This window comes from Dermacentor albipictus, chromosome 1 (assembly GCF_038994185.2).
Source record: "Dermacentor albipictus isolate Rhodes 1998 colony chromosome 1, USDA_Dalb.pri_finalv2, whole genome shotgun sequence".
NCBI classification, from domain to species: Eukaryota; Metazoa; Arthropoda; class Arachnida; order Ixodida; family Ixodidae; genus Dermacentor; species Dermacentor albipictus.
The window spans coordinates 405211339-405355517 of NC_091821.1; the positions used below are offsets into that span (position 1 = coordinate 405211339).

The 144179-nt window shown below is 46.2% G+C and overlaps 2 protein-coding genes across 2 annotated transcripts; one reads left to right on the forward strand and one right to left on the reverse strand.

The window, feature by feature from the left end:
* The first annotated feature begins 22663 nt into the window (after positions 1-22663).
* LOC135903550 (cuticle protein 16.8-like) lies at positions 22664-29034 on the forward strand. The gene is made up of 3 exons (XM_065433860.2): positions 22664-22920; positions 26675-26791; positions 26999-29034. Exons 1-3 carry the CDS (start codon positions 22909-22911, stop codon positions 27692-27694), a joined length of 825 nt encoding a protein of 274 aa, XP_065289932.1. The 5' UTR covers positions 22664-22908; the 3' UTR covers positions 27695-29034.
* A 2791-nt stretch (positions 29035-31825) lies between these two features.
* Positions 31826-120217, reverse strand: LOC135903549 (uncharacterized). The gene is made up of 6 exons (XM_070530924.1): positions 120000-120217; positions 119786-119849; positions 118195-118284; positions 93825-93980; positions 63192-63680; positions 31826-36394 (listed from the first exon to the last, which is right to left on the reverse strand). The coding sequence occupies exons 1-6, from the start codon at positions 120215-120217 to the stop codon at positions 35657-35659; spliced, it is 1755 nt and encodes a 584-aa protein (XP_070387025.1). The 3' UTR covers positions 31826-35656.
* Between the last annotated feature and the right edge of the window lie 23962 nt (positions 120218-144179).

A 144179-nucleotide genomic window follows, 5' to 3' on the forward strand; every position in this document is an offset into this window, starting at 1 on the left:
CGGGCCACTTATCGATGCCTTGGCTAGGGAGTCTGCAATTTCATTAATGATTAGTCCTTTATGGCCAGGCACCCAAATCAAACGCACGCCTCTCAAGTAACCAGGTACCAATGATTGAAATGTCCTCATCACGCGAGAATCACTAGAAGCAGTAAGAGATGAGCACAATGATAAAGAATCAGTGACTATCACGGCTGACGTAATTGATGGTCCTAATTTGCGTAATGCCAGCACCACGGCAATGAATTCGGCTAAAAAAATCGGTATGAAATCTGGCAGCCGAAGAGAAAATGTCCAATCGAGAATCGGGGAAAAAATTCCTACACCTGACTTTTCTTCACATTGTGAAGCATCTGTAGCAATTACAACGTTTGTTTGAAGGTTTTTCAGGTGATCTTGTAATATACCTTCTGGAATACGGTGTGGAAGTAATTTTGCATTATTACGAAAAATGTCATCAAATTGGATATCCGTGGCAACAGCTCTGTCGGTAATAGGAAGAACATCGCATATGCGCACGCCCAAAGAGTCAAGTAATTTTTGCACAAATATAATTTGCGGATTATGTAGTCGCGGCCAGATGACACCGAAAAACAACGCAGGTTGTGAAATAAAGATTATTTGGGGATGACGCAGTGGTGATTCGTAAATCCTTAAGAACGTCTGCACCGTCAAAAGCCGGAACCTGCACGAAAGCGGCGGAACACGGGATTCTAGATAAAGAATAGAATTTGCAACAAATTTAGGAAGACCTAAACACAGACGTAATGCTTCTCTTTCTAAGAGGATTAGAGGACGGGACATGTAGGCTGGAGCTCCAGAGAAGAGCACGCAACCAAATTCTAATACAGGGAGAACGTACATACGATATATCATTAGGAGTGTATCTCTTCTCAATCCTATTCGATGACTGCTCAGCCTACGCAATATGCCAATTGCACGGGTACCTTTCCCAGTCAAATGATCTATGTGTGAGCGCCAGTTGAGAGAAGCATTATAAATAATTCCGAGGTATTTAACAGATTCCACCTGTGGTATGTCTTGAAGGTGGTAAGACAATGAAATGTGCGCTATGTCACGTATCGGAAATACAAGAACAGCACATTTGCTGGCATTGAGGGTGAAGTGACTAGCATCTAACCACCTCTCCAGATCATAAAGGTAAGTCTGCAGTCGTTGGTATAGCGTGTGGATGTCGTTTGCAGATGCAAAAAACGCAATATCGTCTGCATAAACATAAGTAGTTATTTCTTGATGACAAGGTAGTGTGCTCATGAGAATATTAAAAAGTACCGGGGAAAGAACTGAGCCTTGCGGTACGCCTCTCGTTTGTTTGTGTCTAGAAGAAGAAACGCCGCTTGCGTAGCAATAGAATTCTCTTTCTCCTAAGAATGACCGAATCCACGCTACTATATACCCAGGAACACCACAGGAAGTTAACCGATTGATCAATATTGTGTGCTCCACAGTGTCGTATGCTTTAGCTATATCGAGCGTCACTAAGGCAGCGTATTGCTTATGACGTCGAGCGAGTTGTATTCGGCTTTCTAAGTCGACGTGGGCATGTCAGATGGAGCAGCCGGCCCTGAAACCAATCTGACAGGGACTAAGAAGGGAATTATCATTAACAAATTTCATGATGCGACGGTGAAGAAGACTCTCAATGAATTTTACTACGTTTGATGTAAGCGCAATGGGCCTAATGTTCTCTAATACATACCTTCCTTCTTGTTTCTTAAGCATCAATATTACCTTGGCAAGCTTCCAATGCAACGGAATCCATGCATATTTAATTGAATAATTCACCAGGTCTAAAAGAACGCTAGGCGATTCCGGTAACAATATTTTTAACATTGCATTTGTGACGCCATCAGGGCCAGTAGGGGCTGAATTCGGTAAACATTGTGAAGTCTCGTTTAGTTCAGCTAAGGAAATTGGAGTAAAGTCATCCCAAGGACCTAATGTAGAATGAATAGCCGGAAGCCTGGCCGTAAATCGATTTTCTAAGCCTTCGGCAATCCCTTCTAGGGAGGCGCTCAGTTCCTGCGGGGTCAAAACAATTGAATCTAATGTTAAGGGTGTTGGTAGCACCTTTCTAGCACGAAGGAATGAAAATAAAGCACGCTTATTTTTTGAATTAGATAGATAATCGTAATGTCTAATATCGTATTGCTCTTTGGCTCGATTAACAGTACGCTTAAATACACCAGCATAAAACTGATAATTTTTCCAATTGGTCGGGCACTGATTATGCAGGAGCGTTTTCCAAACGGCCTTTCTTTTTCTATAGTCCCGCGTACACTCATTATTCCACCAACGACAAGCGGTTCCTTTAGCCGAAGGGATGACAAATTCAGCTTGCTTCCGGGAATCCTCTAGAATTGAGCAAATGGTTGAAGCGATTTCCTTATCATTGGCATTGGCAAGTTTCGAAACGGCAGAACGCAAGAAAGTCTTAAATTTCGTATGGTCCATAAATGTGCATGCCTGGTAATCTAAAGATGTTATTTGACAATTGATTTCAAATGACACAGGAAGATGATCGCTGTTGGTTGCTGATTCAACCGCTACCCACGACAAAACCTTGATGCCAGCGCTACAAAATGTCAAATCTAACACTGAACGGAAGGGTCCTCTAACAAACGTTACTTGTCCTGTGTTCTGACATGAAAGGTGACTATCAATAGTCCACTCCGAAAGTCGCTTACCACACAAATCTGTTTTTTGTCCCCACGACACGTGATGTGAATTAAAATCCCCTACAAACAAAATTTCTTTTCTGCATGCAGCCACAGCCCTATCAAGTTGACGCGTACTTTGCACACCGCTGGGGAAATAAGCCTTTATAATTGAAGATGGATGGTATCCTGGGAGACATAAATCTATGGCCAAAATTTCACAGTCGCAGTCCATGATTTGAAAAGAAATTTTTGCCTTGTGACAAATTTTACTGGAAACAAGTATCATTAATCCTCCACCTCGCGAGTCTCTATATAATCGGAAGGACCGAAAACCTTTTAAATGAAAATTTTTCTCTGGTGAAAGCCACGTTTCTTGAAGAAGTAAGATATCTGGATTGAATTGAATAGATAGGCAAGATAAATCTGTTGAAGCTGAAAATATAGAACGACAGTTCCACTGCAGCACTTTCAACTGTCCAATGGTGTTGAACGCACAGCAGCGGCAACTGCCACCTTTAGAATACTTTCTATAAGCACAGGAGTTGGTTGACTCTTTTTTGATTTTGGTTTCATAGTTTTTGAAATTGGGGACCCCATACGTTTGGGAGCTCGAGTGTCAAGTTCCATGTCTGTGACAATAACAGCCTCTGAATAAGAGGGCTCATCCTCACGTGTTTGGACTAGCGAAGTAGTGTCTGTGGAATATTCTGCAACTGTGGAAGGCGTCTCTACCTCGTTGCTAGGCGTTCGATGTGTGGCGTTAGATACTGGGCACTGCATTGGTGTCCTAGTTGGCTCCATTATTTGCATCATGTGACTGGAACTGATTTGCGCTAAGCAATCAGAGAGACTGGATATCAATTTATCCATAGCTTTAGCCATTGCTTTTTCCACAGCAGAGTCAATTGCTTCTGAGAGGTTAAGATCCATGCTTGGAGTGTTGCGCGCTGTAACACCAGAGTATCCGAAGGCCCTGTCTTTGATAACTGAAATTGCATCTCTTCGGGAGCAACGACGGCGGTCGATTATTTCAAGAATTTGTATTTCTTGAGCGCGAGCTGAGCAGTTCGAATAGTCTGCTGGGTGTTCTCCCCCGCAGAGGCAGCACTTTTGAGATTGAGTAGAGCATTCACTTGAAGAATGACCATCCCCACAGGTGCGGCAACGCAAGCTAGACTTACATCCTCCTGCGCTGTGCCCGAATCTCCAACAATTCTTACACTGGATTGGACGTGACGCAAGCGGCTCTACACGGAACACAAGAGGCCACACCTTTATTTCAGATGGACATGATGTGCCCACAAACGTTGAAATAACGGATTCTGTCGGAACCCTCTCGTTATTGGCCAGTAGATTGCAACGGTAGATGGCAATGACGCCTGCTGCGGATAGCTTGTCCAGGGTTTCAGTAGGACTTAATCGGGAGTCTACGCCCCGTACAAGACCCTTGGTGCACGCAAGGTGAGGCGGAATAAAAGCACTCACCGGGGTGGAAGCGAATGAAGTGCATTTCAAGAGGTCTTCTACACAGGTCTGGTCGGGTGAACGACACACTATACTTCCCCGTCCGAACGCTCGTACATCAGTGATGGTCTGGAAGTGGTTAGACGTGGCCTTGAGTGCCTTCTGGACAGCCTGTGGATTCGTGATCCTGATGGAGCCTCCATTTGGTAGGCACAAGCGCCACAGAAATGGTGCTGACGCCACTGCGAAAAAATAAATCTATGGGCAATTCATTAGGTGGCAGGGATGCTGACCAGGCGGATCGCGCCTGGCCAGGAGAACTGGTCGACATCAGCTCAAGACGGCTGACGCAAGGAATGCCAATAAACCAGGAACTAAAATACGCGTATTGAGACACCTTAAACCACCCGATACTCAGCCAAAACACCACTGCAGGTCAACGAAACGGTCGCTCTGTCGAGGCAAGCAGGAACCAGGGCCAACAGCGATGGCGGCTTCGAACAGGCGGAGCGGAGCGGATGTCGTTGTTGTTGTTGTTGTTGTCCTTAGTGGCCGTGGCACATACCCACAGTGGGGGATTGGCCAAGACTCGGGCGGTTTAATTAGGAGCCTAAAAATAATAATGATAACAAGGGAGTTAACAATTTGGGCGTGTGAGTTTAAAAGTAAACGTTTTGTGTTCGGAGAAAAAAGGAAATAATCAGATGAAAACCGGGTATAAGATAATATTAATAACAACAATAATAATTAATAAAAGATAAGAAATAAAAAAAAACTATGTTTGGGAGGGAGAACGATCAATCTAACAAGGAAATTGATTGGTTTCAATGAGGTAATTTTGCGTCGCCAAGCAAACATTTCTGTTGCTGAACCCAACAATGGAGGCTCCAAAAGATAGGATCACAGGCACTGATAAAGTTAGACCAATAGAGCGAAGCGGGATTTCGAGTAGTCGTTTTCTTATAATAGAAAAACGTCTGCAAGACAACAAGAAATGGTCGATTGTCTCCGCTTCGCCACAGAATGAGCATAATGGTGAGGGGACCAGACCAGACCTGTGGAGGTAGAAGTTCAATGCAGGTATACGGCAGCGCAGCTTCGTGATGGACACTTCAATTTTCCGTGTTCGGCAAAAATCTCAGTTCCAAGGGTGCAGGAGATGTCCGTAATCCGCAGAGTTAGTAATTGCGGAGCCTGATACTGACTGTATAATGATACTCCTGCGAAATCTAGCTGCAGTAACATAAGCAGCCAAAGGGCAGCAAGGAAAAATCGGGCCACTTATCGATGCCTTGGCTAGAGAGTCTGCAATTTCATTAATGATTAGTCCTTTATGGCCAGGCACCCAAATCAAACGCACGCTTCTCAAGTAACCAGGTACCAATGATTGAAATGTCCTCATCACGCGAGAATCACTAGAAGCAGTAAGGGATGAGCACAATGATAAAGAATCAGTAACTATCACGGCTGACGTAATTGATGGTCCTAATTTGCGTAATGCCAGCACCACGGCCATGAATTCGGCTAAAAAAATCGGTATGAAGTCTGGCAGCCGAAGAGAAAATGTCCAATCGAGAATCGGGGAAAAGATTCCTACACCTGACTTTTCTTCACATTGTGAAGCATCTGTAGCAATTATAACGTTTGTTTGAAGGTTTTTCAGGTGATCTTGTAATATACCGTCTAGAATACGGTGTGGAAGTAATTTTGCATTATTAGGAAAGATGTCATCAAATTGAATATCCGTGGCAACAGCTCTGTCGGTAATAGGAAGAACATCGCATATGCGCACGCCCAAAGAGTCAAGTAATTTTTGTACAAATATGATTTGCGGATTATGTACTCGCGGCCAGATGACACCGAAAAACAACGCAGGTTGTGAAATAAAGATTATTTGGGGATGGCGCAGTGGCGATTCGTAAATCCTTAAGAACGTCTGCACCGTCAAAAGCCGGAACCTGCACGAAAGTGGCGGAACACGGGATTCTAGATAAAGAATAGAATTTGCAACAAATTTAGGAAGACCTAAACACAGACGTAATGCTTCTCTTTCTAAGAGGATTAGAGGATGGGACATGTAGGCTGGAGCTCCAGAGAAGAGCACGCAACCAAATTCTAATACAGGGCGAACGTACATACGATATATCATTAGGAGTGTATCTCTTCTCAATCCTATTCGACGACTGCTCAGCCTACGCAATATGCCAATTGCACGGGTACCTTTCCCAGTCAAATGAGCTATGTGTGAGCGCCAGTTGAGAGAGGCGTTATAAATAATTCCGAGGTATTTAACAGATTCCACCTGTGGTATGTCTTGAAGGTGGTAAGACAATGAAATGTGCACTATGTCACGTATCGGAAATACGAGAACAGCACATTTGCTGGCATTAAGGGTGAAGTGACTAGCATCTAACCACCTCTCCAGATCATAAAGGTAAGTTTGCAGTCGTTGGTATAGCGTGTGGATGTCGTTTGCAGATGCAAAAAACGCAATATCATCTGCATAAACATAAGTAGTTATTTCTTGATGACAAGGTAGTGTGCTCATGAGAATATTAAAAAGTACCGGGGAAAGAACTGAGCCTTGCGGTACGCCTCTCATTTGTTTGTGTCTAGAAGAAGAAACGCCGCTTTCGTAGCAATAGAATTCTCTTTCACCTAAGAATGACCGAATCCACGCTACTATATACCCAGGAACACCACAGGAAGTTAACCGATTGATCAATATTGTGTGCTCCACAGTGTCGTATGCTTTAGCTATATCGAGCGTCACTAAGGCAGCGTATTGCTTATGACGTCGAGCGAGTTGTATTCCGCTTTCTAAGTCGACGTGGGCATGCCAGATGGAGCAGCCGGCCCTGAAACCAATCTGACAGGGACTAAGAAGAGAATTATCATTAATAAATTTCATGATGCGACGGTGAAGAAGCCTCTCAATGAATTTTACTACGTTTGATGTAAGCGCAATGGGCCTAATGTTCTCTAATACATACCTTCCCTCTTGTTTCTTGAGCATCAATATTACCTTGGCAAGCTTCCAGTGCAACGGAATCCATGCATATTTAATTGAATAATTCACCAGGTCTAAAAGAACGCTAGGCGATTCCTGTAACAGTATTTTTAACATTGCATTTGTGACGCCATCAGGGCCAGGGGCTGAATTCGGTAAACGTAGTGAAGTCTCATTTAGTTCAGCTAAGGAAATTGGAGTAAAGTCATCCCAAGGACCTAATGTAGATTGAATAGCCGGAAGCCTGGTCGTAAATCGATTTTCTAAGCCTTCGGCAATCCCTTCTAGGGAGGCGCTCAGTTCCTGCGGGGTCAAAACAATTGAATCTAATGTTAAGGGTGTTGGTAGCACCTTCCTAGCACGAAGGAATGAAAATAAAGCACGCTTATTTTTTGAATTAGATAGATAATCGTAATGTCTAATATCGTATTCCTCTTTGGCTCGATTAACAGTACGCTTAAATACACCAGCATAAAACTGATAATTTTTCCAATTGGTCGGGCACTGATTATGCAGAAGCATTTTCCAAGCGGCCTTTCTTTTTCTATAGTCCCGCGTGCACTCATTATTCCACCAACGACAAGCGGTGCCTTTAGCCGAAGGGATGAAAAATTCAGCTTGCTTGCGGGAATCCTCTAGAATTGATCAAATGGTTGAAGCGATTTCCTTATGATTGGCATTGGCAAGTTTCGAAACGGCAGAACGCAAGAAAGTCTTAAATTTCGTATGGTCCATAAATGTGCATGCCTGGTAATCTAAAGATGTTATTTGACAATTGATTTCAAATGACACAGGAAGATGTTCGCTGTTGGTTGCTGATTCAACCGCTACCCACGACAAAACCTTGATGCCAGCGCTACAAAATGTCAAATCTAACACTGAATGGAAGGGTCCTCTAACAAACGTCACTTGTCCTGTGTTCTGACATGAAAGGTGACTATCAATGGTCCACTCCCAAAGTCGCTTACCACACAAATCTGTTTTTTGTCCCCACGACACGTGATGTGAATTAAAATCCCCCACAAACAAAATTTCTTTTCTACATGCAGCCACAGCCATATCAAGTTGACGCGTACTTTGCACACCGATGGGGAAATAAGCATTTATAATTGAAAATGGATGGTATCCTGGGAGACATAAATCTATGGCCAAAATTTCACAGTCGCAGTCCATGATTTGAAAAGAAATTTTTGCCTTGTGACAAATTTTACTGGAAACAAGTATCATTAATCCTCCACCTCGCGAGTCTCTATCTAATCGGAAGGACCGAAAACCTTTTAAATGAAAATTTTTCTCTGGTGAAAGCCACGTTTCTTGAAGAAGTGAGATATCTGGATTGAATTGAGTAGATAGGCAGTATAAATCTGTTGAAGCTGAAAATATAGAACGACAGTTCCACTGGAGCACTTTCAACTGTCCAATGGTGTTGAACGCACAGCAGCGGCAACTGCCGCCTTTAGAATACTTTCTGTAAGCACAGGAGTTGGTTGACTCTTTTTTTATTTTGGTTTCATCGTTTTTGAAATTGGGGACCCCATACGTTTGGGAGCTCGAGTATCAAGTTCCATGTCTGTGACAATAACAGTGTCTGAACAAGAGGGCTCATCCTCACGTGTTTGGACTAGCGAAGTAGTGTCTGTGGAATATTCTGCAACTGTGGAAGGCCTCTCTACCTCGTTGCTAGGCGTTCGAGGTGTGGCGTTAGATACTGGGCACTGCATTGGTGTCCTAGTTGGCTGCATTATTTGCATCATTTGACTGGAAATGATTTGCGCTAAGCAATCAGAAAGACTTGATATCAATTTATCCATAGCTTTAGCCATTGCTTTTTCCACAGGAGAGTCAATTGCTTCTGAGAGGTTAAGATCCATGCTCGGAGTGTTGCGCGCTGTAACACCAGAGTATCCGAAGGCCCTGTCTTTGATAACTGAAATTGCATCTCTTCGGGAGCAACGACGGCGGTCGATTATTTCAAGAATTTGTATTTCTTGAGAGCGAGCTGAGCAGTTTGAATAGTCTGCTGGGTGTTCTCCCCCACAGAGGCAGCACTTTTGAGATTGAGTAGAGCATTCACTTGAAGAATGACCATCCCCACAGGTGCGGCAACGCAAGCTAGACTTACATCCTCCTGCACTGTGCCCGAATCTCCAACAATTCTTACACTGGATTGGACGTGACGGAAGCGGCTCCACACGGAACACAAGAGGCCACACCTTTATTTCAGATGGACATGATGTGCCCACAAACGTTGCAATAACAGATTCTGTCGGAACCCTCTCGTTATTGGCCAGTCGATTGCAACGGTAGATGGCAATGACGCCTGCTGAGGATAGCTTGTCCAGGGTTTCAGTAGGACTTAATCGGGAGTCTACGCCCCGTACAAGACCCTTGGTGCACGCAAGGTGAGGCGGAATAAAAGCACTCACCGGGGTGGAAGCGAATGAAGTGCATTTCAAGAGGTCTTCTACACAGGTCTGGTCGGGTGAACGACACACTATATCTCTCCGTCCGAACGCTCGTACATCAGTGATGGTCTGGAAGTGGTTAGACGTGGCCTTGAGTGCCTTCTGGACAGCCTGTGGATTCGTGATCCTGATGGAGCCTCCATTGGTAGGCACAAGCGCCACAGGAATGGTGCTGACGCCACTGCGAAAAAATAAATCTATGGGCAATTCATTAGGTGGCAGGGATGCTGACCAGGCGGATCGCGCCTGGCCAGGAGGACTGGTCGACATCAGCTCAAGACGGCTGACGCAAGGAATGCCAATAAACCAGGAACTAAAATACGCGTATTGAGACACCTTAAACCACCCGATACTCAGCCAAAACACCACTGCAGGTCAACGAAACGGTCGCTCTGTCGAGGCAAGCAGGAACCAGGGACAACAGCGATGGCGGCTTCGAACAGGCGGAGCGGAGCGGATGTCGGAGCGTTCTAAGAAGAAGGCACTTCGTCGTCGTCCTGCCCGAGGTTGTCAAAGATCACGTGTTCGTGAACGGGCATGCAATTTCAAATATTTAAAGTACGCCAGCAACTTCTTGCCGACCTCTGACTGGTGCCATCTCCGATGACAGCGGCAGCAGTGAAGAAAAAGAATAGTAACACTAAAACGAGCGGATGGATGAAATATCAGATGAAAATCAGATGGAAGGAATAAAAGAATAAAGTATGGACAACGCATAAAAGTTAAGAAAATTAAGACACATGTACCTATGTAACTAGGTGACCTGCATATATATAATTGTATATATGTTAGTATATAAAATAATACATAATGCATGTGGGGTAACAAGTGGTACAACAAAGCAAAAAAATGCAGAAGATCGAGTGAGTTGCAATCTACGCGCAGCAAAGCTTTGTGAGTGCATAAAGATTCGTAACACGAGTTTGTGTTTATTGAATGTCCGTTCAAAGTTTCACGGAAGGATTTATTCAGACATTGTAGAGAGGCTGATGCCATGCCGCCGCTGCCACGCATGCGCGAAGGCATGCTAATGCTATACTTAGCTTATAATGCTACACTCTAAAAAAAGTTTGCACCCTTTGGGGTGTATATCTGCCACACAACAATAATCGCCATCTGCCTTGATGCATTTCCTTTCTTTACCGCTGCGAGTCCGGTACTTTCCAGTAACGAACAGCATGCGAGTTATCAGCATGACATAGCATTCCCGACAGGAAAGTAGTGGGCGCGGCGTTTTCAAGAAAGGAAACGCATCAAGGCAGATGTCGATTATTGCTGTGTGGCAGATATACACCCCAAAGGGTCCAAAAATTTTTTAGAGTATATGCTCTACGCTGTCATAAGCTTTTGAAATATCTAAAGTTACGAGGGCCGAAACTTCTAAGTTACTCTCAGCTAACTGTAACTTGCTTTCTAAATCGAGATGCACGCACCAAATAGAACAACCACTGCGACATCCAATCTGAGTGGTGTCTAATGCCTTAATTTTATAAATGTGCTCTGATAGACAAATATAAACAACTCTTTCGAATAATTTTACCATGTTAGAAGTTACAGCGATTGGCGAAATGTTGTCCGAATCAAGATTTTTTTTCCGGCGTTCTTTAGAAGCACGATAATTTCAGCTACCTTCCACTCGTTAGGTAGCCATTTTGTCTAAAGGAAAGTGTTCGCAATATTTTGCAACTCTCCCGTAAATTTACGTACCAAAAATTTGAGCAAGCTAATAGATATAGCATCATAAGCCGGAGCTGCCGATCTCATATAAGCTACGACAGATAGAAGTTGCTCCAGTAGTAGCGTGCTTTTCTTCGTTTTTCGAGCGCTGCTCTTAGACGCCCGTCCCTCGGTTGAGCACCGGCGTCCCTCGGCGTAATATCGCGAACGCGCTCGTGCCACTGCTCGCGCATTCGTCGTCGTATTCTTACACAGTTGGCTCCGATTCCGCTCATCATGCTAGCGTTCCAGGCCCTGAAGGCACTGGCTCAATGTCAGACGGTGCGGTCTCATATTCTTTGCCTCAATGTATCGCTCAAATTTCTCATTAGGGATTTATCATAATCGTCGGACACTTTTTTCTATTTTTGCTCATACTAAGGCCAGAGTACACATATCCGGCATATCCCGAAGCATATAGACACGTAACATCCTGACATGCACACACGAACAAAAAGTATCCGAGCATATACACACGAACAGCATATACCAAGCTCGCATGCTATGTTCAGACAATGAATCTATGATGACAGTGACAGCGGCTTCTTTTACAGCGATGTTGCTAGAGGAATTTCCACGACCATTTCGCGCGGCTATGGTGAAGGGCGATGGCAGGTGGTACTACACTCGGTATCAGAAGTAGTAAGAATCACAAGAAGAGACAGCAAGCACAGTATTCATCAGAGCCCCGAATGCGCTCCGAACCTAATTACAAATAAATATAGAATAAAAGCTACACTAAACATTCGCAACGCTAATGGATCACAATTTCTTTGACTATTGATGCCTGCATGTAATCGACCCAGATGATAAATTACACATGTCCCTGAGCACTGTCAGACGCCTTAAACGCTCAAACACATATTATGGGATAGCCTAGCATATATGACAAAAAGACGAGCGCTGGACAGTTTCTTAGCAAGCGTTGGCAGGCTACCACTGTCGTACAGAGCTATTTTTGGCCCATAGCCTGGTGCTACACCTGCAAGGAAGATAACGAAAGTGCCGGGAAAGTTCTTGCATGAAACATCCCTATACGAGTGGTTATAGGGCTTTAGTGTAGGGCCGCTGTCCAACGTACATAGCCACTGGCCCCCCTTTTTTTTTCTCTCCTGATAATCATCCATGAAAATACTTGCACTTATTTTTCCTGTTCCCCAGTACAGAATAGAAGGATAAAGCGAACTAGCACAGGTCGACTTCTCTGTCTTCCCGTCACATAAAATGTTTACACATATTTCTCTTTGCATTTTCATCTTAGCGAGTGATACATAGTAATTTGCTTTCCACGTCATGTCTAACTGACTTCAATTTGGAGGTGAGTTAGGAGGGTTGGAAATCTACAAACATTTTGCATGTATTCTGATGAGCGTTTTGGCTAAGGTCAGTTTTTGGATGGCATACCAAGCAATGCCTCAGCGTGCATCCAGCTCGGCTTCGGCATCTACGGCCCTGCCAGGGATGCCGCCTGCTGCTGATCTAAGATGTCTCAGCTCAGCATCGCCAGCTCTCCCGGGGGGCCTGTGAGGATGGCGTCAGGACCTCTGCGCCAACGCCCCTCAATGAGCCCAATTTTGCATCCGAAGGATGTGAGGACACCTTATACGGATTCGCTTTACTTCATGTATTAGTTGCTCGGGTTGGCATACATCGGCGAAGGTTTGATTTGTTCTTCATCTGTAATATGCTGTGCTCCTGAAGTGTTCATCTATTACTATCGACTACATCGAGCTACAAAATCATGCACCAGTATGTGACCACGCAGATGCATTCCCTGGAGGTTTTCCACTGCATAAATAAATTAGGCGATGCTCATGACCATAGTAAAAACTTTTGCTATAGCTCCTAATAGTTCTTAGATCGCCTTATACTCTAAACATGCATGTTGTCTCCAAGCATGAGAAAACACACGGTGTGGTCACATTTGAACATCAACATATACCTGAAGAGATAAGTTCTGCGGGTCCAGGTGAAGACAGGGATCCGACATACGTTGAAGCACATCATCAAATGTCATGTTGCTAAGTCACTTCTGCGGCACCATATTTGTTCTTTTCATTGCCAGTATTCAATTTTGCATAACCAGCAAAAATATAAAGCTACCATGCTGAAGCAAACATAAATTTCGAAGACAGTAATATCTATTTCACGTATATTCTTGAATAAAGAACTTCTAAAGCGCCTCAGCGGAAACTTTTTTAGTGGCTGACTTACTGCTGAGAAAATAGCAACATTGACAGCTATTCTCCTCATTTAAAATTCTTAGTAGAATTCCAAACAAAACATTCTCAAAAGTAAGCCCAGTTTGGCATAGGCACTTGACTGTAGATGTTATACTCAAGGGCTCAGGTTTTAGTCAGAAGACACGAAAGGAGCACATCAAGAACTTGCCTTTTCATAAGCCTCCTGTAAAAGCGCTGCCAAGGATGCAAAAGCATCGCATCACTTCTCTGAGTGTCATCATTTCGCATATGACCCTGAACTTGAAGAAATGCAAAACCACGATACTATCCAGGCCATTCGGTCCCTCGCATCACACTTTTAAAAGCGGCCGACAGGTAGGCGCCCCGTTTTCGCTTTCACTTTTTCTCATCTTCAAGCACTGCCGCGCAAAATAAAGTACCGTGCATGAAGAGCTACATGAAAAACCTCTTTCGCTCCTGACATGTCGTAATTGGGCCACCTCTATGGGAATAATGTTTGCCCGATATATTATGCTAAATTTTGCCTATTAAAGGGGGGGAGGGGGAGGCAGGAAAGAGCAAGTTCGTTGAGTGATCCTCAATGGCGAGAATTCGAAAAGGTGTTTTTTTTTCTAGACATTTGAAAGCAAAAATTGCAGCACCCTTAACTTTAAAATACGTAAAATGTTTCTGAAATGTGCATGAGCCTCAATTATATAAGCGGCCTAATGGAGCGAAATTAATAGACATTTCCAATTTCACGTGGTTTGCATGCTACATTAAAATGGCATCTCAGCACAGCGCACATGATATAAATTAACGAACTTCTTCACACTATGCTAGGCACGATGTATTGTACATAAACACTCAATCACTGTTCAAGAGAGCAGTAGCGGCAACAGCATATTTTTCCCTACTCTTGCACAACTTACGCATACACATTGGCCCTGAGTTTTCAAGAACTTCGGGAATTACGATGTCTTCAGGCGTTTCGAAAAACGTTGAATATGTCTTCTTTTACACGACTGCAACTTCGTTTACGCGATTCGGCCTCTAAATATCAAGAATATGTCCTATTATATGAATGATTCAACCAGCATAAAAAAGCAGGTGTTAGATTGCAATAATCCGGCACCCTGATGAGCAAATGGTGTCGCTATAAGGCAGGTACGTGACAACTGCTTCTATAAACACGTTGAGCAAATTCAAATTCAGTCTAGACACCATTAAGTACGTGCCGAAATAGCTGTGCACACCTGTTTTACCAAATGCTTGAATTTCGTAAAGCTTACTGGGGGGATTGATCACCGCTGGCGCAGACGCAATATTAACGTGTCCAGCGTGAAAATGTTCCAAACATGCATACAGTCTTTCATATAAAGGTACAAGAAAAAGCCATTTCTCTCTTGACATTTGCTGCATGTTTCACCATCTCACTGAACCAACCATGTTTCCCTGCTGATGCGACATTTGCGCGCTGACTGCGTCTGCTAAAAAGAGTAAGGCGCAGATATTTGATATTAAGCTTCAAATTCTTTATACTGACTAGCTATAAGAGCATAACAATGCAAAGCATAACAATGCCCACTATGCGAAGACGGAAGGACGCCGGCGCAGTTGGTTTATACGTGTCGTAATAGCTGCTGCACTGTCGCCCGGTTTTGCTATTCGATAGTGTTTCGCCGCTTTCCTTCTATGGAGCTTCCTTTCTGAGGAGCTGTAGCAGTTTTCCCTGCAAGTTCATGGCACAACCAAACGGTTGTACTGTTAGATAAACCTTGTCTCCCATTGCATATTACCACCGAATTATGCCGTATAATAATTATCCCTGTATACTGCTGCGGTAAAATATCAGCTGGGTTTACTGACAGGTATTAACCGAACTATATCCATTTGATTAGGCACTGATTCCCCTACAAAGCGCATTTTCGTATTGTTAATATGTAACAGCCGTTGCGTAAGACAAAGTTGGGCTAAACATCCTCAAAGAAACCGAGCTGGATCATTGAGAAACTTTGTACTTTCCAATATTTCAAGCATGGTTGAAAAGAGTGCTACGACAGAAAGTATTATTTATTTGAGCTTCGAGGCGTCAATTTCTCAACAATGTCGATTCCCACATCAATACTTGTGGTAACATTGGCAGTTGTGCAGGTGCACATATATATATATATATATATATATATATATATATATATATATATATATATATATATATATATATATATATATCGACAGCTTATTCGTCGCAGTCAGACCGCAAGTAGCACTGAACATATCCTTGATGCATAATGAACATTGTCAAGAGACGTGTGCGTCAGCGTGATATCAATGCCATGACTTAATGGGTCCCTTTAAGCACTGTTATTATAGTGATCCATAACAAACTTTCATTTCTATTTTTTTCCGGCAGCTATCAAATCGTAGTATCATAAATGCTCCCTCATTCTGCGTAACCTTTGAAGCGACAATAATGAATGCCAACAGTGATACTTCAAGAGTTGCCTTGATAGATAAGGTACGCGACACCATCTTTAACTACACAACACCTCTGGAGCAATAACACAGATGCTTGCGCAGGATATTATAAGTGTTTTAAATGTTCCATACTTCGCAAGTTTTTCGCAGATCATTCGACTAAAGAACAACTGAGCCCTTCATGAACTTAATGAGAGTGACACATACTAGAAAGGTGTCGTTAAATAAGTCATAGCCTTGTTCATAAACATAAAATTGAAAACAAAAGTTAATTTGGCAACATAATTCGTGAGCGAAAACGCATATTACCGTGCACAAAGGCAAATCGGTGTGTTAATCGATGCTCGATGACAAGCTACAACAGCGGTCTGCACGCCTTCATCCACAAATTAAATGATCAATAATAAAAAAAGTCGGAATGTGAAAAGCAGAAATGAAAGAAGCAGGCGCCCTCGCGACTGCACACGTTTGCGGGCAAGAACGAAGAGGCGAAAGAGAGAAAGCAAAAAATACGTGAGGACATCTAATGTGTTCAAGGTGGAAGGATGGCTGTAGTGAGTGTGAAATACCGAGTCCCGCAGTAAAGCGTCGGAAAGACGACGTAAAATGAAACAAAATGGAGTCCCCGGCGAGAAGCACTCCACATCAATTAAAACACGGGGAACGAACGTCAAGCGGGAATCTCGACCGCTTCTTGGTACCGCGTAAGCAACGTCCTTGAACCATAAATAAAAAAGCGCGCTCTCGGCGGGCGAGCCAGACTGTGGCACGAAACTGGGTCCCAGAGAGCCTACGTGCTGAGAGATCGAAATTCCCTCTTCTCGCTGTCTTCGTTCGACGAGAATATTACGAGAGATACGCGTAGGCGCCAGGAGTGTCGTCTTGGCGAGAGACCTATAGCGATCGGCTGAGGTTCGGCCAAAGCGTGTCGGAGAAATTAACGTGGCACGATCTTGGCCTTCGGAACGGGATGTGCACTGCCCAAGGAGCACGCCGAGGCTTTCCTCTGGGCACTGCAGCGCGCCGAACACCGGCACCTGTGGTTAAAATGAGCGGCTGCGTGCGTCTCTGCGGTCACTCCCTCTTCGTGGGCGTTCTGGTATGCGACCACTGGGCTCGAACTGGCACGACCCCGACTTGAAGAAATTTTTCCACGGTCGTCTTTCTCAGCTGCCTCTGGCGAGCATGGATACTTCCTCCCCAAGATTCCCACGTGCTTTTCTCTTTAAGCTTTATTCATTAAAAAGTGGCGTATTTTTTCTACTGTGATGGCAGCGTGACTGAAAACTGTGCTGAAATACATAAAATTCTACTGTGGCACTGGTCGCATCCAGTTTGACCGTTGTTTCAAGCATGAAATGTTTAAATTGCAATTGTCATTGAAGGATCTTATGGGTAATTTATGAGGGTGCACAAATATTTGAAGCTTTTGAATAACGAATAGAAAATTGTCCTATTTGATTAGGTCTTCGAATCTAGTAGTCCCTGCCCACAAATGAGAATACTTTTCGAATACGTTTCGAATATTTTAGAACATCATCCGCGCCCAGATGAACATAAAAGTAAAGCAAACCCACGGTAAATTTTTATCCCCGCAAGCATACTATAGACAATAAACATTAGAGCTTGCGCATTGGAGCAGGCTCTGTCGCATAGGTAGCCACCTATACATACTTAACAAGCTACATTTTACATGTTACCCATACTTTACAGGCTATACAGCAATCATTCGCACTCTCTGAAACGTCCTGTGCAAGCGAAGAAGCTACTTGCTTGCGTTTAATGCCCCATTTGAGCTTATAATTAGCAGCGCTTCATAGCAAACTATGTAATGACGGAGACTTGCTAATTTTAAGTGCCGTAAACTATGACGTGGAACATCGTTTTATATTAATTCTAATAATGGCTGTTCAGTAGACGAAAACTATAGGATAACCATGCGGTATTCGATTCGATTCACTTCTGGCCCTATTTGATTCGTATTGGATTCGGTCTACGTGCATTCGGTGTACGTAAATGCGTACACGCGATAATGGGGCTCTACGAACCAAGATGTAAGCCAAGTCACGCAACCTGCTTTGTCTATTTCCTTTCGCATCATCTAGCTGGCATGATACATGGTTGTATATGTGCACATGCCAGAATAAACAGTATTTATTTATTCTTTAGCACGTTGTCCTGCCCACCCAGGCACGCAAAATGTGCCTTTGCGGTAGTGGTTAGAAATCTACGTGCTCCTTAACTTGGTCACCTGGAATGATGCTATAACTATATATAAAAACATAATAGTAAAGGTCTATTGCATGTTTTTTTTTTCGTGTATACACAAGTTTCGGAGGAACTGCATTTTAGTCGTCAGCACTTAGCACAGGAAACATCACGGCAAAGATTTCCTTAATCACAAGTTTTGTTCCCATACCCATAGGCAACTATCGCGTTACGTGCACACTGCTTAATGTCTTATTGCACAGCTATGCTTCTCCAAAGATAAATATTTCTCAGATTCTAGATTCTGGAGCTTTACGTGCCCAAACCGCCATCTCAATATGAGGCACAGTATACTGGACGACTCCGAATTAATTTTGACCACCTGAGGTTCTTAACATGTCACCAATGCACGGGACGCGGGCGTTCTTGCATTTCGCCCCCATCGAAATGCGGCCACTGGGCCCCGGATTTGATCCCACGACCTCTTGCTTAGCAGCGCAGCACTATAGCCGCTAATCCACTGCGGCTGGTCGATCTTCCTCAACGGCGGCTTGTTTCAATAGCATTTGCAGTCTGCCGTTACGACGTCTTTCGTACCGTATGTGCTTATGATGAGCAATGGTAGCGCCTGAAAAAAGACGTTCGCGGGAACCAATATTACCTAACTTGAAATCATGTCCTATATAGTGCAGTACCTCGAAGATGTGCTTCTATAGCAAACTAGTTTAAGTAATCTGCTATAATTTTTTGCATCAATATCGGCTGTTCATCAGAGAGAATTCCTAAACCCTACTTTAATGCGTTTTTTTTTTCTATAGTTGTGCAGCGTGAGAGGCTGCTTGCCATTATCGATGTTCAGATGAATTTATAAGACCTCCTTCGTGGAGCCTAGTCAATTCTTCAGCGCTGTATTTTTTGTGAAACGGAAAGACATAGGCAATCCTTTCGGCATAAATTTATGGTGCTGTCTGTGAGTCGTATTATAAACATTTAGAGGCGTTTGTTCCATAGCAGTACTAAAATGCATTCATAGAGCTTGAGTGTTATGTTTGCCCATATTTTGACAGCACACTTTGAATTTCGCTTACACATTATGCATAACATGTACCTAAATTTAACCATATCCAAATGAAAATAAGATAATTAGTTTAGTTCACGGAAGATATTGGGGACATGTATTACGAACGACACATATAACGCATGAGAATGCCGAAAATAGGGTGAAAAGGAGTGTTCCGTGATTCTTCGCAACGCTGTCAATTAATTCAGATGATAGAGAAAAGGGTTGTGTAGAAAGGCTGGGAGGTTAACCAGAGGTGGTTTCGGTTAAGTACCATGTGCAGGGGCAAGCAATGCGGAGATAAAAAGAGAAAGAGAAAGGAAGGGGGAGCGATAAAGAAAGAAGGACGAGAGCAAACAAACTGCGTACACTAGAGCGGTAGGAGGCGGCGTTCTTAAAGTCTAACGTGAAGGCCTGTAGACCGCAGGAATCTTAGTAACGCGAATACGGCCTTCTGCGAAAATGTTCTTTCGGAGCACTGGCGTAGCGCTTTTAGTTCTGATAGTGGTCGATGGCCCAATAGTTCTATCACTCTGCACATCACTCGGCATCACGGAATCACTTGCATCTCGGCACTACAGCGCGGGCAGGCACAGATAATGTGTGTGAGCGTCTCTTAACAGCTGCATGTGTCGCATGTGGGGCTGTTGGCCATTCCAGTAAGGAATAAGCCAGAAATTCACATTTTAGCTACGCATTACACTTAAGGTAGCCATATTTTCACCAAATACAAACTTGACGTAACGTAAGCATTCGTCGGGAAACTAGGAAACAGCGTAAAATGACCTTACAAAGCTTTCAAGCGTTTCTTATAGGAATTGTTTCTAAAAGCTGTATTTCATCCAAACTTATTTGCCATAGCGGAAAGATATTCCGATGCATTATCTCTACTTTCACTTCATTTCATCTTGGCAGTGTTCATAGTTACACCAGATTTCACGGGCAAACTTCTGCGCCGTGGTATCTAAATATAGACAAGGCACCTTGTGTAGCTTAGAGAGGACACCGGTGAAGCCAGCTATGTACTCAGTATAGCACATAAAAACAGCGAAAATAAAGAAAAAACAAGGGTTCAGTAATTATTCGCGACTATTGTAATTTAGGTAGAAACGTGAAAGCTTCCCGGCACACTAAACTGAACATGCTCCCATGTTCTTAAAACTTGGGACCAAACAATGACATCTTCCTTACCTCAGTAAGGAAGCCTTCATTGCAGTGAGGCTACCGTATGTCACTCTGAAAGCTTCCTTACTGAGGGGCCCTCGGTGAAGGCTTCCTTAGTGCTTCCTCAGCATAAGGTAGCTCCAAAGCTACCTTCATGGGTCCTTACTCCGCTCCTGGCCCTGCACGAGCGCTTCCCCTCACTGCTTACGTGACGTTTGCTTGCGCTTGCGCGCTGTCGCCCCCCTGCGGAGAAGTGCGAGCACGGTACGTCTTGCCAGGCATGTTCGTTTCAGTCACGCGTGCGGCTTGAAAGCGTTGCTAGGTGTTGCTAGGCGTTGCAGGACGCCGGCGTGCCAGCGTTGATGCAGCACATCAAGTTTTGCACTGTAATGCGCTACTTCTTTAACTTTCGTAAACGAAACTAGAAGAAAGCGTCCACGCTTCTCTATATTAGCTCTTCAATTTAAAGATTGTGCGATGATACAACATTTTTTTTATAGAAGTATGGTGTTCGCGTAAAGCTTTTAAGAGGTAATCTCGAACCCAGGCATGCGGCAACCGCTCCTTACGGGAAGACAGGCGACGGGAGCTTTCAGAGTACGGTTGCTTCCTCCATCGGTCCTTCGCTGTAAGGAGGCCTCACGTGAGGTTAGGAGGCACTCGAAGGAAAGGAACGTTTCATTGTTTGGGCCTTGGACTCTCTGTCTTGTGCAGTTGTTTTAAAATTCCGGCAAACATTGAGGCAAACCACAGTATGACGATCTAAAGCTTTTGCGTCAGTTATTTTCTAGAAATGCTCTAATCAATCTACAATAATTCAACACTTATTGTCCCTTACTCACAACATGTTCTTATACTTCAGCAAAATATATACAACGCGTCTCCCATAGCTCGCTAAAGTGACCGGCAGAACAAACCGCATGCCTCGTTTAACGCCTGAACAGTTGTAGGAAACAAATAGTCGGTAATTATTTTCTAAGCACTTAACGTACACAGATCCACCATTTGTTACAAATCACCCAAAGCATGGCTTATATTTTCCATAAATGGAAAATTGCTGCCGTTTTTCGTTCTTCTATGGAAGCGGAGAAAATTTGTAACAGTTCCATGTAACGTATTGAAACAAGCCGAAACTAAAGATAGCAATATTCACTTTGTTTCTAATTAACACACGCAATTAAAGATTTGCAGAATATTTCCTCAAACCTTTTCCACAGTTTTTCAGAATGTATGAACATTGTGAGTGATGTAGTTTTTCTCATAAAAGCGTGATAAGTTACATATAATGTTTTTGATCGAGCTATCCTAGTCACACTAACGGCTTGACTGCAAAAAATAATGAAAAATAAAAGGGCACACTCCAGTGGCCTGTTCAAAATTTTTTTCAACTCAGTTTTTCCGAACATCAAAATTAGAACTATGTAGCTGTGTTTGAAACAGTTTACGCACCTCGGCGTTACGTCTCTTAAGAGTTGTCTAATAGCTCGCTATCAGTGCGGTCTATGTATATGCTTAAGTGGCACAACCTAAAAGTAAATAGAACTTAAGATGGGTGAAGTATTTTCGGCGTCTCTCTAGAGCCGAGGTGTGTAAAAAAAAAAATCCAGAATATTAGCGACATCGGACGAACTTTGCGCTTCGAAGTGCACAAAACTTCTTACTGGCTTGGCGGTATACGGTCGCATCCTTGAATCGTTGAAGGAATTGTGCGGAGCAAGTCTTGGTGCAGTCAGCGTGCGCGCCTATTCGGATAAAGTGGCTGCTGAAGCATGTCCCGAGCTGCACAATATTACTCGCAAAATTGAGCAAACTTATGCAAACCAAGCTCACCAACCTTGGAGGCAATACGACACTTCCGCAAATGGCACGGAAACGTTCACATCTGACGACATGTGTCCACGCGTATCTGCGAAGCCCACGATCCCATGGAGAAACACCCAAACTGCCGTACGCAGTAACCCGCCCTACAAAAAAAAAAAAAATCCCCGCGTGCACTGCATGGTGACCTTTCAGGTCAAACCGAAAGTGCATCGTACATGTTCTTTTTTTTTGCGCGCTGCGCTGAAAACTGCGAGTGCTTTCGCCCCGGCACAAATGCAGATTTCTGGGCGACGCGAGGCGAACTTCAACCACCCATTTCAGCGCTCGTGTCTTTCTTTCCTCGTGTTTCACGCGATGCCGCTTCGTTCTCGAACCCATGCGCGAGCGCACGCGCCGGGAAATGGTGGCTAATTCATGCGCACATGTCGGCAGGCGCCCGTGGTGTCGTGAAATAGAAAGTAGGGCGACAGTCCCACTGTACACCGCACCCCCTGTATATAAGCGCGCGAATTCCTGATGACAGCGAACGTTTTCTCGCCATTCCGAAAGACGCGCTTCGGGATCCACAGGATATACACGCCGGGTGGACGCCTGCTGCTTCGCTGATATCGAAGACAATCTTTGTCGCCGTGGTGTCGACGCACGCAAGGGAACAATCATGGTATTTCAGGTGAGACAGTGCGCGAAAACCGGGAGCGCCTGAGAGGGTTCGATTTCCTCCGCTCTTCGAGTTGTCCGCGACGTATCGCAATGGGCTGTAAAATCTCCTGTCCTATAAATACGCTACTTCGACGAAGAATTTCACAATAAGGAAAAAAAAAACGACCTGCGTGGGAACGATACAGATGGCACAACGTTCTTTGTGAAGCCACCGCTTCCTCATTTCCGCAAATGGGCACGAAATGACTCTCCGCGAACCTGCTTCACGTGCGGTCGAAGTGAGTCAGTTCCTCGATGTCGGCTTTCTTTGAATCTCTTCCAACAAGGCACAACACGGCTACCTGTATTCTCGAAGGAACCGCATCAGCTTCTGTCAGAAGCTTTCCCACTGCGACTGAAGCTTCCCAGTTATTGAAATGAATATCTCGCGAAGCCTTTCAGCTGTCACAATGCTGCGCTTTCGCGGATAACTGCACGTCTCGTGGTGTATGCTCTAGCATTTTTAAACCTCCATGTGTATGTGCCGACACTTACATTCATCCAGCTCTATTTTATAGCTCTTTCTTCTGTTTCCTGATATATGCGTTTCGTGTTTTTTTCCATGATTCATATTAAGAATAGCCAATATCAGGCTACAGTGCTGAACACAATGGCAGGACTTATGTACCCGGGCGTTGGGATTGTGTTCTATTTGGCCACAATGCAGAGATGCTTGGATGCTGAAAATTTTTCGCCCGATAATCTTTCCCGAGGAGGCAAAGGTCCCTGCCTTTCAGTGCAACATTTCTCTCTCTTGCCACGGGGTGTACCTTACTGCTCGGTGAAATGTATGTTGCGTCAAGCGAGCAAATCAATGAATTAAATTTTGTACCTGGGTGCAAGGCAGAGATGGAGTCCCACATTACACTGCGTGCACCCTTTCACGAGCTCAATCAACAGTGCTAGAATATAAAGTGTGCAATCTTCAGAGAACTGAGTGATGCTTGGCGTCTTTGTTATTATTTTTTGCTTGAATAACATCAATAGCAAGTATCAGACACATTAGTGATCAAAGCGCTATTACGCCTTTTTCTCTGAGCAGTGGTTAACAATATGAGAACGCTCTGGTTCCAAACCCCAGCTAGCTGGTTCCGGCGAGTCCTGCGCTCTATTTGGGGCTTTCCCTTGGTATCGATGTCCCTGCTGCTGTGCGGGGCGGCGCGGGCTGAGTGTCGGTCAATTCTCACTGTACTATGGCTTTTACTCGCCATGAGTTAATTGTCCGAATGTGCTCGAGCTCTTTACTTTTCCCAGCATCTCGCGTGTAAAGGAAGCGAAGAACTTACATAAGTACTTGAGTAGCTTAACGTTAGGACCTAGGAAACTGCTAAGCAATGCTGGAAACTTCGGTATGAACGGACGCCGCGGTATATTTTTCCCACTCTCTTTCATGAAGAAATAAATATCTTCTTCTAGCGTGCACCCCACAGATATTTATGGGTCAGAAATCAAAGTAGGTGTTTGTTCTCTAGAACCAGACACCTACCCCACGATTTACTACAATCAGATAGAATATGAAGGAAAGCAATCGTTCGCGTTCGGATATGAAGGCTCGCAGTTTGCCTCAAGGGTACCATTACGTTCATGTCATTGCGTCAGCGATGAGAACGACTGTCATAACTGTTGTCAAAACATAAATAGAGAGAAATATTATTAATATTAATAACAAGGCGGGGAAATTAACAAGAGGTAGTACTGGTTTGGTACCCTGCACGTGCGGAACGGGCAAGTGGTTAGATAGGAAAAGAGAGGAAAGGAGCACAACCGAAATGAACGAAGTACGCAATCTAGCGGCAGCAGGTAGTCGTGTTTTTAAACTTCCATGTTTAGGCCCAAGACCGGGCAACAACTTGAACAGAACATGTTTAGCCTTCTGCGAAAAACTGACTTATTCACGTATAAACGCTGATTTCTGGAAACTCCTAGATCAATTTGAACACGAAGAGCAGGACATGGCTGATGCTTGTAAAGCAGTTCAAAGCAATTTCGGTTGCAAAACGACGCCAGTAGACAGCGAAGGCAAAGAATTTCTTCACAGAGGCAGCTAGGCAAGAAAAAAAAAGGGTATTCAGCTCAAAACATTTCTTTTATGACTGACACCATTGTTTTACAACAGCAAACCTCACCAAATTAAAGAATAGAATAGGCTTTACTTGGGATCAAAGCTAAACGCCATGATAACTTCGCCACAGCGAGGCACTGATATCTCGGCATGCTTATGCATAAGTTGAGCACATGTGTGGAATTCCAACGACTTGCAGTGGCGTCGAAGCCTAAAGTGCCAACAGAACTCGTTTCAAGCGATAATGCGTGTGCGGGAGCACCAGCAAGCAAAGGCGTCTGCACATGCCATTACAACGAACCTTAGGTGTCGTCCTTCGACGCGGATTGCGAGATAAGGGGGTTTACCTGAGGCCTCACACTTACGTGTATCTTTCGCGACGGGTGCAGGTGCGCGTGGCTACAACAGTCAAGGAAAGTTCATTTATGCTGGCCATTGACTTGATTTAGCAATGGCGTGAATTCTTCCATCGCGCGCTGCATGTAGGTCATAATTAAAGATAACGAAGCTGCTGTTCCGTACGCAGTGGCAACCGATATTTAAGTCACTCGGAGAAGGCGTTGCCAGCCTTGTACACTCTTCATTACTTCAGACGGTTTACTGCATTTCTTTTCACCGTCTTTTTGACTCTCTTTCGCCGGCGTTTCAGGGACTTGCAAGTTGTGGCACTGCATCAACATGGAACTTACCACAGAACGCTTGTAAATCAGGTGGCGAATGTCGGTGCGCATTTTAAAATCTCTAAGTCAAAACTATGCCTACAACCGAGGACAAAAACAAGCTCGTGTTCGGAATATCTTCTTTTACGTAATTCTCGTCTTCTCAATTTAGCGTTGGCGAATTGCCGAACCACTTCGATGTCGACGTCGAATAGCTACCTTGAATACTAATATAGTCTGTCCCATAATGAGCATGAGACATGGTGCGTTTTTCAGCCGTAGCAGGCGGAGAACAAGGGCATGAGGCGATAGGGTAAAAAAGCTGAGATAAAGTGTCTCAGACATGTTACCTTCGGCAAAGGGGAGAGCAATGTCAAGTTGATACAAAACGCGAGTAGATGTGCCCACCTAATTACAATAGACACTGTGTCTTTGGGCCTTGTTTTAAACTCTCCAATGCGTCAGAAATGAATTTCATCAGACACTCTATACGTCAGGATAGAGATAACCACAGGCCACCACGGCCAATCGGAAATTCAGAAAATATTTATGTTATATATATATATAAACGTTAGTTAAATATATATATATATATATATATATATATATATATATATATATATATATATATATATATAACTAACGTTTATATATATATATAACATAAATATTTTCTGAATTATATATATTTCTATATATATAATTTCTATATTATATATATATATATATATATATATATATATATATATATATATATATATATATATATATATATATATATATATATTTCAATCCCCATCGCGGTTCTAGAGACGTTTCGGAGTAACGAAAGCGTAAGAAACTATTGCATCGTGTGGTAATGCCAGCACGCACACTTAGTGCGTTGCACCTAAACTTCTGTAATTTTGATCCTCAGTACTGGCCAGTTCACTGCGTACAGCCAAGGTGCATGTGAGCACAAATGACATTCATTGGCCACATCTAGAGTATGCTTGCGGTTTTAGGTGCTGTTGATTGCCGCTGCCGCCACCACCGCCTTTGCTGGTTATGCCCGGCCGGCTGCCGCTCCAGCTGTCGCAGCTCCCGTTCTCGCCGCAGCTCCAGCGCCTGTTCTTGTCCAGGTAAGCTTTGTCACGGCGTGACACTTGAGCGTTCTCCATAATTTGCTTCCTCTACAGTGACTACCTTCTTCCATTTCTCGTACTATGTTCGATAACCAGCGAAGCGTGAAACTCCAGCAGTATTTTATTACGCGCTGCAGGATGCTTAATACGAAAAGCGCCGAGCCTCACTTTACCTGTTTCCCGTATTTTTTTACCCGTCTCAAGCCAGCGCACCCGTACAGCTTCGGCTACGACTCCAAGGATGAGTTCGGCACCCATCAGTACCGCAACGAAGTGAGCGATTCGGCCAACCAAAAGCGCGGCAACTACGGCTACAAGGACGCCGGCGGAGTCTTCAGACAAGTCGACTACGTGGCCGACGGCGCGGGCTTCCGGGCCAACGTGTACACCAACGAGCCGGGCACGGCACCGTCGGCGCCCGCGGCCGCCGCCTACACCGCTCCTGCAGCCGCCCCCGTGGCTGCCGCGCCCGTGGCAAGGCCTCCTCCCCCTGCTGCTCCCGTTGTGGCCGCGGCTTCGTACAGGCCCGTGGTCAGACCTGCTCCCGTGGCCTTCCCGGCTCCCCCGCCGGCTCCCCTGGTCTACGGACCCGCTCCCGTGGCCAAGGCTGTGCCAGCGCCGTACCCAGCGGTGTTCCACGCGCCGGCTCCCTACTGGGCGCACCCGGCTCCCGCTGCAGCGCCAGTCGTCCACTCCGTCGCACCCGTCGTGCCGGCGGCTCCGGCTGTGCCGGCCCCCGCACCTGTGCTACCGGCACCAGTTCACTATGGCCCGCCGGCGCCGCTTCACTATGCCGCACCGGCACCACTTCACTATGGCGTGCGGCCGCCAGTCGCCCTGACAGCTCCGGGGCCCGCACCGCTCGGGGTGGCACACGCGCACTACGTTCACTACTATTAGGACACCCTGACGGACTCTCTGGGACGTCCTGAATCTTCATTCCATCGTTCACTTCATTACCAAGCTCTTTTTTTTTTGTCAAGTGATGACGGAAGGAGGTCCGCATGCTTGTCGTGCGCCGGAAAGCTATGAATGTGGAGAACGCGTTTCTCAGCTTAGAATAAATTGTGTCGCCGACGAAATGAAGAAATGTAATGGAAAGTGGTCCTCAAGACTATATTAAGACTCAAGGCTTCGCCATTTCGAGAACTTTTCTAGCGACATGGAGACTGTATGAGAAGGTGTCGTACTTAAAAGCATGCAGTGAAGTAAGCGCAGTGCGAAGCATTACATCACCAAAAGCGCTGTCACGTAGCCCTTTATACGCTGCGCGTTTGTTTGAATGATTCGTGACCAGCTCACCGAAATTTCCATTTCTTTTAGGCACAGACTTTTTTTTTATATCCCAATGGTGCTAAGCTGTGATTACTCTGCAGCTTTGACATACTCATGCAGTGACGAGGCTCAGGCGATCTTTGAAGAAATTCCGCGCGAGTTGACGCTGGCCGCCAGGTGGAGTCTTGGTTCTTCAGCTATTGCCAAGTGCTGCTGAAAGCAATATCATAGCGGATGTCGATGCAAAAACTGCACAGACGTATAACATGTTATCATTGACTTCATTGCATTCGTTGCTGTCGAAGTGGTCTTCCTTTATTGCTTTTCTCGTGACAAAAAAAATCATGATTGATATTATTGAGCCGATTATCAGTGGCAAGACCTCAGAATGTTTCTGTTCCAATGAAAGAGAAGATGTAAAAGAGTTAATAATATCTGCAAGATGAGCAGCATTTCCTCAGACCACGAACATCGTACACTGAAGTTGAATTTGCGGCTGAGGAATCAGCGCTGCATGCAATATTTCTTCGTTAATCATACGAGCACATCGAACAAGCAAACACTACTTTGTCTGAACAGCACATTACAGTCTGTGTATTCAAGAATAAGCACATTTCTGGGTGTAGTTTTCTGCGCTGTGTTCTAGTCTAACAACTATTGCTCATAGAAAACAAAGTGTTATAAATGTAATAATACTGCTTTTCTTCGGTAAAACTGTTTTCTTCGCAACGAAGGATGTCAGTACATTTTGAAGCGGTCTTTGTCTCCTGGACACAGAAGCCAGTTGCACAAAAACACGCTCTCTTTTAATTGTATTTGCTTGGTGCGGTCTCCGAGATTATTAAACAGCATGGAGTCCCGAGGTTCTCGTTGTAAGAAGCAGTTTGTTATTCATTATTGTTCCTGTTTCAGAATGCACATAATTATGTATATTGCGCTCATTTTAATAAAAGAGCTGACATAGACATGTTCACTTTGTCTGCTTTCTCTTAAACCGTCTTGTTAACAAAACCATGGCTGATGGTTTCAACAACCGTAGGAATTAAGCAATTAAGGTTACGGAATCTCCCTCTCCACAAAGATTTGACGCATAGAATAGCCTGAGCCTGGAGTGTGCCCAGAATTTATCGTGCCATACAATGGTTCCTTTTCTATATAGTATATGCATATGACCAGCAGCCAGGCAAAATAAGTATATCCTCGATAACCAGGGCTTTAAGATGGCATATTTAAAGTAGGAATGCATGCAAGGTTTTGTCACCGCTTCCCGGGGAAAACATGTTAAAGAAAGCACACTACGGGATATGTGGAAGAAACCAAGCGTGTTCCATTGGGGATATAGTCTTCCGAAAGCTTGGGTATGTTTTCTGTTGCCATTCATTCGACATTTAGCCAAGGCAGTTAAACAGATTAATAATAGCTAGTCAGAATGGTGCAAGTTCGTATATATATATATATATATATATATATATATATATATATATATATATATAATAGGTAATGTTTTCATGCTTGACGATCATGTCATACATTGCGAAATAAAATTGCGGTGCCTGCAGTCTCACGTCGCGCGTGCGCAGAACCTGTGCTTTCTAAGCAAGCTTTAAAGTAATAACTCTATGCTACATGGTTCACTGATCTACGGCCCACACAAACGAATCTTGACAATAGGAGTCGATAAACACCCATATATGACGGCGTAGACATAAGGTCAATTTTGTTCCCTTTTAAGAACTTCTCAAACTCTAGAACAATCATGTATCAATGAAGCCCTCAAGTTGTTTACCTGGTTCAATCGTTGCACTATCGTAGAACCCTAACTGGGAAAATCAAAACATTAGTGCTCAATTCTAAACTCTCGATCACCTCTACGGGGCTGCAGTGAGCACAGCCAAACTCAATTCGAAGTAGCGCACGGCAAGGGACGCTATATCACTAACGGGGACACTCAAGGAAGCTACTAAACTGAACCCAAAAGTTGTTCGCACTTGCATGTATTCTCCTATCTTTAGGCCAGAACCTAATGCGGCTCGTGTCTCACTAGAACTGATGGATCTTGCATATTCTCCCCATAGCAGAACCTATATTGAACGTTACCGCCTTACACGCGCCATCCATTGGTGTGCATGCCCTCAACTCCATTGTTTTTTTTTTTTTAGAAAGCTGCGTACCTTCGTTGCTTTACTTTCAAATGACCAGCTCTCATATCGCAGAGAACTACATTAAAGACAGCAGAGAAACATCAAATTGTCTTTTCATATAATTCATCAACACACCTAATGATTTTTATCACGTCATATTCAAACTTTTCGCCGCAAAATTCGCTGGCCCCAAGGTATTGGGGCACCTGAACTATAATCAAATGTCCTGGAATTATTGTACTACTTTATGACATTTTTCCTTTGTGCGATAAACAGTTTTCTCAGAATAGACACGTCTACGAAGGCACCTGATGCATGCATCAACAGTTGAGGTTGTGCTGCATAAGCTTTGCTTTCGTATCCTGAATTGTACTGGATGTGTTGTAGTTGTCGTGTTCATCACAACAGTGCTTCGCCCGCGCCAAACGTATCGGTGCAATCCACTTCTTTGTCGAAACTACGAGAACACAGAAATTATGACTATAATGAATGCTGGGAACGAATGCGGGCCTTATGTGCTTGAATACGGTTCAGAGGCGAAGCGACATTGGCCAACGTCAGTGAAACCTTCAGAAAATAATCTTGCCACGTAATAAGATGACAAACAAGCTCAACATTACATTCTTGATTTGGGCTAAAATCGCATGCGTTTCTTATGGCATAAAAGTTAATATAAGTCTTGTGCTTTCCACACCGAGTGATGTACGACCTAAACGATCGTACCCAGAATGGGAAAGGAGTGCCTTAGGGGCCCTCCTAAGTCACCATCCTAACTGCACGCAAATCTCTCCGCCAACCAATGTTGATACGCTCCTTGCAAGCACTGCCGGACACTGCATATTGCGGGTACGCTCGTAAGGAAAAACTGACCTCTCGCTTTCTAATGGTAGTCCTAAAAATACCTTTCACGTCAAGTAATGAGACAGCCTGCAAAGAGCTGACCATGGGACTACTGTAGCTAAAGCGAGTACGCTCTGCTAGAACTATTCATACTGGAAAAAAAGGTCGGTATCAGTTGGCAATGACGTTAGAGAGATAAGCCATAATGAGATCGGCCGCGCTGATTGGTCAGTCGCGCAGACAGCATACACTGAGACGACGCATCGGCAAGCGTATACGCCAGAAATTCTGCTTGAGCACCGCGGCAGCGGAGAGAAAAAATACATGTATAATCGATCAAGAGCGATCTAGGGTGGGGAAGAGCTCAGAGCTAGGGCCGGCAAAGGACCTTGCTATACGTGGGCGTTTAAAGACAAGCATCGCAAACGCGTTGCTAAACACGAGGAAGTAGCTCCAGTTTTTCGCGCGACGCTATTTTCGGTGGCAGTCATCGCGTACCGAGCTGATCAGAAATGTCGGGCCTTTAGAATTAGTTCCTGACACCCATCCGGCTTTCAGAAACGACCGGTCGCTTTCCGACACGGAAATACGTAGTACGTGGGAAAAGTGGCAACACCAACTCTGGGCTTCCGCTGCCTTCTTTTCCGTTCGGGCCCTGTTATCACAACAAAGCGGTCTACGAGGAACAACACAGAGAGTAGCAACAACTTGATTTGGACTAGAAGGTTTTTATTTTTCGGATCGAATTGCACTGCGTTGAAATTCTTCGCAATTTTCCAGTTGGCGGTGTAGCGCTCGTCTTGTTGTGTGTGTTTTCGATTGTTGTCTTCGTCTTCTTCGCGCTGCTTCATGTTTCGACACAGAGAGCTCGCAGGAGTGATCATTAGGCATGAGAACACACCCGAAATAGGAAAATTTCAAATTTATTTAGATTTGCTCATGCGCGAGTTGTATAAGCATAAAGGCCGAATATCACTTGACCTTCCTTCCACTTCAACTTAAGGTCCCTGCATACTTGATGAGGAATGTTCTCCGTACATGAAGTAGGACAAGTAGAAAATTACGCTTTCTGTCCGAGTGTGTAGCCCCTATCATCTATAAAATGTACAACAGGAAGGCTTTGCACTGTTGAGTGTATTTTTATAGCCCACCGTAGCCACCATTTTTGTGCGACAGCCTACATTTCTCGCTTCTGACCACGCTCTTCTAATAGGACAAGTCATCCTTACTTTTTCGCATGGCTTTTATTTTTCTCGTGAAGTCCCTACTCATCAGAGGTCTCGCCTTCGCCCAAAGTGTGTCAACGTACACTATGCGCCGAAGCGAGCGCAGCCCTTTTGGCAGTGTGTGCACTATTGCCCATCCCTGCGGACGTCTTTCATATGCGACGTAAAAAGTGCAAATACCAGTGGCTTTCCCGTTCAACGGATGCTGCCCACGAGAAAAGCTGTCGCGTAGCTGGCACAAGGCTGGCAGAAGCCACAAAGGTGCACCGCAATGCGTAGTCCCCCGCTTTACACAGCAGTCACCAGCGGCACTTAACGGCTTGATAACTGTGGGGACAACGCCTCCCCTTGAATAAAAGCGAACCGTACTGATCTGAAAGTGCGAAATTTGATCCTGTGACCTTGCTGTAAAAAACGGTAATGTATATTTCGTATTTCCACCGGAAAACAAAGATTTTTGTAATCAGTAAGACAATAATGCACAAAAGAATGAAAGAACTGAAAACATGCTAACTTCGTTTACGAAAGAGTCAGCACAAGCTAGGCTGCAGAGCCCATCCTCTGGTAATCATGGTAACTTCAAGGTTCCAGTGGATCACAGGCAGCGACCGGTCACCAGCAGCAAGAGTTTAATAGGATAGCATCCGTTGTAAATTTCATTTATTTTTGTCTATGTACATATACACAAAAGTTCGCCTGGGCATGAATCGCGCCCAGCATGATTGTTAGCCACAGCTCTGGCATATGATGTAGCAGGAGCATGCATAGGTTCGCTCATGGCACAATTATTTCACGTCCTTGTGTGACGTTTTATGTCGTCTTGGCCAAGCAGCCAGGATAGCACGCACAAGCACAGAGTACAACATTCGTTAAAATATATTGTGACTCGAACAGCTGTTAGAAGTGCATACTTAAGTTCTTAAAGGGACGCTAAGGAGACGTATTATTAACTATCGTAAAGAAACATACTTCCTCAATTTAAAATAAATTAGCGTAACAATGAGCTTATGTAACCTTCCTGCACCCCATCCGTCTTAGGCCACAAAAACGCAAGAACAAAAGACTAGGGCCGATGCCACCTTACTATTCCCAGCCAGCCTTGTATGACGTCCCCATGGGGCAGCATCTGCTTGGCAAAAATAATTGTTTGCTAACAAAGAACAAGTTCAATCCTTTTAACAGGAAGCGAGGACTCAACCTGCAACCCTCGAAAAGCTTCCTGCACAAAAACACTTGCCAAAAATAAGAAAATGTCGTGAAATCATTGACGCCGCACAAATATCATCGAAGCCATGTTGCGGACTCTAAATTCAACGGAAAGCGTTTGGAGTTTGCTACCGTCGCTAATAAGCACTATAGCACTACTTCCGTGTCCCTCCTTAGTGTCTCTTTAAAACTTTGATTTCCTTTCATGAGCAATACACTGGGCAGTGAAATCGACAAGATCATTGGCATCCGCAATACACAGACGTCATAAGCGTAACAAAAAAACGCCAACATTCTCACGGAAAGAAAATACGTGATGACAGCTGCCGTGATGCTGCGAGAGGACGTCGAATGCTTTCTGGAGTAGCACGCGTATTGTGCCACTTTCGCGTCATACATTGTCACAAGTGAATGCACACACTGCTCCACCACTCAAAAATGTGTTGGAAGAGAACCTGATCAGTCGAACTTTACCACAGTTACCACAGTACCGCAGAGTCATCACCTCCCTCCAGGATCTTTCAATGGCTCTGCTTGTGCTCAATGTTAGCGTTGTATTCCTTTTTTCCACAAAAGACGAAAGAAGGTCGAGTCTGCTCCAAAGTTTATGGAGCGTGGCTTCTGCAAAAAAAATTTGCGTTGTACTTTGCACATGATGATTGTAAAAGGGCACCGCACTTTGTTTACGTCACGTACTGCTCCCAAGGAAAGTATGCATTCAAGGAAACTTTGCAACGTTTCGGAGAAATTAACCTTTTTGCAGGAAACTTACCACACTGCAAACTTTTCAATGAAACACATCGTAGGGGGCGTAAGACAGCAGTGTACTGTAACAACCCGTACTCGGCTGTTAGTTTCATCAGGCCATCTGCAGGTCTACAGAGCTGCCTAGAAGAACGAAAAGTCTTTCACGCCTGATCGGTGTGGTGCACAGCGTTGTGGAGTTCCTGTAGTACCATTACAGTGAAGTTCTAAAGGTCAATAATGATGGACTACGCAGTCTGGACCTTTGGCACAGGCCAAGGTGCGCCAAAAGAACACCAACTCATGTCCAGACGCTGCTCTGGGCAAATGACGTTTTGACAATAAAACAAAGACAAATATTTCGCAGTTTCCCGTTTCGGTGTGCGGAAGCAGTCTCATGATTATGGCTTTGTTAAGTAAAGGAGCCCCCTTATCCGCGATTCAAGATGTCTGATGAGCCTCATTACTGCTTTTGACGTATTATAGCAAAATTGGCTGCCCGCTACCTCACATTGGCACACTACTCCTTCAGATACTGGCAAGCCTTCCTTCTAGTGCTGGCACGTTCATTCACACCGCCACAATACAGACCTGAAAGTACTATGTCGTCTTGTAGCAGGCAACTGGCCAAATCAGTTGTACTATGTGGGTGCACCGTTCGCAAAAGCAACGAATCTGCACCTGTTACATTACACCCAGTTTTGTGCGCGTGTGGTAAAGCTGTTTTGTTCTTCATCTTAGCGTGTTATTTGTCCCGAGGACTAACTCTTTATGTCGTAAAGGACAATAATAACACTCTACAGTACTTTCCCATATTATGACACCTAATTAAAGAGGTATCTTAATTTTGCGTACACCTGGGGTAAAATTCCACAAGTCGAAAAGGATCGAAACACTACTTCCAGCATTTCCCATGACGCCACAGTAGGCAGGACCTATATATGTGGAAAAATTCTTAGGCTAGAACTGTTCCTGAGAGCACATGCCAGCCAATCGTGTTGTTGGACATATCTTTAGCGAAAAAGGTTGGCCGACTACAAAGTGTTAATTCGTGCGCAGCCGTTGTGCGTATCAAAGAAAGCAACTGTAAATATTTAGGCCGAAACACACTGGAGATAATGATTACGCGATACACCTTATTAGAGAACTACGCAAATTTTGACGAAGCGAGGACAATAGACGAATACACAAGCAAGCGTAAATCATTAGGTATGTCAATAGGTTGCGCACATCTGTGTCCTTTCGTTTGCCCTGTGCCTTCATCCATCTTTGCATAGCTCTGCAGTTCCAACTCGCGCCACATGGCCGAGCAGTTAGCGTCAAGGCTGGAGCAAGTTTCAAATGTTCCTGGTCGACCATAGGAATTCACCATCACAAACACACGCAAGAAAACAGAGCAAACATTGACTATTTACATGGCTAATTGGAGACTAGTGCTGTTTTTGAGCTCCCGGACCACCCTCGTAGTTCACTGGAGGGGACGTCCTCAAGTTCGTGAAAGGGTGTTCTTGTGGCGCCTCAACGTAAGTAACGTGCGAGCGTCGTGGGTCGACGAGACTGGAGCCAGCCGTAGTGGCGGCAGTCAGACGCGGAGCCGACGGAATGAAGTCTATGCCTCCAGAGTGTTCTAAACCTGGACTGTACTGGACTGATGAGACCGGGAGGGCTGTCAAGGCCTTTCCGTGGAGCGCCTGAACGACTTGCAGCGCCTGCAACGCTGGGTCTCGACCGGGCGTGGCGACTCCCGTATGGACACCAGCAGGAACCCCTCCAGCGACTGCTGCTGGAACGGCTGCATGGAATGCCGCAGCAATTCCAACGGACTTCTGGACCAGATTGTTCGCTGGAGCCCTTTGAACAAGCACGGGAACCCTGTGGGGTGGCGGTGGTATCGGCCGGCGATGGACAACGGGCCTGGCTCGTCTCTGGCCGACTTTGAAGGCTGCTCCGGCCGAGTAGCCTGCTGCGACGCCCGGCTCGTTCGACTCGATTGTGGCACGGAAGCCGTTGTGGTCGGCCACATAGTGCACTTGCCGGTAGATGCCACGTGCATCAACGAAGCCGTACGAACCCCGCTTGTGGTTGTGGCCATCGCTCACCTCGTGCCGGACTTGCTTGTTGCCGTAGCCATCCGAAATCTCGTAGCCGAAGGAGTACGGCTGCGGCACCTACAAAACGAAGAACATGTGCGTTTTATTCAGTATTCGTTACATCGGCTCGAGCACCTCATTATCCCCCAGTTTTGCTGGTCGTCCATTACTCACAGTATGTGCAACCTGAGCTGCTAATAGAACTGCAATAGACGTACTTAGATTACTAAAGAAGCATGAGAAATGAAGGCTTACTACGGGGCCAGAAACTTTGGCCTCGCATAACGAAACGCCTCTTCTGGTTCATCAGTGATCTCTATAAAGGTAATCGCCATAATGGTGCTGGGAAAAGTGCGCTACACACCGATATACAGAAAAAAGCTGGCCTGTATAGAAGGCACTTGAGCACGGGAATACATTGCTACGGCATAGGCGACATACAAGAAAAGGTAAACGGTGGAATTAGTGGTTTATAAGTAGTTCGGAATGTGTGAATATATAGCGAGATTTTCTTTGTAAAATAACGTGCTAATGGCCGAGGTTGAAGACTGGCCGTGTTGGTATAGCATACTAGAGGTTGGCGATGCTGAGTGCAGCAAAATTTATCACGTGACAAAGCCGGCTTGGCATTGGTGGACGGCCCTGTTTGTAAAGTTCTTTTTTTCGCTCCCCCCGTTGAGTATCTTCCTGTATTTATTCCACTGACGTGGGAATAAAACTATTGTTGTAAGTCGCGCTCTCTAGTGTGTGTTTATTTTCTGTGTGTCTCGTCAAAATGTTACGCAATCCAACCTCTAATGTGCCAATGGCAATGAAAGAAAAAAGGGCCTACCTCAGTCATCCTAATAAATACATTCTAAAGATATGCACATCTCACGTACTCGACAAGCCAGCGTTTTGCGACGCACGACAATACGGCTTTCCAGGGTCGTTTGGAGTTCTGCAAAGCGTTGCCACACAAACCAAGATGTTTGTGTACAATGGACAATTGTATGCGTGACGCGAGCGTCAGCGGGACCCCATCAGCAAGCCGAGGACGACGGCAGAATAGAGTATCGGGCTCTTGAGGGGGGGCGACCGTGATTAAATGCCATCTTCAGCCAAGTAATTTTGTTGTTGAAGACGCCTGAAACCTGCCATGGCAATAACGCACCTAGCTACCTACTGCAAAGTATGTGGGTGAGCGTGCGTGTGTCTGTTTGTACGTGTGTCTGGTCGTGCGTGTGTGCGTGTATCAGTGCACAACAGTTTTCTAGCAAAATTGTCCGTAAACGTTTGTAAAACTGTGGTAAAGGAGAACTTTGCCTCTGCTGCGCACTCGTGACTATGCTATCTGCCTGGAGTAGCTCAGCTGAACGTGTACTTTTTTTTTGTAACAGCAAAAATGTGAGGTATATCTAAATATGAAGACACCATGATTATTTGGACAACCTAAAATTCAAGCCGTATCTGGTTCAAAAAGAAAGGAGGCATCTTTGTTAACAAGACCGTATAACGTGGCTAGCATCCAAGAAAAGAACACATTGTGTTATTCCTTCTTCACTTCAGGGTGTGGGCGTGATAGTAAGTGGATTAAACAGCTTTGCTGAAACCATCAGTGCCAATAGAATCCCGCACATCAGCCAGCCTCCAGCAGGTGCGCGATGGACCACGGTAGACCCACAACTTTACGATGACATGTCCTGGAGGAGGTAGACATGCTATAAGTTTGAATAATCTTTTTATAGACCGCACAACGCGTATATTTAAATCTTTATTCGAAAACGCGTTTTCAACAACATTATTTTATGCAACCCCAGAAGCACGAGGATCTATTTTTATGTTTTCCTATTTTCTTTCCCGCTGTTAATTTGGCGTACAGCTCCCAACATATGGCACCCAAAATTGGAATGAAGACATCTTTGATTTTAACCCAGCTACTAACGTACAGCTCTTGCATTCAAATACCATGACTACTACTAGACTAAGACAAGACCTATTAATCAGGTAGCGCAAATATAAATTTAAGATAAGTCGAACAAATCCAGCAGTAAGAATCTAAAGGGTCGTTTTAGCATATAGCAACCAGTGACTAAGTCAAGATAGGAAAGAGCAGTACACGCATCTATACACTTCAACAACCGGAGGCGCAACTTCTACAAACAGAATGAGTCATATTTTGTACTTCTCGAAAGATTTGCTAGCTCGGACATGATATTGTTCACACAAACAAATACCGCTCGAAAGAACCTAAGGCTTACTGCGCATTATATTCTACCAGCTATCCCGTCAGTGCTTTACGTTATGGGCGAAACTATTTTTTTTTCTACCATCGAGGAAATATAATTGGAAACGCAGCTATTTTTCGTGCCTCATCATTGCTTTTTTCTCAACTACAAACGGGAAGATAGGAGCTAATTTGCTTTTCGTTTCATTGGCTAGCCCCATTTATTTACATGGTGTTGGCTGGGGCGCTATAACGTAAGGATATTCCAACCTTTTTTTATTTTAATACCTCAATCAGCCCTGCGTGATTGGACAAGAACTTTTTTGGACCACTCCCACTTCGCCTGCCTATCATGCGACGTCACGAAAACCACGATAGCTCCCAATCTGACAAGACGTGTGCGCACTAATTATGCATATTTCAACTAAACAAAAGAAAAATAATTATTCATGATTCGACGAGTTTTCGCTATAGACCCTCTGCTATTGGTCAAAAGCTTTCAGGCTGCACCCACTTCACCTGTCTGTCACTCGACGTAACGAAACTACGAAAACTCCATGGATCAAAGTGACGTGTACGCGTTAAAGATGGATTATTAAGCCACAGAAAACTGGATTTCTTTTTCTGTATAGCCGGAGGCTGCCCCTTTCCGAAAGGAAAGGAAGATGGCTCCCGCCGATCGCCCAGGCACTGAGTCCTCGCACTTGCCGGAGAGCGTGGGTTTATTAGCGTATAACAAAACTTAATGCCTGGTCGTCTTTTCGGCACGTATAGGACATCGCTCTGCCAACTCTTCTTTGCTGAGGATCCGTTTTCGCAATATTTTTAACTGTCCGTTGCATGCAGCCGCCATTTTAGACAAGCCACCGCAAGTTACGTAAGGGAAAGCGGACCAATCGCAGACGCCGGCACCACCCTCTTCATCCTGTTATCTATTTTCAATGCGATGGCTCGGCCCTGTCGAAACCATCTCCACTTGAGCGTGCTCCTCGCCTCTTGTCAACTAATTAGATAAGAAAAACCGCTCAAAGTCGGCATTGTTATTCAACTAAATCAAACGAAAATCACCTCTGTAAGCGAGGAGAGCGTTTGATTGGCCTAAACCGAGTGGGGCAAGACCAATCGTCTCATCAATCCCTCCCCTTTACCTTCGTGCCCCTGCGATACAATTACTGCGACCGACTCGAGCTCCAGCGACTCAACCGTACGATTTATCCTCCCCCTCACAGAAAGCTCAGCACTGAAGAGGCAGTAGCTCTCAGACTTATTCATACCAACACATTTTCAAACATACACAGATACAGCAAAATGTACCCACATACATATCGGGGCATCTGCCCCTGGTGCGGCGACACACGCTCTACACTCTTTCACATATCGTACGGGTGCGGGGGCAAACCTCAACACTTAAAGACGCCTAGCACGTCATTTGAGCGGTGGGAGGTACAGCTGACCGGCGATACCCTGGCGGGACAAGAAGCTCTCGTCCAGCAAGTACATCGAGAAGCCATGCCCAGTGAAGTCCTGGAATGAGGACATCACCCACTCGACCTCAAGAGCAATGACCTCGATGGTCCAAATAAATGTTTTCTCTCTCTCTCTTGATTGGGCTGTTCGGGCAACGCTTCGGACCACGGCCCTATGCTTGCGTCGGTGGTTACGTAAATTTGACGTCAGGTGATTGGAATAAAACACATTGGAATAGTTTTACGTTATATGGACCCTGACTTCAGCACGTGAACTCAAAACGAGAGTTATTACAGAGCCTGACTAGACTTCCTGTACTATGCACAGTTAAATATTTGTTTGCCTCTGCCATAATGAAGTCTCTCGCAAAATAAAACAGTAAGTTTTTCTTTTTTGGTGTTTTAAATCTGTCTACTGGCTTCGTATGGCAGCCAGTCGACTAAGCATCTCCGCCGTCATCATCTTCATCAGAAGCAGCGGTGGCGTATTTATCATTAACCTATTTTATATCCGCTGCAAAACGAAGGCCACCCCTGCAATTGTCCCAGCTTACTTGTGTAAACCTTTCACTTCCTCTTATTAGACAGTTTTAGTTTGTCCTGTCTAGCGTATTAGCAGGCATAGTGAAATAGCGGGATAAAAATACGCATGTGCAAAACGCTCAATTACCCATACCGTTTAGAATACGCACGCAATTTCTCAAATTTAACGTATACCGTCTTTCACGTGGTCTACGCAGTTTACTGAAAGCATGGCGGTGGTCGCGGCCGCCCGCTTCGAACTGAATTTGGCGTTCGAATTCACATGGTTCCTAGAAAATGAGTGTAAACAGCTGTCGCTTAGTCGCATGCTTCTTCGACGACAGAGTACTGCAAATACAAGCCCTTCTGGAAGGTGTACGTTATCTACTAGTATCACTGAGTGAATCCCTTCGCATTCCATTAGGATGTGCTGAATTATTTTTTTGGATTCTTCCAGCAGCAAACACATGGCTCATCTTGTTGCGAATATTTGCTCCGGTATGCTTTTGTCCATAGAAACTCCCGGGATGGCTGCACCACCTATTGGTGAAGTTGATAGATACACGCGACGGCACCTGGCCTCTGAGATTCGGATATCTCGGAGGTCATGGTCGACAGTTGCTGCTGCTTGTACTGATTTTGCTGGTCATTGCCCAGACATGAAAAGTAGTACAACTACAATGCACTCCCCGCTTTCATTGCACTGCCTCTCACATTTTACTGACGCACACGCAAATCTTGATAAAATCACTTAGGTGCGCTATGTAAGCAAAATTAAAATGGTAATTGAATATCGTCTTGCACGTAAACTGCGCAATCACGCTATACTAAAACTCGCTTTCCGGAAAGTTAGTTTGCGGAACAACAACAATATTTCCCTTAACAGCGCTATTTCGCAAACGTTAAATTAAAACTCTATTTTATCTTGATACCTCGTTACATCACTACCACGGTGTTAAAATTTCAATAAAGAGCCCTTTGCAGCGTAATCATCGTAAACTAAAGATAGGGAGCAAGGTTTATTCCGATCACAAGAAAGCGCTGCACGGCATTTTGTCTTTATTTCATTGATAAGACGTCTCACTTTTTATCTTATTTAAACATAACAAGGACCTTGTTTTCGACCATAGAAGAGGTGTTCCCTTCCGTACTCGCCTCTCGCATCTGCATGTGCTAACGATTGAAGGTCACCGGTGATATAGGCAGTTACTTTTTTTTTTCGCTGGCATCGATCTGTGTTCGTGACTTCTACAGATTTAGCCACCATGGCACATCAACTTCCTCTACGTGTCTCAGATAAGCTTTTCCGGTTCAGTGCAAGGAGTAACGAGATGGGCCAAGTAAAATCCATTGAATGTCGCCAAAATTGTAATAGAGAATAAATTGGCGCGTGATGGTTTAGTTATTTATTAATATTTCGCCTGAGGAGGGGTGGTAGTGGGGGAGGTGGGGGGGGGGAGGAGTCTGAATGACTTGCGTCAGCATGCTCCAACTTTCAGATTTCCTTCTGCGCTCACCTCTTGGGGCGAAGGGAAATGCTCTTTTACGACCACTATGGGTGCGGCACCATTTAGAAACGATTGAAGTGTTTAAACTCATTACGGGCCTAGACTTATAACATCTGCAAAGATGCAAGAAATTTGCAGCGTACATGTGACAAAGTAAGTTGTTTGGGAACTCCGATTTACTCTGAGCTTTACCTCGCCATTGGCGCTGCTTGAAGTGCGCCCCACTAAGCAGTGACTGGCTGTGGCTATACAGCGATAGATCATTGAAAATAGTTAACAAGAATGCAGCGGTGGTGTGCGTGTATTGTACTTTGTCTTTTGAAAATACTTCTTTTCGGCCATCTGTGGCAATGATGGTGTCCATGGTGCATTTTTCCCTTTCACATTGCTTCAAATATTATAACGAGACATACATAAGTCTTTACTAAGTCGATATTTTTATGTTCATTTTACCGCAATTTGAAAGATTTCCTTTTGTGTAATTTGTTTCACACTCCATATCCCACTTCCCTCATTTTTATGCAAGCTATATTTTTTTCATTAGCACATGCTCGTACTTTTTTTTCTCAACACAAATGTATATTTTGCAACATGTTTAAACTCCACTGCATTCACATGATTTCTTTAAAGCAAAGTTTTCTTACCGACCCGAACCCTCCCCCCCCTCCCCCCTGATATTGCGGACTGTGGATGCTGCTGCTATTTTTCGCAAAAGCCGCTTGCGTCAATTTTCATTGCGCCAATGACGCAGAAATAAAACGGGCGAATATTAGTCAGCCTCTGCCTTTCGTGTCGCACTTCTCACTGCACAAACCTCTACTCACCATTTTTTTATCGTCACACATCTAACATCACAATAAATCACACGAACAAGACAGGGCAAATCGCCAGATCTTGTGATGTTCCCTGCATTATCCCTGTATTTTTTCCTTGTGTTTTATAATTTATTCTGTAATATGGGCCAAATCCACCAACAACGCGTCTTATTACACATCGCCTTCGTCCCTGTGACATCACAATGTAGACGCCTTTCGGGGCGCATTCGCATGAACTGCGGTTTGCATTTCGGCATAGCTTACGAACGGTGTAATACATAAACGCAATCTTAGATAATATTGAACTTGCAACCTCTGTTTTACATAACTGTTGCATGAGCTGACACGTTATATAGGATAACGACAAAAACAATTGCAGGCGTCGCGTTTTGCTGTATGACATTTACTTAACTGCTTCCCGAAAGCCTGCTTTCACATATAAATTCACGCATGCATGTGCGTTGGATCTGCTTAATTTTTTAATCAGATTCAGTTCTGTAGATGCTCTTTGTTCAAATTTGAATCGGTCTCGTTTTCTCATGTTCCTAGGACCGTGTAAAATTGAAGTTCGATTTCTTAATGCTTTCTTCTTATTTTTTCGGCATTTGATTGAAGTTTCTTTCTTCACTGTTAGCTGCTTTGTTGAATGCTCAAGAATGAAGCCTAGTCAGTCGACACGTGGCATGTAACCTCCATTTCCAGGCAGAAGTATTGAAATGAGCATGCTAAATGCAGTAAAACTCAAGTTATTATTTGTCAAAATTATTATTATTATTATTATTATTATTAGTAGTAGTAGTAGTAGTAGTAGTAGTAGTAGTAGTAGTAGTAGTAGTAGTAGTAGTAGTAGTAGTAACAGTAGTAGTAGTAGTAGTAGTAGTAGTAGTAGTAGTAGTAGTAGTAGAAGTAGTAGTAGTAGTAGTAGTAGTAGTAGTAGTAGTAGTAGTAGTAGTAGTAGTAGCAGTAGTAGTTAACAGTAGTAGTAGTTCTGACGTTCGTCTAGCTTATTACCATGCGTCATTGAATGTTAGTCTTTATCTCCATTTAGCAGCTTTACCCGCTCTGGTTGCTCAGTGGCTATGGTGTTGGGCTCATTAGCACGAGGTTGCGGGATTGAATCCCGGCCACGGTGGCCGCATTTCGATGGCGGCGAAATGCGAAAACAAACGTGTACTCAGATTTAGGTCCACGTTAAAGAACCCCATGTGGTTGAAATTTCCGGAGTCCTCCACTGCGGCGCGGCTCAGAATCAGAAAGTGGTTTTGGCACGTAAAACCCCACAATTTTTTCTTACCAGCTTTATATATTATATACTATATGTTTTACACCATATCATATGCTTCGTTCCGAAAACTTTCTGTTCTCTCAGCCTCACCTGACTTCCTTATACCGGCTTATCTTCCTTACTCCTCGGGCGAGAGTGAGGTAAACGCTGCCAGGAAAGGCACTTTTTACCCTCACCGAGACGTTTCTTTGGCAAAACGTTTGCTCTAGCCTCTGCGTTCCCTTGATTCCCCACTGTCAATCCCTTGGCTATGATTTTACGGCATTTTTATAAGGTGCCTTTATCATGGTGGAAATGAATCATTCCGCACCAAAGATCCCAGATGTATTCCTTGCCAGATAAAGTAGGTTGTGAATGTCTTGGTCCATAACCACGTACACCTTTTATGCTCTATGAAATGCTGACACCTGAAAGAAAAAAGCAACGGGACAGTGAAGAGCGGTTTCCGTGCCGTACGAAGAGAGGCCCTACATTGAATAGTGGCGAAAATTTCTGAATTACCTTCCGATGTACAGTTTTTTTCTCAAAAGTACAAGGGCTACTTCAGGACTTCCTTATTTCTCGTTCGTGTATGCATTACGGTTACCGTGGCACTCCTGACACTCCAGATCTCTCGATGGTGAGTACAACAGTTCTTTTAACTCCCAGGGCGTTGAAACGTTTGGCATACCGCAGACACTCCTTCAAACAGCCTGCAGTTAGCATGGCGGTCGCGAGGAAGGTAGCCCCTATTACTTTCCACAAGTGGCGTGACGCCCTATATCGCTAACCAAACCTTCGGTAAGAGCCCGTAACTGGTACCGCTGCGTAAGGAGGGCATATTCCTCCAGTCAAGTTTCCTTTCCCCTGTTACTATTTTCCGGCAGACGCGATCGCATAGGGTTTCGCGCTGTGCGTAGAGCACCTCGTTTCGACACGTGCCGGTAGACCCCGGATGTTAAATATTTCAATTTTATTGACAGAAAGTGGAGCTTTAGCGTAGCCTTTTGTATGGTGTTGTTTTTTCTCTATCTTTTTCAGATATATTTATATACAGTTTTACGTTCTGCAGTTTATGGGTTAGGAAGGTGTTTTAACCAGTAGCGTCCCATTTATCTCGTTATACCACACCAAACGTTATTTTCCTATCACGCTACACTAAGTAAAAACAATACGGCGGGTAAAAAATCCAGCGGAACTCTGTTACGGATCTTTTGTACGAAGTTGGAGTGCCTGCACGTAAAAAGGAATTAGTACAAATATCAATTTTTATTTCATGCCTGAGAGAAATGGCACTCGCAGGTTCACAGTGAACAGATGCTTCTAACTAATCTGCAGTTATTGAAGGACACACAACCAGAGCCTTTTGGTTCTACCTAACTTGCATCATAAGTTGAACTGGTTGAATGGGTTGAACAGGTCGAATGGGTCCCTGAAACTCCTAAGCAAGTTATTGGTGAAAACTTTTATCCAAACGCTCGAAATATTGATCGCAATAATTATCACAATGGGAAGAAGATCGGAGAAAAGGATTGTAAGAAGGAACTATATATCTGACTGAACGGAGACATGTAAGCGGGAGAAGAGGACCCACCAGCCATCTAGATGTTTTTTTATTTATTTATTTTTAACACTTGCCTTTTAAAATACATGACTCAAAAGTCAGATGCTTTCGATTAACCACAGCGGCTCTCAACACTTACCATTTATTATTTGTTTTTGTCTTACTTATGCACACAATCATCCGCCACCTAAAATTGACCTTTAGAAAGTTACATCATGTCACTGTTTTTTATCATCGGCACATGGGCCTCCGATAAACTAACCACCGCAATTTTAATTGGTTTAGAGCTTTTGTACTTCCTCAACAGGTCGGAGCTTGAGAATCTTTGTTAGCTTTCCCCTGTCCTTCCATTCAAGCTGCACTTCGAGCCAAATAACCAACGTGCTTCCATCAATCCTGCCACACTACTCCCCACTCGGCGGTGCTTTGATTGTGACCGAAACACATATACTTCGACGGGTTTGAAAAGATCAAGTATAAGGGGAGAGTAACGCTCGGTATACAAAGAAAAAACTCGGTCAGTAATTGATGATGATGCCGCGTCTTTGTCCCATTACTTAAATTATTCGTCGCATAAAGAACAGAAAAAAGTCACGTTCGAAAGAGTCGATAACATGGCGCGAAAATGACAGTGGGGCTCTCCTATCTGTAGATAATAACGCCTACTTAAACGAAATGACACATCACACAGCCGCATGTTATCGCTAATACGAAGTATTATATCCAAATCCGGATTCTAGACTATCGAATTGATAAACCGGCACGGCGCATTTTATCGCCTCCCAAGTGGGGCTTAATTTGTAAATCTTTCTTCCGCTTGTTCTACAAGTAAGAATGTGCAAGTCCAGCTCTTATATATACGGACATGCTCCCGAACGTGCTTCGAAAGAATTAAGGGCTTCCAAAGGTCGGCGCCCGGCTCCGCCAAAAGCGGTTCAGGTCGGAGGTGTGAGGGCGGGCCTGGAAGTTCGCGCCAGCGACTCGTTTCACCAATATAGGCTGAGCTTGAAAAGCGTCCTCGGTATACGCTGCGCCTTTTGGTCGAGACCAAATAAAACTGTCACCTTTATCTTTCATTGACTTCCGCACCCAGATTATCGGCGCCGGAAGTGACCGTGCGTGCTTCCACCTCCCGCCGTTTCGGGGAAAAAAAAGCAGTCGCGTCCAAGGCGGCAGGCGAAGCCGAACATGGGCACCATTGCCCAGTCGCTTTCTGGTGCCCGACGGTGTCCACCTGTATACGCGACTAGTTTATTCCAAGCACGTTTGAGGGCAGTTCGCTCGTAGTATCGCTCAGTGCGGCATTCACGCGAACTTCTTTTTTCACACATGGAGGGATATTCGTTCGACCAGGAAGAGGAGACAATGAGTGTGGTAAATCATGCAGATAAGCGTAGAGAGGGCTCCCAACTGGACTGCAGAACTTCCCATGTCCGAACTTCCGCTAACCGCATACTTATCTGATTAGATAATCTGAACCAAGGTGGTCGCGCTCGGGCTACGTTAGTGCTGTGGACTTTCCGTTCTTTTCGTACACACAGCCTTAAAAGGCAAAAGTTTGCTACGTTGTAGTTTACCACATTTCTGTAGCCCATTTTATTAGTTGTCAAACAAATATAGACCACTCGGGGACCAATGTTGAGGTGGTCTTTTCTTATTTGTGTTCTTAAGGGGTTCTCCTCGTCTCCCCTCTTCTGAGTTATACGGAAACGTTAACCATTCGCGTCAGCATCGCAAACTAGCTATTCAGTCAGCATTCACTCAATATATGTGAAGTGTGTTAAGTATCACTAGCATCCATTTTTACTCGCTCCTACATTTTTTCTTCTCCCGAGATATGTATCTCAGTCAATAGGCACCAATATAGGCATATCAACACGAGAGGCTAATGTAGTAAAAATGAATGTTGGACAACACGCCTTCTTCTAATACAGCTCTTAAAACAGTATACATGTGGCAGTGCTATGCTGAAATGTCATTAAACCTTTAAACAACGGGGAAACAATGGCTGATGATGTGAGTGATTCAAGCACAATACAAGCCAAGCCAATGCGGGGCGCAGCCAGCGTTTTACGGAGCTCTTGTTTTGACCATTTTGGGGCATCCTACCTCCGTAATATCAACTCGTTAGATTGTGCGGCGTCGCGACACCTCCTGGCACCTCCTCGAGTGGTCATCAGCACGCCTCAAGGCCTACGGAGGAATCCCGGCCCGTCTGAGAACCAGAGGCGGCGAGTTAAGTCCGACTCCCAGCAGCGTCGCTCGGTCCCGCGGTCTACAAGGTGCGTTGGTTTCGAGCGCGCCAGCGATTCTCCAGCTGTGCTCTACAGCATCGCCACATATAGCTGCCATGAAATCTGCGCTGACAGTGTCTCATTGCTATGCTGCAACACCTACCAACATGGATATTGCTGTGCCGATGGAGGATGTACAAAGTTCTACCAGTGCTGGCGAACGCCGAATAGATGAGTCGTCTCTGCATTAGCCACATCGATGGCGTCTCCTGCGTCTGAGCGGGTACGTATTAGCGCTCCAGAAGCGTTCCCCCTCGTTACGTGCGTCGGAGCTCCTCTGTACAAATTGGCCATCAAGCCCCTGGCTTCCTTTGACGTTACATCGTTCTCTAACCGGGCACTCTAACATGCCCTGAATTCCTGCCTCAAGACAAACAACGTTCAAGGTTTTGCCATCCACAGAGCCAGGAACACTGTATCTGTTCTGGTGCGCTGTCTCCAGCACATGGAGCGTATACGGACCCTGCAGGCTGTGGCTACTTCTGAAATATCCTCAGTACTCGTACAGGCTTGTCCGGCATCTGGTTCGGACTTTCGGCGCTATATTGTGGCTGGGGTGGACCCTGGTAAAAACCCACCGAGCTTAGTGAAGGATCTAATTTGACCCTCGCACCAGGTGGTTAGTGCCCGTTACATGGGCAAGGACACGCATGCCTAGTCACCCTTCGTGGTTCTACAAAGCCTCCTGAGCGCACTCTTTGCTACGGCTGTGTTCTACAGCTCCGCCCATATCGGCAAGCAGTGGTACATTGCTACAAGTGTTTCCAACCGGGACACATGCGCACCTCGTGTCCACACGAATCTGAATCCAGCATGGCACCAGAAGAAGCCGCCACGTACAAGTGTGGCTTATGTAAATGGAATGACCATGAAATCATTCACAAGGCCTGTCCCACGAAGCGACGCGCCAATAAGGCTAAGCGTAAGAGTCACCGGAGAAATACCAAGGTGTGCGAACTCATCGACACCAACTCATCGCGTTCGCACATCCAGCTGCTTCGCTGTACATCAAGAAGATAGTTACTGACGTTGAGCAATCTGAAACCACCATTCTGACTCTTGACTCAGGGCCCGCGTTAGCTGAGCTAGATCAATGCCTAGCATCGCTGCAAGAAGAACTACGTCGCCAAACGCAGCGTGTGTATATAGTATAATGAAGTGAGGATAAATCGACGCCTCCTCTGTATGTCCCTACTGTCCTGCGCCAGTACAGAAGGCAGACCTACAGCACTTGCAATGGGCATGCCCTGGTCTGCAATCGGCTAGTCAACGTCCTCTCAGCCGTGTAGGTATCAACCCAAATCGGCCGCCAGACTAACACAGTGGACATTTGGCTCTCATGACCGCTCCTATTTAGACTTGATGCAAGAGACAGAACTTCACAATTATGTGTAGTACTTCCATTTGATGCCGCGAGGCAAACTAACGCAATAAAAAAAAATTCGAAGACTGTTTCACCGCACGCAGTTCTTTTTCTGAAGTTTTGCCAGTTGGCGTAAGTAAGAATATATGCAGATCAAAACCCTTTTCGGCAATAAACACGAGTAGGGCTCGAAGGTCGGGAACATGGGAGACAGACTAATAATATAATAGAAGGTTCAGAAAAGCAGTTAAATATAGCAGAATTGCACTGTACCATTAGCGCTGGGTGTCTTATTCTAGTGCAACCTTTTCTAGCCACTTCCCTTTATACCGCTTTTATTTAAAATTATTCAACTGCGCTAACCATACAGCATTACACAATACAAAATCAGGAGCACACTTGTCCCCCCTCCCTCCCCCCCCCCCCCCCCGCTCTCAAACGCCGCAGAGTGAAGAAGAAGAGGGTGTCTGGGAACATTATACAAGTTTTCCATACTTCGAAGGCCATATATAACAAAAAAGACAGGAGCCACGAATTCATGGCGAAACAAGTGCACCAGTACTCTTTTGTGGGGCGAGCTGAGTGCGCACGTGTGCGAATATCTTTGTACAACGGAGGTACTCACACATACCTATATGCTTATCTTGCAATTTCTCGTTGTTAGAATAGTCCCACCAATTCTTTGGGGTTTCCTTTCGAATTGAACAGCATATCATACCTCTAAATACAGTACTTTATGGTATAATAGATAGTTTTAGAATAGAGGCCCCAATAGTTTGGAGCCCCAAAGCTCTTTGCGGGTGTTAGCGTTGGGGCACGCAGGAGTAAAGAGCTTTAGAATAGGGTTCTACGTTTGCAGATAGCGTCTTGCGCTGACAGCACCACTATGGCGTCAAAGAAAAGCTATTAGAAATAATTAAACAAAATATACGATTTTATAATAGGAATAGTAATTTTGACTTGCGCGTATTCGCGTTTAATTACAATTTAGAGGTTATTCTGTAAGCAGCAAACAATTAATTGCACTTAGTTTTGAGCAAATCAACTTTACGTGCCTTCACTAGGCCAGCTTAGCCTTGTTAGGCCTACGAGCCATAAAATCCACAATTGAATTCGGAATCAGTGGCGTCTAATGAATCAATCTTCATAGCACGCGCTAGTTGAGACAAAGCGATAACCGCAGTCACTTCACCTAGCTCGCGAACGTCACGCGTTCCCACGAATCGAACCCACTTTAGCGCTAGGTTAGAGCCATCGCTTTGATTCGGGCCGCCATGTTTGTTGACGCAAAGTTTTGGGGGCCGCTATTTGGGCTCCCGCTAAATCGGTGAAATAGCGTTCACAACGCAAAACCGAAACGCAGTTTGCGTCTCACGCATGCGCAGAGGCTTCGACGCTATTTCTTTGGGGCCCGAAAACGTTTGCAGCCCCTATTCTAAAATTCTCTAATATTTCCTTTTATACATTCCTAAGACAAAAGCAGTACTAGAATGTTTCCTAATGGGAATTTGTGTTCCTCAAACTGTAGTATTCCAAAACGTAGTATTTCGCCCAATATGAAAACACTTACGTTGCTTTATAGCCAAAATTTTATACACGAGGTTTCCCACACAAAAATCACCCTTCTGTACTCTCTGCGCATCGATTACATCTTTGCGCCAGCAAGGATATGTGTGTCTATAGGGGCCGCATCTGCTCACGTAAGTTCATAGGCGATGCATCAAGCTTCCCATTAAAGCATCCGACAGTACCAAAAGAAAAAAATGGGCATGGAACTTTGTAGCGGCGCCGAAGCGGTACTGGGGAGAAATTACATAGTGTTGCAAGTCTGGTTAACGTACAGAATACGACGCGGTTAAACTAATATTACTTGCTTTCTCGGATGACGCTGGCCCTCTCGTGCGCTCGTCTATAGGAATGCCCAAAACACCAAAACGAGGCAAGGGAAAGACAAACGCCGGTGGAGCTTTATCAACCCTTGATTCACCCCCATCGACACAACTGGTGAGAATCGTGTATGAAACTATACTTTACATATTTATCAAGAAAAACTTTTTTTTAATTTGAGTACATGTCCTGACAATGGATGCTTGCCTGTTAAGCTCGCGTAAATAAACTGACTTCTGTGACCACCTCGTAAACCTAAAGACACAAGTCACAAACGGTCACAATACAGTACTCTGGGAACTACGAGTGCGGAACTATATGTTAGTAATGACCACAGCTTGGCCTTCTCTTTTTTGCTCTGCTGGTGCAATATGTTGTCTCGACGCAACGCGCAAGGCGGTGCCTGCTGCGCAGAAGAAACAGTGCCCTCGATGCTGCCAGGCACCTCACAACGCTGACGTTTTGACGATTGGCCGCCGCTGCCGTTGCAGTGAAGTATGAAGTCTATTTCACTAGAAATGAAATAGACTTCATACTCTGCGCTAACCCTGGCATCATACAAGATGTGGACGTGCTCGGCAAGGTGCGCTGCAGTGACCACAGGATGGTAAGAACTCGAATTAGCCTAGGCCTGAGGAGGGAACGAAAGAAACTGGTACATAAGAAGCCGATTAATGAGTTAGCGGTAAGAGGGAAAATAGAGGAATTCCAGATCAAGCTCCAGAACAGATATTCGGCTTTAACTCAGGAAGAGGACCTTAGTGTTGAAGCAATGAACGACAATCTTGTGGGCATCATTAAGGAGTGTGCAGTGGAAGTCGGTGGTAACTCCGTTAGGCAGGATACCAGCAAACTATCGCAGGAGACGAAAGATCTGATCAAGAAACGCCAATGCATGAAATCATCTAACCCTGCAGCTAGAATAGAACTGGCAGAACTTTCGAAGTTAATCAACAAGCGTAAGACAGCTGACATAAGGAAGTATAATATGGATAGAATTGAACATGCTCTCAGGAACGGAGAAAGCCTAAAAACAGTGAAGAAGAAACTAGGAATTGGCAAGAATCAGATGTATGCGTTAAGAGACAAAGCCGGCAATATCATTACTAATATGGATGAGATAGTTCAAGTGGCTGAGGAGTTCTATAGAGATTTATACAGTACCAGTGGCACCCACGACGATAATGGAAAAGAACATAGTCTAGACGAATTCGAAATCCCAAAGGTAACGCCGGCAGAAGTAAAGAAAGCCTTGGGAGATATGCAAAGGGGAAAGGACGCTGGGGAGGATCAGGTAACAGCAGATTTGTTGAAGGATGGTGGACAGATTGTTCTAGAGAAACTGGCCACCCTGTATACACAATGCCTCATGAATTCGAGCGTACCGGAATCTTGGAAGAACGCTAACATAATCCTAATCCATAAGAAAGGGGACGCCAAGGACTTGAAAAATTATAGACAGACCAGCTTACTGTCCGTTGCGTACAAACTATTTACTAAGGTAATCGCAAATAGAATCAGGAGCACCTTAGACTTCAGTCAAGTAAAGGACCAGGCAGGATTCCGTAAAGGCTACTCAACAATAGATCATATTCACACTATCAATCAGGTGATAGAGAAATGTGCGGAATATAACCAACCCTTATATATAGCTTTCATTGATTACGAGAAAGCGTTTGATTCTGTCGAAACCTCAGCAGTCATGGAGGCATTACGGAATCAGGGTGTAGACGAGCCGTATGTAAAAATACTGAAAGATATCTATAGCGCCACAACAGCAACCGTAGTCCTCCATAAAGCAAGCAACAAAATCCCAATAAAGAAAGGTGACAGGCAGGGAGATACGATATCTCCAATGCTATTCACAGCGTGTTTACAGGAGGTATTCAGAGGCCGGGATTGGGAAGAATTGGGGATAACAGTTAATGGAGAATACCTTAGTAACTTGCGATTCGCTGATGATATTGCCTTGCTTAGTAACTCAGGGGACCAATTGCAATGCATGCTCACTGACCTGGAGAGGCAAAGCAGAAGAGTGGGTCTAAAAATTAATCCGCAGAAAACTAAAGTAATGCTTAACAGTCTCAGAAGAGAACAGCAATTTACAATAGGCAGCGAGGCACTGGAAATTGTAAGGGAATACATCTACTTAGGGCAGGTAGTGACGGCGGATCCGGATCATGAGACGGAAATAATCAGAAGAATAAGAATGGGCTGGGGTGCATTTGGCAGGCATTCTCAGATCATGAACAGCAGGTTGACATTATCCCTCAAGAGAAAAGTATATAATAGCTGTGTCTTACCAGTACTCACCTACGGGGCAGAAACCTGGACGCTTACGAAAAGGGTTCTACTCAAATTGAGGACAACGCAACGAGCTATGGAAAGAAGAATGATAGGTGTAACGTTAAGGGATAAGAAAAGAGCAGATTGGGTGAGGGAACAAACGCGAGTTAATGACATCTTAGTTGAAATGAAGAAAAAGATATGGGCATGGGCAGGACATGTAATGAGGAGGGAAGATAACCGATGGTCATTAAGGGTTACGGACTGGATCCCAAGGGAAGGGAAGCGTAGCAGGGGGCGGCAGAAAGTTAGGTGGGCGGATGAGATTAGGAAGTTTGCAGGCATGACATGGCCACAATTAGTACATGACCGGGGTTGTTGGAGAAGTATGGGAGAGGCCTTTGCCCTGCAGTGGGCGTAACCAGGATGATGATGATGATGATGATGATGATGATGATGATGATGATGATGATGCCGTTGCTGGCGTCACACCCCGATGGCGTACATGATGAGGGCGCACCAATCAGCGCCCAGTCAAATACATCACGCTATGGCTTCACGTTTACTCTCCGTCCCGCTCAGACCGATGCATACGCACTGCAGCTCAGTATTAAACTTTGGGATGTCATTGTTTTGGAAGTGCTTCCTTCACAACTTGTGTGTAAGACACATAAGCGAAGAAAATGGAGACAACACTATCTCTTTCTTCTTGCCGCTGTCCCACCGTGTCAACTGACAAAAGATTCTTCTAAACCTGTACTTTCATTCATTCCGCGGCCATGGGTTCGTAATTAGAAGATAAAATGAAGGCCCAATGTTCATTTAGTTTTTTTCATCGTAGCGCTTCGTGAACCTCTGACGTCTGGGATACCTGACGTCTGGGATACCTGAGTATTTTCGAATATTTCTTTTTCGGCAGGTGTAGACCTTTAGAAGTTCATGAAGCTTGACATTGGGTATGTCAAGTGATTGGTTCTTCTACAAAGCAATGCAATTCATATTTGCAGATAAAGCATTGACGAGGCCCGAGCAGACACCAATAAAACCATGACGTCATGGCGAGACGATACGTAAGCCTCAAGGCAATGAGACCTCCGCTCTTCCATTCTAGAGCCTTTCCTGCCTTGCCAAAAATTATCTCATGGTAAGACTGTTTCTTTTGGTGTTGTAGGAGGTCAACTTGCTAATCCCACTTAATTCTTTTTGCTCTCTTCAATATTCCTCTGAAACAGGCTAACCGAATCATGTCTAGCGCTTTCAGCTGGACGTGTAAGCAATGAAGTAGACGTAATTATTTGCTTGTGATCATTGACCCATTTTCTTGTTCCATAGTTTTGTAGTAACCAATTGCACGTAACCAGTTACTTCAATAACGAGAGAAGCTGTAACACGCAACGACACACTGATCATACTGACTCTGTGCTTCAAGCTTTCGAACTTAAAGCGAACTGCAGTAGAAAAACCAATGGTCCTGCCACGCTTGTCGAACCAAAAGAACAAAGAAAACACTAAGGGCGCATGACAACGCCACTGTTCAAGTTCTTGCACTTGTTATATGCAATACAAGCTTATAATAATAATAATATTTGGGGTTTTAGGTGCCAAAACCACTTTCTGATTATGAGGCACGCCGTAGTGGAGGACTCCGGAAATTTTGACCACCTGGGGTTCTTTAACGTGCACCTAAATCTAAGCACACGGGTGTTTTCGCATTTCGCCCCCATCGAAATGCGGCCGCCGTGGCCGGGATTCGATCCCGCGACCTCGTGCTCAGCAGCCCAACACCATAGCCACTGAGCAACCACGGCGGGTAATACAAGCTTATTTCCCTTTGTGGTACAGTTTGAACATCACAAAGAGCGGACGTCTAACAAAAAGGCTGCATTTGCAGCTTGAGAAACGCCCTACGACCGTAGGTCACACTTCATTCAGACAGATACATTGTACATACAATAAGGGAGAACAGCCCCTCCAACGAATGTTTTAGACAACGATTTTGAATTCACAGAAGCCAAGTTACTTTCATCGTAAAAAAAAATATAGAAGCAAAGTAAGCACGATGTAAAGCACTTATGTCACATAGGCGCTTCTACTGAAACAGTGTCAGTAGGCCATTAATACAAGCCTTTCTATATATAAATAAGGAAGTGACATTCACAGCCCTGATCAACTGGAAACAGGTCACAGAAACAATTACTAAACATTTTCAAAATGTAAAGGTGGTCGATCAGCTTGCCCTTTGGGATTAGTTCAGCAGAAATGATATTTGCGTTAAGAATATTAAGGTTAGAACGACAGAAAGCTGAGCTAGTTGGTAAGGATTCATTATGCAAAATAGAAGTGAGGCGTGCAGACAGGACACAAGAGTAGAGAAGTGGACAACACGAACGCCGACTATCAACTGAAAGGAGCACAGAGGCGAAAAAAGAAAAAAGACACAAAACTCATCTGCGCATGCTCAGGAATGGTAACACCACGTGTCGATCGGGTACACGTGCCGGTGTACGTGAGAGATAACTGCTAAGGCACTTAATCTCTTCCTTATGTAAAGTAATCGAAGGCTGACTAACGCACGCACTTCCACCATTATAGATATGCCATGCCTCTACCATAAGACACGTATCTTCATTCTTATGCCTGTACAATATCGCGCATTCATCTAACTCTGGCGTGCAGTTACAATCTCGGCAATGTAGCGAAAGATTAGAAGGCGATCCACCGGTTAACGACCTTTTATGTTCCATTAGCCTCTGATTGATACACCGTCCCGTTTGCCCTAAGTAGAACTGGCCGCAGCTAAGAGGAATATTATAAACCACACCCATACGACAGTCAGTAAAACTGTTGTTCTTATTGTGCTTCACTGGACAAATATCTGTTCGTTTTTTGCCTTTTACCCGCTCCTTTTTATTCTGTACGGCAGCGCATATCTTACCTAGCTTATTGGGAGCAGTGAAAGCAACATTAACATCATATCTATTTGCAACTTTTTTAAGCCTGTGCGATACTGAATGAATGTACGGAATAGCCACTACTCTTTTTTGCTATTAGTGCTTCTTCTAATCACGTCCATCCCTCTCTAAACCGACTTCTTTAGGCGCTCAGCCACAGTGGCCACCGCTACACGAGGATAACCTGCTTCTAATAGGCGCCGGACCTGCGCTTTAAAACTGGCGCTCATTTTATGCATGCAGGATCTGGTGAGGGAAGACTTAAGGCACGACATGGCAATTCCGTTTTTTACTAATTTAGAATGCTTGGGTTGAAAGTTTAGCAACGGCTTCGAAGATCTTGGGGAGTACTGCCAACAAACATGATCTTGTTCGAAGATCAAGGAAATGTCAAGAAACTGAATTACGCGTCGCTGAGGAAATTCCTTGGTAAACTTTAATCCTCCCCCATAAAGTTTAAATTGCTCACTTACTGAGGTAGCAGTGGAATGGAATTCTTCCCTATTGCAGAAAATCAGGTAATCATCAACGTAACGAAATATCGTTGATGATTACCTGATTTTCTGATTACCTGAAAGATTAGATCGCCTTCTAATCTTTCGCTACATTGCCGAGATTGTAAGTGCATGCCAGAGTTAGATGAATGCGCGATATTGTACAGGCATAAGAATGAAGATACGCGTCTTATGGTAGAGGCATGGCATATCTATAATGGTGGAAGTGCGTGCGTGAGTCAGCCTTCGATTACTTTACATAAGGAAGAGATTAAGTGCCTTAACAGTTATCTCACGTTGACCGGCACGTGTACCTGATTGACACGTGGTGTTACCATTCCTGAGCATGCACTGATGAGTTTTGTGTCCTCTTTCTTTTTTCGCCTCAGTGCTCCCTTCAGTTGATAGTCGGTGTTCGCGTTGTCCACTTCTCTACTCTTGTGTCCTGTCTGCACGCCTCACTTCTATTTTGCATAATGAATATTAAGGTACCTAGGTAAAATATAGGATGGAGCGAAGCGGAGACAAGGGCAAAGGTCCGTCATACCGCCATGATTTCCCAGAACTGCGGTTTTGCACACGGGCAACAAGTTGTAAGGATTCAGCTCGGTGACTTTGAGGATAAAAAAAGCAGTGAAGTACGGGTTAGTGTGTGTGTGTGTACCATGGTACATTCGCGATCAGACGTATATTGCTCGTTTTTGAGCAAATATAATTTTTTGTTCATTTCGCTTTGTCATTTTGTCCCATGTAGTGAAACAGTGCGAAATAATTGGTAGTATATAAGCACTATATATCAAGGTCTTCGCCTGTGGAGGAAGTGCGTCATTATGGCGATCTACTATAGCGTTTATTGTGTTTAGTCTTAACCTTACGCTATTTGCATGCGCATCCCAACTAAGTGAGCCAGTGGAAACCATGCCAAGGCTTTTTACGGCTGGTACGATCTCAGTTCTATTATTCCCTAAAAAAAGATCACAATTGCAGTGATATATTCTGTTTTTCGGTGTAACAAAATGTCTTTAGTTTAATTTGTAATAATATTTGGGCAGTTTTTGAGTGCCCATTGTCGCAAATGTTCCAGGAAATACGCCTTTATTAAGTACTTCTCGTTCTAGCCATAGATTTGAACAGAGTTTGACGGTTTCTCCAGGTGCAACGACTACGCTGTATGTCGAAGGAACGAAATACTCGTCATAGGGAGATTTGAGAACATTTACTGCAGAAAAATCAGGCACAACATGCGAGTGTGCTTAAATATCTACGACGTCAAACAGCCATAGCAACGCGGTCTTATGGGCGCAAAGTTATAATATAACTGCGTTTTGTATTCTAGTAATGGGCCATCTTCCACTAAATAAATGCAGTCACGAACGAATAATTTGGCCAGCTGAGCTTTATCGTTCCTTTGAAATATAGTTTTACCTCAGGAGCTCCTAAACTCTAAGGAAAGGAGAAATCGGCCTTATCACTCGGCATACGAGCTACCTGCGCTAGGCAGTGCATATTTATTTAGGATGTGAAGCTTTTTCAGAAAAGCTTTAGAAAGTGGCAAAACTTAGACAAACGGTTAACCGTGTTTACAGCTCTAAAACGCAGCAATAAAACAAAACAATATATCGATTCCGTAAGCTGCACCTCTCCGAATATGTGACATCCAGACATAACCATTCTGAAATATATCACTAATTTACGACTAGAATTTTAGCAAAGCCCTTGTTAATATCACAAGAGCTGTAAACTTCGTGCTTCATTCTTTATTGTTTTCCAACGTGCCCACTCTCAGCAATTTCTGTAAAAGGATTGAGCGTTAGGTAAAAATATTGCTTTCCACAGGGGGTAGAAATCAGATTTCTCTCTTAAAAGGAAGCTTTATCTCAGGGCTAGCTTGAGTTTTCCTATTCATACGCATGTAAAACGTAAAAATTATTATATTTGAGAAGCGCCGGAGTTAATTAAATGAATACAGTTGTACTTGAGAGTGAAAACGAAATTCTAGTTACTCTAATACCAATAATTTAGCTTTATGGCATTAAATAGGCATTATCACAAATCGAAAGCAGCAGAAGCTTGATGTGGGCGAGTTGGTTTTGCATACTTGAAGAAAAGAGCGCTATGAAGACGCCGACTAAAAGAGGAACTAAAAGAGAATGTCCTTCGAACATGTTCCTCTTTTAGTTCGCGTTTTCATAGCGCTCTTTTCTTCAAGTAGGGCAAATCAGCGTGTCAAGAAAATAGAAGCACAAAGTAATCAAGGTTTCAATGAAAATTCGTCTGGTCAGGCATTGAAGTGAAAAAAGGTTTGCAGTCATGGCTTAGTTGGACTTGGTCAGTGACCTTTTTTCACTTCAAGCACAAACTAAGTCTGCACCAGAAACTGATATCGCTGTTCTGTAAACTGCATCCGTTGGAGCATCTAAATTAGACAAACGTGATGCATGAATTTACAATTCATGTAAAAATATTACAATGTTTACCAAAAATATGCAAAGCCTTAGTGATAAGCAGCGGGTATATTTGACATACATCAATTTGGTTCGTTTTATATGTAGTATTCGGTGCAGTTTTCAGATTTGTGTTATCTTTTTATTATAAAGCTCAGTGATAGTTATGAGCTTATTACATGATTTTTGGTAAATCTTCCAACTGTTGAAAGTTCCTGTAAAAAAGTTCTAAATAAAAAATTCCCTTCATACAGTACCTTTACATTTTAGCTTTTGCTTCGAAATACAAGAAATTTAATTCACATCTTTGCTATGGCTGTCAAAAAGAATTTCTTTGCTTCCACCTATTTAGGAGCTCCCGAGTTAACGCAAAGCAAGAAATTTCATTCAAATCAGATCAGCGGTTGCCACCTCAGTCTCAGCCTAGGAGCATACGCCGTCCCCTTTACCTTGCGGTGTGGTTTTTGATCCTTAAATCGCATCTTTAATGGCTTGTTTAACAACACCATTATGTTTTTTTTTTTTAGTTGAAATACCTGCATAAAGCCATGACCACTCGCCGAGTTGCTATTCCTTGTAAATGCTCAGCAAAGTGCGTCTTTAGCACGTTTTGGAACCTTTTCATCGGTCAAGCACCTAAAAAAATGCATTCAAGGACAGTAGATACTTCTCCAAACCATGTAGCTTGTCTTACAGCCCCTGGCAATACGGGACACGTACGCAGAATTTTAAGAGTTGCTTTGAGCAGTGCCCTGATTTTTTTAAGAGCAGACGTGCGCTATCGGCATAGTGTGGTCAAGCACCTTTGGAGAGAGCGTCCTTGTCAAAAAATTAGATTCGCGACCGACGACAGGGAGAATGACGGCCTGTCCGTTGCCTAACTTTCTGATATAGTAGGCGGCCACTGCTGTAAAGATCAATTTTCGCAGCGATTGTGCACGTTTTTAACACAATGTGTTTTACAAACAATGCTTGTATATCTTGTAACAAATATGTATGAATGATACCTGCCATGGTAACTGTGTAATATAGTATTGCGATTGTACACGTTCGAACGTGCATGATTTTTCTTGCAAACATAAATACGCCTCTGTTTCAAAAACAAATATTAAACATCGCCACTACGGGGCTCATCAGTAGTACCTCTTTTCGCGGTATTCGAGCTGTCATGGGAAAGGTTTGTCAAAGGATTTCATTGATAGCTAGATTCTGTTCTGATCGGCTATAAATTCGTTGCGGCGGTTATAAATTATACTGAAAAGGGAACAACGCGACAACCTTGCGTTAACCTTGTAAAGCGATAACCCTACTTTTCGATTATCACAAGCTATCACATCCCGGCGCGTTGGGGTCCCCGCAGTTTGTGACATTTGAGAGAGAATTCAGTAGGCAAAGTAATTGTGCTGGTTGGTTAGCGTAAATACCTCATTCAGAATTTATACGCATTGAGCCACTGAGGATTCCTTGCAGTTAATAATATACTTGCGAGATGGAGCCACCTTACCTATCGTGTATAGTAACCTGCAACGGGAACGCGGAATTTCATATGCGCACATATTCTCGTTCTTAATATGGAATGATACCATCTCCCCATGCATTAAGCACTCGTTATCAGCATCGTCAGTACAAGCCATGTACACAGAGAATTCAGGCTTTACAAAACTTAGCTAGCGCAACAGAGACGAACTTAATTATCATCCGATTCGTTATCCGACTGCTGTCCCGTGTATAAACTATCTGGCAAAAGAGCAGCACAGCCCACTAGCAGCCACGGTCAGCAGCGTCTGCGAAGTTAAATGGACGGAAATGTACTACATACATGCAAGCACAAAGTTTGAACGTGCGACGAAGTTTCACACTTCAGACTTGCTGGAAGTTGGTTCGTTTCTTTTACAAGAACAACGAAACAAAACAGGACAAAAATTAGTTTTGAAGTACTGAAGCAGAAACGCCCCACGATGTATTTTTTTTTTCTAAACGTGCAGTTGTAAACATAAACTCTTGTTAATTGTTGCATCGTGTCTCTCCTTCCTTCCACGCTTTCTATTTCTACAACGCTGTAGCTGATCTATTGCGTTTCGAGACTAAATAATGCTTCTTTCAACGTTGCGACGTTGTGTTAGGAGGTGCATAATATTTGAGACTTGATGTGAGGTATTGCAAACCAAACAAAACCAATCGTGGAGACAGCTCTGTAACAGCTGTAATCTAAAAACATTCTAAAAATATTGAAATTGCGCTTCTCTCATTCGCATACCATAGTAGGCGTGCTGTCGTAAAATAGAAATTATCCAGTGCTCATTAACCTACGTTCTCTTAACTGCAGTTTAAGCAACATACTTCCCAAATTGAATAGTCAATGTTTCTTTTTTTTTCAAGTTCAGGAATAACTTGAAAAAATCGCAAAGTAACTTTCCGTCACCAGCCGTTACTTTCGTATAGCAGCTGATGAAGAACGTTCACACTACGTATGCATGGTGTCCCAAGTATCATGCACCAAGATTTAGAAATATACCACGTAGCTGGAAAGAACCAAGGTGCTAAGTATCTCGAGGCTATGACCAACGACATTACCTTGGTTCTGTCCAGCTACGTGGCATTTGCACGTTTTGAAACCTTCGTACACGATAGTCGGGACACCCTGTATATACATTTTCAATATTACACAATCGGGACGCCAGGAGCGTGTATATGCTACAGAAATTACGCAAACTGTTGCGGTGCGTGAATTTCGGCGGGTTCATTACATCTGCGTTGCCACAGTATATGCCTTTGCTTTAGCTTTTATCGGACTGTCCATTGACTCTCACAGCACGTGGTTTAATTGTTTACACAGCAATTGAGCGTGCCTGAATGATAATATTCATGCGCGTTTTAAACCTAGGTGCCCCCAGCGACGCCCTCAAAATGGCTATAACGCATACAATTCAATGCTACCTTGCACTTTACTTTAAAAAGTAGATTTCGGAGTCAAACAGCCAGAAACTTCACATTTTGGCTACAAAATGTGCTGTATCGGGGGGCGCAATATGAATTTTGGCCGCCTGAGCTTCCTTTAAGGTGCATATACACTAAGCACACGAGTGCTTTGCATTTCGTTTACATCTAAATGAGGCCGGCGGGGCCGAAAATCGAAAGCGCGACCTCGTGCTCCGAAGGTTACCTCGCATCTCATCTTAATTACAAAGTGTGGGCAACTACTGCGCAAGAAAAAAAAAATAAAAGCGAAACATGCGCTTTGGCGCCTTGGCAATGGTAAACTATGTCTATTGGCGAGCGCGCAGTATGACGCAACGTGTTAAAAAATTACTGCAGCGACGACCATGGTTCAAGCAACCCGCTTTTTGGGCGTGAGTAATGGCTTGCCGGAACCGTTGTAGCGCACTGAGAGGTTTAGATATACAGATATACAATAAACAACAGCGCTGTACGACAAGACGTATACTCAGCGCGCGTGCATCGCGGTTTATGCGAGGTATCGCTATGGACTAGGCGTTTGCTTGTGTTTCGGCCGCTTATACGGCACCAGAGTCCTCGTTATCGATTTAAAATTTCGACTGGAACGTCTCGAAACAGCACAGGGGGTTATGAGGAATGCCGAAGACGAAACAGATTTCATCCCTTGGGTTTCTCTAGCATGCGCGTAAAGCACGGTACACGATAGTTTCTGCATTCCACCTTCATTGGAATGCGACCGCCGCGTTCGGGAATCGCATCCGCCACCTAGCGCTCGGCAGCGTTACGCCATATACAGCCGCTGAGCCAACGCGACAGGTAGTCCCCGCTGTCAAAGTAGTATGGCAGTACTCACAAGCTGTTCATGGTGTTCTTGCTTGACCGGCAGCGCGGCACCGACGGGCTCGGACTGGACGGCAGGTTGGTAGACGGGGCCGGCGAGCACGGGCGCGCCGTGTAGCACCATTCCCGGCGACGCGACGGCGTTCAGCAGCGGGTGCGACGCGTGGAGGGCGAGCGGGCCCTCGCGGACGCCGACAGCCGCCACCGGCGCGGCGGACACACCGATCACGGGGGCCTGGTGAACGCCCACTTGGGTCACATGCACGGTCACCGGCGCCATGGCGTGCTGCTGAGCGTATCCGGCGTCGTGCAGCGGCACGATGCTGATGCCGACGGGCGTGCCCCGAGGTTCTACCAGGTGCGGCCGCGAGAGCCCGTCGACGATTGTGTGGAAGGGGCCGGCGTGGACAGCGTGCACTTCTGGCGAGTGCGGGTCGAAGCCGGGCTTGGCCAAGGCGCCCCGAGTGGACGCCGCGGCTGCGAGCGCCAGCATGGCGAAGGTCTTCGGAGGTTGGCAGCAGCACCACAAGCCGGAGCATAGAAGAATAAGCGACCCAGAGCCACAATGAGCTTGACGCAACCTCTGGCTCCAAAATATGGTTTTTCTCTATTGAAGGCTGATCGGCACTTCGAGACTAGAGATGGAAGGTGACTGGATAGTGCTGGCCTTTTGCGATCTTTGCTTAAGGGAAAGCTCTTACGAACGAGAAAGTTGGCTGTGGATTGCATCTTCGGATTCCTTCTCACTTCGTCCCATCGCCACTGAACTCCAAAGCCTGGCTTTTCATAAAAAAAAAAAAACATCTTTATCTTTCTTACCATGGTTTTGTCGCAAAAAAAAACTATGCCCTTTTTACGATGAAGTCTTCTTTTTATGTATATATAACCTGGCCTTACAATATCCTCAAGGCTCCTAAAACTAACATACTGGAGTTTATAACAGCTCCCACGAAGTGTAAAAGTTTTATAGGCTGGAAACTGCCACAAATTATTTATCACTTAATTTATCACCCTGACTCGCGCCCTGTTAATATTATAGTCTATCCTTTAGCCACTTAATGAACACTCCCAGTGGCGGGCTCGGCAGACTCGCGACACTCACCCGAAGTATCATGCCGGGGATGAGGTTCTTTAGGAGCACGCGATGTGGTTCTGCGTGTATACCTCCGAATAACAGCCCGGAATCAGATTGAATAAGTTGGGGACAGTGGCGAGCCACGGTTTTTATAGAAGGATAAGGAAGTGCTCCACTTCATTCCTGGGTGCCCGCACGCACCCCAGTCGGGCGACGTATTCCGGGAGAAGAAGATTGTGAGGGGGGGGGGGGGGGCTGCAGTTTTAGGAGGAGCGCGTCGTCTCCAAATTTCTCCTCTCTTCTATACCGGCGTCTACCTCCAAAACACACGAAAACGTCAAAACTAGGGCGGGGACCCACAGCGGTAGCCACCAAGACAAAAAAAAAGAAAAAGACAGAGAGAGAAAGAGAGAGACGATAGAACGAGAATAAAGAGAGACGGCGGATGCGTAGTGGTCCTTGCGCTTGGTCCACTTTCGGCGCTGGCGGCGGGGGAACCGATGATTCCCCCTTCGAGCCGGCTATAGCGCAGTAGCAGAAACAGCAGCAGCAGCGGCAGCAGACAGAGGACCGGCGTTGTGGTCGTAGCGCCGTTCACGTCTATGTGTCTGTGCGTCCCCTCTTCCCGTTTGCCGCGCGTGTATGTGTATATAGCGTACTCGGAGAGTGAAGCCTCCGGCAATAACGGAGAGCCAGTCTCACTTTCGGTTCCGTGTGCGTCGCGAGCGGGCGATAACCGCCGCGCTGCCGCTGCGGCAACGCTACTACCGCCGGTGGGAACGCGATTCCGCCGCCCCCTTCCGCCCCCTTCCTCTCTCTTGCGCTCGGCGTGCCCGTGCGTGTGTGTTCCGCCGATAGCGCTCGCGCCGGTGTGGCCTCGGGCATGGGACACACCTCGTTTTTCGACCACTGCGTGTCCACTGCCTCCCGCTCGCTTGCGCTGGCTCCGCGTCGCCTGCTCGGCCGGAATGCGCGGCCGCGCTGGCTCGCTTGCGGCCGGCCGGCCGCCGCCGCTGGTGGACGACAAATTACCATACCTCATTATTCCGGCATGCGCGCGCGCGTTTCTCGCAGTCTATCTTCGACGCGAGGGGAACAAATGATACGAGACAAACCTGCGCGCGCGCGCGCGCGCACGAGCATGATGCTCTGCTTTTCGTTCCCAGCCCTGGCAAGGGGGTATTTGGAGGCTAGCTTTGTGCCAGCATTTGTCCAGATAGCTCGACGCGTCCCGTGCGTGCGCGCGAGCACGGTGACAACTTGCCTGACGTAAGAAGTGGCCGAAAAAAAAAATTTTTTATTCTTTTCGAAAGGGAGTGTTGCTGTGACGGAGTAGGCGGTCGTATGGTTGACACGTATTTAAAAAAAGCACGCCGACTATTTTTCTTGCTACTTTGACGGGTGCTAGTGGTAACCGTTGGCTGTACTTCGTTGGTGGCCTGGTTTTTAAGGACGGCGCCACCCTTTTGGGAGTTGTTAAGAGGTTTCTCAACACGAGGCCACTTTTCGAGGATATACACCCCGTCTAATTTTATTGTCTCCGTTATATGTATTGTGAGGTTGGCTGGCACCTAATCATTTTCTGTTCTCTTTGTTAGTATTTGTTAAAAAGAAAGCTTTTTATAACTGTTTTTGTTGAAGAGAGAGAGAGGAATAGAAGAGAAGAAAGGCAGGGAGGTTAACCATACACACGTCCGTGTGCTACCCTGCACTGGGAAAAGGGGCGTGTGGACGAAAATAGAGAGAGAGAGAAGAGACAGAGAGAGCACAGTTTCGCGGACATTTGAAGGTTCGGACCGAGTCTATACATGGTTGCCAAGACCTGTCGACTTGAGGTACTTCAACAATGCTTCCGTGACTTTCTGTGCCATCGACACGTACGGCCATAGCCTAAGGTTCTTCATTTCCGAAAATGGTCGAGAGTACAGCTGGTTCAATGCTGTCCAGAGAGCTTGACGCTCGACGTCGTACTGTGGACAGAAGCATAGGATGTGTTCAATCGATTCTATAGTTCCACAGGAGTCGCACATGGGCGTATCACCCATTCCAATGCGGAATGAGTAGGCCTTCGAAAATGCCACGCCGAGCCAGAGGCAGCACAATACTGTCGCCTCAGAGCGGGAAACTTTTGATGGCACTTGTAGCTTTAAGGATGGATCAAGCCTATGAAGATGACACTTCGCGAAGTTAGGAGAAGACCCGAATTTGTGTGTCATAGCTTTAGCCACGATAATCAAACTTCCTTGCAGCGTCGGTTCTGTATAAAGGGATTGGAACCGGTCGGTCTTCCAGATGTGCAGACCGGGCTACTTCGTCGGCGAGGTCATTAGCAGGAATGCCGGTATGCCCAGGCAGCCACTGGGCATACAGGCGTTGCTGATAATGACCTCGCTGACGAAACCGCATGGTACTGCAGTATGCTGCTATACCTTGATTACTTGTTCTCTTGATTAGCTGAAGCGCATGACCGGTTGAATACTTGTTAAACATACTTATACAGTGACTGACTATGATGTGTGGTACAATGTTATAATGTTATTGTAATATCTTCTTAATATGTTATTACTGCTGTTTTACTCAATATCTATATGTACAGGCGGTGAGGCCCGTCAAGCAGGGATTTGACGCTGCTTTTATCTCACCGTCCTCAGTCTTTGATGCGGAAAAACTGAAATAAAACGTTTATTGACTGATTGATTTACCGAAGTGGCGGTCACTATAGTCTTGAATGCACGCAGCCCACGCATTGGTGAATAAGCACGATCGATAATTTTTTTCTGTGAAGCCGTAAATTTTTCGAACATTCATTGGAGGGACTATATAAGTGTGTTTAACTTAACTTGAACCAAACTTCAAAAATATGCAAACTACGGAGCTAGAAAGGACCAAAGTAACGTTTGCCGTTGCTTGGAGATACTCAAACAATCTTTTTTTCATTCCACCTATTTAGATAATTACTCTTAACGAACTAATGAACTTATCAAACATTATATTTAGATAACAAGTGTCGATGAGGAAATTTTACAGTGTCGTGAAAAACTCACGATACAGCTTTCTGTGGCTCAATACGTGTTAGTAAATGTATTTTCCAAGCCTAAAAGAAGCCGGCGAAAACGTGCAAAATTACGACGTGACTGGTCGCTCGAGGCACTTTGTGTATATACGGGAGCACTGCACGTTAAATTATGGAGTGTCAACGTTCATTCCTTCACTCACAAGATGAGCGGAGGAAAGCTTGAAAGCACCTCTCCCTCCTTCCTGTATTGTTTTTTTCTTGGTACGAACACAATGTATTACCTATTTCGATACTAAGCTTAAACGAACTCATATGTTGGCAACACGAAACAGAAATTTTCATCGAGTTGGCTTATCCAAATGTGGAATTAAGAACACAATCGAGTGCTATAAACGCTCAGGCAACCTTTTATGCAAGAAGACCTATGTTCTAGCCGTCATCACGAAAATGCTGAAATCAAACAACTGCCCCAGTAGCAGTGGGGGGGCGATGGCGTATATCGTACTAATTGGTGCTTCGCTTGGCCTGTTTAGTATGTTGCAGTACCTTCCGCCACGAATCAACAGCCGGCTCATATTGGCTGGCTTACAGGCGGGAAGGTAGCTTTTATTGCCGATCAGTAAAATGGACTTCAAATAAACCACCATGTAACTCTTACTAACAGCCTCAATTCTACTGCTTCCAGTCCGGTGAGAAACCGGCCGCTTCGCCAGTAATTCCTATTTTCTGAATCCGATCGTAGAGATGCACATTTTGAATTCGAAACCTATAAAGGCTGAAGCGCCCGAGCATATAGACCCCACAATCTTATCCGGGAATCTGGAGCTCTTCCACTCTCCAGTCAGCCACGGCTGCACGGATAACCATTGACGTATCGCGTTCCACGTAGCGAGGGCTGTGGCTTAAGACTGAAGAATACGGGCGTCGTTTATTGTCTGCTCGAGTGTTTCTTTAGCGGTACGAGAATGAAAATAAAGGGCCCTCTCGATTCGTATCAACACCGAACGTGCGCAAAGCTCGGCCGATACCGGCCGAGATCGCGAAGGCGACTATACGTTCCGCTTCCCAGCCATCGGCACGTTTTCATTCCTCTCTCGGGAAGAATATGAAGGTTCCTGGTCGCCGATCTTATCGGTGTTTCCAGGAAGTCTATGGAAGTGACTGGCCGTCGTGCAGCCTAATCGAAAGGCTCGCACGTTTCAAGCACGCGTGGCCGAGCCGGACGCCACGGACAGTGGTCCACGGTTCTCGGCCAAAGCGAGGTACCTACGAAGGCACTCATCTAACGGTTGCCTTTTGTCTATTTCTTTCATCGTTGACAACGGTTGTCAATGAGGAAATATTGGTTGTTGCGTACGTCTGCATAAGCAGTAAAAGGGAACAAGAAAAATGACCACATAGAGTCACAGCGCTTGACAAATTCTATCTCAGAAGGGAGAGGTTGAGCACGATCGAGCGCAACAAACGGAATTACGCTGTGCAATTATAGACAACGGAAGAGGGAAACCAGCTGAACTTTTCGGGGCAGAAAACTGAAAAATTCTTCTTGCCTTCGACTTGATGCCATTTAAAGGCAGTTGAAGGGACACTTTAAACGAAATGAAAGTATCAGTTCTCCGAGGCTTGCCAAAGCGCTAGAGCAGGAAACGCGCAAGAGGTAACGGAAAACGGAGTCCAGGAAGAACTTCGGGACCGGTGGCTGAATGCGCGCGGCGCGTCGATATTATACTGAAGGAAAGCCGGCGTCAAGATTAAGCATCGAGCATAACAACTGCCTAACAACAAACACACAATGTGCAACGCGAACAGGTGTTGGGCACTTTAGTTTTCCGCTCACCTTAGTTTTTCCTTTCGTTTTTGTTTTTATTTTATTTTTCAATAAACGTCGTCCAGCGCAAATTCACTCGCACACATGCCCTAAAGCGTAACCTCACGAAAGTGTGGCAGGCTTTCATCATCTTCCGTATAAGAGGTCGTTATCACTTAGCGACGTGTGTATACGAGTGGCGAAATTGTAGGATGAAACTCTACCCAAAGTTCGTAGGCCGCCCGAAAGGCAGTGCACAGATAAGCAGCATGTAGGCTTGTGCTACAGTTGGCGAGGCATGATTACAACTAGCAGCGCGCAGACAAGACCAGAACGGTGGAAAAGACAAGGACAGCGCTGATTTCCAAAACAATAAATCAGTTGATCAACCACTTTTCAAGTTAAAATAAAACGTGGGGTTTTACGTGCCAAAACCACTTTCTGACGCCGTAGTGGAGGCCTCCGGAAATTTCGACCACCTGGGGATCTTTAACGTGCACCTAAATCTAAATACATGGGTGTTTTCGCATTTCGCCCCCATCGAAATGCGGCCGCCATGGCAGGGATTCGATCCCGCGTCCTCGTGCTCAGCAGCCCAACACCATAGCCACTGAGCAACCACGGCGGGTACTTTTCAATTTCGTCTTCAAAGGTCCATACATAACGCTTCGACCAATAGCCAACAGGCTAGTACCGTTATTAGAGGTACTTCATGTATACAGGCCCGTCACAGGGAGAAAAGGATTGAACAAAGTTTCAACAGAAAACGAAAGAAAGAAAGAAGGGAAGAACATGCGCCAGCATGTCCACAAAACAAAGGAAAAACTTTTGTTTCCGGCTATTTTATTTCAAAACTTCATAAGTTAAGAAAGGCGAAGCACATTCAACTGCCTCCACGCTTTACTTAAGAGTGCGTGTTCCAAGATAACAGGGAGGCCTATAAAGACCCACTAAATGAGTATTCGCGAGTTGCAACACCGCACAATGCAGGTGCCATATTTATCACACAACCTGAACACACACACAAAACACGACATAGGTTGGTTCTAAAAAAAATTCAAACCGCTAAAAGGGAAGCGGGGCAAACAAATGATGTCGTCCGCCGTGCTCGCCGGTGGTCAATCGCCACGAATCAGAGAAGGTCTGCGCTGGAAATATTTGCTGCCACGCTGTGTCGCTATATATGTTCACGCCAGCTTTAGAGTAAAAGAAAAAGAAGTGTGTGCTCGCGCATTGATGGTCATTATCAGTGCGAACATGCCCAATACGGAAAGCTGCGGTTGCTTTTCGAGCACTTTACGCACCTCGCCTCAGCTGTCTGCTCTGCGGTCGTGCAAACCTCATGAACGCCGAGCTTTAACAAACAAAGCAATAAGAGCTGGCGGCAACAAAAAATAAACAAGAAGCGTGGATACAACCATTAGTCTGTGCTTTCCTTTCGGATTCCTTCTTCGCCTTTATCCTTCCAGGCATCCTAATGCCCTACTCGACTTTCTTGTTGTTTTACCAGCGCCACGTTTAAGCTCGATGGAAAAGCTTTCACGCCCGAGTAACAATGGTGCGTACGAACAACGTGGGGGCCAAGACATACAGCCCTTATGCACGCGCGCCCTCGAAAGAGGGAAATAAACAAACCGAACGACCAAATTTGCAACGCCAGTCGAGTATCTACAGGGTGCGGCCCGAGGAATGCCGCATATTCTGATAGCCCCATTTCGTGAGCAACAATGCTGTCGTTCGTATAACACGGCGCTGGCCGGCGTCGGCGCCGGCTATCGAATGCGCCACCATCCCTCCCAGTAAATCATACTCGCTTTCGACTTCTTGCCTTTCCGTTCTCTGGACTCGAGCACTCACTCCTCGATCTGCCTGTCTTGGTCTTCTTTCCCTGGCACCGAAAGAACTCCCTGGAGGAGTACCGGTGGTGTTCGTAATTTAATTCATATGTATAAGGCCATGGACTCGAGGAAGCGAAGCAAAAAAAAAAATTCAACGAACTGACACACGATTACGCGTGCCCGTGCGTTGGCCGGTGTACAGTGCCAGGCAGTTTGGCCTCAGTGATTTCGCGTGTGCCCTATCCACCGCCACTCTCTCCTCATTTTTAATGGAGCCAGAGCCGCGCGACCTTCGTGCGACTTCTTAACGAAGTAACGTGCTCGCAAGGTCGGGGAAAAAATAATCGAGCGCGCGGTCGCTCGCAGGCACGCAAAGAGGCGTGGCCCAACTATGGCACCACGAATGGGCCGCGTGGATGCCAGGCTTCTGCTGCTGCTGCTCCCTGCTCCGGAATTAAATCAGCTGCGCCCGTTAAAGTGCAAAAAAAGAAAGCAAGGCAAACGGCCCATGGACGGCCGATTTGCGCTGTGTCGCAGCCGCTTGAAAGGTAGCGACACGCCCACTGTCTCCGTATGTACTCTCCGGACCCGCGATCGACTTGTCAAAGTGCTGTCGCCGCTGTCGCCCCGTGCGTGCGGCGGCTAACGCGGCGTCGAGCCACTGGCGCTTGTTGTCAAATGCAGCGGTGGCAGGTTTGAGCGGACGCGATCAAGGTTTGGTTAAACCGCTGTCCTTGAGACGGTCGGCGCTTGCTCCATCGGTTCATTAATCTTGGTTCTACAGGGCTTCGTTTGGTAGACTGGCGGCGTCCTCGTTGAGTTATGTTTCGCTAATACGCAGAGGTCAGTCAGGGCCTGCGGCGCCTGGAATTATAAATATAATTGATGCCGCATTATACGCACTCGATTTCAGAATCGTTCAACACATTTGCCTGACGAAATGTCGCCGTTACGACTTTATTTCATGGGAGTATCCAGAAAACGAAGAAGCCCAACAGGGAAAAAGCAGCGCTGACGGTACGGGAGGGCAAACATGGGAAAACAAGAAACAGTGAGTCCGTCTCTCGCCTGCTTTTCTTGTGTTGTGCCGTTCGTTAGCACAGCTCTTTTCGGCAAGATGAATCACCAACTCTCCCAGCCAGTGACCTTGACGAATAACTCGAAGAGCACCTCCCCGCGAGGAAGTAACAAAGATAGGACATGTGCTCGCCGAATTCACTTCAGCCATCGTCAGCATTACGACTACCCCCCTCCTCCCGTCACTGTCATGTTTCGTTCGTGTACACGTATGTTTGCCTTAGGTACCCATTTATCTGTGCAAGCATTATTAAATCTGCCTCGTGTGGTCTTGGTATTGTTTCCGCACGTCCCAAAGTCGCGTCTGGATCACGAAGAGTTAAATACCTGAAGGCTTTTGACGCCTAGGTTTCTTTACCGCGCGTTGTAATCTCAGCCCAGAAGCGCTCCCGTATTTCGCGCGCGTACGAATGCGGACGAGGAAGCTGGGAATAGAACGCGTGACCTAGGGCAAACTACTATCGAAAGAGCAGGGAGGGCAACACCCTCACCACACTCGGCCTACCGAATCGGTCTTCCGGCCTTTTAACATGTAGCCATTCTTCAAGTTGGTCCACATAACAGGCTGGGATATAAACGGAATAGGTAGTGTCATGCCCTTAGATATGGTATACTGGCGCAAACACATGTACACAGGAAGGGAGAGGCAGTACAAGCACTTGCGTATGTGTATCTGCTTGCTCCTGTCTTTTATTATAGCTATGTTTCACCAACGAGCCCAAGAGAAAATACTAATGCCGTATTCGATTTCGCAGAATTTATATTGGTTTCTAACCGGACGCGCAACGTGTTAGGTTGCTACAACGAGCTCGTGGCATTATCGTGGCAAGATAGTTATTTGTCTATGGCTTTGGGAAAAAGAAAGACCTTGCAGTAGGCTCCGAATAAATTATGGAAAATGAAGTCACTGTTAGATGCAACGAATGTTCGCATTAATTTAGCGAGGAGCTATCTCCTTCTCCATGTTACAAATCCCAGGGTTCTACATTTAAATTCTTGCTAATAAAGTTAGTTCATATTATATTACAAGTTCAATTAGCAGCAATGAAATAATATGCGCAGAATAATCATTTTTTCTCCACTGAGCGCTTCCGATGATCATGTGGTACAGTATAGGCTGTTAGTTATTTCTCGCGCCGACTACTGCCAATGTTTTCCAAGCAACTAAGGTCTTCCCAAGTTCAAGAACATGGCACATTTTTACTAGCACCTTTTTAATGCTAAAAAATGCTTATATACCCTCCATTTCTTCTCGTTTCTTCTTTCTTCGTTTTTTTTATGCGAAAGCATCAAATACCCCATTGAGCGAGAAATCCGGCATCTGTAGCAACGAAACGACGCCTAAATTCCCATTGGCTGTGACGCCACATCACGAAAGCGTCTTTACTGAGAAGAGCAGGCGAATCGGGGCACCCTCTTCCGTCGTTACGCGCCAGGTGTTGCGTCAGGAGAGAGGGCATCACCGCGACGCCACGTCATCCTCACTGTCACTTTCGGAAGCCGGCGTACTTCTCTCTCTCTCACCACCCCTTGGTTTAGCTGCGGCGTGCGCCTGCCGGCCTTCGTGGCCACTGATCCTTCCTCGGTCTCTTGACGCGCTGTACGTCGGTGGCCAGCGGCGCTTACGCCGCAAGCTGCTGTCGCTGCTTGCGGGCTCGGGCTGCATGTACCGCTATGGTAAATTATTGGCAAAGCGAAACTCGAAGGACAACTCAGCAGCGTTCAGTTGTATATTAATGCTTTCGCATTCATAACTCATAGGAACTACTTAGGTGTCCTAGAATTTTTTGTTTGTTTGTTTGTTTGTTTGTTTGTTTGTTTGAGTGCCAGAAAGTGCACTTACGCTCGCACTACGTCAGCCGGGCTGCCTTCCAGATGCTCGCGAGTACGCACGCACACGCACACACACACACACACACACACGGACACACGCACGCACACACGCACACATTTATTGCGCAGACGAATCCCTCACTGGTACGGCGCAACAAGGAAAGGAAGAAACAACCGAGCCGGCCAAAAGAAGGAACAGAGCCGTGACTTACAAGTAGTTTTATTAGCAGATTGGCCAAAATACATAGCCACAAGAAATTGTCAGACAATAGTGTCAAAACACGTCACGAAACGTCACAGTTAGGGAGAACCGCACCATCATTACATGTTTAGTCCTTTCCTTGTTGTAGTCTGAGAATGAAATACCAACTCGCCCAATCATGAAGACTGACGAACGAATCATTGCTTTTGTTTATTCGTTGTAAGATTTATTGAAGACAAGTTAAGGCTCGCGAAAGGACCTATGGAACGAGAAATGTTAGGCGTAACATTAACAGGCAGGAAGATAGCGTTGTGGATCAGCGAATAAAAGGAGATAGCCGATATTCGAGTTGACACTAGGAGAAAAATGGTGCTGAGTAAGCCATGTATATGCGTAGGGCAGATAAAAGCTGGAACGTTAGAGGTATAGCCCATGGAAAAGAAGCGCAGTCGACGATGGTAGAAAATTATGTGGGATGATGAAACTGGGAAATTCGCAGGCGGAATTGGAATCAGCTAGCGCAAGACAGGGGTACTTGGAGATCGCTTGGAGAGGCTTTTTACTTAAAGTGGATATAAAAATAGGTTGCTGCTGCTGCTGCTGCTGCTGCTGCTGATGATGATGATGATGATGCTTCCTAGTAGGAAGAACCCGCAGGCTTAGGGAAATTGAAAGAGCAATTTATTAAAACAGGGAGACCAAGGCGGACGTATATACTAAGTTCAGTAGGCCCCAGGGCACTGACGTTGGAGTTTCTCCATGCCTGGTAGTCGTCTGGGTCCACTACCCGCATCCCCGCCTAGAAAAGACCGCACTCGAGGTCCAGCCAAATCACGAACTAATGACGCTGTCTATGGTTATAATGTTATGTACCTTTCGGCTGCATCAGTCTCACTGACAGCATTTCATTGAGGCTGACAACATAGTTTCCCAAATCCCTTTCTGACATCTTCTGAGGGCCTTAACCTTCCACAGAAGAAAACGGGCTTTGTTCGTGCAATCTTGCAGCTTTGCTGAGTGGGTGGCTCGTCCTAGTCACTGCAGAAGAAAACGCATGCGGAAACCAAGACCTCTACAGCGTCGCCACCTGTGCAACCAGGTTCGCATTGAGGTGGGTCATCGCTCAATGTCTCAATCGATGGCCACCCGCACTGTCAGTATTCACCGAGCCATGCAATGCAACGCGTCAGTTCTTGTATTTCCGGTCTTGGCCCTGCAGGGAGCGGCTCAGTGTGTGTAGCAACCGATCTAAGCAGGAAGAGATAAGCAGGAATAAATGTAAGCAACGAGGTTTTTCGCACGGATTATATTCTTTCAGGGCGTCCGGTGATTATTTTGGGCTTAGGAAAAGCGAGAGACACGGAAATATAGCCCTTGTGATGTTTCATAGATGGAAACTGCGTGGAGAAATACTAATTCGTTCCTCAGGGAACTTCTTGTCTCTTATTTTTTTATCTCAACATAAAGGACGCACCAGTGAACTCACTGGCATGCGTGGTAAAGGCGTGCGCGATAACGGTTGCATACTTAATATCTTTGCTTTTATCTTACGTTAGTCTTGTGCAAATCACAGCCAGCGTGTGCATGTACAGGCGTCAGAACTGCGACAGACGAGAGGCTTCTCTTTCATGCTATATGAGCATGCATTTAACAAGGTACAAATAAAGATCACGTTTGTAAACAAAGCTTGTTGGTACTTTCTCGGTTTATAATGTCTTGTTCTTGTTTCCATTGCTGCTTTGACGTTTTGTTTGTAATGTGTTTATATCTTTCTTACTGTTATATGATAACGTCATTGTGTGTGCATTAGCTGTTCCTCTGCTCTATCTTCTTCGAAATCGTGCGCAACGGTAAAAAACTGTATATGTCACTGTATTATCCGTTCAAGAGAGGAAGCGTAGCCAGCGCCGTACTTAAGCGGCATGTGCTATGTCACGTCATTCGAAAAAGAAATAATAATCGAGAAACCTGCGCATATATGCCAGCGTGATTGTGCGGATGACTAGAGTGGGTGTGTGTGTTCGTGTGTTTGTGTGTGTGAGAGAGCGAAAGAGTGGTGCCTTAATGTGCGTGGCGCACACTTGCATAGCGCATACATCATAGGCTTGTCACTGAAAGCAGGCTAACCTTGCTTAGAACACCGAGAATGCATTCCGTCGATTCTGGTCACGTAACCTCACATTAATTGCATAACTGACTGTTTCGACATTTCTCTTCTTACTGTCGAATTGTGCAAACATTCAGTGCGGAAAACCGCTCGGCATGCCTAACTGTGATTTTTCGTGGCAAGGCAGCAGTGACGTGTATCACATTCGGAACGGCAACAGAGAAAACATACAATGCGTCACACAACCGGTAGAGGGCTACGGTCTTCGAGACAGTGTGCGCGCTCAAATTGGCATGATCAGTTTTCTGTGTTTGCAAAGCAAGGCCACATCACCTCGGAGCGCTGCTGGGCCGCGCCGTGCGGGAGCCGCCTCCGGCTATCCTATGCTGCAGTAAATATGGCACGCAAAGGGAACAATTAGAGACCTTGCCACCCCGCACCGGCTGCACGCACGAGCCGGTTTGCGTGGCGCAAAGCAAAACACACACACAGAGCAAAACACAAATCGTCGTCGACAGACCATGTAAGCGCAGTTGATCAGTGAGAGAGAAAACCTCAACCATCACGTCACTCGCGCCCGCTCGTATGCAGTAGCGCGCCCGCTCGCGATACCTCGCGCACGCGCTACGCCGCGACTCGTTCGCTGAGGTCCGTCTGAAGGCCTCCGCTTCGATTGCGCAACGGTAGATTATAGGAGATTGCGGCAGCCACCGGGACTGTAATGCATGGACGCTGTAACTCGAACACGCACACCGGGTTCGGCTTCTTGGGTCAGTGTATCGTTTCCTTTCGTTTGGTTCTGACGGCCTCTTACAGACAAGGCAGGGAGGGCTCGGCGCCAGCTGAGACTCTTCCTTCCTTTTGTGTGCCTTCTTGGCCTCTGTGTGCGCGGAGAGCGAGAGACGTGCGGCACGTAGCAGGGGGAGGAAGGTGGTGGGGCGAATCGTGCCGTACACACAGCAGGCTCATCGAGCCGACTCGGAAAAAAAAGGCCTTCGACTACGTTACAGAGTGCAGCGCGAGCGCAAGTTCCGTACGTCCCGCTTCCTGGACACGGTTCTAAAGAAAAACCATATCGAAGGCCTCGGGGCGGAAAAAACGACGTGGAAGATTAATGGCTGCAGCCCAGGCTTCCGCGCGTGGTGCCTGCGACGTTTCTTTATTTTGGCAAATACGGGAAAGAAAAACGGATCGGCAGCGAGCGAGTGGGTGAAAGAGCGAGCAACGCGAGGAGTGGCCTGAGATGATCCCATTCGTCTCATATAGAGCTATCGTTGGACGCTTTAGCTGGAGGCGTGAATAGATAGCCTTTTGTAATTAGGTTACTATCAGTCACATACCAGCTCGGGATAAAGGATTGAGACAAGTATCAGTCGCCAGATGCATTTCCCGTATACGCTACGGAACTTTCGTGGCCTCTGTAATTGAGATGCATTAGGCATGCACAAAATATCAAAGTAGCTCTGGCTTCCGCATATTAACCTGCTTTAGTTTCACTTTCGTTGCAATGCGTCGTATTTACGGGACGCGGAGGGACATTGATGGAAGTTCGACGTTGTACACTGCTCAGTTATAAATAATTGGTTTCATCGCAGCGATCCTCAGTTTTAGTGTACCGAGAGCGAACAATGCGTTGGCCATAGAGTGAGCCATAAATATCTCCGTTTATGTGATTTGTGCTTGCGTATCACAACTAAATGAAACAAAAAAGCGAGAACCGCTGCAAAAACAGTGCGTTTGCGAAAGGCAAAGAATTCCGTCGGAACCCGTCTCACGATGATTGTATACGTTCATGCGATTAGCACTGAAGCAATAAAGCGACACATGACACTGCCAACGCTGAAACGTGTATGCAGCCGGGCTCCTCTCTTGTGCTTCTCACTGGAGACGCTGCGACATCTAGTGGGGCAGCCGCGAAGTTCGCTCATGGCGCGGGTTCGATTCCGCCGAGCTCCGGATGCATCTTAAGGGATCTTTCTTGTGACTGAAAAGCTGGACATACGCAACGTCACCTACCCAGTTTCTCAATTTGCCGTCAAAGACGTTCAGTAAAGAGCGGCACATACATAGAGTACCACATACCCCGTGACCCAAGTTTGCATCCCTGAGGTTCATCGGATGGTGGTACATACAAAGTGTCAGATACCCAGGGACACAAGCAGGTCCGATGGTTGCTTCCAAACCCTGTTCCCTCAGCAGAGCATCCCGATGCGTTACCAATGCATTAGATCATGAACTACCCACCCCGGGACCCAAGTTAGCGGAAAACGATCAGGCAGACAGACAGACAGACAGTACTTCGTTAAGCAACCTGAGAATGCTAATCGCAAAAATAAGCCATATCGTCATTGTAAGCAAGCACCTACGCATAGGGTACATATTTCGTCCCTTATGAGCCTCACCTGATTTCAATGGGACGTATTGAGCACTGGATACAAAACAAATGGAAGCCAATGTTTGCTATATAAGCTTAAGAGGAAGGGAGGCGAGACAATGCTATGGAAGTCGGGCGAAGTGACTCGTTCATCGTTAAGCCGGATTGTTGCCGCCAGTCATGGAACTCTACCGTCCAACTTCATGCCTCAAGCATGACCATCTCTACCACTGTGGTGCCTGCATCCACACCAGGCCCTTCTTGTCATTACCAGTATCAAAAAGAAAACGGAGATGTCCTCTTTCGTGCTCTAACAAACCGTGCTTTGTTCCTACATGAAAAGCACAAAGAACGCATTCACGTTTAGACTGACAGTTCTGTCACCTCCAAAAGTTCAGCTGTAACAGTGGTAATTCCCGCAAAATCTTTCACCGACAAATTCAAGACATCTCACATTACATCATCGATGGCTGCAGAACTCACAGCTATCCGTGCTGCTCTGAAGTTTATTGGTCCCAAATCATAACATTCATGGTCCATCTTTTGCGACTCGAAGGCAGCTCTCCCGTGTCTGCTGTTCCCTTTCAACCATAGACCTAACGTGCAATTAGTCGCAGACATCCGACTACGCAATCCATCACGCAATCGATAAGGGGCACAACATCAGCTACCAGTGGGTAGCGGGTCACTAATTACACTAATACTACGGCCAAGAACAGATGCAGCCACAAGTCTTCGCTCCCTCGCACGCCAGCTTACGCAAACTCTGTGGAACACCAGGGACTTCACGAACGCATGTCTCGACAGATTAGACCCACGTCTGCAACTCCATCTTCCACCAGGGTTACCACGAGCGGAAGCAACACTTATGTGCTGCCTGTGGCTCGCCGTGGCATTCATGAACGCCTATTCCGCCCGCACCGGAATAGTGAACAGCCCTACTTGCGACATCTGCGGCTGCGAGGAGACGATCAAGCACCTCCTCTGTGACTGCCCCCGTTACAATATGCCCAGAAATGTTCTCGTGACCGCGCACGAAGAAAAAGTTCCAGGACACTGGTCCAGACGGGTTTCAGCACTCAAGGCCCTAAGGGCTCTGCTTAAGCTTTTAAAGGCTTGTGAATTGTGTGACCGTCTTTGAATGTTGTAGCGCGTAGCATCGCGTTATTGTGTTAATTTTTCTCAGTTTCTTTTTCTTCTTTCTCCTTTTCTTCCCTTTACCGTTTTCCCCAGCACAGGGTAGCCGGCCGGCACCAACACTGGCTAACCTCTCTGTCTTTCCTCCCCTTTTGTCTCTCTCTCTCTCTATCTGTTAAGAAGAAGCTTTAGCTCGAGGGCTCCTATCCAAATACATGGGATAAGAGGAATCGGTTTTCTCGGAAAACTCTACACCAAATTTGATGTGGTTTGCTGTTTTTCAAAGAAAAAGTTAAAATCTAGTGACGGCTTCTAGCCAATTTTTTTTATTTAGGCGATCATTATGTTTATAAAACTTGCTGAAAGTTGCAAATTTCCAGAAATCCACACTTTCGAGTCTACAACTGTGCAAGTCAGCAAGGAAAAATTGTATCGCGCTTCTACTATTACATCCAAAGCAGAAAAATTCATATATCATATACGGTTTTCAATTCGACCATTGTTATGTGAGTAGGACTTCCGCAAAATCATCGTAACACTGCAACAAATTCACATAAGATGTAAACTAATGTATAAAATTTATCCGCTCTGGATATTCTGACGTGTGCACATTACCGAACTGCGATATTTATTATTGCTGCAGAGATGCGAATCTGTGAACTTCGTGCTTCTACTTCTTAAACTTACCAATTTTCCAGTAGGTCTGAAAAAAATTCTGGCCATAAAACAATATCCCGCTTCCAGCAGTCACTAGAATTGAAATTTCTGCCTCAAATGTCAGAACTTTAATTAAATTCGGCCTAAATGCATCTCAGAAATGTATTTTATTTGAATAGGCGGCGTCGGAGTTAGGGCCAAGCTAAAGCTTCCTCTTAAAGACGAGGTTTGCATTTGCACGCACCTGTAAGTGAGACATCAGCGCGAGGTACGTGAGGCGACGTCTAAAAATGTTTTTTATTCTGTATTTCTGTAATTATTCAGCGCTCACCGAGTCCATCCCTCATCCCGGTTGCCAGCATAGCCAACCTTTCTTTGATGATGACTGAACCTAAAGCTTCAAAGATCGCCATTTTTTCCCGATATTTCTCCTCATGGCATGAATAATTGAGCGAAAGTGTATGTTCCTAAAGCTATATTGAAGTAATAGATTATAAATGTCGCATGTGCTGGTAACATAAATAATTAAAGAGTCTTTGCGCCGTCGCCTGACAAGTAAAAGCATTCCCCCAATAACATTGCTGTGAATCTTAAGAAAACGAATTTCGCAGCGACGTAGTCGCTTCGAAATTCAGAAAATCCCAGTTTAGTTCAAGGTATTATATCGACGTAGTTGCTGCGAAACCTTGAACTAAACTGTCATGTTTTTAGTGAGCGCGCCTAAACGGCTAATCTATTCTTTTCCATGTCCGTCTTCCGTCCAAATGGTCCATATGTCTGCATAGAATCCGTGAAGGCAGGGTTTCAAAGGATGTCGGCTGAAACTTTTCCCATAGTGCGTGGGACATGCGACTAGAGTGTGCAGCCTTCTGAAATATGCGTGCGGGAATCCTGAAACTTAAACACATTTCCTAAAATTTGCAACGAACTTCACACTCAGGGACGGGTGAACGCCACGCACTAGGTTATCTAGAGGGAAGTTGCACAAATAAGTACCTCTTAGTAACACTATTGGCAATGCTCGTGAACGTACTTCTCACAAGCAAGAGATTAGATCTATCTAGGTGAAACCGAAGAACTAGCGGGCACACCGACTTTAGACACCAGTGAGTCATTTCCAAGTGTTCTCGCAAAATTCGAAAATTTGTTTACCCGCCGTGCTCGCACAGTGGCTATGGTGTTGGGCTGCTGAGCACGAGGTCACGGGATCGAATCCCGGCCACGACGGTCGCATTTCGGTGGAGGCAAAATGCGAAAACACCCGTGTACTTAGATTTAGGTGCAAGTTAAAGAACCCCAGGTGGTCAAAATTTCCAGAGTACTCCACTATGACGTGCATCAGAAAGTGGGTTTGGCACACAAAACCTCGTAATTTAATTTAAAGCTTCTTTTTTATTCGAATTTTCTCGAATCCTGGAAGCATAGGTGGCTGCTGTGGCTGCCAGACAGCTAACGGTGATTTTCAGAGTTCTCACAGGCAGAAAAACATAGGTATGCCTAGTTGTTAGGTAGCCTAGTGTAGCTGCTAACGAGTACTTAAAAGGCTGCTAAGCCTAATCTACAAATAATTAAGAAATGATATATAGAAATAATGACAGAAAAACTGGGAAGAACTTCCTTTTTTTGAGTAAGGGGAAAGGGGAATGAAAGACGAGAAGGCAAGAAGTTCACAGTCTTCACACACACACGCGCGCATACTAAGCGTTGATCGTTCCGTTAGTTACAATGTGTCATACGGCAGGGGCCCCTTAAGGAACTTAGCAGAAAATTTGTGGCTTTGCACATCGCAGACGACCGAGGCCATGGTCACAAGTTTTCTTTTGTCGTAAGCTGTTCATCTAATTTCCCTAGAGCTGTGTGAAGGCCAAGCCCCTGATTTTCGTATGATGGGCAGTGACACATGAAGTGTTGTAAAGTTTATCCCACATACGTGTTACAATTGGCGCCATTATATAGCCATTCCAATTAGGACCGATTACGCTTTTGTAAAAGAAAGAACATACTCGCAGGCGATGCACTGTTTCCTCGCGCCGAATAAAACTTACTAAATCTGTAACTTCATATATGTGTCCATGGCATGCAGGCACCAGGTAGTGCTATAGTGAACACCGGTGCATTGCAATTCCTTGACATGATGGCAGAGGTAAGGCCGCTGAGATGCCTAGCTGGCATGTGATCTCGACCACGGAATCGAGATGTTTTCGCCCTCTTCATGAGCCTCACAGGGATCTTTGTCGGCACTGTCATTGCCGATAATATCACACTGCCTCGTTAACCACTTGAATATTATGTATTGGCCTCTGTCAATCGCTAGAGGGCAATGTAATCTAATCTCTGGCATCAGTTTTTCACGTTGGTGGCGACGCAGAGTAAGAAAATATATTGTAGAACTGCCTTTGAATCACGGAATACAGCCAATGAATATGGTGTTGTTCATTAGCATAAAAAACTGCGCTACAGACACGGAGCAAGAAATCTTTGCTACGGAGGGCGACAAGTTCGGACCCTGTCGATGTTGTGATGTGGCTGATCTAGAGGTTCTTGCAGGCCGATGCCGACGGAACAACCAAGCTCGAGCGGAGTTGGTTAGATTCGAAGATCAGTCTGTATAAATACAAATTGAGTGGGAATACGTGCCATAAAATAGAAGCAGAGTGGATCGCCTGAGGGCAAATAGTGGCAGACCGAGCTTCTTTTCAGCTCCAGGAATGGTGAGGCGCACTCGGTTGTCAGAGACACAACAAAGTAGACGGTGGTCTTGCTGCAGGCGTGAGACCTGATGGAGTAGTGAAACTGGAAGGCGGCCATCCTCGAAACAGTTCACTCTTGCCTACTTTCCGAGAAAAAATATGCAGAATCTTGAGAACTGAGCCGGCAAAGGTGCAGAAAATGTGTTCAAAGCGTAGAAGTCGCATTATGCATACTGATGTAATGATCCCTGGCGACTGCAACTCTTGCAGCTTTTGAGCCGTATCGCGTAATACCAAGACATGTTCTAAGCACCTCAGCTTACGTGTTCTCAAGCGCTCCAAGATTTGCCTTCGTCGTGCTTGATAGTAGTGGAGTTTTGCTGCGCAAGAAGGTCAGTAAGAACGCTCTGTACAATTGGAGCCCCCAACACACCAATGGACCCCAGTTTTCCTTGTGGTGGCATTAACAAAAAGAAGATTGATTGAGATGCGACTGCTCCTCAGGTGGAGTGATCAAGCAGGAGGGGGACTCACTTCTGCATATCCCCGCTCTGGACAAGAAAATCCTGGCTATCCGACGTGCCCGAGAGCGGGCCGGTGGGCTAGACCTGGCGGTCCCGACGTGGGACTAGCCGGGTGCGCGACGAGTTCGCGTCCTCGCCGGACATGCAATAAAGTTTCTTCACTCACTCACTCAAGGCGACTAACGCACACTTTTCAGTCCAGGCGATGGGGTATCGTCTCTAAAGGTAAGCAGGCGTAAGCATTTTTACTATTTTTATCCTTGCGCGGGCTTGTGGCCAGCCACTGCTGAAACCGAGATATAGACCTTATCTTAGTAAATTGACAGAGTAAGTGATTGTGGTAATGAATCCGCCATCCCAAGAAGAGCAAGTGTCAACGCCCCTTTTTGTGACACCATGGCTTGTGCAGTGTTCTGTAGGTGGGCAATATTCCGTGAAAATGGAGAAGCTTATGCATGTCATTTAACTCCGATTCCAGCCAAAGTGTGGCCTCCAATCTCAGCAGCCTGGACCGCGTTTAGAATGCCTCGATGACAAACATTATCTTAAGCGCCTTTCTCGTCTAGAAATAATAGCACTACAGAGGCACACGTGGCTGATTTCTGTTGTGAATTGAAGACTCAAGATCGGCGCCGTTGTCGACTGACCAATGGCTACGTCGAAGGTCTGTTATTTTCTATATATAAACATTTTTTTTTCAAGAAACCACTCAAGACGAGGGAAGATCATGCTTTCCCAACACAGCTGACAAAAGCAGTAAACCGATATGACGTTAGTTGTAACGCAGATTTTTATTACTTTAGCAAATTGGGACAAGACGGCTACGTTTACATGCAGAAACAGCGTTGCTACATGAAATGTTCAGCAGGGTCTGCTGTGATTTGTGGTCAAGTCGCGAAGGGTGGCGTACATTATATCGTTGGATCGGGGTATACATAAAAGACTCCAAATAACCAGAGTATCCTATAGTTCCTCCGTAGAAAAAGGGGCCTGCATTAGAGAATCTCGCATGACGGGGTCTTCGCACAATTTGAGCCCTTTTGGTAATGCTATGTCACCTGCGATCATCTCACAAAAGGTACGCGCACGTACGCACATGGGCTTAAGCTTCCGTCGTTCATGTCACAAGCTATCCCATAGTCCGATGAATTTAAGAAACTAAGGAGCGGCTTTATTTTTCGATTGTATCAGAGACAGGTGAGGCCACATTCTTATACTATTGTATTCACTGAGCGGTATGTTGTACAATTACCAACAATGGCTTCTGCGGTAGTTTTTCAGTGGCTCTGTGAAGATTCAAGCATCACACAAATTTGCATTTGCAAATTTTAAGTAACATAATAAACTTTGGTGAATACAACAGTACTATGTAAGGCTTATGCAACATAAGTGCTAGTCTGATGGTTGTTATAATTTAGGCATTCATTGGCTCTTGAGTAACCTGTTTCATTTTTTTTTCTTTTTTGCGTTTGCATCTGCCCCGGGCACCAAAAGCTTGCCGGAAAGCAAGGACACGAAGACGAGGTACGGAGACGAATAAATGATATCGCACGTATGGAGACGCTGTCTTAAAGGCAGCTTAACAACTACCGCGCGTTCTGACTTACTAAGCTGCTCTTGACTGCTGCGCAATAAACAATGACGCACCAAGCGGATCATTGAGCTGCACGGTCGCGTGATTCTCGTGCATATGCATACATCATTTGTCAAGAAACTCTGCCAGGAAGTTTTTCTTCAAATGGTTGGCTGCATGGGTGGCATTCACGACACAGTGGAAGGTGTGCTTGCCGCGAGCCAGTGGGATTGCGTGATGCGGGGCGCGAATAGCCTCAATACTTGGATCCGGCCAAAACGATCCAACATGTGCGGAAGCGTTGCTGGAAGTCGTGCTCAATACGACCTTGCTGCAACCATGGAGAAAGAGAGGGTTCGGCGCGTGTGGTTGCTGCCAAGACTCGAAATGAAAGCGTAGTCGAGTGCTTCACAGGCCAGAGAGGTGTATAAGAAACAGAGGGAGAGAGAAAAAAAAAGCAGCTTCGATTGAAGTTCCATATGAGAAATTAGGCGATGCTTTATTCCAGTAGATTGCAATAAAGTGTCAGTTTGCGTGTTCGCTCCCGATTTAGTGCCCATCTAGTCCACGTTAGTGTGGTGTACATAGCGAAATAACAATGAACGTACACCAACTGGCCCAATTCATCACTCTCAATATTTTCAACATAGGTTGATGTCCACAGATGCAGTGTTCAGCATTTTTTCTTCTTTTTTTTCGTGGTTCGACTATAGCTAGGATGTGCACTCTGTAACGAACGGGCTGATCCTGAAGTTCGAGAGAGCGCATTCCGAAGTGAACTTCCTTGCTCCGTTTCACAGATCATGTACGACGCCGTGGAAGTTAGAGACTTTGTATAGTGGCTCGCATGTTCGAAACCAGATATGAGAAACAGTTCTTTATGTATATTCAGTAACAAATTACAAACAAAAGCATGTCCTAAAAAGCAACAAACCACTATTATACGGCTGCTAATAGGTTGTATTAGGTCAATTTTCTTTTTTCATTTTTATTTTTTTAGTTTTCTTTGCGCCGCCCGTCGCGGCAAGCTCACACGCACGCTCACGTGAGTTGGATTCCTAAACGTTCTAACCATTAAACAAAGTGCTGTGATACATTTTGATGAGCGAACTTCTAGCATTGCTTCCCCAGTGTTGCACACCAAGTAATTAAATGAAGTATAGATGCAACCTAAAGAAAAATATTAGGTGAGGCTGTATTGGTGGTATAACGCCCTGGAGCAGTAGAACTATCGTGATGTGAAGCTTGGCATGCCAGATAAGACGCAAGGACTATGCGCCCCGAACTATGACATATGGCGATGTCGCCGTGAAGTTCCATTTACTAAGACGCCATGACGTCACCTAATCTGACAGAGTCTACTCGGCTCCATCTAATTGTTTATCAATAAAGGAAGAATACATTGCGTCAAACGGAACGCAAGACTCAAGCTAGCCAGTTACAAGAACGTTTTCTGCGCCAGAAAGGCCCAAGAAAAGGGAAATACATTCAAATCTGGGAATTTACTCTAACGTAAAACGGCGCTGAGACTACCGCGCGATATACAAAAAGAAAGAGATAAGGCAATTTTCGCTTTCATTTTGATGTGATTAGCATTCTTTGGGAACTTCTACTTTCAGGGGATCAGCTTTCTGTTTAGACAGTCTGTATGGTTTTCTAACCGCTTTCCCTCCAACTTGGACCACTAGTTAGTCCATGGCGTTATGGGTACACCATCGGGCTACTGGGATGAGGGAACAGGGTCGGATCAGCTTTGGTCAATAATTCTGTCTCACTGGGTTGTGTGTCCCTCTTCAATGCACCTCCTTGATGCCAGCTTGGGCCACTGGACAAGCCCCACTGAGTATGTACCGCTCTTCAGTGACAAAAAGAAATCCTTACAGTTTATGCGGTGCTAGGTGGAATTGAACCCACGACACATATATTCAGACGATATTCTCTGAGTGCACGCATATTAACACAGGCGCCACTAGGCGAGATCGCGGCGATGCCGAGAGAGCGCAGCGTGTTCAACGGGAAGCGCAAGAGGGGAATTCGGCCGCATACACTGCGATACAATGATGTGTTTCGGGGGTGGCAATACGGTGTGTCGCTGCATTGTTTCAATGATACCACTGACGTCGAGATTCATCGCAAGAAGAGCTCTGCCAGAATTTCTTTTCGGGTGATTTCAACTTTATTTGACCGAATTAATGAAGGGAAACGCTTTATAGAATATTTTGACACTTTAAACTTATGCAAAATTTCCCACCAGCGGTCAATTTAAACGTTTTTTTGTTTTTTGTTTTTTTCGTGTCTTGCATGCAACCCTATGGCAGGAGGCAATGTACCGCTTCGTTCTGGAAATATTGCGGATGTCTTCGGTACTCCCTATAACAATATATAAAAAAAACTAAAGGTTCAGTTCTTTCATTATTAAGGCTAAAGCCATAAGTGGCTCCTTTCAATGGCTCATACCCGAAAAAAAGTGGCGTCTCGTCCAGTGATACAAAAAAAGCAGACGAGTGGTACAAAAAAATATCATCACCAGCAATGGCTCATACCCGAAAAAAGATAACGTAATCTGGAATGGCCCATACGCCCGTCCCGTAAGCAAGCAAAGATGCAATGGCTGAATATGAAAGAAGTAAATAACGAAAGAAAGAAAGAAAGAAAGAAAGAAAGAAAGAAAGAAAGAAAGAAAGAAAGAAAGAAAGAAAGAAAGAAAGAAAGAAAGAAAGAAAGAAAGAAAGAAAGAAAGGAAGAAGGAAGGAAGGAAGGAAGGAAGGAAGGAAGGAAGCAAGGAAGGAAAGAACGAAGGAAAGAACAAAAAAGAGAGAACAAAGAAAGAAAGAACGACAAAAAGGAAGCAATAAAGAAAAAATGGAACAAAGAAATACAAGAGAAGGAAAGAAAGAGATAACGAAAGAAAGAACTAAAGAACATTTTGATAGGGCATTAGGTGTCCTCGCATGTGTCGTTGAGGAGATAGTCCTACAGCCCAATACGCTTATTTGACACTGCAGCTAGTTATGCCTTGAAAGAAGTCTGAGCCCTCCGATCGGGTAGGTGAAATCGTTACCACGTGTGGAGCAGGTTTTCGCCATGTGTTACAGAAGTGTAACATGCTGCCGATTCTTTTTTTTTTTGCGCCTCGGGCCTGTAGCATATATAACGCTTTTCGCTTTTCTAGTCCTGTGGTCTTGCAAAAAGCTTTTTTTCCTGTAGCAGATATTGCATACACGTGAAACACAATATTCTTCGTGACGGCATTTGATGAAAGGAAGCTCATTGACTTGCTGGTTTCTACTTGCTAGAGAAGGAGGCGAAAGACGTAGCGTATCAGAAATGGGGAAAAAAAAAGAACACAGACGAGACATACGTTTGGCGCCTATTGAAGTTCTAGAACAAAACTTACAGAGAAATTCTTGAGCCCCACAAGTAAGTACTAGCATGCATATATTTCTCGACCTTCCAGGACATTGTAACATCAGCGGGAATGACGACGCCAATGAAGCCACTCGATCTGCGCATGAAAGTTGTCAACGAGTCTTCATTCCGCTTTCGCGAACAGACGTTGCGGCTGTGCCGCGATTGATGTCCCGTGATTTTACTTTGCCCCTGAGAGACCCGAACGTTTCCACCATGTGTCGTTTGCGTTCGTTGTCTCCGGACATACGGATGCACCTCGCGCCTGGGTCACCACGACGTGAACAGATCATGCTGTACCGTCTGTGGCTAGGCTTTGCCTTTACGAACTCATATGCTTTCGTTATTGGAATGGCGAACAGCCCCGCGTGCGTAACAGGCAACATCGATGAGACGCTCGCACATATTATCTGTGTCTGCCCGCGATATAGTGCTCAGAGACGAGTGCTGTGCAGAGTACTGGACCAGTTGGACAATTGTCCGCTTTCAGAACTAAAAGCTTTAGGTCAGTACTCCCAGAGAACATCCACGCTAAAGGCCTTAGTCGCGTTATTAAGGTTCCTGCGGTCTGCGGGGCTTCCCGAAAGACTGTAAGAACGCCGCCTCCTACCGCTTTATAGTGTACGCGCTTTGTTCGTGCTCGTCTCTCTTTCTCTCGATCTCCCGCTTCCACTCTCTCTCTTTTCATCCCGCTTAACCCATCCCGCCCGTGCAGGGTAGCCAACCGGAACTATCTCTGGTTAACCTCTGTGCCTTTCTCTGTAGTATTCTCTCTCTCTCTCGACCTTCGTTTGAAAGTTTGGCTTTTTCTATTTTGTGCCAATAATAAAAGAATCCCCTGTCAAGGTAAAACTGCTGAAATTTATAATTTCATACTGTTTTATTGGCAGGTGTAACAACGGCAAATAGCACAATCGGCGATGCCCAGTATGTGCATCGTGTTTGATGACAAATTATCTACGATACACCTGCACACTTGTTTCTACCGTCAGTGCGATTCTTATGGCGTTTTTCACTGGTTGATTCGGAGCAGGATTTCTTGCTCCGCGGCAACGAATCCGAGTTTCACTGGTCGATCTGGAGCGGGTTCGCGCGTTCCACTGGTCGTTTCGGATCAACTCGCTCCGCGCCGGATCGCTCTCACTTGCTCCGCCGCCGAGGCGTGGATTAATCGGGCGGAAATAGCTCGCGTCACTTCCGTCTTCAAGCGAAATCGGTACCCGGTTGGTACGCACAACATTGTGTGACTTCGCAAAATGGCTGCGTTCGGTGGTGCTGCAGCGCTCGCGTTTAGCGATGAGAGCGCGGACGACAGCGATTACGAAGTGACGCAGGTGCTGTGCGAAGACTTCTATGCACGTTGTCCATGCACAATTGCGGACGCGACATGGAAATGACGGACTATGCGACTGCCACGGTCAAATTACACACGGGGAACGGCGAGTTTGGTTGCCGTGGAAACGTACAGAACGGAAGTAGGGCATGATTTTCGGAATCGGTTCGTGCGACGCAGACTTCCTGTGTGATCCGCCGCGGAGCGTTTTTGTGCTCCACTGGCTGATTCGGATTTGTGAAACCCGAGCGCTCGCTCGAGGATTTCGGCGGCCGCTCCAGATCGACCAGGGAAAAACGCCATTAATTCTGATTTAAATTTACGTGGCGTCTCCCTTGAGCTGTACTATACGTACTTGGGCCTTGAAGTAGCACCGTTAGCGTTTGCGTGCAACGAAGGCGCTTTTATTCTTCTTTGGTGACATAGGCCTCGACCAGACTCTATAGCTGCTTGCTACGGCGCGTGCATGTGTTTGTAGTGTTCATGAATACTGTGATGAATTGAGTCATTTGATGCATCGATCACCTTTGTCATATTGAGTAGTATGCTACGTGTATAGCGAGGAAAACACCTCCAGTATGCATTAACCTTTCTCATCCTGTGCAGGGCTACACAAGGCATCCATCTCTTTCATGCATTTTATTTTCTCTGGCTGCGCCTGCTTCTTAACCACAGGTATTAAAGTAAAGCATGGAGTGTGTGCGAAGAATAACGAACTAGTACCGCCACTAATTTATAATGTTTATTGCATACAGTGAAAAAATATTCAAGACGAAGAAAAAATTAACAGGGATCGCTAGGCACCATCTAAACGGAGCGAACATAATATGGAGTTCTACTCTCCCAGCTACAAGTTGAAAAATCACAACCAAGCTCAACTTACATCTCCGCCTCCGACAGCCGAAAGCTGGGGCACAGGAGGAAAGTGCAAGCTCAGACATAATAGCCATCGCACCCTCGTTGAAGGCAACTCGAAGTTCGAGGTCTTCTTATTGTGAACTGGTAACTAAAGGAGTACAAAAGTAGTCACCGTACGCACACCCACGCAATCATTACTAATAGTCTTCATGTCTCATTCTCTATCTCGCTGCTTCCCACGCAATCGTTACTTATAGTCTTCATGGCTCATTCTCTATCTCGCTGCTTCTCTCGAATGTAGAAGTTGCAAGCAGCACCTAGGCTAATACCAACGCCGAGGCGAAGCGTGCACTTGCATATTTTGGATAAAGAACGTTTCCTCAAATTAACGCGAAACATCCATAAGACAGTTCCTAAAAGAGATCGACGGAATGTGCGCTCAATGATATCCGATCATAGAAGGAACGCAAAACATTGTAATGTCTTGAAAGAAAGGTTTCCTTGAAAGGCCGAAATCATGCAGCCTAATTTAAATGCAAAACTTCGTACGTGGTTCTGCTTTCTTCTAATTAAAATATTACACCTCATCATCGCGCTCACCCTCTCGGTCATCGTCGTCTTCCATAAGAAAAAATTAGGAATACATAAGTTAATATACCACTTCCTGGATACTGCGGAGATCACTAAAACCGACAGTAATTTTCAACCCAGGTTTTCAAATTCATGCACGAGTTCATTCGTGCAAATATGGACATTCTAAATACAGCAGTCACGTGCACTCACTCTGAAGATGGATAAAGCGAAAAGTTTAATTACCGTCGAAATAGCTCAAGCCCAAAGGTGCGTCACGCTAAGTTCGACCCATTCGGACAAACAGGTGGGTGGATGCTTCCTATACGTCGTGCTTATAAATACTTGGGCCCGTACGCGACAGCTCGCGGCGGGGCGAACGCTGGCGCGGCGGCCGCGTACTTTGGCTGCGCCGGAGCGTACAGTGCTGCAGGAGGGGCGGCCGGCTTGGCTGCGTACGCCGCGTACGGCGCCGCCACGGGTACGGCGGCGGCGGGCTTGTACGGCCCTGCGGCGACCACGGGTGCGGGACGGGCCACTGGGGCGGCCGGCAGCGGCGCGGCGTTGTAGAGGGCGCCAGCCGTTTGTCCCTGGGCGGTGCCCGGTTCGTTGGTGTCAATGGCAGCGCGGAAGCCGCCGGCGTCGGCGACGTACTGGACGTGGCGGAAGATGCCGTTGGCGTCGGCGTAGCCGTACGAGCCCGTGCGCACGTTGTTCACGTCGCTGGACTCCTGGCGCTGGACGCGCGTGCCGAACTCGTCAGCCGAGTTGTAACCGAAGGAGTAGGACTGCGCCGTCGCCTGCAACCGCGGCGAGGGGCAGAAGCGCGCGTAATGAGTGATGCGTTGCGTGGCGGTGACGAATTCAGCGCGGAGGGAGGCAAGGATATCGCCGCCCGTGATTGCCAGCCTGTTTTCTCCTATTTATATTTATAAGTGCATGCAATTAGCATTCTTTGGAAACTTCATGCACTTTTCGGCATGTGCGTCCGTATCTAACTTATTTCACGCTAACTGGAGCCATTGGTTATGTGCACGAATAGACAACTTCAGCATAGACAACTGGGGAGCCAGTGGAGTATGTGCCCGAATAGAAAACTCGAGAAATAGGCTATGCAGAGGTGAACAGTATGGCCGTAAGGTGTGGCGCTGCATTGCCTCAGTGCTAACCGCAATAACGTTGATGTTCATCGTGGGATGGGTTCTGCCGGAATTTTTTTGAGAGTGAGGAGATCACTTATCTTACAACCAAGCATTCTTGTGTCAGTAGTTTCCTGCAGCATGAGGTGACAGTTATTATTTGCAGTAGCCGCACTAGGTAGAGCGGTTCTCTTGAAAGCGAGAACTAGGAGTATGCGAATAGTCATTGTTGCGACACAATCAAGTGAGAATCGAAACGGATATCATCTTCTTGAGTATATTGACATCGCACTATTCGCTATTGCGAAGCGCCCTTCATGAAAAGCTAGAATAGAACATTAAAATCAAATAGTCAGGTTTTTGAGTTCCTGCATGGTCGTGCATTATCACAGTGAAAGTTTAAAAAGCCGCCTTACAGCCCGTTATCCTTTATTCTCCAATTGCATTGACGCTCCATATGATGCCACCATCATATTAAGTATTATTGCGATCGAGCCTCCCAAAAGAACAAGCAGGTGCAAGATTAATAAATAGTACCAAGGAATAACTACTGCCGAGTTCTAAGCCTGAGCGAAATTCGAAAGCAAATTTTTGCTGTTTAGCTCGTAAAGTTTGGCTTCCAGAGCACTGTAGCATGATCTTGTGACTTTCCGTTCTTTAGGTTCACTGTAGCTGGTAATAAATTTGCTTCATTTTTGCTTCAGTGCCCTTATTTATTGTGCAGAACTAGCAATGTGAAGCATTCGCCAACTATTCTAAAAACATTAGCATATCCGAATAGCGACTATTCAATTCAAGGACCGAATCGAATACAATATTCGATTCATTCTTCCAAAGTTTCGAAGATTCGCACATCCATAGCCCAGTATCCCTGTGTCTAAATAAAGTTTGGTCTGCAGTAATTAAGCAAATGGCTAAGGTGCTCGTTATCCGCGTGATTATATCGCAGTCTGGATATGAAACTGTGGACAAACCTAATGACCGTACACCAAGAGCAACTATGATGAATAATGATTGAAATGAATGAAAGTAATTCAGAAACAGCACAGCACTTCAGAGAGAGCTCTCTCTCTTATATTCGAACCGCACAGAAGTCCGGCTGAGCTTATTAGGCCCAGAAGAGCTCAAAGACTTTTGTCTATGCTATATGATGAATATTGATATGGCCTGCATCATTGCTGAAAAGTTCTGTCCATATACTTAGACGGATACAAAGAAAGCCATCGTCACAGCATACGGGCTCATGCGTGTGAGGTTCTCATCCGAGTAGTTGAAGTAAATACCCACGAGCGAAGTGAATTTCGCGTGCTACTCTAGTAGCGTTCCCGAACGGAGGTATATGCTATAATGGAATGCAGCGCGGCATTCACTGAGGTGCAGTACTGCATAACCCTATGTATTCCGCACGTGTTTTATGATCGTACTTACCGGCGCCGCAGCGACAGGAGCGACCAGGGCCTTTGCGGGAGCGGCATAGACGCGGGGAGCTGCCAGAACGGGTGCCGGGGCGTAATGTGGGGCCGGGGGGGGATACACGGCACCGCCGCAAACGGCACCTGCTAGGCACAGCGCCACCAAGACGGCCTGAGATGGAACAGAAGGGAGGACGGCAGGGAATAGGTCATGGGAGAGCGAATGAGCCGATTTTCCCACGCAGTTATTGCTGCTTAATTTGTGTCTGTTGGTTACTTGTAATCGTTCCAATCACGTCCAATGGAAAAGAAACGATATTAATAAACACACATCGCTTTTTTTTTATTTTTCGGAGCCCAGGCGCAAAGGCTGAAATCAAGTGGTGCTGCTTACGTGTGCCTGTTTGACTGTGCTCGAAGAAATTGATTATTCTTGTTTCTTCTGTTTTTTTTTTTTGCTGATGCAGTGGTTGCTATAGACTTTTGCTCTCGAGTGTACCTATGTGGTTCCAGGACGCGCTCGCACAAATGCTTCTGCGCGTGTTCTAGTTTTTACTGCTGATAGGGATGTGAGTTGACAAAAATTATGGACCGCAAAAGCTTTTTTGAAGCTCCACTATCCGCTCCTTTGGAAATGTTTGGTAATATACTATAGAAATTCTGCTTCTCCCTCATAAATCATGATGTTAATGTTACTCAAAGCGTACGCCGATTAACAGTGCCACGCACTTAGACGGGGCCTATACAAACAGGTTTTGGTGAATGGCTCGATGTCGGGAAAAATAATCCTACGTGAAATTTGGGTTTACGGTGCGCCGAATTAGTAAAATCTGATTAATACTTGAGCTCTCATACAGAGGAGGATACTACAAGATTTGCGTGGCCGGTTCAACTGCTTCTGCTGCTGCGATCCCACAACAGCATCTTTTAAAGATCTGTTTTCGCTCCTATCCGAAAATTTTTAAAAATGCGAAGGGACCGACTCAACATATTGTTGACGGTGTAGTCTTTTATTGCTACGCCTGTCCTAGTTTAGAATCATAACACAGCTCACTGCTTTGGATTGCCCTCAATCCCTGATAGTAAAGCATATCAAGAATAACGGAACTGATGCAACGTCCACTACACTGGGTGTTTTCTTTTCTTTTCGGGCAACATAGTAATAGCATAAATTTTTGAAATTTACCGACACTTAAATTGTCACTTAGATAATGCCGTTCCTGCAAGCGAAGCTCCTACGTCACTCCCAGGCATAGTAGGGCAGCTAGCCCCGAAGTTTGATTTCCATAAATACGTTATTGTTAGCGATCTCCCAGAAAAATTGCTTTCTCGCCAGTCTAATTTCTAGCGATGGTGCGTACATACCCCGGCATCTATGAGCAGAAAATATCAAACACTGTGAAGTTGCCATGACGCCTCAACACTGTCGATGTTGACCACAATCCGGTGTCTGACACTGTGGCTCAAGCTGTCGCTGCTGGTCGCTTACCTCGGCAAACATGATTCGGTGGTACGTATTCCTCGTGCGCTCTTCGCAAGGTCTCGAATGACATCGGCGTTCCACATTCTTATATATATATGCACACTTCCCTCACGCTGTCGGCATATTCGCCACTCTCGCTCGCGTACTCGAAAAATTAACGAAAACGACCCATTTCGGCCGCGAACCGGGTCAGGGCGAAATTTCGGGCATATGAGACGAACGGGTGCCCGCGCCTCGCACCCGGGCGTGTTCTCATGCGCGACGGACGCGCAAGACAGGCAGGCGCCGTCATCTGCATTTTAAAGCGCCGCATTGAAGAGCAGCCGCACGACAGCGGGTGTCGGGGAAAACGCGACCAGGGGTGCTCGGAAAAGTGCCCGCATTTGTCATCGGGACGAGGAGAAAGCTTCTAGAAATGCATCTGGCGCGACCAATTCTTGGTCGCTTCCACAACGCTGTACGAAGAGAAAAACGTTTGCTAAACTTGCGCCAACGCTTCCCAATGCTTGTATATAGAAACGCTGAGGAGGCCTTAAGTATATAAGTCATCGGTTTGCGACAGGAGAAACAAAATAGAACTGTATCCCTGCCATTCTACTGTGCTCCGTTTATGGCATGCGCGAAGAGCAGTATAGAGAGAAGCACTGGAGGCAATTGAATTAACAAGCGCTTGATGGTCAACTTGCCTCGGGAATTTCTTAAACGTAGTACTTGCGCCCTTGACAGATAGCATTTTAACTCATATTACCTGTATACGAAGGCATTTTATCTCTTAACGGGTAACGTTGCTAAATTTACAACGAACGACCACTCGGAAAAACGTCTTGATATTGTTATGATAGGCGCTCAAGAGACATGGCGCAAAGGATGAGGAATATGCCCATCTATGTTTGGCACCAGCTAGTTTCCGAAAATTTATCCTTGACTCTGATCAACTACCCTTCTAAAACAGTCAATTACATTAATTAATTAGAATGCCGCAAGGAGGATATATCTTCTAATTTTTTTTCCTAAACTTTTTTTTATTCATTCTTCTCCAAGCCGCCCAATTCTTGGCCGATCCCCCACGGTGGGTATGTGCCATTTGTACAGAAGATCAACATCATCATCATCTTCATCATCATCATCATCTAAGTCTCTGGCTAGGCTGCTCTTGTAAACGCATTGTAATTAGTTCCTTTGTTTGTGTCCCTCCGCACGTATACCATTTTGGTGGTGGTTTGCGATCCCCGTCTTCACCATGAAGCTTCGCAGTGTTCACTACATCGAGCTTGCTACCATGCCTTCCGAAGATGAGAGCCCATCAGCATCGGTTACGACTCGTCAGACTGCTTCAGTGGTGACGCTTTCCCAGACTCGCGACCCTGGTTTGTTTTCCGGCTAGGACGGCACGGACGTAGAAGAAAGGATCAACCTGTATGAATGCGTCACCACTAATAACAGGTGGGACCCAACTGTCATGCTCGCTAACATCGTTTTTTGCCTGAGCGGCACCCCACGCGTGGGACATTTTCAAATTAAAACTTCACGAACTGTTCGGCGATCCCTACGCGTGCACGGGCACCGCAAAACGAAAAAAAAAAGAAAAAAAAGGGAGGGGGGGGGGGGGGGGGGGCTTTGCTACCCGTGCTCAAAGCCCCACAAAGCCCTACGTAGGTCTCACACAAACAAGACGTCCTGGCTCTTTGCCGCCCAGCTGATGACAAGATATGTGAAACAGACAAAGTGGTTCACATATTGAAAGGTATCGTCGCACACGACGCGTTCAGCTTGCTGGTTTTCGGCAACGTTTCTATTATTGGCGCCATCCTTAAAAAACTCCACCGCTTCGAACAAATGAAGAGCCGGCGCATCACGCCTTACATCGTGCCCCTGCCGAATACCGCTGCTACGTCGACTTGTGAGAACCATCCGTGCCAGGTAATCCCATGTGACAATGTAACCCGTGTCGTTAACTCGAGCTCGAGGCCACCTATTCACCATCCTACTCCGTGACACCCACCCATCCACCACCATGACTGTTTTAGGCTTGTAGCGCAGCTCAGAAAGAGCAAAAACAGGAACGAGGTAGGAGTAATCAAAGGGAACGGAAAACAGAGTGAGTCCTTTGATTACCCCTACCTCGTTCCTGTTTTTGCTCTTTCTGAGCTGCGCTACAAGCCTAAAATAGTCATGACATACCAACTCGCCCAAACTGCCACGCTTTTGATCCACTACCAGTCACGCTTACTATGATCCAGGCCGTTGCACGACAATTTTTTCAAAACATGGATCTCAACTCTGTGTGCTCGTCGACGCACGACATTAAAAAAAATACGACAGCTTACTCCACAGTGAACAGTAAGCTCTAAAAAGGAGGTCGATAACTGCTCATAAACGCCTGCTGTTTTTAAAACTAAGGTCGCCTGCATGTGTGGTATGTAAGCGAATGAACTGAAATTGTGTAAAACAATAATGAAAGCGCCAATTTTCACTCGACTACTTTCTTGAATGCTTCTCCTTTTATTTGCCGCTGCATTCAATGCTCTGTGCATTGAGACGTCATGTTGCACAGGTGCCTTTATGACTGCCTTCTCTAATGAGCACGCATTAAAAAAATAAAGAGTCACTGAAGGTTATTTGCCGAGATACGGCACCAGAAATCATGTGCTGTTATTGCGGTTTTGCTCTGCGTGCCGTATACGTCTGAACTGGCACACACTGGTGAATTGTACGTCTACTTTTTTAATTAATATCATCCTAAAATATATGCGCTGTTTCTAGGCTCATCAGCATCATCAGATAGAAAACTGCTCTTAGTAGAATCGGCACACGCAGTGTCGTTTTTGTCGCTGTCGGCAACAAAAGCGAAATAAAGAACTTTTATAAGTTGTGTATTCCGCAATGCTTTCCGGTTGAATGCTTTATTTTCCTGTGCATAATATGAAGCGTGAGCTTATACTGATATGCTCACGCTCATCAACGCAGAGCAGAGCAACACAGATAATCGTTGCTTTTAGTAAATGAGCTCAGTCTAATAGTAAAGGCGACAAGGAAAGAAAGCGAAGACTTTTCGAATGCAATTTTAGTATGCTTCCTGAATTAGAAGCAAACCTACTTTACGTTTACTAGTAAGTCGCCATGTAGCATTAATACATTATGCACAATAGTAGCTTTCACACAAGGACCTCCAATCTGCATAAATGGAAAAATAAGAATCGATCGAGCCGTTAGTTCAAGGGCCGGTGTAACTTGTGTCCCAGCTAGCGTCAGCCGAGCCGTTCAAGAAAAAAAAGCAAGAATGTGTTGCAAGATCAATTATAAGGCCTACGCTGTTCGGTTGTCAGAGGTCTAAGAACCGCACACCGTAGGTCATGAAATTGCGTCTTGCACAGTGTTGTTTAAATCTTTATTTTCTTTGAACAGCTTGGCTAACGGTATACTTGGGACACCCTATATTACACAAAGACTGCGAAAAAATATGTTATAAAACTATAAAGTATACGACTACAGTCGAACGCTTCTCCAACGTGGCTACATCGAAACGACCCGCACAACGAAGGGTTTCTTATAGGTCCCGGGCGAATTCCTATCTGCCATGTGTATTGGGAACACCACTACAGCGAAGACCCCTACGTGAAATTTGCCTGTACAGCGAAGGACAATAGGCGAACCCGATAGCTTATTTGTTGCTTTAGAACAAGCACACGTAGCGACGCCACCACTCCACTGACTACCACAGGGCGGCGGTGCACCTAGGGGGCGCGCCACCTTACGGGGGAGGGTCCGGACACCGCAGCAGCTATGATACACCCGCTCCCCCCTAGGCGCTTCCAACCGACGTGATGATCTGCTGGGAGCCGACGACATCGTCGAGGCCATCTTGGACGGAATGCAGACGAAGGTCGACGCAGGCAGTATGTGGAGAAGAGCCACCACAGTAACCAGGAATTTAGACGAGGCATGACGATGGGCGGCAGTCGACCCTCCGCACCTCGCATCTCTCCCACATTTCGCCGCTGAGCATGCCGTGAACCACTTTGCCATAGCTTCGGCTGCAATCGCACGTTCCGTCAACCCGAATGTGCGGAAGAAAATTAGCGAATTCCCCTACTGTCACTTCAATTCGTGCTAAATAAAGATTTCCTTTCGCCAAACGCGCTTAGCCTGATCTATAGTTAGCTGTACGGCGCGCTATCTTTAGAACGACGTGAGATCTATATAACGAAGGGTTTTGGAAGTCCCAAGCGCTTCGTTATAAAGGCGCTTGAATGTAGTCAATTAATACGGCTTGCTAATAACTCAAGTATACGGTTTAAAAGATGACAGAATCTGTAAAACTGAAAATTTCAGGCTAACTTAGAGAGTCTAATATCTACAGTACGCATAATTGTATTGTTTGCATTCTGAGTAAATAGCTTTGTCAGAATTTTTTTTATTATGCAGTAGTTTTTAGCACTTTCATAATAATTTTTTCTCTTAATTCTAAAGGTTTCGCAACCAGAACTTCACTTCATGTGTAGGCTACAGAGAAGCAGCGAATCCCTTCAAATGATAAGTTTCTTTTTTATTTCGAAGCACAATTCTTTTATTTGGTTGCAAGGCGCTAAACGCAAGAAGATGAACGAAAGTCATGTTTCCATTTGAATTGAAATTTTGCGCCGAAACCAAGCGCCAGTTCGTCCATGTGACATCACGTATTACAAATGTATTTCTCCCATTTGTTCCTTTGCTGTTCAGTAAATGTTATCGAGAGTGTCAAAGTTCGGCCTTTGGTTCTTTTAGAATACAGCTTGGTCCATCTTCACCAATACAATGTTAGCTAAGCCAGAGCCCATCCCCTCAACGTCCACAATGTCCCGGCGAGCTGTTCCGGGAACTTGAAGATGGCGTTGCCCCTTGTCCGCTATTCTTGCGTCTTCTGTGTTTGTAATTACAATGCCTAAGCTCATGGTAGGAGTGGATTCGTTCGTATTATATTAGGAAAGCTAAATAATAGAGCTCACTATTCTCGCTTTTTTTTTCTCTCTTTCCTCTTATTAAGTCTAGCTGTGAGGGGCACCCCATGTTGAGACCTTCAAATTTCAATGGGTTGGGCTTTGTCCCTTGCCTCAAGTCGTCTGTTGCGTAGAAATCGAGATAGGAAGTGTACACCTGAAAATAATTCAGCCTAGCACAAACTGTCATCGCTAAACGTGATTAACCTGCGCAAAAGACACGAACGCGATTGCCCGATCCCTTGGCCTCCGCAACCGGAAAGCCACCAGCAGGAAAGAAGCCCGAAGTCCCGTAACCGCGAAATGAAAGCATAGGCGGTGGGAAGCCCTCACGTGGAGGCTATCGCGAACGAAACGCAGTGATCGTTTTCCGGACGGCAACGCTTCACTTGCGCCATCTTTCGTAAGGAAAGCGATGCTCATCTTGGAAGGAGCCAGCGAGTACCGGTTTGGAGGAAATATATTCCTTTGATGGGCGACTGCAGGCGCCACTGCGGAGAGCTTGCAAGTTTGATGGGCGACTGCAGGCGCCACTGCGGAGAGCTTGCAAGTTTTTTTCGACGCGCCACTCGTCGTGAATGGCGCTGTGGCGGACAAATTAAAGCTACATATTAACAGTAAAGGCAAAAATGAAAATAGAAAAAAAAAACCAGGTGTAGTGAGGGCCATATGTAGATGTACGTTATTGGATAGCAGGAAAAGCTGTGCATCAAGTTTTCTTTGAACATATCAATGGCGTACGTCCTTTGCCATGCTCCGTATTTTAACACAATGTAATTTGGCTAGGTGGCAGACGCAGTGTGCACCGATTATCGCAGAATTTTTACCAGCACTCTAAAAGAAACGTTACGTATTTGGAGGCACCTAACAGGAGCATCGAAATATACTGTTTCTAGATCGTCCCACTGACATGGGCTAAGCTGGAAACCAATTGCGCTGGAAATGTATAGAAATGAACGGTTGCAGCGTGGGAGAAAAGAGTAAGGGAGAAAGAAACACGAACACGGCGCTAAATTCAGCAACATTTACTGCAGAAGTAAAGTTCGCATACATGCAGGCAGGAACGACAGCAAATCCGGGGTGCTTTAAAAGCAACGCGATTGCGATGGGTTAATTTTAGTAGCAGCGAGGATAGCACAGTGAACAGGTGTGGAATGGAGGTAACAAACGTATGAAACAACGTAACGCAGTATGCCGTCCTAGTTTGATTACAGCAAATCCTATAATTCATCTTATATTTACCAGACACTGGCATTCGACAGGGCTCTCAGAAAAAAGTATGTCCAGAAAGCAGGTATGATTATTCCTAGATGCATTATAGGGGACATGCACTTGGATAATCGTGATTTCCATTCCATTATACATAGCACACCGAATAATTGTGCGTTGGTAATATTGATTATATGCGGATATAACGTTTTAACACCTAATGCGTAAATCAAGCTCTGAAAATTGGTAATGGATGAAGAAATGAAATCATACTTCCAGTGACGGGCTTGTTGGATTAACGGAAATCCACATCCAAGGTTATGCTTTCGGGTACTACAAGAGCCGGAAATCCTTCAATGTCTCTTTGCTTGCTTCTTTTTCCTGTTATTTTTCTTTATTTATTTTTGCAAATGCGTCTTGATGGTCAGCCCAAGATAATTTGTGCATGCTTTCTTTCGTTTGTGCTATTTTGATCGTGCGAATGAAAGAATTGAAGACACAGTGTGCTTCCGAAGAATTCACGAGCTGTTGTCTGTATCAGAACCTGGGGGTAGGGTTCTGCTAGAGCTTGGAGAACTTGCACACGCTGTGAGTGTGGATCATCTCGGCACGGTGGGCACATTGTTTCGGAATACTTCGGAGCAATCGCCGAGCACTGGCACCGAAATTTTTCACGTTACGCAAGTCGTGCCAAAATGGCGATCGCTGATGCTCCGAAGGATTATACTGACTGCAATCTGCGTATGTTTGTTTATATAATTGTCTGTATTTGTCTACGTGCGTGCCTGCGAGCGTGTGTACGCGTGTGTGCGTATGTGTGCATTTGTGCGCGTGTGTTTGTCTCTGTGTGCACGTGTGTGTGTGAGAGTGTGAGAGAGAGCACTGTATCTTCTGCTGAAAGTGTACTCGGCTAGGTTTCTGTCATGAAATCCAAATATTGACGAAGGAGTAACGAAACAAAGAACCAGACAGATATGTCTGCCAGTGGGCACAGTTAGAATTAGGCATGGTGTCGCCTCACCTGCATCACAGGACTTCACTTTTTTTAATTGAAACTGATGGATCTTAAACCGTGTTTGCTACTGCTAACAAAGGACTGCGTTTCAATAAATGAAAATAAAAGAAAGCAGCCTCGGCAGTAGTAAGGCAACCAGTAGAACTTCTGCTGCGCCGAGTGACCAATAAAAAATGGTTAAAATGAGGTGGTTGCAACAATGACCAGGTCATTCACGAAGTTTCAGGCCCGAGACTTTGAATGCCTGTCAGCCGTTTTCTTCCAGTCCAAGTTATGTTTTACTCAGGCGTCTGCTCTTTCACATGCAAATCACTGAGCTCGTAAAGAACACCTTTGTCTAAACGTCTATTTGCGCCAGCGATTGAAGGGACTTGGTGTCAGCCTCCCGCGTTTCCCTTGTCTACACACGTCATGGGCGTATTCGTTGGCCTCCAAAAGGCGTGCTCTTATAACCAGCACCAATTCCCTTTCCTTTGTGTTCCTAGTACTCGCAGCACCGCGATCAATTGCTCATCGATGGGCCTCAAGCAAACACAAAGGCTCATGGAAGCAGCTGGCATCGTGCTATGGCACGCCCATTACAAGTTTCATGATTGCATCTGCACATAATCCCCGCCGGTGTAGTCTCAGACACTTGACTCTGTGGCCCATGTAATGAGTGCAAAGCAGCCAGTTTCTTTTTAAATTGTTTATCCGTGTAATGATGCTTGCCTGAGCACACATAATAAGTTTGCTCGAGTAACCTTGGCTGACCAAACGTGACGTGTTTCAAGCCTTGCCTGACTGGTAACCTCTACCCGTGACTATATAACACGCCAGCTTCGCGTGCAGCTTTAGAAACAAGGCTTGAAATTGCCTACTGAGGCGTGGGTCTTTCTTAAAGCACAGGGGGAATTTTTTCTTTATTACATGCGTCGCCCACGCGACCACCAATTCACGTCATTTTGCGAATTCTTAACTGCCATGACAGCACTTAAACACCTGCCTGGCCGACAATGCAGCAATTTATTGTATAAGTTCCGTAGCCTTGGAGCCCATTTCAGTGAAACTATATTGCGTGAACAAGTGCACATATGGACGTATGCTACACCAATAACGTAACCAAGATTAACATCTTTTGACATGTGCACGTGTGTTCATATATGTGTTGTTTTGATATGTGTGCGGGCGTGCATGGGTTCTGGTGTGTGTATTTATTAGAGGTGGATGAATATTCGAACCTTTTAATACGAATCAAGAACTACACACTAACTATTCGTATTCACATTCGAAAATGAAATATTCCATATTTTTTCGTATTTGAAAGAGAGATAGAAAAAAAAATGTTTATTTGTGAACTGGTGAGACAGAGATAGAGATCTGCTCTCTTTACCCGAAGATGGGCGGCTTCCGCATTAACCATGTTTCCGCCAACGCCCGGTCCACCAGCTTTCACTGGTCGTTCAGGTTTGTGCAAGACACCATGGCTTAGTTTGGTTTGGTCTTCTACCATGGCTTTCCACAGTTCTCCCTTGTTCTCTTTTCGCTCTTGTTCTCGAGTCCGAACATTGGCTCATACGCACAATGGAGCCACAATGCAGGACGTTTCAAAGGCTTTAATAGGATTATGCAAAAAACTAAGTTTGCATAGCAGAGCGCGTGTTCAAGAAAGATAAAGATATATATTCGAGAAAAAAATACTGTGAACAATTTTGCAATAAAATCTGTCTTTCCTTCTTCACTTGTTTCATCTTCCGGCTTCGGTTACTGCAGGGTAGCGCCAGTCCCAGGCATTCCATATCATGTGGTACATGGTGTCTGGGAGTCCGCAAAACTTGCAGAGGTGCGGGCATTGTGTTGGCGATGTTCTATGCTATAGGACACCGTTAAGATCGAAGTTAGCTTGCAGTCTTCCTAAAATAACATCGTCTTCTCTGTAGAGTTCCAGATGAGGTGGTGGGCACATTCTTCGTTTGAGTCGACGGTTCTGTAGAATATTAGTGTGTTTCCTCAGGGTGTCTTTGAGCCTCGTCGCCTTTATGGTTTCCTCTGACAGGAAAGACCGGCTTGTATGCTCTCCGGCTACAGCATCGGCCACTTCGTTCGCCGCCAGGAACTCGTGTCCCGGGGTCCAGATGACGTAGGTTTCCGGAACAACTCCTCCTCTTCCGTAAGAGGTTCTCGTAAGGATGTCCAGGGCTTTTTCCGAGTGTTCTTCATTTTTGGTAATTGCGACATGCCGCTTGCGAGTCGTTGATTATCACAACTCAGTGAGTGCACGTAGAAATGGCTAGCGCGATTGCCACTTGTTACGCTGTGTCTGGGTCACTCGCTGTGAGCGTGATGGCAGTTCCTTGCCTTGGAGGTCTACGGCACTCGGAGCGAAGGCTGAGCATTTCGGATGTTTTGCCGCATCCATATAGCGGATGTCGGTGATCTTCGCGTAGTTCTTGTGTAGCGCTTGGGTTCTGACTTGTCTTTGCTGTGTGTGGTGGATATATGTTGTGATGCTGCGGGGAATGGGCGCCACCGTATTGGTGTCCCGTAATTGACTTGGAATTCGGTGTCTTGCCTAAATTTCTTCTGCCGGTGGTATGTAACCGACACAGTGCAGTAGCGTTTGGCCCGTTTGAGTCAGATTTAGGGGTTGACTTCGGTTTGACTTCTGGGTTTGTAGTTCCTCCCACGTGTTCTGGAGCCCCAGTTTGTTTAGGTGGGCCGTCGAAGCTTTCTCAGAAACTCCAATGGTGATCTTGGTTGCTTTTCTGATGAGGGAGTTTAGCTTCTCGATGTCAGCTTATCTGAGGCCAAGGTAGGGAGTATACCTACGCTATTGGACTCGTTACGAGTGCCTGCACAATTCGTAGTGTGTCTTGCTCTTTTAGGCCGTGCCACCTGCTGGGGACCCCTTTGATGAGCAGCGTTCTTGCATGAGTGAGGCCTGCAGTTTGGGAAGTGTAGCGGCACCAGTCTAGTCATCTAGCAGTTTTATCTTGGTACGCTACAATCTGTGATGCTCTCCGGCACAAAAGTGCTTGTGCAGACTTTGTTTCTTTTTCCACAACTTCTCATCTTTTTTTGATAACCATCTATTTAGCGGTTCACGAAAGCTAGTGTTAAAGCAGAAATTCTTTCTTACAAAGCTTGTTTGCAATGCTGTAAAGTTGTTGGGAGGCTATTTGAGGAGTTTTTTAATGCGTTTACATTGGGAATGTTAGAGTGGGAAGAATGTGTGTGCGTGCGCGTGCGTGTGCGTGCGTGTGCGTGCGTGTGCGTGCGTGTGCGTGCGTGAGCGTGTGTGTGTTTGTGTATGTGTGGCGGATGCAGTAAGCTGAAAAACACTAATACTTAATAGATTGAAAGGCCGAAACAGTTTATTCGGACGTTTTGGAAACCACTCTGCGACTTTATAATCGGAACGTTTTCCTCTAGCTTCGTTGCTTCAAAAGTTCGTTAATTAATCTTGACTAATGATATAATTAAGCAACATACAAAATATCGTGACGCACTACATACAAAAGTGAGCAACATGAATGTGGTCGAGTCGTCTTAGAGTGCATCGGCTTATTTTTAAACTCTGGTTCAAGTAAGCTGAAACACCCTGTATACATGGTGCAGCTGAAGGTTGTTCTCGTCCGGACTACTGTGAGCTGCACTTCGCACCTCGAATAGGCAGGACGTGTGTCGAGTGGCCTACTGTACAAAACTTTGCAGTGTTAGGAACGCAATTTAAATCATGCATTCGGAGAGGTGTGAAGTAGCGGAAGTGCTTTCTCTGCACTTGATCGCGGCTCAACTTTCTTTAATAGCAATTTGTGATCTTGCGCGTTTGAACTTCCCAACTTCGAATAACAACAGACGAATAAAACATGCATGGGCGTCTCACAACGTCATTGGGAAGCACTTAATGTCCAACAAATGGTTCACAAATTAGCCCTAAAGTGGCAGCGAAATGGTAGGCTATAATTGCAGGTTTAGATTTGTCGCCTTCACGAATGGTGGAAGGGCTCTCATTACTTGATTGCGTTAAGACCCATGACCAACGGGAAATACATTGTCGTACATGGCACATGGTATACTCTGTGTAATGTGCAGAACGCTGCTTACTGTAGGAGGAATATTTACTATATCGGGGTCTTATAAAGAAAAGTGAATAAATTACCCCCGCCGGTTCAATAAATACGTAGAACTGGCAGCCAAGAATTTGGTGCACACGTAGTGGCACGTACGTAGAGGCTAAATTGTTGAATATAAACTAAATCAAATTAGCCACTGGGAATAGGAAAAACTTTAAAAAGCATGGACATATGCGTGCACACACATACACACGCAAATCAATATCCACATCTAGCAATATCTACCCAAATGATACTTTCAATAAATACACATAAATGGAGAGGATGAGGAGAGAATAATGTCCGACATCTTCTAATTAAAACATTTTCGCATCAAGCAACCTGTGTCTCAGTGAGGTTCGATCAGCGCATTCTGTCTTGTTCATGCTTGCATCCGCTTATGGCCATGCCGTATAGCAATTATGTAGTCCATCTGATATATGGGTTCATTATCTTTAGTTTTATAGAATTTAAAAAAAAAATCACCCCTTCTAGATAGCTTCATTTTAGTCCTTGAGCTGGATTATTCGAAGAGGCAGACATAACTTGCACGAGAAACCGAAACACGTAATCAATTATGTGAAATAAATTCGCTAACTAAATGCTTAGATAATTACGGCACCTATTGCATATGCGAGTTGTAGCCGGTGAGCTTGGTGAGTTTGCAAAACATATCCGCTTAGAGCGAATATTGAGGTTGGCATGGTTTTTGGAATACACGCCTTGAAACTTGCGGTAAAAATGCCCAATTAAAGCACCTGGTTGTTGTTTTTTTTTTAGGAAGACGGCTTTTGTTCTTTAAATCCCAAAAATTGACTGGAACGCACATGTATTTCATCGCACATTTCGGCAATAAATATCTTGAAACTGCATGGTGTGATCCTGGAAATCCATTCCATGTTCATTCTTTTGTGCAGCTTATTGACCCCCAAAATGTATTATTTTTGTTCATCACTTTCAGGCATTCCAAACCAAATAGTCATATATATATATATATATATATATATATATATATATATATATATATTCTGCTAATCAATTTCACCTATTTGCTGGCCATCTTGAAGTTATTCCAAGCGAAGCTCTTTCGCGCAGCGCGTCCCGCGCAAGTTGAAAGGTCTCTATTTGAGCTTAACGAAGTTCGAACCATAGAGTATCATACAATAATTACTAGAGGGAACTCTGGCGCTAGTGTCTACGGTAGCTGCAGTGAGAACGGTCGTACCAGCATTGGAATTATGGGAAGTACATGGACTTGCCTAAACTTCGCCCTTTTGGCTTCAAACGGCTTTGTAAACTCGTCGTTTTCAACAATGTACTGCGTAAGAAATAATGAAACAAACATCATTAAAGTTGTACGACGGCAGGATTCGTACACAGGAACTCTAGCGCAGAAGCCTGATATTGAAACCATTAAACTATGGACGCATGTATCGACGAGCGAATGAAACGCCTTTATGAATTTGTCGCGGGCATGCCAGTGCTTTGAGACGCTTGGCGCGTTTCGATTTGACAACCTGGACAAGCTCAATCGTTGTAATTAATAGCAATTGTGCTTGATTGCGGCATGTTCCGCACTTCAAAGAGTATTGATTGTGCTGAAGTTTACCACAATAAGGTTTATATAGCGTAATATACAAAGCCACAAGAACGTCTGACTCCACAAGCACGAAGATAAACAAATCCATGCACTTCCCATCATTCCCATGGTGATACAACGACTGCAGCGCCAGAGTTCCCTCTAGTAATTGTTGTGTGAAGCTCTATGCTTCCAACCAATACGCACGCCATAGCTCTGCAGCTTCGCGGCATCGGTCCCAGATGGCGCAACAGGACGCGTTCAGAAGCGTCAGCTTTCTCCTCGTTTAGGCACAGCTTCAGTCGCGGAAGAGAGTAAGGTCTAAAAATAAAAACGTCCCGAAGGAAAAAAATAAGAAAGAACGGCCGTAATCTCGGCAGCAAGCGTCCGCCCTTCGCGGTGACGGCCGGCTTGAGGAAAAAACCGGAACGCATCCCTCTCCCGCCTCGCTTCGATGTCACGCTCCTGACGGGGTCGACAGCGTGAACGACGGTATCGGGAAAGGCGAAATCACAGCGCCGGCGGCTGCCACTTTTGACGGCATTAACACGCAGCGATTTCCGGCGCAGCTGCGGAATAAATGTTCCGCAATGGTTTCGTGGGTGGTTGTAATCAAGCGCGCATGCGATAAGCTGGCGCAGAACGATGTATACGTGCATTCGCAAAAGCTGAAGTGCTTCATGTTATGTGTTTCGTGCATAGTGTAAATAAATGAGTTCATAGACTCACGCAAGCACATTAGCTTATAAAGGACTCTAGAACAAATATTGGGTATTGGCGTAAGACCATATTAAGATGATGCTGAGACAAGAGACATGATAACTTACAGTATGCGCTCTGACAGCGTATTAGTAGAACTGTTTCGCCAACATCGCCTCTACATTTACCACTGTTGCAGGAAGATACGCATGCATGATTTCGTCGACACCATTTCGCCGATGGCAGATAAGGCTACGTGACCTAACCAACTGTCGCGTCTCATGTTGTCGAACAATTGCCACGTTCTTCGTACACCTCTGAGAAACATTGAAACGAGTGACCACCGCCCTAATGTGGCAACCGAGGTATTTCGCTTTCACTTACAGGGAAAGCGAGAAAGGAAACAGTGCCTCCCTTCCCTTACAATACGAAAATAAGAAAATGCACCTGACACCGGAAACAGGCCACAACGGATAAGAGCGCTGACGCAACATTGGGAAGGCAACGTAATCCGGGTACAATGTCATTCAGGAGCGTCTAGGCCGTGGCACGTAGGCGACGTGTTTGCCTGCCAGTTGAATGCCGGGTCGCTATAACGTCACATCAGGTGTTTCCTTCTGTAGTTCTCTTCTTCGAAGAGGAAACACGGAGCAGAGGAAAATGAAGAAAAAAAAAGTTAGAAAAGAAACGAAGGAATCGGAAAGGAAGAAGTGAAGTAAGCACGAGGCAACTTGGTCCAGCCTGCTCCCCGGTTGGCCCGGATATGCGTAACGGATTCCCGAGTGCAAAGATAGGAATCTCTCCCCGACGATTCGTACACACCGGCCGGGTACGTGCGCGCGGTGCAGTACGGAGGGCCCGCCGCGCAGCCCAGCCCCGTCGAGGCAGCCGCACTCGCTGGCCATAGCGGAGCGCGGGCGCCACCGCAGATATCGCTCGTTTGTTGTTACGTATCGACTATACCACGGCCGGCTCTGCACGACCGCTTAAACGAGTGTGCGCTGCACTCGCCGGGAGGCCGTCGGCTGGCTCGCTGACAGTGTTGCAGGAGGAAAACGAACGGCAACAGTATATAACGTGATTCTGGAAACGAGCTGGAGAGACCTCGTGCAGAAGGAAGTTCTGATTTTTCTTTTCTTTTTCATCTTTCGAGTGTGATTTCATTTCGCCTTCACGTATCGGATGTTAGTCGGAAAGTCGGGACTCCGGAAGCCGCTGTTATTAAAAGCCTAGAGTGCGGTTGTTGAACGTTGGCAGAAAGTTGCTCAGGAAATGATGGAAGTAATTCTGTAAGTGGATTAAGCTCGCAAGATTTATTTGCTCTCTCTTTTTATTTGATGTGGGCTGTCTTGCAGCATAACAAAAAATGCCTTCCTTAACTCGGTAGAAGGTTTGTTATGCAGGGCGGCCCATATATTTATTTGAAGAGTCAGCTTGAACCTTGTTATTCAGATGATTAACCTAGTAGTGATTTCACCATGAATGGTTAGTAACTTAGCTAATAGGCTGACTGATAATAAGAAGGGAGATTATTTTATTGCATATATTTACATCACTAATTTATTTTTATCACCTTTTTTTCACTGCTTCGTTTATAGCTGAGTAGATGCAGGGGGTTGACGGAGTTTATTAACCATTTTCTTTTTTTTTTTGCAGTGCAAAAGATAGATGAAAAACGGAAGCAGCCAGAATGACTTTACCAGGTACATATGCATTAAATACGCCGTGAAGAAAAGACAAATGAACGAGCAAACATGGTTGCCTAAATACACCAACCTCCACAATTCGCTCACGCGGCCCCCAGATGTACAATTCTTTGAGCACACCAAGTACACGCCTAGACTATAGCTTTATAAAGGCAGTATTGTGACCGCAACCACCTAAGCACAGCTGCTGATGGAAGGACCCTCTTTCATTGTTCCTATAGCACGAGCCTCCTCTGTGGTGGTTGTACGACCTTCAGACCACTACAATGCATCTAGGGGAACATGCATGACCCCGGCTTTCAAAGAAACGCAACCGTGAACTACCACCTTGGCCGTATACGAGTGCTTGCGATTTGTATGCCACACAGGATATGAAAGCTCAATAAGAAAATGCCCTTGGTGACATGACTGTGAGGGCGCGCCTAAAGAAAATGAATTTGAATGAACAGGCAAGAATGCAAGGACATTCCTCGATTTAGCGATGCACACTTGCGCCTTTGTGCACCTACGTCTGGGCGCTATAACAAAGAGCTAAGAGGTTACTGCAAGGCCCAAGAAACTGCTGGTCATAGGTCACCATTAGCCTTGGCATACGCTGCTTTTCTTTTCTCTGCATGTGTCGTCCATCTGGTGCGTCATTCAAAATCTTCCCCGCACCGCGCTGCCGTCGACTTACTTCTAAACCCAGCACACGTGATGATTCGCGCGTATTTCTCAATGCGAAGACACCGACCCATTCACGTTTTCTTTTCAGGCAGTACCTCGGTCGTCAGAGGCACTCCTTCACACAGCGTCCTACGTGGTCGGCACGTGTCAAGGAAGAAAACAATAAAAAGGTTCCGAGCGAGATAAGAATACTGAAGCCCACGCCACCCCGAGTTCTCGCTCTACATTCTCGCCTGACGTGACTCATCGAAGTTGATGAGCTTCCCGCCTTGCATTCCAGGACGCTAACCGCGAACGAAAGACGCATAGTTGCAGCGGAACTAGAGACAGAAAGGAATAGAGATGGTCGAAGAGACACTGAAGGAAAGAACCAAAGATCGAGCGGAGCGGTAAGCTTTTAGTCGAAGAACAACGCCTCACGAAGTAACTCGACGTAAGCCCGCACTACTAATGGCAAGGACGCGGGAAACACCGTTTGCGCGAACACAGACAATATAGATCGCCCAGTCGCGCACAGGGCGTGGTTGGGCACAGCACTATGTGGCTGACCGGGACGAGAGCAAGGTGGGGTGGCGGTGGTGAGGCGAGAGCAACGGACTGAACAATAAAAAAAAAAGGCAAAAGTGCCCCGGCGCCGCCGCCCTTCTCTCGCAAGTCGCGTTCCGTTCTCACTTTCCGCCGGCCCCGCCACTGCTGCTGTTGTTTCCGTCCTAGTGTTCGGCATGCAGACGGTCAGCTGTCCTTTGAATAACAAATTCCATGCAGTATACTGTGACGGCTGCCCGCAGCCGCTCCTCGGTCACGCAAGCGAAACGCGCTTAATCACTGCGCGGCAAAGCACACTCGTTCCCGTCCGTCCTCCGCGGGCCCTTCTCGCGGCTCGGACGCACCAGTCGACAGCACATATCGCCAAGAGACTGAGAACTGCAAATCTGTTAGCGTTCGTGAATAATTTCGTTAGGCGCTTATCTCATCTCGCGCGACCACGCGTCGGGAAAAAAGTGCGTACGAGGGGGGCAACGCACAGCACGCCCCGTGACACAGTTAGGATGCCGGCGAGCACGGAGTTACAGTTTGAGATTCTGCACGAAGGCTTGGGGAGGCTTCCTCGAAGAGACGTTTGCTCTGGAAATCAGGTCGTTCGTATTTTTTCTTGTAGTGCCTCGATTGATGCTTTGCGCACAAAAGAGGTGCTTTCCTTGATTAAACAGCCCGACACAGGTGAAACACAAGACAAGAAGATCTGACCAGAGCTTGCCCGATCTGCAATGATTGTTGCATCTGTCTGAGGCGGCGGCACTCGCCCCCTGACCTGCGTGTCGGGGGGTGGGTAGATCACCTTATCCATTGGACAATAAAGTTTATTCTATCTATCTATCTATGCAGCTGTCTGCCATATTTTCGCCACTGTCAGAAAAACACAGTACAAATAAATAAGAGGTCACTGCAATACCCCAATGCATGCTCCTGAACCAGGACAAGGAAAGTTAAGGCGAAAGTCACTCATAAGGCCTTAAGTCGCTCATAAGTGTCCACTCGTTATAGGCTTTCTCTATCTGAGGTTTGTTACCTGTTTGCAGAAATTTAAGACAGACAGAAAGCTCTGCAATAAAACACAGAGAGTTGTTCCGGCCTGCGCATATCACCTACATGCAACTCTGCTTGTGAAATCCATGAGGGATTTCAACCCTAGGAGAAACAGAAGGTGGAAGGAGGAAAAAGACGGCGTGTTAAAGATGGACTTCGCATTTTCATGTACAAGGAAGTTCGGCTCATTACATGCAAAGTGAAGACGATATAAACATGAAGTTCGGTAATTGGAATGCGTAAAGTCGTGCGCCACGACTGCAAGTGTGCGTAGACTGATGTAATGAGGCCTGGTACAATTTGAAACATAATTACCGCTGTCATTCTTTTGTCGATTAGACACTACGTACTAAGCTCCAAATTATTTCTTTAGACATATCGCTGAGGTCCGTTGTTCTGTACAGAGTTGTCATGTTACACGAAAAAAAAAATGGATTCTCTCATGCACGCTCCGAAATTAAAATGAACTGTATAAAACATTCGTCGATGAGGACATTATGCAGACGACCGTAGCTGCAATGAATTCAACTATCCGCCTTGACATGAACCTGTCCGGGTCCGCCTCTGCACCTCTATTCTCACTCACCATTACCAATATCCTTGCAGTTGTCACTCACCTCAACTGTCACTCACCTCAATGTGGAATAGTGACAGCTCCCTCGCGAAACCAAGCCGTCGTGATGGGGCTCAGTGGTGATCACGACGAGCTTGGCAGCACATTTTGTTTATGATCTTCAGGTTATGTGACACTGACAACGTCATCGTCGGTCAGCTTCCCCATCTTTTGAGCTCAACTATACGTGTCGCATTTAAAAGTATACTATGATCGATAACAGATGTCTGTGTCTTCCGTTCATCACAGGTATAACCATGCTCCAAAGCGGCTCAAGAAAGACAGTCCACAGACTTTGACGTGATACTTCTCAATGCGAAGCATGGTTAGCGACTGGGTTTGCCACAATAGATAAACTTTAATTTCGTTCGCGTTAAACAACCACACCTTGCATGACTCAGACGCACTCGTAAGCCTTTGAGCACGTACACGCGTAATAGGTCTGCCTGCTCGTGGTAGAAGAACGCCTGCCCTCATTTCGCGTTGGCGATACTTGCGTTCCGTACACACATTTCATAATAACAAATAACCCTACGCTGTGTAGGGTTGACTTCGAAATCAAACATCTCCTTGTTTCTCAGCCGTCGCTATATCGCAAATCATCAATCACGTGGGCAATCGGCAAAACGCTCGAGCGCGCGAATAACACCCCGGCGAAGTGGACACAATAGAACGCGGACAACGCTTGTCCAAACCTCGTCATCGCCGCCACGGCTTGTGACCGGACTAGCCCCAACGAGAGAGAGAGAAAGAGAGAGAAAAGAAGCGATAAGTGAAGAAAGTTAACGCGCGCGCACTGCACCAAAGCCTCCGTCCCGTTGTTCATCGAGTGGGACGGTTCGCCGTTGTTTGACACCCAGCAGTGCTCTCCTGTACTGCGTCGCTCGGCGACCGATCCGCTTGCTCGCGTGAACGCACGCGCAAGCTGAAGTGGTCTCGCAATGGCCGTTCCGCTTGGCTGGCGCCGCTCGCGTGCTAGCCGCATGCGGCGGCACCCAGAGACCATCGCTCGCTTAGTTCCGCCAACGCGTCCGGCGCTCCTCCCAGCGCCGCTGCCACGTCGCTGTGCCTCTCGCTGTTGTCTTTATCCGTCCGCCGCATCATCCACGCCTGCCACCAGCATCGTCGTTATCGGGTCGCCGGAACTGCTCTCCTCCAGTATTGCTGTCGTACTGCTCCTTCGTGCGTCGCGAACACGAAAATACCGGCGCCGTAGTTTCGCCTCCTCTCGTGCCTGTTCCTTGCTGCTCTCTCTTGTTTTTTCATTTTTTTTCTTTACTTTTAGCGCCGTTAGTCTTTTATTATTTCGATCACACCAGAGATATGTCCTGAATGTTGCTGCACACTCCCAAGTGCACTGCACGCACGTGCGTTCCGACACGACCACGCAACCGCAGCCAGGAAGAGCGCGCGCGCCCGAGTTATGGCCGGCGCTCCCGGTATTCCGGAATAATTCTGTGCCGGGCGGAAGCGAACTCGCGGCAGGGCGTGACTTTGGAGAAAGTGGCGCGCGCGGACGGAATTCTAAACCAAATTAGCCTTCCGCCGTGACGGACGTGTTGGAAGTTTTTCTTTTCTTTTAGAGTCCTGCCCATAAGGGGTGACAGAAACAATTGGCTTCGAGCAGAGAGCTGAATGGGTTAGAGCTGAAAATAGCTAGAAAAAGCAGCTGTAATAGAAGGGGAAGGGTGTGACGGTAGCGGCCGTCTTCAAAAGCAGTACGCGCATGTCCCGAGCCGCAACTAAGCATACGTCGCATAAGACGAAAGCGATGGACAATATACTTCCCAACAAATAAAGCCACCCACAATTATAAGTTCATCCATAGCATACATATACGTTCAACTTGTGCTGGCGCGTCCAGTATGCGTTTGAACGCTGGTAGCCGTGGCCGGAACACTCTCCGCGTTGAGCAGTTGGCGCCAACATGCGACGTGCTCCAAAGCTTAGGGAGAGGGTTTGGCCATTCTATCAATGCCCGTCAAACCCTGTATTTTCGGTCATCCGCTTTCTCCAGTCATGGTGTTCCTATATCATGATCGTGAAGCAATATTAACGCTTGACTCACTGAGCGTGAATGGCTCGCTTTGATCAAACAAGGCGTTGATCAAACCCGCCACGCATGCAAGAAGTCATGCACGCTTGTTGCCGCAGGCCAGGAGCGCGGTTCCCTAATTGACGCTTCGTAATCGCATAGACAAGTGCCAGACAGTCAGTGCGCAGTTAGAAAAAGTGACTTAGGTACTCTGAGAGTGTCTACACAAGCACTCAGCGACGCAGGATTGTGGCACGTGACGCTGAAAACGAACTTCCACGGTTAGGCAAATGTATGTGTCGGGTGTACAGTTAGAATGTACAAATTGAGGCTTCTTGCACTCTTCACATTCATTCTGCGTATTCGCGTTATTCTTCAACTTCATTATGTTTTTCAAGCGCGTTGCAAGCTTCATCTTTGCCTGAAGTTATAACCTTTATGAGTAATATTGCAACGAATAGAGACAGACTGAACAACTGATGGCAGGAAGTATCCACAAAATTTATTAGTGCGTTGCCTTACGATGCTAAATGTAGCTAGCTTAGAGAGAGAAAGCGTTTGTGAAGAGCAAGACACTAATTTCTGCAGTGCTTTAGGGAGCACCGCTCAGCGCCGTAGCCTTTACAACGATAAAGCTCGGTGGGGCTCGCAGAGCGTTCATCATGGCCACCTCCTCCTCACCGCTCTGGCCTTCGTACCTGTAACTCGTTTCACAACTGTTGGAGACGGCGGCGCAGCGCATACCATGACAACATGGACGAGGCGGTGCCGGCCCAAGTGAACGGGCAGAGAGGAGAGTACCAGCTTAGGGAAAAAAGGTGCAAGGCACTATCAGATACCATTTTGTGTTCGTTCGTTCGTTCGTTCGTTTCAGACTACTGGCAGTGTGCTGGCCGTGTATGAGGGCTGCCTGGTGTATGAGGGCGGCAGCGCTGACGCAGTCACTCCTGGCTATATGCATCTTTAAGAGACGTAACATATGTTGCCACATATGTTGACAAATGATGTCAACTTTAAAACTAATTATACTACATTGGAGATGATACCTAGTTGTTGGCCACTCCTATCTTCTAGTAGGTTTGAAGTCTCCTCGGTGCAGCAGTGCAGATCTAGACACGAAGGAATAAGAAAGTGAAACATTGAATATTGAGGGTTCAACCTAAGAGTGCCGAACGTAACCACAATCAAGATAGTGCTGCAACTAGAGGTATGCTCGTGATTTGTCTTTCTCCATAGAAAGACCCATCTACGGAATTTCCGTGGGCACCTGAACCAAATACGCCCTTCATGCTTCCAGTGCCGGCTAAGAACATCGGCCATTCGAACCCATTACCCTGACATAATCTTTGTCCCTGCATCTAAATGCTCAGCAAACAAGCGCACGAGAGGGCGCCCACGCACACCTACGCTCGCAAGGTGCTAAAAGAAATACTAGAGCGGCAGAAGAATCATCCAGGCCCGCGCTCGCACCCACGCACGCTGGTGCCAGCGGCTAAACGTTTGAAGCGGAGCTGAGCGAACGGTACGTATGTATGTGCGTGTGTACGACGTCGGCGTCGGGGAGCCAGATCGGCGGCCAAGACTGCTGTTTGAGCGGGCGCCGTACAGCTGCAGCACAAGGCGGCGTCGGCAAGCCAGCCAGCAGCGCCGCTGCAGGGCCAACGCCCCAGATGCGAGACGACGACTGGCCCGCGCAGCGCCGGCGCCCGGCCGCGGTATCGTGAGGCCCGATCTTGTTTTCGCCCTTCCGCAGCGGCCGGCCAGCCGGACGGTCGGGCGGGCGGGCGGGCCGGCTCGCAAGGGCACGCGAGCGCGTGAAAGCGCGCCGCCGCGCGATCGCCTTCGCAGGGACGCCGGACAAAATCAGTTTACGGTGTCAGCCCGAGGAAGCCAAGAAAGAAACAAAGCGGCCGCGCGCGTTGAGCAGGTGTTCGATTGGTTCGGCGCGCGCGCTCGCGGCGACCGCTTTCGCCCCGGCGCCGATAGGCGCTCGCCCCGTCTCCGCACCCCTCTCCTTGCTCGGAAGGGGAACAATTAATTGCTCGGAATGGGTACAAGGTTTCACCCCCCTTCGGCACGAAACCTGGCGGGCTACGCCGCCGGCGGCTTCTACTGCTGCTGCTGCTGCTGCACCGCAGTCTGGCACCGGCTCACCACGGCGTCGTCGTCGTCGTCGTCGGGGCGACGCGGCGGGCGATTTGCGTCAGCATACGCTGCAAACTGTTGGCGCTCTCTACTGCTGACCGACGGTGCGCTATTGTGAGGAAACGGGCGCGGCTGTCTCCCTCCCCCCCCCCCTCCCTCATCTCCTTTCTCCACCCCCTACCTTGCAAGCCGAGCATTTCTCGGCATGGTTGCTGTCAAACGATGCGGGCGGGAAACGTCCGTCTTTGAAATTCCACCGACCAGAAAGAGAGAGAATGAAAGAGCTAGGACGCAACCGGCACGCAAATGCGCGCCCTGTCCACAGACACACACGCACACTGACCGCACGTGTGTTGTCCATTTGTCCGCCACCGCCGGTCGTCGTCATCAGCGTTGCTCCGCGGGGGCCCGCGATTCAGGCGCGAGCCGTTTGTTCGCGAGCACGAGCGGACATTACCTTGGTAGACAGACGGCCGACCTTGAAGCCGCCCTCTCTGTAGGGGCCCCCACAGTACGCCTGGCTTTTCGCTGCACGCGCTGCGAGGGCGTCTCAGTGCAGCACGAGCGATAGGTACTTACAGCACTGGCCGAGGCGAGAAGGTGCGCTTTGGATGCGTATCCGAGGCGCCTTGATTGACACGACTTGCGTGTGATCGGTCGTAAAGCGTTCTACTCGGTGCCAATAGGCCCACTTGCGCAGGTCGGGCGCATACCGATCGTGGTCGGGGCGAATGGCGGAATCGCAGGAGTCGTCGGCCGGTGGTAGCCATGCTCGAGCATTCCAGCGAGTTCAAGGGTGTTAGGAAACTGCGCCCGAGCGGGGGTTACGCACACGTGGGCTGGTAGAACATGAGGGGTTTTTCATCGCCCGAGCCATCCTGCTGCGTTGTTTGTCAGCCGCCACTCGCGTGCGTTTCTCGGGTGCGGTGCATGGTCCTTCGAGCGCACGTAATGCGTGTGCCTCTTGCGCGGACAGGCGGCGCGTTTATCACTGTTACGTGGGTGTGTCCTTTGAACTACAGTGCAAGTATTGCGGCTGGAGAAACGAGTGCGCGCTGGCCTTCCTTTCTTCGTTTTATTTTGTTTATTTAAATCGGGACACATGTAGCTTTACGAGTCGGCGCGTGAGTCTCATGACAAAAATTAAAGGCGCGAGACATTCCTCAGTGACAACATCTGCACGACGGAACAGGGGTTGCGCTCCGCTTCGCTGTGCCGACTTGCGACAGGCGGTCGCGAAGGGGAAAGGAATATTTTGCAACGGTTTCTTCCTTCGCTCGTGAAAGAATGTGCAAACAGATAGAGGCCTGTAGGGATTCTAAACGAGGGCAAGCCCGACGTCACGTAGAAGGAACTTTCTTTTCGTCGGTCGCTCGCATCGGACGCGAAGGGGAAAGGAATATTTTGCAACGGTTTCTTCCTTCGCTCGTGAAAGAATGTGCAAACAGATAGAGGCCTGTAGGGATTCTAAACGAGGGCAAGCCCGACGTCACGTAGAAGGAACTTTCTTTTCGTCGGTCGCTCGCATCGAGGTCCTCTAACCTTGCAGCAGATTCCACTCTACAGATGGATGTTCTGCACGTGGCGGCCAGTTCTTTGGAGTTGACGAGTCACGTTTCAAGAAAGCCAAAGCGCCATTAGGAATGAGTCTTTCTGAATTCCTACTTTGCTAATTCATTTCGCCCAGCTCTCAGATTTTGCTGTCACGTATGTACCGTGTTTGAAGCGCTTCAGGCATTTCAAGTCTTTCTGTTGTAGTTTTTTTATTTGTTTTTTTCGCACTAGAAACACACGTTGCAGTAAGAACAACAGCATGATCTCGCCCAAATCTCTTGAATTTCAGGTATGAAAATGAAGTCGTTGTACTGCCTTTGCATCCACTCTCACAGACAACGAAGTATTAACGCTTTAATGCTTCGAACTTGGAGTTTTGCTTAATTTGATTTTCCTCTATGGTGCATTTCATCACTCTATATCATCCCTTCGTGGTCACTTGTGCCTCGATAGTTTCCTGATTCGCTAAGGTCCATTCGAATCATGATTACCATGCATAGAAAGAATATTTATTTATTTATTTATTTATTTATTTATTTATTTATTTATTTATTTATTTATTTATTTATTTATTTTGAAAGGCAACGTCGGAAATGCCCTTCATGATGTGACGTACCTTGTCCGCCTCCACCATCGTCGGGTTGACATGCTGGCAGAGGTCGACGATGTCATCTATGTAGCTGGTGAACGTTTCACCAGATTGACGGGATCGGCTTCATAGGCGTTGTTCAGCGCGAAGTTTGCGCACCCCAGCGTGGCCTAAAACTTCTACGATGCCGGTTTTGAAGCTAGCCCACGTGCGGAAATTGGCTTCGCGGTTTTTGAACTACCGCTTGGCGACGCCCGATAAATAGAAGATCGCGTTGCAAAGCTTGAGGGGATCGTCCCATTTGTTGGTGTTGCTGTCGCGTTCATACGATTCCAGCCAATCTTCAATGTCTTTCTCATTGGTGCCGCTGAAGATATTAGGATCCCGCTGACGCTGGGCACCGGCACATACGATGGTTGGAGTAACCGATGGGGATGTCAAGCTGGGGTCGTCAGGCATGACGCATAGTAGAGTTCGGGTGCGTAATTCCAGGTTGGGGGAAAACCGCAGCACCTCCACCAGGATCTAATATGAAGACGATACAAGAGAGCAGCAGGCAGCGTGTCTCAGCCAGAGCAGCTCAGGCAATCTCGAGCTCGCGCCTCCCGGATGACTGGCGATTTGTCTGCAGCGCCGGGCATTCCTCTTCACTACAAGTTATTTATTTATTTATTTATTTATTTATTTATTTATTTATTTATTTATTTATTTATTTATTTATTTGCTTATTTTAGTGTTCCAGGGATACACGGGGCCTCGCTTGAGAGGCGTAATTTTTCAGGGCTCCGAATTTATATTCACCATCAAAAATTAGCAAAGTGTGAAGATAATAAGTACACGAGCATTCTTGCTTTCTTTTACCGTCGCAAACCGCTCGTCATCGTCGAGAATTGGTCCGGAAAAAGGAAATCGGCCTGGAGCAGGAAAAGGGGAATACGAACGCCATATATAGCAACTCAGTCATCGCACTGAGTGAAAGCAAAGAAATTATCACTACAGGCGTGAAACGAATTCATACGCTCATATGTTTCCCTTTAAACAGGACTTCATGGGAAGCTATTGCATCCTGTAGTCATGTCCGATTGTCACGAGATGACGGCTAGCTGATAACAAACAAACAAATTAACTCGCTATGGTAGCGCACTGGTTACGGCTTTGTCCTACTGAGCTCGAGACCACAGGCTCGATCCCAGCCCCGACGGCTCCATTCCTCATGGGGGCGGAATGAAAGATAAAAAAATTAAATTATGGAGTTTTACGTGCCAAAACCACTTAATGATTATGAGGCATGCCGTAGTGGAGGAATCCGGAAATTTCGACCACCTGGGGATCTTTACCGTGCACCCAAATCTAAGTACACGGGTGTTTTCGCATTTCACCCCCATCGAAATGCGGCCGCCATGGCCGGGATTCTTTCCCGCGACCTCGTGCTCAGCAGCCCAACACCGAATGAATGAAATATACTCTCGTGTACCGTACAATGGGGCCACTTTAAAAGAAAAAAAATTCTGGCTCTCCCGTAATCGAGAGTAGATGCAATCATGAAATGGCAGCCGACAAAGCAGTTTGGTTGGAGATGATACTAGCTGCAATCTCAAAATGTGTGCAGTGCATGTTCACAACGGCATACCCCGCCACACCACACCGCACCACACCGCACCACACCGCACCATGCCATACTGTGGACGCTGCTCAGCTAGGAGAAAACCTGCTGAAGGTGGCACAACAGGCAGCGAAAGACGCCAGGGAGACAGAGAGCACTGCCCAGCTAGAAGAGGAATATTGCCTGAAGGAGGCGTCATGCCGCGTCGCGCCATCTCTCGAGGCGACGCGAAACCCGCGCCACGGAATTCACGGACCGCCATTGTTAGAATCAGCACAGGCAACCATGTCTTGGTGTCAAATGAACATGAAGTGTATGGTGCCCTGTATCTGCCTTTTGAACGTCGCTATTGCAAATGACAAATAAAACTTCAGCGTACTAGAGATTACAGCTTCAGTGATATTGTGAACAAACATTAGGAAGCAAACACTCGGAAGCAATATTTTTGTAACTGCTTTGCGCAGTAGCTAACGGATGTAATGCAGCCCTGTACAAAGTGTTGGGGGCCAGAGTCTCAAGTTTTCACTGGTTGCTCACGTGATCTTGTTTTCTTCTCGCAACTTACCCGGATAACGGCTCTGGCTTTCGGCTCAAGGTCACTTGAAGGTCGCCGACAACGGGAGCTAAAAGCATTTCATGCTTAAAACAAAGAAAAGCAGGCGGTCAAAATTTATCAGGAGCACTACACTACGGCATGCCTCTCTATTACGGTAGTGGCATCTAGAACCGCCAAATGTACTCATATAATTATAAATAAATAAATAAATAAATAATAATATAACGTTTTCCGTCGCCTCTGTTTATGTGGATTGCTGCCCTAAGGGGAGATCAATCATAGTAGAAGATAATGGTTCCCCTCGGTTTACTTTTTCTCTCGTTCAGCTCATCGTCCATTGTTCAAAGTTGAACGTTTCGTGCTCAACACACCTCGCGATGAATGTCGACACTAATGCGATTACCATTTAAGCAAAGTAACGACGCACAGTATTGCAACCGTCGAAACGTGTCACGTATGAGGCGTGTATGCAGCCGGGCTTTTGGATGGATGGATGGATGGATGGATGTTATGAGCGTCCCCTTCGGAACGGGGCGTGGGTTGCGCCACCAATCTCTTGTTGTTATACTGCCTAATGTCCTACCTACATTAAACAAGAAGAGAACAAAAAAACACGATGAACTCCTACAACCAAATTTTGTGAGTCCCTATTGTGAACTTTGCTTTTGTACGCCTCAGTTTTTTGTCGTTTCCCTGCTTTTCCATGCACCAATCTTCCAATCGCCTCTTACTAATCTCTATTGCGGACATGTTTACTTTTCCCCTGCTTTCGCTGAACCCAAGGGCTTCAAGGAGGCCAGTGGTGCCTAAATCGACCGCCGGGTGGATGTATTCAAATTCTAATAAAACGTGCTTCATTGTTTCCCTACCTTTACAGCAGCAAGCACATGCTTCTTCTTCATTCTTCTACCTCGCTTTATAGGTGCGTGTTCTAAGGCATCCTGATCTCACTTCGAAAAGTAATGAGCTTCCCTTTGAGTTATCTTAAATTGTTTCTTTCCTGCTTTCATTTACTAATTACTAATCTCTATTGCAGACATGTTTACTTTTCCCCTGCTTGCGCTGAACCCAAGGGCTTCAAGGAGGCCAGTGGTGCCTAAATCAACCACCGGGTGGATGTATTCACATTCTAATAAAACGTACTTCATTGTTTCCCTACCTTTACAGCAGCAAGCACATGCTTCTTCTTCATTCTTCTACCTCTCTTTATAGGTGCGTGTTCTAAGGCATATTGATCTCGCTTCGAAAAGTAATGAGCTTCCCTTTGAGTTATCTTAACTTGTTTCTTTCCTGCTTTCATTTACTAATTACTAATCTCTATTGCGGACATGTTTACTTTTCCCCTGCTTTCGCTGAACCCAAGGGCTTCAAGGAGGCCAGTGGTGCCTAAATCAACCGCTGCGTGGATGTATTCACATTCTAATAAAACGTGCTTCATTGTTTCCCTACCTTTACAGCAGCAAGCACATGCTTCTTCTTCATTCTTCTACCTCGCTTTATAGGTGCGTGTTCTAAGGCATCCTGATCTCGCTCCGAAAAGTAATGAGCTTCCCTTTCAGTTATCTTATATTGTTTCTTTCCTGCTTTCATGTTTTCCTGTGAAGCAGTTACTCATGGCAGGTTTCTCTTCCGGATAGATCTGACTACTAGGCGGCAGTGCCATCTTATTACGAGGCACCTCCTAGTGGCGGACTCCGAAAATTTCGACCACCTGGAGTTTTTTAAGATGCACCTAAATCTGAGTACACCGGTATTTTTGCATTTCGCCCCCATCAAAATGCGGCCGTCGTGGCCGGATTCAATCCCGCGACCTCGTGCTCAGCAGCACAACACCATATTGCCACTAAGCAACCACGGTAATCTCCCACTGGAACATGGACCACGCAGGAAACCGTGTTGGCGGGAAAACGGTTAGAAATATAGAGCGATACATAGAAACGTTCCTGAAAGTGCGTGAAGTAAGCTAAATATGCTAATCACATGCGGGCACAGATACGAAGAACTTTAATTAAAGAATCCTGAGAAGCGCCGCCCCATAGGGCGACACTATGGGCCACTCCCCCTTGGGGACAGTTAAGCCTAACCTAACCGCCGCATCGCAGGCTCTCTGGACAGCCCAAAGGTGACGATGGTATTCCGAACTCTTGGTGGCCGAGTTCCACTTATGTTCAGTGATGTCCTTATGCTCTCGTAGGGAGGGACACCGTCAGAGCATGTGTTTTAAATTGCATATCTCCCCACAGCTTGGAGACATTGAGCTAAAAAACGTTCGCGAATAAACAGTGCAGGAAGGCCAGACTAGGTTAAGAGCTAGTCTGAAGCATCCTAAGGGTTATTACTTGAAGTCTTGTGAGCTCTTTATGTGGTGGAGAAAAGATTCTTCTCTCCAGATAGAAATGTTTTATGAATAGAATGTCCTGGAACACTTGGACATTGGACTGTGACAAGGCTCCTCCTCCCGCGCGGAGAGTTAGTACGCGCGCCTGGGAGTGGGCAATGTCATTCAGATGGGTGAGCAAGTCGAGATTTAGGGCCAAGTGTTCCGGAAACCAAGTAATGGTATGTGGAGTGATTGCCCTGTTCTTGAGAATACTATGGGCCTCTTTCGTGATGGAGCCCGAGGCGAACGCCCTGACTGCCGACCTAGAGTCTGCGTATATTTGCGTTCTGTTGTCGTCCGAAAGAGCCAAAACAACAGCATCCTGCTGCGCTTTAGAAAAAGGGGTCCCAGCCACCGAGGCTGCCGAAAAAGCATGGCATCTGTGATCTGTTGCCATTATGGCAAAGTGAGGTGAGCGGCCATATTGAGCCGCATCCACAAAGCAGGCCGATTGGGGTTCGTAATAAATAAATAAATAAATAAGCTAGCACATAAGCTTGTTCATTATTTCTTTCTTTCTTTCTTTATTTATTTATTTAGTAATAAAGACTTTGGTGGCACCCATCACACAATTATTGTCGATGGTAATGTGTTTAGCATTGAAGCACTCTTGCGGCACAATGTATTGTCATCGTCGAAAAGCGTTATGTAGGAGGCGTGTACTGTAGCCCGACTTCTCTCTTGCAGTTCCCAATTAACACGCTGCGCCACCTAGCAGCACCACTGTGAAGTCATGCTGGGAGCATCTGACACGTATGGTACGCCGGTCGGTGCGAACGCTTAGAAACGGATCATGCAGCAGCCGGGCTTTTCTCTCCCACTTTTTTCTGGACACGCTGTGCCATCTATTAGCGCCACCGACAAGTCCGTGCGTGGCTTCCGAGATGAAATGCGTGGCGCACAGGTGCGTGCCAGCACTGGGAAATGTTCCCTCGCTGGCCGCACAAATAGTGACCTAAGTTGGCGAGACGTTCATTGAACAGCAGCGCATACCCAGAATGACGCTCGCTGAACAGACAAAAAGAAAACACACACGAGACTAACACATACACAAAAAAACGAGACTAGTCCAATAAATTATTGTACTTGCAGAATCAGTCCTCTGTGACATTATCACCTTCAAAGCAGTCTCCTTCAGCATTCACACACTTCTGCATTCGGCGCTGCCATTGCTGGTAACAGTTTTGGAACGAGGTTTTTGGAAGGCCATTCAGGAGATTCTCCGTTTTTGCCGGAACCTCTTCAACTGAGGTAAAATGCCTCTAAGCAAGATTTAACTTTAGGAAGTAAAAAAAGTCGCATGGAGCCAAATCACGTGAATCAGGAGGGTGCCCCATCCCATTAATGTTTTTGCTGGTCAGAAACTGCTTGACAGATAACGCCGTGTGAGCGGGTGTATTGTGCTGGTGCAACATCCATCCTTCACTCCACAACTGTGAGCTTTTTTCCCATATTTTCTCTTGGAGTGTTTATTTAGTACTTCAATGTAGTAGTGTTGATTAACAGTTTGACCACTGGGAACCCACTCAATCATTACAATTCTATTAATGTCGAAGAAGACAAATAACATTACCTTGAATTTTTATTTTGGCATTCGTGCTTTTTTGGGTCTTGGGGATCCTGGAGACTTCCATTACATTGACTGGCGCTTACTTTTTCAGTCATACGTAACCATCCATGTTTCATCACATGTTACAACAGATTCCAACAAATTTGGGTCACTTGCAATGCGTTCTAACATGTCCACACACACGTCATTACGGTACTGTTTTTGGTCATCGGACAGAACTTTTGGAGCAAACTTCGCACAAATCTTCCTCATGTGTAATTCGTCCGTTAAAATGCGTCGAATAGCTTCCCTATCCAAGTTAACCAACGAACTGCAGCTACACGAACACTTAATCTTCGGTCACTACGGATCACATCCATAGTGCCCAGCACGTTATTCATTTTCCACACTGTTCCTTCCGCCTTGAAAACCGCTTATGCTATTCAAACACACGTGCACGAGACGAAGTTTCATCTCCACAAGCCTACGTTAACATTCGAAATGCTTCCATGGCTGATTTCTTAAGTTTCACAAGAAACTTGATGTTGGTTCGCTGTTCGGTTTTTACATCAGACATTTTTCCGGCAGAATGCAGTTGCACGTGTTCACTCAATGACGCAGCCCACCCAACTGGCGCGATCGGTTCCATCGAAACTGGCCGCATGAATAGAGGAGGTGTGTGGGATGTCGTCGGCAAAGCAGTTCTTGCCAACTCTACTCTTTTTTCAAGCTACACACTTAGTCTCGTTTCTTTTGTGTACATATTGTATGCCGTGAATTTTTGATGCTGCTTGCTACAGCATCAGGCTGCTGCCTTTGGAGAAACCGTGTTGAGTTGCTTCGATCCTGCCGAGCACGACAGGAATTTTAAAGGTATTTAATGGTACATTCGGCTGGTTAAAATCACCCATCGCGAAAATGACTGGTCGGATTGCAGTCGGGATGCTCTCCCGTGCTTCCGACTGTGCAAACTGCACCATAAGGCGCCGTTACCACGCGGGCTGGATTCTGTCGAGCATCAGAAAAATTATAAGGATTTTTTTGTCATTTTAGAGCGGCACATTCCCTATGGCGATTACCTAGTTACGCAAGTCAGCATCAAAGAGCGGCACACGCCTACAGGCCCCCAATCTAGTATATGAGAGGTTGACTGAAAAGCAGCGCAGAGCGAGTGGCTCACAAACAGTGCCCTATGTTCCATTTGGGACAATTGCGAGCTAACGCGGCTCGTGGCAGAACGTGATTAGTCAGTTTTTGTTGAAGCACCTTAATTCACTTCGCATAAGTAACCCATTCGCAACGGAAAACTGAAAGGATGCCCGCCACTTTTTGCAGACAAATCCTTCGATTGGTTGCTTGTTTGCTGTTGATGCCCAGGATTCATTTTATTATTTTGCGAACGATAAACCTTTGGCCAGTGTCAGGAACTGCAGTGACGAGAATGATGTCATAGCTTTCCAAAATGCAGCAGGGGTGACCATTGACACTTCCTTATCATTACTTCAGTTTTATCTATAAGTCACCTTCATCACATTTAAAGATGAATTTATGAAATTCATCTTTAGACAAGGCATTTCTATAGACAATAGACAAGGCATTTCTATTGATTCCTTTGACGAACCTGTGCTTTGTGACATATTTTGTCCACTATTGACCGTGCCTTGCAGCAGCGTATTAATGGGGGAGGGCGTATCCCGCATATTTAGACATTGATGTTTTTTAACGGATTGGTGCTTACACACGAGCTGCTGTCTCAAAATTTGTTACAGTTTTTAGGCGTCAACATCACTTTGCAGAAGGGTCGCACTTGCTGGGCATACTCACCACGGGCACGGAAGGAATTGACGCCATGCGAGTCAGCACATTCCAAGTCAGGCAAGAGAGCTATAGCCCGTCACTGCTTAGAATCTGCCCTGGTAATGTCGTGCCCTCACGCTGTGCAGGCAAGATTTACACGACAATAGGATCACCTGCTTTCGGCTGGGTTCCTCCGCACACTTATTACGACCGTCGCCGAGTCGCTCCTCCAGAAATTCAAAAGCGGGAAGCAAACGAAAGGCGCAAAGCTAGCGCACAGAACGCCAAGACCTGAAGTTGTGCCATAGTTGCACCGGGTATCCCACAACCTGAACAATGTTGCAAGCAGACATGGGGTGCGCATCTTGTTCTCCGCGCCATGCCAGCTCACCCAGTTACGCCCACGCATACTATCTGATGGTAGTAAGAAGCGTGGTTGCTCCAAGAAACACTCCAGGTCATATGTAATAGGTGCTACCGGAGTGGTGCATACAGAATACCACTATCCTGTGATAAGAGCTACGTCGGCAAGACTGGGCGCTGCGTAAATAGGCATGCGCGGGAACACGAGCGGTCTTTAAACAGTAAAGACGGGGCACATTCGTCTGCCCACTGCCAAGCACTTCAGCGTGAGCCACGGCTAGACCAGATAAGGATTATGGGCAGCGGTAAGGACGTACTTGCACGTTAATTATTAGACCTATCACATTAGGAAACTTGGGGGGTCTTCTATCACTGACATGTCAGTTACCTGCTTTCCCTCTCAGAGTCGTTTTATTGAAAGAATGTTGCGGGGGCTGTAGAGCGCGTTTTTTATATGCGCGGTTTGAAGGATCTTTTCGTATAAATTCGATATACCTGTGTGCGCAATAAACAGTCGAGAGTTAGCACTCGCCTTGTGCCTTCCTCTCCTTATTTTTGCCCATTTGCGCTAAGCCGCCATGGTTTCTAGTAAAGCATGAACCGACTAGCCGAGCAATAGAATTACTATAGTTAACATGTTCGTACACTAATATACACAGCGCGACGGTGCTATCTGGCATCTCTGCCGCTACGAGGTGTAGGGCAGCGTGCTGTACTGGTACTGTTAAGTTGGACAATTGCAAAGGTAAACAACATTCATGAAATTCAATTTATAGCACAGAACGTTATACGACTGTCACGAGGCTTGCTGGAGTCAAGCTACCTGAGTGATGATCATTTGTAGTTTATCTCTGCATCATCTTATGCGTAAGCAGTGCAAACTGTCACCTTTTATTTCCAAATAATTTTTTTTATGCACTGTTGTGCCATTCGACGCACGTGGACTAGTACAGCGGACATCCCACTGTTTGATGAACTTAGATATCCCGACCCACCGCAGTAGGCCGGCGGCTACGGCGTGGTGCTGCAGAGCTCGAAGTGGCGTATTCGATCCGACCCGTTTGCGGCCTCATTTCCGTGGCCGCGAAATGCAAAAACGCTGGTGCACTTAGAATTACGAGCACGTTAAAGAACCACAGCTGTTCGAAATTAATCCCGAGTTCTTCGACTACCGCGTGCCTCCTAATCGAATGTGAAAAGACCGCAAAATTTATTTTTTTTTACAGTTTCTTTATTTGCTCTTTCTATCTCTTTCTCAATGGCGCGGTAAGTGGAAAATTAGAACGTGAAAATAAGCCTTTAGCTAGAACCCACATGCACAGCAAGAAATGCAACGAGTTTAAAAGTAAAAAGCGGCGTGGTAATTAGAAATTTCCTCGGCGCGATACTAACGTATTGTCTAAAACAAGCCAAACCAGTGCTTTTAACCAGCCGCTCCCAACTTGAGCCATCAAGAAGAAAAAGTTGAATAACATAAAGGGCGCTTTCAATAGACTTATTGATAAAATAAGACGGATGGCGGGAGAGGCGGTGTTCAGCGCTTTCCTTTCAATATAGGTGACTTAATAATATGACGTGGGCCTAAACGCTTTCGGCAGCTCGGAGACGTGCCGCCCGGTAACGTAATTTGGACAGCTCACCTTAGTGACGTCTTGCACAAATGGGACGGCCAAGAAAAGTGCCATGGCATATGCTGCCATCCAAACTAGCACTTTCTGCTTTTTTTTCTTCTTGGTTTAGTCCTTAAAGGAAAGCAGATATGACTTTTCGAATAGGCGAGATTGAAATCGCTGAGCGTGAAGTGACGGGGCTGTCGAGGAGAAGAGTGGGACGCGTCATCGTCACGTCTTGCACGTCATTTTCAAATCGACGGTGTGGAGCACGTATGCAGGGTGTTTCAGCTAACTTTAGCCAGAGTTTAAAAATATGCCGATGCCCTCTGTAATAATGCGACCAAATGCATGTTGCTTCCTTTTGTATGTAGTCTGTCATGGTATTGTTTCTATGTTGCTTAATTAGGTAAGTGGTCAAGATTAATCAACCAAGTTCTGAAGCAACGAAGCTAGGAAAAAAAATTTCAATAAGAAAGTTGCAGTGCGGTTTGCAAAACGCCCGAATAAACACTTTGTCTTTCTATCTATCAAGTAACAGACATGGCGCTCTTTGGCCATACCTGGCCCTTGCACCATAAAACCCCATACATCATCATATCTATCAAGTATTGTGTGTTTTTAAGTTTACTGCGGATGCCCGCGTAATAGAAAAAAAAAAGAGCACCACGCGGCATGCCCACTTGCGAGTCGTGATTGCACTGCTCCCGAGCGTGGCGCGCACAAACGAACATAGCTTTTAGCCGGGTCTGCTGCTTATCGCTATCGTGAACCACCGCGAGGGAAGCACATCACTGGCGTAGATCGCACAGCCAACGCCTTCGTCACTGCCCTGTGGCCTTTTATGCGGCAAACACACGAATAGTTTTTCAATTGAAAAGGAGCGCGTGACGGTGAAAGCCCGACGCCTGCTACAAAGCGAGAGAGAGAGAGAGAGAGAGAGAGAGAGAGAGAGGGAGAGAGAGGGGAATATGGGAAGGCAGGGATGTTAACCAGTAAAGAGTCTGGTTGGCTACCCTACGCTGGGGGAAGGGAAAAGTGGGATAGAGAAGGTGTAGAGACGTGTGCGGACAGGACTTGAGTTAAAGCCGCTCGCGCAAACCAGACATTCTGAGAAAGCACAAAAGTGCCTTCACTGCCTTTTGAGCCTATGATCGGTGGGCACGGTGCTCTAGTACTGTGTTCACTCAGAGGACGACAATCTAATTTCCTCAATGTGTTGGACAAGGATTGTCTTTGTGCTTGGAATTGAGGGCAATGGCACAATAAGTGGTCAATGTTCTCCTCGCATCCGCAAACATCACATGCAGGAGTATCAGCCATTCCAATTAGTGCTGAGTAGGCATTTGTGAAGGCAACTCCAAGCCATAACCGACACAGAAGAGACGCTTCACGTCGGTGTAGACACGCTGGAGGTTTGAGTTGGAGTGACGGGGTTAGTCTGTGCAGTCTTGTGCGCCTTGTATGTGTGGTGTTCCACTCTGCCAAGGAGATCGTGCGTGCTAGAATGCCAACTTGCCTCGCGGCATCGGTCCTTGAGAGAGGAATGGGGACGCAGCGGTCTTGGTTTGACGTCCAAGCTGCCTTATCTGCGTCATCATTTCCTATGACATTACAATGACATGGTATCCATCGAAAAGAGATATCATGGCCTTTTTCTCTGAAGTGATGGACAAATTCCCCGATTTCGCATGTGAGCTTATCGTGAGTTGCTTGTCGGATAAACGACTGCACACATTGCAATGCCGGCCTTGAATCGCAGAAGACTGCCCATTTTCTAGGTGTTTCAGCATTTAGCACATGAAGCGTGTCGCGGAGAGCCGCGAGTTCTGCAGCTGTAGACGTAGTGACATGGGAAGTCTTAAACCATTGGGTTATTCCCATTGTTGGTATAACTACAGCGCCACTAGAACTGGTTGATGTAGTTGATCCATCAGTATAGAAGTGTGCGCTGTCACTGTGTTTCTCGTACAAGAGAAGTAAAGTTAGTTGCTTAAGTGCTGCTGACGGCAAGTCCGACTTTTTCTGAAGTCCTGGGATTGTAAGATTTACTTGAGTACGGCACACACAACATGGAGGAATGGAAGGTCTTGCCGCAGGTGCGTAGCCTGACCTCAGAAAGGCACGGTTCGCGAAGACAGTTGCACTGAATGTCATGTGGGGCCTATCTACAGGGAGACTTGCGAAGTGGTGGGAAGGGGTCCGGGCAAAGTGTCTTATGTGCACACGCATTGTCTGTGCACACGCAATGTGCGTGCTAAGAGTGGAATCTTGAGCGACTGCAATAATTTCAGGCGTTGGCGCACTCCGCGGTAGACCAAGACATATCTTGAGGGCTTGGGCTTGGATGCTTTGGATTATATTCAGGTTAGTTCTGCAGGTGCTGGACATGAGCGGTAGGCTGTACCGCAGCAATCCAACAAAGAGGACCCTGCACAGTTGCAGCATAGATTGTATTGACACTCCCCAGGTCTTTCCTGCTAGGAACTTAAACATATGACAAATTCTTGTCAGGCGTTTTCTCACATAATTCGCATGAGAGGTCCAGGCGAGATTTCTGTCAATGACCACCCCCAAAAATCTGTCACTCGCGCTGTACGAGATCAGCTGTCCGTCGACGGATATCACGTATGGAGACAATGATTTCCTGGTGAACGCCACTACTACACAGTTTTCACATGATATATGAAGTCCTTGTTTTCGAAGGTAGGATGATGTTAAAGTGGCTGCCTTCTGAAGCCGCGCGCGACGCTGCAGTGGCGTCACACCCGACGTCCAAATGGAAATGTCGTCGGCATAGACTACGGAGAGCCTAACGGTGCATGGCAGGATGTCGGTGAGCCCAATGAGTGTTAGGTTGAAGAGCGTTGGGCTCAGTACTCCGCCCTGAGGCACCGCACGGTTACTGTAAGGCTGGGAGGTCGGACCATCCTCGGTAAGTATGAAAAAGAATATGGTATGTAGATAGCTACTTATTCAGAAATAGACCTTGCCGCCGAGTCCTACTGCCTCTAACGCGTTGAAAATCACTTCATGCGTTACGTTATCGTACACTCCTTTAACATCCAGAAAGAGGGCAGCAGATAATTTTTTCCAGGACTTCTGGTGCTCGACATACGTCACCAAGTCGATAACGTTGTCTGAGGAAGAACGACGCGCCTGAAACCGGCCACTGCATCTGGATATAGCTGGTAACATTCGAGGAACCATTCCAGCCGTGCCAGAACTATCCTCTCCAATAATTTTCCGATGGAACTGGCAAGCGCAGTTGGTCGGTATGATGCAATGTCTACAGACGAATTGCCAGGCTTGAACAGTGGAATTATGCGACTGGTCTTCCATTCCTGGGGAACCGTGCCTGTCTGCCAGGAGCTGTTGCACAAGAGCAGGAGCACTTTCTGAGCCTCTTCGCCAAGATAACATAGGGCACGGTAGGTTATACCATCAGGTCCTGGTGAAGATGAACGCTTGCACAAGGCAATTGCAGCTTCGAGTTCGTCCATAGAGAAAGGACTGTCCATGCGGGGGTCTCGTGAAATTGGTGACTGGTGGAGCGTCGATGTTCCAGCGGAACTACTTTTGCCAGCAATCCTCCTGCAGAAATCTTCAGCGACGTCACTCTCGCTCCATTGTTGGTGAAGGGCCAAAGATTAAAAAGGGTGGCACTACTGAGGGGTTTCACTGAGATCACGAATAGTTCTCCATATGTGAGGCAAAAGCTTTCGTGGATACAAAGATTCGTAGAATGACATCCATCTTTGCGATCCAAGTTTGTCCATGCGATGCTGAATTTTCTTCTGTGTTCTTCTGGGCGACCTCAAGTCAAGTACAGACTTCGTGTGCCTGTATCTTTGCTCTGCACGGTGACGAAATGCACGAAGCTTCTCCAACTCAATGTCATACTCAGTGCGTGTATACGTTCTCGGAAGCGAATGTCTGGCAGCCTCTAGGGCACACTTTATGATGTCCTCCAGGCTAGAGGACAAGTCATCACGAGAGCCGTCTTCGGAAATTCATTTGAACATTTACCAGTCGATAATTGCGTGACGCCGGCTAACTTGGAGCCCGTCAACCCTTCAATGCTAAGCGGGTAGGTGGCCAGGTGGCCATTTCCCCACGTTTAAATATCCGGAAACCACCTGACCTTTCTAGTGAAAGAGCGTGAAACAAATGTGAGGTCCCGGCAGCTACAGTAGACAGTCCCGCGCAGAAATGTGGGGCTTCCATCATATAACAAGCACCGTTCTTGTTCCGAGGCAAATGACACTAATCTTCTGCCTGTCGAGTTTACCTTAGAACTTCCCCAGACATGGTGGTGGGCATTAAAATCTCCAGTCATCACCAAAGGCTGCGGAGTCGCTGTCGTGCTTTGCCATAACTGCTCGCAGTCCCGCTGACTTGAGGGCGACATGTAGGCTCCAACTACTGTGAAACTGAGCTTGCCTTTCTTCATTGTCATACATACGTACTGATTTTCTTGATAGGTGGCACTGGATGATGGACATACGTAAGATCACGTCCTATGAATACGATGATCTTGCTGCTTTCTCCGTGGGTGGTGGACATTGAACACTCATACCCCAACAGTCTGACGTTATCTGATAGGGGCTCACATTTGCACTTATTCACTCGCACTTATTCATGAACACAAACTGTAGGAAGTCCGACATGTGTGCCTTAAGTCTTCTGGAGTTGCACTGAAATAGATACGCGTTCCGGACTTCGTCACGAAACGATGGCTGCCGTAGAGCTATGATTTCAACCAAGAGCTGCAAGTACTGGACTCAAAGTGTCCAGCACCTGTAGTGCGCTTTGCACAGACGAAGATTTCAGGTTAGTAAGTGTAACGCAAATGCCATTCATGAGTGACCGCAGAATGTTGATGACCTGGAGATCATCAGCCAGCGTCTCTTCAACAGTTACCGAAGCCGTCGAAGTCGGTGCGTTTTGAGGGAACTTAGCAGGGAGTTTGCCCTCGGTAGCTCAGGCCATTCTTCAGGACGGGCGAGCCTTCCCGCTTTGTTTGCTTTCCTTGTATCTGTCTTGGTGGCACTATGCGTTGATGCGGCAATCCTTCTGATAGAAGATGGCGTGTTCCTTTCTGCAGTTGCGGAATTTCGTGAACGTTTTCGGCGTCCATGCCGGCGTCGCCGAACAGCGGCCGCAGCCTCTCGATGCTTTGAATTGTTCCGCACCATTCGTTTTAGGATCGCGAATTCGTTTCTCACCCGGGGCCATCCTTTGATGAGGCCTTGTGAGGACCGCTGCAGTTAGGGCACTTTTGAACATCTGTGCTTCAGGCGTCTTCTGAATGGGACTCCGAGCACCGCGGGCACACGACGTTGTTCACGGAGACACCCTTTACGTGGCCCAACTTGCAACACTTGAAACACTGGAGGGGCTTCGGTACGAATGGTCGTACTGGATGGCGGACATGTCCTATTTTGACGTGGGAAGGAAGGCTGTCTGCTTCAAACAAAATCTTCACAGCGTGTGTTTTCCAGTCTGAAAATCATCATAATTAAAGTGCCTTCTGTCGTTGGCTTGATCAGAATCTGCAAGTCGTCATTCGGGATGGCAACGTCGACGTCATAAATGACGCACGCAGTACCATCGCCACCTGTAGGGATCATTGATTGCACCTTTACATTGTCAATTTCAGTTATATTACATAGGCCTTGTAGGGCGTTACGATGTAGCACATCAACTGCCAGGACATTTTTCCGCGAGTTTATTCGCACGTGTTTAATCTCATTTGGTGCCATTCTCCCGACTAACGAAGAGAGGACCAGCCTGTTGAGGAGCCGCAATTTTGTCGCTAGGTTCAAGCGCACAAAGAGCACAGTGTGCGGTCAGCGCAGCGGTGTACTCTTCGTAGTATAGGCACTTAGCGACGAAGATGCCTGCAGTAGTCTTCTTTTTGCTGACCTACTCATCATGACCTGGAAGTCATCGTCCGATGAGTTTTAGCTGCCCGAACATAACTCAGTGGCCTCGCTGTCTATTGACGCACTTCCACGTTTGCAGGACGCTATCAGACCTGACGGCTGCGCATCAGGAAAGTCCTCGGAGATCTCTTTATCCCTTGTCGCAAGGAGGAAGCGGCAGCTCCCAGAAATTCAGGGAAATGAAGCGAGAAAGCGGAGACAAAAGTACAAGCGTTCTCTCAAAGAATCACTTCGTCTTCCTCTTCTTGTTCTGCCACAAATTTCCTCTGTAAGCCATGTAGACCTTGGAATTACCAAAATCAACGTGAAAAGACATGCCCTGAAGTATTTATTTGCTACAAAGTGCAACAAGTTCAACCATCGTTGAGCGTACTTTGTGCACAGCCACGTAGCTCAAGCTGCGCACCAACACGCCGAAGCAGTCACGCCACACATAAATCAACTGCTGCCTAACTGGAGCTCGTCAATCAGACCCCTTTCGTGCGGCAGGCCACTTACCTCGGTAACAAGGCCTGTACGTTATCCACAGTACCCGTGGGCATTCATTCGACCATACAGGTTCTGAGATAACTCAAGGACACATGGTATTTTTATTCCTCCGAGTGCTGCTCCTGCATGCAGTTTCGCCAGCTGTTCAGCATGGCCAATTTCGACGGAGGTGAAGGACGCGTGATGTGCGAACTTTAGGAGAAGCATATACTTTGGCCTAAGAGAAATTTCACGCAATGTATTGCCCACCCATTTTTTTCCCCTCCACTCTGACTCATTCATACTCGCGTTCGCACATTGACACGGCCTCATTGACACTCTGCCAGGCAACCAAAGCAGCAAGACGCGAAACGACTCATAATGATCGGTCGCCCGCCACTTCGGGCATAATTGAGCCACGGTTTTCTCCCGATACTTTCGCCGCGAGGGTCCGAGCGTTCCACATTTTTTTTTCCGCGGACCACTGAGTCCGGCGTTCCTCGAAATGTTTGATACGTTTTATCTTCCACGTTCGTCAGTGCCCGGCACTCGCTGCCCGATGGAAAACGAAAGAAAAAGAAATGAAAGCGCAAACAGCATATTCGTCGAATGGCTCCATGGCGTCTACGTGCCCTCAGGTAGAGTTGCCTCAACACTCACTTAAAATGCCAGCGCGCGCACGCCAACAGGGAGGCAGGCGAGCATGGGCGCCGTCGATATATCTGTAACATGGCCCAGGCGCATTCTTGCAGCGGTTCAATCTTGTACACGCGCAGCGAGCGCGCGTAGACTTTCGGAGCGGCATTCCGCTATGTCGACAACGAGAAAAAAACGCGCGCACGGACGTTCTCGCGAGTTAGTGCCGCGTTGTCCGAATGCATGCCCGCTCCTTTCGCTCGAAAAACTCCATGAGTGATTCGATCGAGTTCATTGTTCTTCGAGAACGATTGTTTTCATTGCCAATCGAGACGGCGGGGGGAAAGAAAAAAAAACGATTTCTCAACGTATTTTCCTTGCCGCTGGCACGCACATGCTACACACGCAAAAGTTCGCGGCCGCCTCTCTAGACCAGTCAACATTGGCCAGCCGAGTTCGAATCGACTCGTTGGTTATTCCGAAACGTTTGTATTCCTGCGACCGCACACCTACAGGTGCATACAGAGAGAGAGAGAGAGAGAGAGAGAGAGCCGCGGCCGGCATGCGGGGGAATTCGTCGCCGTCTCCTTGACTCTTTTCGTGGGCCGCGATTTTTCGGCTTCTCGTCAATCGTCGGCGACGACGTATGCTACTGCGAAACTCGAGCAAGGAAACTCGGTTACGGGGACGAGCCATGACTTTGTTGCGCTGTTGATTGCTCACCCGGATCTCGCGCAAGCGCACGACTGCATGCGGGCGCTGTGCGTGCGCGTTGCTGCTGCTGCCCCTAAACGGGTACGCACCATCGTCTACGCGGCTGGTTGGGTGGAGGTGCGTGCGTTCGTGTTGCTTGCGGCGCGGAAGCGGGCGAACGCGCGGCCCGGCGACCGGGCCGCACCCTGCGGTTTTCTCGGCTCCCCCGAGAATTTTTTTTCTCTGCCGGGTCATAAATAAGAAACAATGAGGTGTGCGGACTTGTGCGCTCATGTGCGTCTTCCGAAACACCGGTCGTCGTCCACTTCGTGCGGGTGGAATTACCGATAATCGGAAGCCACTTTACTCTACTTTTCCTCACAGCGGTGCAATTTCACAACGAGAAAACATAACGAAAGAAAGTAAGCGTACAGAAATAATGAAAATATTGTTAGAAAAACGATGGGGTGATAGGCGTTTCAAGTATTGGCTGGATCGGCTTACCTCAACGCCTGATGGGAACCCAGGTCTGGACAGGGAAACGAGAGTGTGTAACGCACGCCTCCAAGATCGCAAACGACGGTGCTCAGTAGAGCAGAAAACGCGATTTTGCCTCACTGACAATGTAATGGCGCAATTTTGTGTAAATTTCGCGCACCCTCCTTAAGGAAAATGTGCGCTGCGTCACGTATGTGAGTGTTGCTGTCGAGTACAAATCTTTAATCAATTGTGATAACGAAACCAAAGTTGCGACACCAACTGTTCTGAAAGACGAGAAAGAAATTCGGAACACGCTTAAGCAGCCGGGGTCAGCAAGTTCTGTTCAGGTGAATTGAAGCCATTGTGTGAGCATGACAGCAGCTCTCTTCATTGCGTCTGAGCCTCCTTTGCTTCATACTCGAGGCTCGAGTGTTTTGGAAAGGCAAGGAAACCTCTGGTCTTCTCTGCTCGAGAGTAGTCTAGCACCAGCAGTATATATGTATACAACTGGCGTGGCTGCACACGGCTGCGCACTTGTGCTTTTGGCGCATTTGTTTTCTTTTGGCAATAACTCTGCGCGCAAGAACTACAAAATATGCCATAATTTCGCTAAGACAAGATATGTATGAAGTAGCAATTTAGGTTTATGGTGCATGCATTTAATGTTCGTGTTATGCGCGCTCTACAAATTACAATTACATCTTGTAGGATATTACAGACTGTAGACATTGTAAAGGGCCGCACTCAGGCAGTCCGTTTCTGAGCTACGTGGCTCAGAATGTTTTAGCGGTACGTGATAGCGAAAAAAAAACGATATAAAACTGTCGAGCGTGTTTTGTTGCATAATGTTTAAAACAGCGCTGAAGACGTGCACCCGACAACATAATAGAGGATGTACGTCTTTAGCGCTGTTTTTAAACGTTATGGAAAACCACCAACTCCCCCAAAAAGCCGTTCTTCTTCAGTGTTTTGTTGGGATGTCCTAGTCTCCATCTCGATATTAAATATTGACACAGCAAGACTTTTCATTACGTATGCTGAGATGCATGTGGGTAGTTGTGTACACACTGGCAGAAGTTTCTTATTTTCATTAGGAGCATCCTAAGCCTCTTTCTTTCTGTCTCTGCTTTAGATAGGCTGCATATGTGCACACACACAAAAAGGAGAGTACGCCGCGAGATACACTGCACTATAAAGCACCGTGTAATAAAAAGTACGAGAGGCATGAGACGTGGGCATTGAAGAAGGTACGCACACAAACCTGGACGAATGCACCGATCTTCTAGCTGATCGCTATTGGACGCTTTCAGTTACGTTTGCCTCCTGGAGACTTTAGCATACACGCACTCCCCTCCATCCCGTTTAACTTTTTTCTTGCCTTTTCGACAAAAATCATGCTTGCAGTGTTCACAGGAATTGCTCGAAGCACTACAGTTAATTGGGCGTTGTCATCTCTTGCTCATAAGAACCGTCTTGGGTCCTAAAGTCCCACTCCACCTTGCAGCTTCATCTTATCGCAGTTTGAGTGACTGCTTGCATGTTCTATATCATTAGGACAGCTATAGTACGCATAATATTCAGCTTGGGAGTTCCGGTAAGGAAACAGGACACCCAGACGACGGCTCGGCCTTAGTTTGGGCAGCAGACCTGTTTTCTTGCTTGGAGTATACTGAACACTTTTGCTACATCATGTGACATCTGTACAGGATAAGAATGTGCCGCTATTTTGCGGCTTTCGTTAATAAAAATTCTTAGCACCTAAAAAAATTATAAACTGAAATATTAGTCTAAAGTAGAGTTCAACCTTACACGTTTAGTATTGTAGATACGCCAATCTTAAGGTGATGAAAGGCCTGGTACAACAAAAAACATTCAAAACAAGTGGAGATGCAACCTTCATATCGCCGCATGAGCTCTCGTTAGGTTCGTAAATTTCCAAAGCCTCTGTCGGTGCTTGCTGATGGTTAAGTGGCAAATTAATTCGTATCGCAGCCTAAATATCGAGAAAATGAACCTCTCGACCTTCATGGACTCTTGCCGCGCCGAAAGTACTCACGGTTTGAGATAGTATCATGAAGTCTGTCTACGAATTCATCGTGGTCTCACTCGAATTGCCTGACTCGAAGTATGGCAGTATGGCTATAAATTTCTGGAAGCTAAATAAGTTGCAGGTTTGTTGTCTGCGCTAATAATCTACCTCCTTCCAAAAATAAATGCAAATTGCAATTTAAACGGATGATGCGTCAGTGTGGGTCGGTGTAAGCGAAGAATTCCTTTCTCTCGATAATATTCCATTCCTATCATCCACCGTTCCCGATCGGCCGATCCCGGCGACAACGTGGGTGGAGCGCTGATCATACCATGGACGATGAGCGAAAATGAGTAGCATTGGAGTGGATGTGTTATGTTATAAAGACCCTGGCCTGACTTAGTTTATTTTGTAATTGGGCATAAAAAAAAACCTGAACTCATCGTCAAAGGAAGTACTCGTTTTCAGAAATCATCTTCGCCTTCCGGAGGCGTTAAGGCCCATTCTCTAACGGACGAGAGTCGTTGCATACGTGCAAGTGAGTTCATGTCACGCAAAACGACCGGTCGCGACCTACCCGGAAAGGGAGACGACCACTATTGCGTCCGACCGCATAACAAAGGACGCGGCTGCCACCGCGGACAATGAGGCGCCGCAAACCCACCCGTTCCTGAGGACCACAGGCGGCGACGGTCACCTCCTTACGAAAGACAAAGTGAATCTCGCGAGACGTTCTCCAGGTCGCCGGCGTCTCTGCGTGGCGAACGTCGGGACCCATCAAAGTTCGTTTTCCATCGAGCTGACGGCAACATTTCAGAAACAAACGAGTTGGAATGAAACTCTTACTGCAGCTTACACGTCGGACGGCTAGGACTTCGTTAAACGCATGGGTGTGGCCAGCTTTCCATACTTTCTTCTGTAATTGCAGTCTACTAACCCATATGCGCACATGCAGATACCCAGATTGCTACAGAAGCGTGGGATTGCGCAACGTAAGAGGCTCGCAAGAACAACAACAACAACAAAGAAAGGCTTGCGAATCCTCCGAGGGACTATGCTAACAAATACGCGAGATCACAAGCTTCCGAACTGCACGCATTAAACGTGCCATTTGACAGCATCCGAGTTAAAAGAGCGATGGGAGCCTGCCAAGTAAGTAGGACCGCCGTTCGCAGGCTGTCTGCATTCGATTCAAACAACGGCTCGTCGGAATACGATTCCATAGTGTCTTCGTGTCACGCGGTTGTTCCGCCTCGTTCGCCCGCGACCCCCGACGACCCCTTAAAATGAAGTCGTGCTTGTGACAGTGCGTCGGGTTTCGCGTCAACCGCGAAAGCGGCGATCACTCGCTGCCGGAAGTGCATACAATTCCGCGCGTGCCGATTTCGCCTTGAGGCATACTTGTGCGGAACGAGCCTGCGTACGTGGGTGCATCGCGCACCGGTGCCAGATACTTGCCAACGTTTGCACGAAATAAAGTTCATCCATCCATCTTTCCGTGCATCAATCTGTCTGTGCTTTTGCGAATCTGCCCAGTCCGTTTATCGAGTCGTCCTGGCGAAGTTGTTCCGTACCTTAAGAGTCGACGGTTTTGCTCCAATTTTCATGGGGTGTTGCATTAGGGGGCTGCTGCTTGGAGGGAACACTCATGAAGCAGCATGTCAAGTCCGTCAGTGCGCTAACCTCTTCAGATACATTGAAACTCTCTGATACACTGAAAACTGTTATCACTTCCTTTCTTGCGTTTCCCAGTATAATATTTTGGCATTATATCGGTTTCTATTTTTCCATTTGGGTACGCTCTGCGATACGACTGTCGTGCCAGGGCAATGCAATAAAGTAAAATTAAATTCTCAGATTTTACGCGCCGAAACGGCGATATATTTGTGACGCACGCCGTAGTGGCAACTTCGGATTATTTTGACCGCTAGGGGTTCTTTAATGTCCCGCCTATGCACGGCTTATGGGCGTTTCTGCATTTCTCCCCCATTGAAATGCGATCACTGTGGCTGGCATTCGATCCCGCGACCTTTTGCTTAGCAGCGAACACCGTCATAGCCGCTGAGCCACCAGGGCAGGTAGGATGACGCAATAAATCGTATTATTATTTTTAAGCTCCTAATTTTTCGTCTGTTCCTCTTTGTCTCTAGCTTCGAAGCAACCAACATTTTATACAGGACCGCGTCACGTGGCCCGACAACAAGGCCCGTTACGTGCGCCGTGGTCTGTAATCGCCCTGGCAAATACTGCAATTAATTTACAGAAGTCACCTACCTAGTCCGCGTACATAGTGGCACGTCATTTTTACAGCGGGGCTGTTAGCCTTTAGTTGGTCGGGATTTTCCGTGCGATCGTGCTCACCCAAAAACACTATCGGCACCTTGTGGCCGCGGCCACTCAGACAGACCTCAAACGGCAGCTGGAAAAGGGCTTTGTCTTTGAGTTTCTGCGCAGCAGGATTGTTTTATCGTATAGCCGAAATACAACCCGGAGCTACCATATACACAGTTTGCGTGAAAGTCGTAATTTAATAATTTTCTGACGCAATTTACTTTCAAAACTTCAATTGGTTCGATATGACAGTTGTGCTTGGCGGGGGGCCTAGAAGAATGAGAATGTATGCTACACTTCCGCATGCGCGCGGGAGCGCATGAGGTACGTCGCTTGTGCTTGTCTAACATCGGCAACAGCTTTGACGTACATCCACTTTCACAGCGAGGAATGGAGGCGGATTGTTCTAAAAGCAATGGCAGATGTAATAATGAGCTTTGAAGTCGCTTTGAACTGCACGGTATAGTCTTCAGGAAGCATGAGTGCTTTCATTTGAAAGCGTTAAATGAATAAGCAATTAAGTTTAAGGAACTGAAGGAGAAGAAAAAGAAACTCTTATCCCGTTTTTATTAACGTACGTATTTGACAGAAACGCAAAAAAAATGCAAAATTTAGACTTCATACGTTGAAGCGAATGGTTACTGTTGAATTAACAAAAACAAAATCCTGCTTCGACGTTATCTCATCTCAAAATTGGAACAAAAAAGCGTACGGTCAAAGAGTTCACAAGAAGTATGGAGCTCCAACACACATTTTGGAATCTATGAGAATTGAAGCTGTCGTGCATCGGCTAATGAAATGCTATAAACTTGCCTATTTCATTCCTCCATTACTTGGCGTAAAGAAAACTGGCATGCGCACATGTGCTCTCGCGCTCCCGTGCTATGCAATGCGAAGACTCTTGTATTTTATTTCATCATTTGTTTTTATTTAGTTTAAATGTGCCATCCGCTTCTTGGCTAGTCCCCCGTTGCGGGTATGTGTCATAGTATGAAAATCACCATCACTATATATTATTAACACGTGGTGATTACCTCAAAGAGTCAACTGACGTTGGCACGATAGAAGCATACGTAGAATTATGGCCCACAAGAAAAATATATTGTTTCGAGAACCTCATTAAAGAAGCCGCCAATCAGCGTGTGGAATATCATTGACAGCTGACAGCATTACCTAATTAAAAATAATTAACCAATTCGAGCTGCAACATTTCACGCATGAACGGATGCTCAACGTGTCGAAAGAAAAAAATAGACGGCGAACAATATGCCTGATGAAGAGATGGAATCCAGATTCAGCCTGGAAACCATTTTCACTCTGAGTCGCAGAGCAATTTCTGCTTCACTAGCGTACGCACTTTTTCCGGTTTCAGGGTATCGAGCTCCGTATTTAATTCGTCCATATCAGGATGTACATAGGTGGGTCTGTAAAATGGTTGTGCCCCCTGGAGTCAGGGGATATATCCGAGCGTAGGGCAGAGTAATTACGTTTTCTCACTTTCTTTCTTTCTTTCTTTCTTTCTTTCTTTCTTTCTTTCTTTCTTTCTTTCTTTCTTTCTTTCTTTCTTTCTTTCTTTCTTTCTTTCTTTCTTTCTTTCTTTCTTTTCTCTGTAAGCGATTTGGCAAGACACCAGCAGCAGCCGCCCATCAGCCACGGTCAGGGAAGTCCGGTAGGGTTGGCAAAGAAAGCTTGGCTCTAAACATGAACGACGTAACTGACGAAACTTCCACAGTTGCAGCTGTGGAAATAGCTGTGCAGTTGCAGTGCAGAGGTTTCGCCCAGTTACTTTCATGGTTATATGCTCGCCATTCAGTAAGCGTTGTTTTACTCTAGTTGTTCAGAAATCCTGGTGTATTAATGCATACCGCGTTTCTTCTTTGAAAATCACGACGTGCACGAACTGATGAGGAGCTTAAGAAGGATGCGTGGCACAAGCTTAGAACCAACGGAATAAAATAGAGGGGACAGAAAGAGCGCC

What these genes read in the sequence shown, in the direction of transcription:
- LOC135903550 (XM_065433860.2), top strand. An exon ending in CAGCGCCTGTTCTTGTCCAG is followed by an intron (nt 26,792 to 26,998) that starts GTAAGCTTTGTC and finishes ACCCGTCTCAAG; the next exon opens with CCAGCGCACCCGTACAGCTT.
- LOC135903549 (XM_070530924.1), bottom strand. Translation starts at nt 120,217, where the DNA reads ATGCCTGACGACCCCAGCTTGACATCCCCATCGGTTACTCCAACCATC. An exon ending in CGATGGTGGAGGCGGACAAG is followed by an intron (nt 118,285 to 119,785) that starts GTACGTCACATC and finishes GGCACCGAGTAG; the next exon opens with AACGCTTTACGACCGATCAC. An exon ending in TTCTCGCCTCGGCCAGTGCT is followed by an intron (nt 93,981 to 118,194) that starts GTAAGTACCTAT and finishes GTTCCATCTCAG; the next exon opens with GCCGTCTTGGTGGCGCTGTG.